The sequence below is a fragment of the Myodes glareolus genome, chromosome 27, assembly GCF_982192425.1.
Source record: "Myodes glareolus chromosome 27, mMyoGla1.1, whole genome shotgun sequence".
Classification (NCBI taxonomy): Eukaryota; Metazoa; Chordata; class Mammalia; order Rodentia; family Cricetidae; genus Myodes; species Myodes glareolus.
Window position 1 is genome coordinate 30,414,122 of NC_142052.1, and position 108,754 is coordinate 30,522,875.

The 108,754-nt window shown below is 37.4% G+C and overlaps 1 protein-coding gene and 1 pseudogene across 1 annotated transcript; one reads left to right on the forward strand and one right to left on the reverse strand.

The window, feature by feature from the left end:
* Positions 1-40,405: 40,405 nt before the first annotated feature.
* Positions 40,406-92,204, forward strand: LOC148117655 (uncharacterized). The gene is made up of 4 exons (XM_087902253.1): positions 40,406-40,578; positions 88,701-88,827; positions 89,023-89,083; positions 89,832-92,204. Exons 1-4 carry the CDS (start codon positions 40,534-40,536, stop codon positions 92,050-92,052), a joined length of 2,454 nt encoding a protein of 817 aa, XP_087758379.1. The 5' UTR covers positions 40,406-40,533; the 3' UTR covers positions 92,053-92,204.
* LOC148117656 (chromobox protein homolog 3 pseudogene) lies at positions 54,825-55,372 on the reverse strand (annotated as a pseudogene).
* Positions 92,205-108,754: the final 16,550 nt, after the last annotated feature.

Genomic DNA, 108,754 nt, shown 5'->3' on the forward strand with positions numbered 1-108,754 from the left:
AATGGTTTACAGTGTGTTTAAAGTATATGCAGGCTAAAGGTTAAAGTCATTAAAAAGAAAAAAGAAAAAAGGGAGTAGTTTGGTGTGGTGGTACACACCTTTAATCCCAACACAAGGGAGGCAGAGGTAGATTGACCTCTGTGACTTCAAGGGGCAGAGGCAGATTGACCTCTGTGACCTCAAGGTTTGGTAGTACACGCCTTTAATCCCTATGCCTGGGAAGCAGAGACAGATCTCTGTGAGTTCAAGGTGTAGTAGCACGTGCCTTTAATCCCAGCACTGGGGAGGTAGAGACAGGCAGATCTCTGAGTTCAAGGACAGCCTGGTCTACAGAGTTATTCCAGGACAAAGATATACAGAAAACCTGTCTCAAAAAATAAAAGTAAAAATAAAAGAAATAGAGGTTAAAATAAAGCCTCATGAAGATGGAAAATTCACAGAGAATCCTGATACTGTATGTTATTATTCTCTGTTTGAATTGTTTTAAGGCTGAGGAAGGAGACACAGCTGCTAAAAGACTCTTGTTTATAAATGCTGCTGAACTAACCCAAGATAGGTATTTTGAAAATACCTTGACTTCAAAACTAAAGTCAAAAGGTATGTTATTTTGGAGATGAGATTTAGCTTTTGTTTCCGCAGAAAATGAGAGGCTGTGGATTCATTCTGAGTTAAGAAAAATCAGGGTCAAAAAAGGAAGACCACCTGAGAAATCTCTGATAGGAACAGATGGCCCAAATGACAGAGTTCTACATCCAGAAAAGATTCAAGTGTGCTGTCTGAGATGATAAAGACTCACAGGATACTCCAGTCAGGACTTGATTATAACTCTAAATTTTCTTTAGGTCACCATAAAATTATCAGCACCCCCAACCAGCAGGAAGTAGCCTGAAATACTACACCCACATTCCCAACAAATGGACTATGGGTATTTTCCTTTGTTTAAAAAAAAGAGGGAAATGGTGTGGGAGAATTATCTGTATTCTGTCAATCATGTATTTTAATAAAACGCTGATTAGCCAGGCACGAAGTATAGGTAGGTCAACCAGACAGGACGTAGAGGCAGGGCAATGAGAATAGGATAAGGCTAGGGAGGAGAAACCTCCCTCAGCCATTCCTGCACAGACCATCAAAGAGGCAGCATGTAACTTGCCCAGCTGAGAAAGGTACTGAGCCATGTGGCTAATGTAGATAAGGATAATGGGGTAACATAAGTTATAAGAGCTAATATGTAGCCTGACCTAATGGGCCAATCATTTTATAATCTTATGGAGTCTTGTGAATGACTTTTCCTTGGAGCATGCTGGCTTGTTAGGGTACCGGGCAGGAAAGAAACCCCAACAAGCTGGACCCTCATGCTACAATAGACATTGCTCTTCTGTGGTGCTATCCCATATAAAGGGTATAGAGATTACAGAGTTTACTTTGCTTTTCAATTTCCTTCAAAAGTGACTGTCTATGTCATGGAATAAGAGTAAGGAACACCAGAATCATATGTCTATACTCTGAAACAAGTATGCATTTCCAACTTTATCACTGTCGTGCTTTCCATTTTACAAATGTGTGGTATATTTTAGATAGCAGTGACCTATGATGATGTGTATATCAACTTCACTCAGGAAGAATGGGATTTGCTGAATCCTTCCCAGAAGAATCTTTATAAAGATGTAATGCTGGAGACCTACAGGAACCTCATTTCTATAGGTAAAAATGAATTTTCTTAATGTTTCACAATATTGACACAACTTTTCCTTGGTTAAGGATGTTGTTCTGCAATTTAGTTTAGAAAGAAGAATGAGGTGAAAAAAGCAGGCATAGTTCTTTAGTGCACTTAAGATAATAAGCTAAATGTTGCACATTGGTAAATGATATAGCATATATTCTGGTCCTGTATTTTAGGATACATTTGGGAAGACCTTAACACTGACGAACGTTGGCTATGTTCTAGAAGACATGCAAGGTAATTTTCATGTGCAAGTTGATAATAATGTGCCTCTGATGAGATTGCACTTTTTCCCAGAACTTTTAAATAAAAGCAGCAATGCAAATAAGTACAGCTTTAAGTGCATAGATGGTTATTAAATCCTCACAAGTCCATATACCTCAATTTCATATCTGTGAATTATTCTTCCTTTCCTATGTGTATATAAGCTTATGAGCATAGGGATATGGAAAGATTTAACATACATCTCCTTGAGAACAAAAAGAAGATCAGCAATAGTTCCCATGTAGAGAATACTTGTTGAATTTGATTCAAGTATACAATACTGATGGTTTTATAGCATGATTATTAATATATAGACATTACAGAAATGCCACATGAGTTCTACATTTGTGCAAATACTTTGCAATGTCCTAGTTTACTTAGCAAATATATATGATTCACAGTATAGTAAAATTTATGAATGCAGTAAACTTGGTAATTCTCTCAGTGTATTCAGTTGTCTTCAAAATGTGAATAATATAATACAAAATGGTTTTGTAAATGTGAAAAGGTAAACCATGAAACAAAGGAATATATCATTATACTCATATTCCTAGATGTAACCTGACCATTAATTAAAAGGCAAACATGATTTTAAACAAAGTTATGAAATCTTAATACCTAATTCCTTTTAGAACTGGATAAAGTTATAAAATTAAATCATATAGATATAAGGTTTAACAGTGTCTTGAATGTGGTAAATCTTTTAAATGTGCCAATTATCCTTGCAGGATTGAAAGGAATCAAAATGGTAAGAAGAAACTTTCAGTGTATACTGACTGTGTTAAAGCCTTGTCTTATCACACTCACTTTCTACAGAATGAAAAAACACATATTGGGCAAAAATGCTCTAAAAGTAAGCAGTGTGGTAAAGCCTTTGCTTATCACAGTAATATTCAAGTGCTTAAAAGAAAACACACTGGGAAAAAACTCTATGAATACAGTCAAGATGATAAAGACATTGTTCTTTATGAAAATCATCAAAGTCATAAAAGAACACATATTGGAGAGAAACCCTATGAATGTAATCAGTGTGGTAAGGCCTTTGCAGAGCACAGGAATCTGAAAAGCCATCAAAGAACACATACTGGAGAAAAACCATATGAATGTAATCAGTGTGGTAAGGCCTTTTCAAAACACAGTAATCTTCAAAGTCATCAAAGAACACATACTGGAGAAAAACCCTATGAATGTCTTCAATGTGGTAAGGCCTTTGCCCACCACATTGGTCTTCAAAGGCATAAAAGAACACATACCAGAGAGAAACCCTATGAATGTAATCAATGTGGTAAGGCCTTTGCAGGTCACAGTAATCTGAAAAGCCATAAAAGAACACATACTGGAGAGAAACCTTATGAATGTAATCAATGTGGTAAGGCCTTTGCCCAGCACAGTAAACTTCAATTGCATAAAAGAACACATACAGGAGAGAAACCCGATGAATGTAATCAATGTGGTAAGGCCTTTGCCCAGCACAGTAAACTTCAATTGCATAAAACAACACATACTGGTGAGAAACCCGATGAATGTAATCAATGTGGTAAGGCATTTGCCTGGCACAGTTATCTTCAACTGCATAAAGAACACATACTGGAGAGAAACCCTATGAATGTAATCAGTGTGGGAAGGCCTTTGCCCAACACATTGGTCTTCACAATCATAAAAGAACACATACTAGAGAGAAACGCTATATACAATCACTGTGTTAAGGCTTTTGCAGATCTCACTCATTTTAAATTGCTTAAAAAACACATACTGGAGTGAAACCCAATGAATGTAACCAAAAGTGGCAAGGTCTTTGCCTATCAAAATAGTCTTCAATTGCATAAAAGAAAACATACTGGAGAGAAGGAAACACTATGAATGTTATCAGTGTTTTAAGGTTTTTGTACCGCACAGTGATCTTCAATTGCTTTTGAAGAACACATACTGGATAGAATGTAATCAGTGTGATAAGGCCGTTCCAAGTTACATTCTCTTCAATTGCATAAGAAACACATTGTAGAGAGAAACACTATGATTATAATCATTTTGGTATGGCCTTTGTAAAACACAGTCATCTTCAAATATACAAAAGATCACATAAGATAGAGAACCCCTATGAATGTAGGCAGTGTGGTTAAGCCTTTGGAACCCACTGTACTGTTCATGGTAGTAAAGGAACACACAATGTAGGGAATCTTTATGAATGTATATCAGTGTAAGAAAGACTTTTCACATCTTACTCATTTTAAAATCCATAAAAGAACACATTGTGGAGAGATAACAGTGAATAGAATCTGTGGTAAATCCTTTGTCACAATCATCTCCAAATCCATAAAATAAACAATCTTCCAGAAAAACTCCTTGAATTTAATGTATGTATTCTGCAAAATCATGAGAAAAATCATACTATAGTGAAACTCTATAAGTGAATTTAGTGTTTTAATGTTTTGTACTTCACACAGGAGTATGTAATCAATTTTGTATGTAATCAATCTAATAAAGTTTATGTATTTAAACCAAACACATAAAGTGTAAAATTAAAGTATGTGTGAAATCAATGTAATAAAGTTTATGCATATTACCCTAATCATTTAGGCCTGTGAAAGAAATGGAGGACTTATCATAACTTATTTTTAAAAGATCTTAAGCCAACACACATATAGTCAGTAAACCAACAGCAGTTATTGTCTAGAAAAAAATGGATAGCGTAAAAATCTATTCAAGCGCTATGATATCTCTTTTTATTTTGTTTGAACCAGCAAACTAATGGAAAAAACTATTTTTTGTGCCTATGGGTGGGAGAAAGGGCTAGTCAAAGAAACACACTTTGGACCTGACAGCAGAGCCAAAGGAAAGCACTTTTTCTTTTAATCGAGAACTGGCTAAAGAAACAATATCTCCCTGAAAACAGCCCAAACATTAAAAAGTGCCAGTGAAAGAAACACATACTCAAAACACAGCCAAATAATAAGGCCCCATGTTCTACCCTTCTCCAAGTCAGCACAAATGTAACCAATCCCTCATTATAAAATCCAGCCCATCTCTGACCTTAATCACAATCAGGGATTAAAATCTAACAAATTCCCTCCTTCAAAATCTCCTTTGATGCATCCTGGTTTTAAAAAGACCTATATGAGCCATATGCACATTCAGTATGCAGCTGCCCCATTCCACACTGGTAGGGGTACTTATGCTTTTGGTTTCTTCCCTCTGAAATCTGTTGATTGGAGATTTGTGTGAAGACATTTTTTTCAGTGGAATGCTTCAAAAACTCCTCGAGTTGTGCCAACACACAATTGTTACTTTTATTTGGATCTGTGCCGATGTGAGCATGAGCATGCACCCCTGCCCCCTGCAGGAACTGCTGTCAGGCGGTGGTCCAGTCCACAGTATAATGAAGGAAAGTGGTCAGTGTCACACCTCTCCGTAGTGAAGCTTTTCTTTTGGGACCCAAAGTTTTGGAACTGGTTCAATAAAAATTTCCAGAAGGATAAAGGCAGAGGCTGCCTGCCTCATCTCTTTCAGGATAAAAAAGAAGGTAAATACACAAAAATGTACAGTAATGACAGACAAACAGGTACTGGTACCACTTAACATTTTTAGAAACATAGTCACATAAAACAGCAATGTAGTAATGGTCAAAACACAGACCAAGAAAATATGCACTCATTCATTCACATATACTTTTTAAAAGCTCTAGATTCATACTTGATTCTGGAGGAAACTGGAAACACACATCTTTTATTCATTTCAAAATCTGAAGCAATTATTGGTATCCTTCCTTAGTACCCCTGACCTTTAAAATATCTATAAGTAATGTACAAACAGCTGTTTGCTATTTTCCTGGCCTATGTTTAGCTTTTTGAAAATTATATACAAATTACTTCTTATTTTACTATTACTTATTTTACTATTATACTCGAGTTACTCCTTACTTGTCTTTCATGTTGTATAGCTAACTTCTTTTTTATATTTACGCCGTGCAACTGCTGACTCTCCCAGGATGAACTTGTGTTCCCTGTATAGCTTACAATCTTCATGGCATCCAGGGATCTACATCTGTATTGAGCTCAGAAATTGCCATTAACTTCTGATTCTGGTAAATATATAAAAATTCTGATTGCTCTCAATAAGCTTTTATAGCCTCATCTAGCTCTGGTCCCTCCAACCCAAGCCTGGCCTCATTCCTTGTGGCTCTATTAGGTAATATTGGTCTAGTAAGTAAGTACAGGTGCTTAGAAGACTTTATAAAAATTTTCCTAGAGATTATTTTTGTGATCCTTTGGTCCCAAATCTTTCTTAATATTTCCATGTGCCAATAAGGTCATTAAGGCAGAATTAAAAAGCAATAGACTGATATCTTAGAAAAAATATTATTTCTGTTGGATAGTTATTACTGCTGACTCCTTTAGGTCTACAGTGAAAAAGAAACATATAGAAAGGAATGAAAAGAAAGCATTAGGTAATTTCAGATGACAGCCAAGTGGTGAAAAAGAGGGATTTTCAAGGATTTTGCACCATTAAAGGGAAGACCCTTGCTCTGCATTGAAAACCAAGCAATGTGCCCTACAGTGTAAGACTGTATCCATCTAATCTCTTAATTTATGGAAGGCATATGCAACAAAATTCCTTATCTCAGGGCAACACCATACAGAACCTGTAGTAAATTTTGTTCAAACTTGGTGGAATACCCCATATGGTCTGTCCAGCAGAATTCAGTTGGTGTTCCCTAGGAAGGGACACTGAGAGGGAGGAAAATTTAGATGAAGAGAAATGAAGACACAAATATAGGTTAGACCAGGAGGACTGAAGGCCACTACCAACCAGCTCTGAGTTCATTTCTCAGACAGCATATATACTGTTTTCAAGTAATGTTCAGTAGCTGAATCTCTTAAATGTCTCCCTACAGTTGTCATCAGTTGAGAAACGAAATCTTGAAACAATTCATCTGGTCTCAATTTTATCTTAGACAATTCTTTCCAGTGCCAGGTAATTCATACCAGGCCTTTTTTCTAGAATATTAAGTTGAGCATATACTGCCATATCAAATTTCAACTGATGATCTAAATCTCTATAATCACCTTCTTCTGCTCACATGTCAAATTAACAGGAATTTTTTTTAAAAAAAATTTATGGTTTATTTAACTTTATTTTATGTGCATTGGTGTGAAGGTGTCAGATCCCCTGCAACTGGATTTTCAGACAGTTGTGAGCTGCCATGTGGGTGCTGGAAATTGAACCTGGGTCCTCTGGAAGAGCAGTCAGTGCTCCCAACCACTGAGCCCTCTCTCCAGCCCCAGACAGGCATGTTTTGAGCTTTGTTAATATTAGCTCTAAGTTCACATACTCATGGAATTATGATTCCACAATACATAATCTCCTCCAGACAAACAAGCTCTAGCCAATTTTTCCAATCCACAGGAGACAAAGCTTCAACTGGTATTGTCTACAAAATTGCTTGAATAAATAAGAGTTTTTGGCCTATATTGAGAATCAGCATTTTTTAATTCTTTAAGTTGTGTAAAAGCTAAAGGTGTTTGAACTCTCAGAACATTTCTTTGAGCATCCTGATTTTCTATAACTGGAAATAAATTAGATCCTTGAATGACTTCTTTCTTGGCTCCTCTCTTAATACTTCCATATAATGAGCTAATAGTTGAAGTCTGTTTAGAATTTGCAGGCTTCTGGACCATAGAGATTATGAGAAATTTCTTTACTTTAATAGTATAATCCTCATGAGAATCTAAATCTGTCTCTTCTCTGGGGGAGGCGAGGGAGTGTTCCTTTTTTAAAAAATATTTATTTATTTATTTATTATGTATACAATATTCTGTCTGTGTGTATGTCTGAAGGTTAGAAGAGGGCACCAGACCACATTTCAGATGGTTGTGAGCAACCATGTGGTTGTCGGGAATTGAACTCAGTACCTTTGGAAGAGCAGGCAATGCTCTTAACCACTGAGCCATCTCTCCAGCCTGGGAGTGTTTCTCTTGAGCTTCCCCATCAACTCCTTTGTGAGATCCTTCATGAGTTGTTTTTTTTTTTTTTTTTTTTTTGGCCAGGAAGAAATTTGGACTTCATGTTTTTTTATTTAAAGAGTCCATTAGATCAATCAGTCCCTTAGTCTCTGACTGTATTTCAACTCTCTTTGATTTCACCTCATTATCAGGAACCTCTCTTTTAAAATTTCCCTCATCATCATTATCTGATGTGACATCATCAGACGACTTTACAGAAGCATTTGCACTAAACAGTTCCTTCACTGCAACAGAAACATTTACTTCAGTTTGGGTGCAATTTCTGTCTTTCAGGACAAAGACCTAAGCTGTCATGAATAAGTGTTGAGAGGTGAAAATATCTACTGAAATGTTCTCTGGACCATGTACATCATAATATTGCTGTATTTTAACTCCAATACACCCCCTCATATCTGCATTGACGGTTTCCTGTTCAAGAAACCAAGGAGAAATTCTTTCAATAAATTCCCCAAATTTATACAGTTGCTGACACAATACCTTAGCACCCATGGGTTTTTAAAATATACCTAAATAAATGTACAAAGAACTGTTTGCTGTTTTTTGTTCCATAATTACTTTTTACACTTATATAAATGTTACTTCTTATTCAAGTTACTTCTTTCCTTATTATACACTTACACAGCAGTTACTAAATGATTTTTTTTCATGCTGCATAGCTAACCTCTTATGTCTTGTGTATACACTCCTGTGTTTACTTTCCTTTGTGTTTACAGCTATGGCTTCCTGAGAATACTCACTGCAGATCTCCCTTTAACTTAGTACTGAGTACACTCTTTCATCCTGAGGTGTCCTCGTGTTGTTCCTCCCACCTCCTTGCACATCCCAGCATTTGGTGCAGATTTATGTTTGATCTCTGGTAATCTAGTCTGTGTGTCATATGGTTGAACTGAGGTTCTTTTTCGAACTTCTTTAGGCACCTTATTTTTTTTTGAAAATAAGAGAACAAACTATCTCTTTCCTTTATATATACCAATCAAAGTTGCTGTTCCCACTCCTTTAATCATTGCCTCCACATACCCTTCCACCCCGCTATCCAATTTTCAGAAAGGGTAAGACACATTGCTTTGGGGAAATTCCACAGCCCTCCCTACTGTATCTAGCCTGAGGAAGGTATCATCCAAGAGACTAGGTTCCCAGAAAGCCAGTACATGCAGTACACCAACATTGGGACTGAAAGACTTGCAGTTTGTGTAGCCTTTATTATAGAGTGGAATATGAGCCTAAGGAGATTAGGATTGCAAACAGTAAAAAGAGGGGTGAACTCGGGGAAATTGTTGAGGGGGTAGGAAAGATTTGGGGAGGTCTGTGGTCTTGCCTACATGGAATTTTCGGGCAGGTAGTTTGTTCTTTGAGCCAGGATTCTCCACCCATGTTGGAAGCTACATCATGAAGACATGATGAGGGAAGTGGGTTTTTGGTTTAGTATTGAGGCTTTTTGAAAGTATGGAGGAAGTCTATGTGAATTTTTGATGGTTACTATGGCCTCTCATCCAGCATGTGTTCTTTTCCTCAGTTTACCTACTTGTTCTTCTTGTGGTGTGTCCTATACTTGAGCAGAGGCTTTCCACGCAATGTGTAGGTTGTGGTAACTGTAAGGTTTGTTGGGGATTATGTCTGGGAATGTAGTGAGTGTGTTACTTTCATAGACTGGTGGACTACCTACCTGTTCTTCTGGCTTGTATGATGTGCACATGAGCAAGGTTTTTCTTGAATTTGGGGCTGAAGCACAACTATATTCCTTTTTCTGAATGGGAGTTTATCCCATGCCATTGCTTGTTGGAAATCCTTAATTTGTTTCTTAGAATATCAAGATGTGTCAGACAAGAGGTTAACTTGAATGCCAGAAGAGTTTTGAGATATTTGTGCTATATGGGTTATGCAGATTATGAAGATCAAAAAACTCAAACTAAATGCATTTTCATTTTTTTATTTTCTATTTCATTTACTCTTTTCTCATATAATACATGTTGACTGCAGCTTCCACTTCCTCCTCTCCTTCCTGTTCCCGCAGACCTCATTCCCCCAGGTCCATTTTCCTCTTTCATCTGTCATAAAATAGAAGGCCTCCAAGGGATTTCAAAGAAACCCTTCATAAAAAGGTTCAAGAAAACTAGGTAAAATTTCTTATCAAAACTGGACAGAGCAAACAAATAGGAAGGAAAAAAGTCACAAAAATTGACAAGAGTAAGAGATACCAAGAGATCTACAGTTAGTAATCACACAAACACCCCAAGCCAACAACCAAGGAATGCATGCACAGGGCATATACAGAGCAGTTCATGTTCCATGACTGGCTCTTCATTCTGTCTGAGATACCATGAGACTTGATTTTTGATTCTGTAGGTTAGATTTTCCTGGATTCCTCAACCCCTCCAGATCCTATATTTTTTACCCCTTCTTACCACAGGATTCCAAGAACTCAAGGTAATGTTTGGGTAGGAATCTCTGCTTGTGCAACCATCAGCTGCTGGAAGACTTCTCTCTGATGACATTTGTGATGGGAATCAATCTGTGATTTTAGATGGAAGACATTTCATTTCTTTTTCTTGTTTAGTTGTATTTAGTTCTACTCTAATTCTAGAAGCCATCAAGTTCTGGTTCCTGGCCATCCTGACAGTATCAGACATTGACTTTCTCTCACAGCTTGGACTAAAATTTAGACCAGTCATTGGTTGATCACTTCACAAATTCTGAGGCACCTTTTCCCCAGTGTATTTTGCTAGCAGAACAAGTGTAATTCTAAGTTTAGAAACTGACTTTGTGTCCCAATCCCACCACTGGGAACCTTATGTATTTACAGAAGATGGCTGGTTCAGCCTCTGTATTCCTCATTGCTAGGAATCATCAATAGTGTCTTTCTTGTAGTTCTGGAAGTTTGCAGTGTACTTTTTCCACTTCTCCTGCCAACAGTTCCATTATTCCTGTCATCTCTCCCTCCTATTCTTTATCTCTGTCCCTTGCTTACTTGATCTTTCCTGTTCCCATCTCCACCTGCCTCCAGTGCACAATCAAAATCTATTCTATTATGTCTTCACAGATAATTCCATGCATGTCCCATAGATCCGTTCTTGTTGCTTTGCCTGTCTGCATCTATGGCTTGAACTATGATTGACTGTGATTACTATGGTTGTACTTTAGTTAACTGCTAATATCCACTTATAACTGACTATACCATGTTGGTTTATGTGCTTCTGGGTTGCCTCACTCAGGGTTAAAAAAATTCTGCAACAAGACAGTAACCAAATAATTCAAATATGTTGTGGTACACCTCTAAACAGAATCCTCAGTAGAGGAATCTAAAATAGATGAGACACATTTAAAAATATGTTCAGTATCATTAGCTATCAGGAGATTTCATCATAAACTTGACAGAAAGGATGAGTTCAACAACACAAGTGACAGCTAACGCTGCAAGGATGTGGAACAAGGGGATTCATTGCTCTTGTAGTTGCAAACTTGTTCAGGCACTCTGGAAATCAATATGCAATCCTCAGAATATTGGGAGTCGATCTACCCCAAGACCCAGGTATACTACTCTGTGCATATTCCTAAAACATGCTCTTCCATCCTACCACATGGACACTTGCTCAACTCTGTTCATAATAGCCAGAAACTGCTGTCTGTGAGAGTTTGTGTTGATGGATGATTGAGGTAAGAAGCCCCTAAGAAGGTGGACCTGTGCTGGGATTTTGGAGCATTCTGAGCATGAGGTAGTGACTAGGCAACAGAGAAAGGCTGTAAACAGTCTTTGCAAATGCGTTTTGCCTTCAACTGTTAGCTTGCAGTTTTTCCTACTCTTCCAAAATGAGTAAGTGTAATTTGACACAATCAATGAAATAATCCCATTTACTGCCTGAGATGCTTTCAGTTTGAGGATTTAATCACAATAGCATAAAAGCAGGCAGCACAAACAATTACAACCCAAAGCTTGATTTTGTTTGTCAGTACAATGTTGACTTTTTGTTTTTTTTTTCTTTTTCAGCTTTCTTCTTACTTCCCTATCTTCCCTTACTGCATCTTTAGTTTCCTCTTTTTTAATGTTAATGATATTTTGTGCCACTGATGTTAGAAAGAGGTAACGTGTTTTCAGGATTTATAAGATATTGCTGTCAACAGATCATCTTCAGTGCCAGAGGAGACATTACACATTTAGACAGTGTAGGGAACATTGTAGATGAGGATCATTAAATGCCTATCCTTGAAATAACTATATGCATTTTTTCCATTGTTGACCCTGAACCAATAATGACTGGGTTTACAATGTACTTGACTGAATGAACAACTTCCCAGAAAAGATCATGTATTTGAACAAGTTTCTCTACTTGGTGACTTTCTTTCAATTTCCTGTGAATCTTTAGTAGGAAAAGCCTGTCTAGATGAGATTCCCCATTGTATGTGATAAGTCTCAATACTCTCAACAAATATCCTGACATTTATATCTACTGCTTTATGCTTGTCATTCGTTAGACAATTTCCTATTTATACTGAATTGCTTTTGTCTCCATTATAGGGTTAATCTCTACATTTTATATCTTACCTATATTCTATAGCTAAAAAGGAGATATAGCAGAAACAGTTGCTATTAATGAGTTTGGCAACCTGCTATTTTAATTGCTTTGTTTTCTTGTCTAAGTAGCCCGTACTGTGTGGCTCCAAATTCCTTTAAGTAAAGGGGGCCATCATTTCTGGCTATATTCATTTTTATATCATTGGGTCATAGCCCTTGTATATAGGTTTTTTATATATCAGGTATATGCTGCTGTGCTGTGCTTCATGCGTATCTTTAATTTTAAAATTTGAAAGAGGGTATCACACTGATTCCCAGGATGTCATGTATTTATGACATTAATACTACCTGAACATTTTGAGTCAGTTAATTGCAAGTACATGAAATTCGTCTGGCTTGTTATGCTTGATTTGATTTTCTTAAATCAATATGACTCCTTTATAAGTCTTCAAGGATATTTATTACATGGGTTCCTGGTCATCAAGGTGATCAAAAGATCTCAGAATTCCTGATCATGGAACAATGGAAAGATGTGATCCCCATGTAAGTACTGGAAAATCTGCCCACCTCCATTCAAGTCCAGCAAGAACTCTGAATTACTCTATCCTCTCTCCATCCCTATGTTGATTATTTATGAACAACATTTATATTTCTAGTGTTTTCATCTGTCCATTTTAACTGCATTATACACGAAGTTGCTTTGTACAAAATGTTATTGAAATTACAGTTTAAACTATGGCACTTCAGATATCTGTAAGATGGATACAGAACTGGAGTGAATGCAGAATTATTTGTAAGAACTTCAATGAAAGTCTTTCAGTTCTTTCTATCCCATTTCTTTGTTTCATTGATTTTTGCAGTGGAGACAGTGTCTTAATGTGTACTTCTTCCTGTCCTGGACCTGATTGCATAGGCTTGACTGGCATTCAACTTAAAGACAAATATACCCACCTCTGTTTTCTGAGTGTTGTGCTTAAAGGCACAATATACCAGTACACCTAGTGTGTACATATTACTTTTTTTGTGTGGTCTGTAAGTCTTCATACAATTTTCTCATGCATACTATATACTGTTGATCTTTTTTGTTGTCTGTTCCTCTCAATAGACATTGCTCTTATGAGGTGATATCCCATATAAAGGGTAGAGAAAAGACAGAGTTGACTCTGCTTTTCAATTTCCTTCAAAACTGACTGTCTATGTCATGGAATAAGAGAAAGGAACACCAAAATCATATGTCTATACTCTGACAGAAGTATGCATTTCCAACGTTGTCACTGTCATTCTTTTCATTTTACAAATGTGTGGTATATTTTAAATGGCAGTGACCTATGATGATGTGTATATCAACTTCACTCAGGAAGAGTGGGATTTGCTGAATCCTTCCCAGAAGAATCTTTATAAAGATGTAATGCTGGAGACCTACAGAAACCTCATTTCTATAGGTAAAAATGAATTTCCTTCATGTTTCAAAATATGGACACATCTTTTCCTTGGTTAAGGATGTTGTTTTGCAATTTGGTTTAGAAAGAAGAATGAGGTGAATAAAGCAGGCATAGTTCTTTGGTGAATTTAAGATAATAAGCTAAATGTTGCACATTGTTAAATGAAATAACATATATTCTGGACCTATATTTTAGGATACATTTGGGAAGACCATAACACTGACGAACGTTGGCAATGTTCTAGAAGACATGGAAGGTGATTTTCAAGTGCAAGTTGAAAAAAAAGGGGCCTCTGATGAGATTACACTTTTTCCTAGAACTTTTAAATAAAAGCAGCAATGCAAATAAGCACAGCTTTAAGTGCATAGATGGTTATTAAATCCTCAGAAACCCATATACCTCGATTTCATATCTATGAATTATTCTTCCTTTCCTATGTGTATATAAGCTTATGAGCATAGGGATATGGACAGATTTAACATACATCTCCTTAAGAACAAAAAGAAGATAAGCAGTAGTTCCCACGTAGAGTATACTTGTTGAATTTGATTCAAGTATACAATACTGATGGTTTTCTTCCATCATTATTAATGTATAAACTTTGCAAAAATACCCCATGAGTTTTAGGTTTGTGCAAATAGTTCTGAATGTCCTAGTTCACTTACCAAATATATATTATTCATAGTATAGTAAAATTTATGAATGCACTCAAGTTGGTAAAGCTTTCAGTGTATTCAGTTGTCTTCAAAAATGTGAATAATATCATATAAATTGTTATTGTAAATGTGAAAAGGTAAACCACGAAACAAAGGAATTTATCATTATACTTATTTTCCTAGATATAACCTTACCCCGAGTTAAAGAGCAAACATGATTTTAAACAGAGTTATGAAATCTTAATACCTAGTCAGGCGGTGGTGGTGCCTGCTTTTAATCCCAGTGCTCAGGAGGCAGAGGCAGGTGGATCTCTGTGAGTTCAAGGCCAGCCTGGTTTACAAGAGCTAGTTCCAGGAAGGGCACCAAAGCTACAGAGTAACCCTGTCTTGAAAAACCAAAAATAAAGAAAAAAATCTTAATACCTAATTTCTTTTAGAATTGGAACAAGTTGCAAAATTAATTAATACAGATATAAGCTTCAACAGTGTATTGATTTTGGTAAAGCTTTTAAGTGTGCCAATTATCCTTGCAGGATTGAAAGAAATCAAAATGGTGAGAAGAAACTCTCAGTGTATACTTACTGTGTTAAAGCCTTTTCTTATGACACTCACCCTCTAAGAAACAAAAAAAAACCACATACTGGGCAAAAAAGCTCTAAAAGTAAGCAGTGTGGTAAAGCCTTTGCTTATCACAGTCATATTCAAGTGCTTAAATGAACACACTGGAAAAAACCCAATGAATATAGTCAAGATGATAAAGACATTGTTCTTTATGAAGCTCATCAAAGTCATAAAAGAATACATCCTGGAGAAAAACCTTATGAATGTAATCAGTGTGGTAAGGCCTTTGCAGAGCACAGTAATCTGAAAAGCCATAAAAGAACACATACTGAAGAGAAACCCTATGAATTTAATCAGTGTTTTAAGGCCTTTGCATGTCACAGTAATCTTCAAAAGCATAAAAGAGTACATACTGGAGAGAAACTCTATGAATGTAATCAGTGTTATAAGGCCTTTGCATGTCACAGTAATCTTCAAAAGCATAAAAGAACACATACTGGAGAGAAACTCTATGAATGTAATCAGTGTGGTACATCCTTTGCATATCAAAATAGTCTTCAATTGCATAAAAGAAAACATACTGGAGAGAAGGAAATCCTATGAATATAATCAGTTTTGTGAGGCGTTTGCATGTCACAGTAGTCTTCAGTTGCATAGAATACATACTGCATAGAAATACCATGAATGTAATCAGTGTCATAAGGCCATTGTAAGTTGCAGTCGTCTTCAATTGCATAAAATACACATTCTAGAGAGAAACCCTATGATTGTAAACATTTTGGTAAGGCCTTTGCAAAACAGAGTCATCTTCAAATGTACAAAAGATCACAGAGTAGAGAGAACCCCTATGAATGTAGTCAGTGTGGTTAGGCCTTTGGAGACCACTGTACTCTTCATGGTAATAAAAGAACACACAGGGTAGAGAAACTTTATGAACGTATATGTGTGTAAGAATTACTTTTCACATCTGATTCATCTTCAAATGCATAAAAGAACACTGACTGGAAAGATAACAGTGAATGGAATTTGTGGTGAATCCTTTGTCACAATCATCTGCAAATACATAAAATAAACCATCTTGCAGAAAAACTCTCTGAATTTAATGTGTGTATTCCTCAAAACCATGAGAAAAATCATACTATAGTGAAACTCTATATGTGAATTTAGTGTTTTAATGTTTTATACTTCATACAGGAGTAAGGCTTTTGTGTGTAATCAATCTGATAAAGCTTATGCATATTACCCTAATCATTTGGGCCTGTGGAAGGAACTGAGAGCTTAGTATAACTTATTTTTTTTAAAGATTTTAAGTCAACAGACATACAGTCAGTAAACCAACAGCAGTTATTCTGTAGAAAAAAATGGATAGTGTAAAAATCTATTCAAGCGCTATGATATCTCTTTTTATTTTGTTTGAACCAGCAAACTAATGAAGAAAACTTTTTTTTGAGCCTTATGCATAGGAGAAAGGACTAGTCAAAGAAACACACCTCAGACCTGAAAGCAGAGCCAAAGGTAAGCACTTTTTCTCTGAATCTAGAACTGCCTAAAGAAACAATATCTTCCAGTGAAATAAAAACACTCTCAAAACACAGCCAAATAAATAAGGCCCACACTCTACCCTTCTCCCAGTCAGCATAAGTGTAACCAATCCCTCAGTATAAAATTTTGTTCAGAATCGGGGATTAAAAATCTAACAAATTCCCTCCTTCAATATCTCCTTTGATGCGCAATGGTTTTAGGAGCCCTATATGAGCCATACGCAAATTCAGTATGCAGCTGCCCCATTCCACACTGGCAGGGGTATTTATGCTTTTGGTTTCTTCCCTCTCAAATAAATCTCTTGATTGGAGATTTGTGTGAAGACATTCTTTTACTGGAATGCTTCAAAAACTCCTCGAGTTATGCTGACATACAATTATTACTTTTGTTTGGAAACCCTTATGAGAATTGAGCTCATTCCAGATGTGATGGATGAGTTTTAACTTCTTTGGCCACAATTAAAGATTTTTTGTTTCACATCCCTGCAGATCTTTAACTGCAAGCAGACAATTCTTTGTTGCTGCCCCATTTGCATGAGCATGTCTCTCTGTAGGATCTCTGCCCAAGTGAGCAAGAGCATGCACCCTTTGCCTCCTGCTGCAACTGCTGGCAGGCTGTGGGCCAGAGAACAGCAAAGGAAGGTGGTCAGTGTCATGCGTCTCCTTGCAGAAGCTTTTCTTTTTTTTTAATATTTATTTATTTAGTATACAATATTCTGTCTGTGTGTATGCCTGCAGGCCAGAAGAGGGCACCAGACCTCATTACAGATGGTTGTGAGCCACCATGTTGTTGCTGGGAATTGAACTCAGGACCTTTGGAAGAGCAGGCAATGCTCTTAACCTCTGAGCCATCTCTCCAGCCCCGAAGCTTTTCTTTTGGGACCCAAAGTTCTGGAACTGATCCAATAAAAATTCACAGCAGGCTAAGTACAGAGATTAACTGCCTCATCACTTTCATTTTTAAGAAGAAAGTGAATAGACAAAAAATGTACAGTAATGACAGACAAGCAGGTACTGGTAACAGTTTACAGTTTTAGAAATATAATCACATAAAACAGCATTGTAGTAAAAGTCAAAACACAGACGAAGAAAATATGCACTCCTTCATTCACACACACCTTTTTAAAGCTCTAGATTTATAGAAACCGGGAGCACATATCTTTTATACATTTCAAAAACTGAAGCAATTATTGTTGTCCTTCCTTAGTACCCCTGACCTTTAAAATATCTATAAGTAATGCACAAATACCTGTTTGCTATTTTCCTGGCCTATATTTAGCTTTTTAAATATTATATACAAGTTACTTCTTATTTTACTATTATTTTACAATTATACTCAAGTTACTTCTTACTTGTTTTTAATACTGTGCAGCTAACCTCTTTTTTATATTTTCATGTGCAACTGCTGTTGCCCCAGGCATATCCTTAATACAACTCAGAGCACCTGTGGATATTTGCGGTGTCCCTATAAAGACACCCCTCCCAAGAAAGCTGCACAGGTGGATGTCACCTGTAAGAACTGCTCCTACAAGGTCAGCTAAGGTTCCTGGATAGGAGATCCTTGAGGTCAAATTAAAGTCAGAAGAAACAGAAGACAAAATAGAATTGGGAAGTGTGTCCAATCATGCTGAAGCAGCCAAACAGCCCAGGGTTTATTTCAGAACTTCCTTAAATACAAAAGCAGAACAAAGCACAACACAGATCATCAGTCAGTATATGACCACAAGCTCCTTCCTGTCCTTGAGTTAGCAGCCTCCTCTCCACATTTATCTGAACCCAATCCCAATTTTCCATATCCATTAAATTCTCATCTGAGGGAAACCAAGGATTATATTCCTTGATAGTTTCAAGACACATCTCTAAGTCTGATATAGATACATGGGTGCCATGAGTATCCAGGAAATTCTTAGGCATAGACAGAAACAGAGAAAAGTTATCTTGTCCCATTACCCTGTAATTACATTTCTTCTTATTTGACACTCCTGACATTCATTTAGGGTCCCTGTTTCAGGCACCAAGAATTGGGCTTCCTTCTCCAACTACCTCTGTTATGGATGACCCTGGGTAGTACCACAGAAATAAGAACACAAGGGATGCAGAGTAAAAGATACAACTGCATGCTTTATTGCGAAGCCAGTGCTCTCTAATAATACCCAAAACACAATCCAAGCTAGGTTCTCATAATACTTGAAATAGTTACAGAAACTACCAACTTTGATACAAATTATTTCAAGAGTTTTGTGCCCTAGTGAATCTAAACAAAAAGCCTGTTGTTATGGAAATAACTTTAGCTGTAATATAATATATAAAAACACTTCATCAGGAGACAAACCACAACCTAATCATAGCGAATGAACTACAGTGCACTACTGTGTACTCAAAGACTGACTCATTAGCAGGACATTCTACTGATAGAGGAGGTATGCTTCCTCCTTACTTGGCCTGCCAAGCATGTCACCAAGAGTGCCACCTCAAGTCACCCCTGTACAGAGTTTCGTTGAAGTTCAAAGATAACGCTCCACAGTGGGGTTGTGTTTCTGCATTAGCATAATATTTGACTGGACCTACTGAACCTCTGATCTCTTTCTGTCCTTGAGTTGTTCTCATGGGTATCTTTGTCACATTCACTGGAATCTAACCACTACAGCTATTTATTGTAGATTTATCTCAAGGATTTTTTTCTGTATTTTAAAATTTTTCATACCTACACACCAAAGGAAGAAATGAAAGAGAGGAATTAAAAAAGAAAGAAAGTAAGAGAGAGTCAGCAAACTAAAAGAAAACTAGGTAAAAGGATGAGTGGATAGGTAAGGAGAACCTTCAAATGTTGCCCAATGTTTCTGCAGTCAGTAATATGATCAGTGATGAGGCAGCTTGATTCAATTGAGATACTTAGAGTACTATATACTTTCTCTACTCCAAAATTTAGTAATCAAAGTTAATACACTTAGTAAACAATGTATGACTGTATTCACATATTGAAGTTACTCATATTTCTTCTTTCGGTGTTTCTGTTATGACTGCCACATTGCTTGAAATGTGATTTTGATTGTACTTTTACTTGTGCCGGTTTGTTTTCTATTTTGATATCAATCACAACGTCCTTAGCAGCTTGAGGAGGAAAGGACTTATTTGACTTACATTTCCCAATTGCCACCTGTCAATGAGGAAGTCACAGCAAGAACTAAAGAAGAGGAATGTTAACTAGTGCTTTGTTCCTCATTTCTTGCTTAGCCTACCGAGGCATGTCATAATGCACAGTGGTCTTTGTGCTCCCACTAAAGTTATTAATCATAAAACATTCCTTACAGGTCAGATCTGATAGAAACATTTCTCTGTTGAGATTCCCTATTTCCAGATGTCAATAAGTTATATCACAATGGTGAAAAAATAAATGACACATTATTGGACTGAACCTTGTTTCCCATTAGTGCTTCAAGCTGTGTTCTGAGTTAGAGTAATCAGATGAATCCAACTCTGTCAGTGAAGTCAGAAATCTGAAAATCCAAGACCAAGACGAGGTGGACAAGAGAAGTCCACGTGATTTCTGCTGTTGTGAATCACAGTGATTGCCTTGCTGAAGATATGGTTTGATGCTTTTATATCAGGCATAGACACTTTCCTGGACAACATATTGAAATATCAGTAATTTTGAGCATGCCAGTATAATAGAGTACTCAGTGTTCAAGGATCACAGCTACAAAGAATCACAGATGGTTTTGTGTCCTATAAAGGTGCAACTGTGCAGAAGAAGGTAGACTAGTCCTCTCCAAAGTAACACTGGTTGACATTCAGGTAGATGAAAGCTAACACCCTCACTAGTGCCTTCTACTCATGGATGCTGAGTCCTTTTCTACAACCTATACTGAGCTACAAGCTTTTATTTATTTTTGGTAAGGTCAGGAAATTCCCTGGAATTCAAATCACATGAGGCTTCCTATTCCTATGGGAAACACTGATGAGTGTCGGAGAGCTTGCATCTTAGCAGGACATCTGTATGATTATGAAGATCACCAAAAGCAATGTTTAATTACCACAGTCTAATTGAACTTCATGGAATTGGTTTCTGGAGCTCAACATAAATTGCCATAACAAGAAAAATCATCCATGGTCAGTACCCATGGAATGTAACATGGCCTTCCAGTTGAATCTCTGGGGATGGAGCTTTGGGAACTGAGGGTTATGAGTTGGTCATCCTAAAAATTTTTGTTTATCTGCTTGGATGTCCTCAAACTCATCAGAACATGGGAACCTTGTCTAAAGCATAGGTAAGGGTGTGAGTACAGAGAGGTACAGGAGGAACTACAGACTTCAGAAAAGACATGAAGAAGGACCTAGAACTCACATCATGGCAATGACAGGAAAGAGAATTGGATCAGGGGCAGGGGTAATCTAAAAATCTAGTGACATGGAATTCATGAGGTATTTTGAATTTCTTAATGTGGAAAAGTATGGAGGAACCAAGTTTAACACCTCTGCTTCTGGATGAATATGTCATGGACGGTTCTACAACAGCAAGGAAAAAGATAGGCACAGAAACTAATTATATAATACAGAAAATGAATGAGAAATACAATATAGTCATAATATGATTCTTTAGAAAATGGTAATCAAATTCTAAACTTTAAGAAACGATGACTCATGTTTTTAGACTCCAAAATGAATGGGAGAAAATACTCCAAATTTGCAGAATAACAATTATAAAGTAAAACTGAACATGTTGTAAAACATGAAAACCTAAAAATTTTAACAATGTTTTTAAGCCTGAAGGACACCATGAAGTGAAATATGACAGGAACGAAGAGTGAAATTTCATGTGAGTTCATTTGTATGTTTTCATTAAAATTTCACTTAGAAGTTGGGGGTATAATTATTGTTAATAGAAGATTGTGAGTGGTCATCAGGGTGGTAGATAGAAGGTGCTTACAAGGAATATTTTTTTTAAATAGAAAAATAACTTCAAATAATATATCATGGAAACATCACTCTTAAGAATAGCCACAAATAAAATAAAATATTTTGGAATAACTCTAAAGAAGTGGAAGACCTGTAGGACAAGAAATTTACACTTTAGAAGAAAGAAATTGACCGAGAGACCAGAGAATGGGAAGATCTCTTTGCAAAAGCAATCAACTGTTTCAATACCATTCCCATGTAAATCTCAGCAAAATTTTTCAAAAACCTTAAAAAAATACTAAACTTCATATAAAAAAGCAAAAAGCCCACATCATAAAACCAACCACAGTGAATCACAAAAGAAGAAAATGTGGGAAGTATATTTGAGCTCATTTGCACAGGAGACCATTTTCTAAATATAACCCCAGCATCACAGACATGGAGAGTAATAATTAATAAATGGGACCTCCTGATTCTGAGAAATTTCTGTGAACCAAGTGACATGATCAACAATACAAAAAAAGGCGCCTATAATATGGGAAAAGATCTTCATCTACCCCACACTGGACAGAGGACTGATCTCCAAATCATATAAAAAAAATGAAAAAAAAAAGGCTCATCAAAAAAAAAAACAAATAATCCAATAAAAATTGGGGTACAAACCTAAACAGAGAACTCTCAACACATGAATCTAAATTGCCTGAGAGACAGCTAGGAAAATTTCCAACATCCTTAGCGATTAGAGAAATGAAAATCAAAACAATTCTGAGATTCCATCTTACATCTGTAACAATAGCCAAGATCAAAAACACTGATGACAACTTAAGCTAGAGAGGATGTGGCATTAAGGGAATGCTCCTCCATTGCTGATGGGAGTGCACACATGTACAGCCACTTTGGATATCAGTATGGTGATAGGAAAATTAGGAAGAAAAACCACCTGATGTTGGTGCATGCCTTTAATCCCTGCACTTGGGAGGCAGAGACAGGCAGATCTCTGTGATTTTGAGGCCAGTCTGGTTTAAAAGAACTAGTTCAAGACACACTCCCAAGCTACAAAGAAACCTTATCTTAAAAAACCAAAAATTAAAAAAAAAAGAAAAAAGGAAAATAAGGTAACAACCTATCTCAAAACACAGGACTATCACTTTTTGGTATGCCCCCAATGGATGCTCAACTGTACTACAAGGACAAGTGCTCAACTATGTTCACAGTATCATTATTTGTCACAGCCAGAACCTGAAAACAACCCCTCAACTGAAGAATTAATAAAGATATTATGGTATATTTACACAGTGGATAAGAATAATGAATCTTGAAATTTATGGGCAAATTGCTGGATATATAAATCATCATAAAAGAGTAAGATAACCCAGACCCAGAAAGCCAAATAAAATATGTTCTCACTCCTAAGTGGCTTTTAGATATAAAACAAGGGACAAGCATCCTATAATTCACAATGCCACAGAACATAGACAACAAAAAGGAACATAAGAAAGATATACATGGATCTATTGTACATAGGACATAGAGAAAAACAATATCTGAATAAACATGGGGCATGTGGATCATGGGAGAAGGAGACTGGAGAGGAAAGGAGAGTAGTGAGAAAATACATAGTTGAAGAAAAAACAGTTAAAAATCCTTGCTACACAGAAGATCATGGTTGAATTATCCAAAGTGATAGTAATAAAAGAATATCTGAAATATGGAACTTTACTTGATTATGTAGCTGAATAAAATAACTCTTCATGCTAAGGAAAACTGATTTATGACATCTAATTAAAAATAATCCACACATATTTTCAACAGAAAATTGAAGATTCTGTTTTTGTTGCCACAGACTTTCCAGGCTAATATTATGTCCTTCTGGGTTCTTTGAGTTCCAAACTATATAGTTAAAGTTTTCCTTAGTTATGGTGTGTGTAAATATAAAAGTTGAGACTCACAAAGGTAGGACAGATGATATACTTTACTTTGCCAAATGTAAGTTGACTAAATATTGTAACTATAATTAAACCAATTAAAATGCTCATGTTTTATTAAGCATAGGGCTCTTGGGTGGCTGAGAACACGGCAGGGGAGACAAGATCCGGGGAAAAAAACCACATGGTCGGGCGCCAATTGATGGGGCAAGGTCGATCGGTAATTAAAAATCAACCAGACTAACTTAATATAAGAGATACAGCTTTAATAAACAGAAGGAAAACTTACACCAGAGTCCCAATGGTCCATCTGAGAACACAGGGTCCAAGAGAGGGTGGGGAAATGAACCTGCCAGGTTTTTAGGTTAATTTTTGCCTTAGGGCAACACGCCCCATGGACAGAATGTGATTGGCTAAACTCCGCTATCAGTTGCCACAGACTCTCCATGCTAATATTATGTCCTTCTGGGTTCTTTGATTGAGTTCCAAACTGTATATTATAGTTTTTCTTAGTTATGGTGTGTAAATATAAAAGTTGAGAATCACAAAGGTGGGATAGATGATATATTTTACTTTGCCAAATGTAAGATGACTAAATATTGTAACTATAATTAGACCAATTAAAATGCCCATGTTTTATTAAGTACAGCACTCTTGGGTGGCCGAGAACATGGCAGGGGAGACAGAAAACCTGGGAGCACATGCAACCCTCGGACTATGGGTTCCTCTTCTAGAAGCCCACTTAATACCCAGTTGAAGTGGTCTTAACCCCCTCTTGAGAAGGGATCAGGAACTTGCATGCTGGGGTTTGGAGTCCGATTTAATGCAACTCCCAGGCTGGGGTCTGGGATTGATGCCAGGGACTAGGGTGATTCTCCCAACTTAACATTGCAGACTCTTCAGATGTAGGGGTTACAGAAAGTTGAGATGATAATTATGACTGATATTTTAGGCTCTCTTTGGAAAAAGGGTATAAACTCAAATAGGCATGGGGTTTCATGCGAGGAACTGAGATGAATGTTGGTGGGTGTGTTTTGTTCACTATCATCCCAGAAATGACAGGCATCTGTTTCTTAAGCAAGGTAAGAAGGCAAGTGTCTAAGAGAAAAAAAATATTATTATTACTGGCCCCATAAAATGGAACAATCCATGGGATTTGACACAATTGCAGGTGAAACCAGATTTTAGTTGGCAGGTGTTCTTAATCCAGAAGAACTGGCAGGTGTCCTTGATCTAAGAGAGCTGGTACCAATGGTAAAGTCCCAGGAGTTGGTACAGGTGCTTTTGGCATTGTACTCAGAGTACCTTGTAGGTTGGTCTCTGGTTAAGCAGCAGGAGTGACCATCAAAATATGCTTAAAACTGGCTTGGGTTAGTGTAACAGTAAAAACAATTAAAAAATTGAAAACCTTGTATTTTACCAGACATGATTCTGATGTAGCAATAGAAACTTTACAGGATCCTGTAAAAGAATGGGAACAGATTTTATGTCTTAGTGTAATAGCAACAGACTAGTGCTTCAGGTTAGAAGGCAATTAAAGGAAATTGGGAATTATGAACCTCTGAAGATTGAAACCTGTTAAACCTGGACTCTGAACCCTGTTAAAGAAGAGTACCTTGAGTTGTCAAATGTCTTTAGACAGATCTGGGAGGAATTAATGAGCAAAAATGAGACAGCTTTTTCCTAGCAGGCAATCCCACATCCTCTCCATGTCCTTGGAGAACATCAGTCTTAGAAGAAGTGCTTGCTATTAGCTACTGTGTGTGAGAGGCCCAAAGATTTTCCTGTGAGGGGGAAGATTTAGTCACTGTCTTATCAAGATGAGGGGATTGATTCCCTGGGTGAAACATCCAGAAGATGAGTGGTACAAGGCCTCTTTTCCTTCACTGTGGGTGACTTTGCCAAACCCTGAGCAAGTCTGGAGAGAACAGGTCTTCTGTCTTCTTGAGGAAGTCATAGGGTGCTGCAAAATCTGGCATGTCTATGTGTGAGAAGCTCTTGTTGTTCAAATGCCATGATCTCAGATTTCTAAAGACACTCGAGAGGCAGGTATTACCTGGTATTTTAAACTGGGCATATAAGCTAAATTTGTAGAGTTGTTGTAATTTGGAAGCACATATGTACATAAAACTTATGTTTAGGAAGGGCAATTTCCAGCATTTTCCTGGGACCTGAGTCCACAAGAGAAACTGAACCTCCTTGGTGGTACCTCCATATTAGGAAAAAATTCTAGGACAATCCACTTTGCTGGCACACAAAAGTCCAATTAAAACAGATTAAATCAAATTAAAATGTCCATGGTTTATTAAGTGCAATGTTCTCTTGTGGCTGAGGGCATGGCAGAGAAGACAGAAAATGGGGGAGCACATGTAAACCCAGAATCATTTGTTCCTTGCTGGAAGCCCACTTAAATACCCTGTGAGAGGGGCCAGGACATGGCATACTGGGTTTGGGATCCAGACCAAAACAACTTCCAGGCTATGGGTTTGGGATGGATGTTAGGGGCTAGGATGACACTTCCAACTTAACAATAATGTAGAACTGTAGGATTAGTGATATAAAGGATTTACAAATACTTAGGAAATAGTTAAATCTCATAAAGTAGAATGGAGCTCAGAAAAGACTGCATCTAAATGCTCAAAAGATAAGAGTATGTTAATAAGGGCTGTTAGAGATAAGAATGCTTGGGTACACATGGTTTACCAGGATTGTCCAGTGCCTCCAAACCATTATGAAGAAGCCATCACGGATTTAAAACCAGTCACTTTGCCCATCCCCATATCAAAGAACAGACCTCTAACAAGCTGCTCAATGAGGCATTACAGGGTCACAACCAATCTTAAGGCCGATTAGCCATAAAGTTCTAGTTTTCTTTTTGAGGAAAACATAGTTCTGCCAGATGGACAATATGACAGCAGGTGTCATGTGTTTGAAATGTAAAACACTGTTGTGTGAAGGACTGGCCTGATCAATCAAAAATTTTATTTTGAACCTCAGGCAGGGAAGAGGTATAATCTTGGGAGACTTAGTATAATTTGGGACCTAAGCCTTATGAGTTTCACTAAGGACCTGATGTTATTGACAATAAAACAGAGCTTCTTCAGTAAAACTAGTAATATACTTTGGAGAGCTGGTAATGGCCTGATGTCAGGGACTTTGTGGAGGAGTTGCTTTAAATCTTGAGAAAACAGTTTCTGTCCTATATGGAGCTCTGGTTGTCAGCTCAAGGCAACTATGCACTTAGTAAATATTTCAAAATACCCTGTGTACCTATGTGTAGAGTTGTTGGACTAGCCTCCCCCTAAACTTGTCTCATTGTGTGATAGTTTCTACTGACTTCTTATAATTCATATATTTCTTCCATTTCCTTCTTGGAAGTATATGCAAAATAGTAATGTTTTCTTTCTTTCTTTCTTCCTTCCTTCCTTTCTTTCTTCCTTCCTTCCTTCCTTCCTTTCTTTCTTTCTTTCTTTCTTCTTTCTTTCTTCATTTCTTCTTCTTTGTCTTCTTCTTCTTTTTCTTCTTCATTTTTTCAAGATAATGTTTCTCTGGGACAGTCCTGACTCTCCTGGAACTCACTCTGTATACCAGGCTGTCCTTGAACTCACTGACAACCACATGCTTTTTCACCCTGAGTCTTGAGATTAAATATGTGAGCCACTAATGCTAAGTTAGACGCTATTTTTCTTAAGAAGCCTATTAGGGGTGGAATGTATCTTCTGCCATACCTCCCCACCCTATCCTTTTTAACTTTTACTTGTCCTGTCTTTCTCATCCATTGTGATCTTCACATTAAAACCTCTCGGTGAAGAATGGCATGCTGTTTTCAGCTCACTGGTGTACTTAAGAAAATATTCTGGGAATATCTTTGCTGTGTAACTCTCCCATCTGCCTAAATGCCCAGACTGGCAATTTGCCTGTTTCTATTTCAATTGTTCAAAATATAATCTGGATCATGAGCCTAAAGGACACTTAAGGATAATAGCATGTGTGGAATACAAAATCTGTCTAAGATGTCTCCTCTTTGAGCATTAGCCAGAGATTAATGCATATCATCATTAAAGAGATTTTTCTCCTAAATGTGTGAAGTGATTTCTCAATTGAAAGGCATATTAATTCTAGAGCAGTTGTATTTCCCTCCTGTTAGAAAAGTTGTTTCTGAGACAACTTCTCATAGGTAGAATCATGTGGCCTTCATCCCTGTCTGTTAGTTTTCAGTGCATTTACCTTGAGTGTCCTCTATATTTTACCTTCAAAATTCTTAAATGATTATGCTACCTCACAGTTATAAAATTATATATTTGAGACATGTAGTGGACTATTCAATGCAGTCACAGTAAAAGGGTTTGCATATGGAGCATTCTTTCTGTCTTCAAACCAGTGTAGGAGGAATAAATTATTGTGTACTCAGCAGGTGAACCAGTTTGGCAATCAGTTGTTGGAGCCACCATTATAAAATATTGCCTGATTGTGGTAGTGGGAGTGATTTTGTATTTTACCTACATGTTTTAATTAATGTCATGTGAATGAACACAGAACAGATTGTGTGGTTGTACAGATTGGAAAGGTTATCTTGAGCCAAAAAGCATTGAATTTGCAATAAAGCAACTTTCCTATGCAGATATGGTTTATCTTGCTTGACACAGTTATGACAGCTCAGAGATTTGAGAAACAGACCACTGACTGTAACTCTATTTATCAGGATCAGATCTCAGCAGCCAACATAAATATATGGGCAACATCAACCTATCTCTTATTAATAGCATCATCTCTTTTGGGGAAGGGTCTACTCTTTTTTCAAAGTCAATATAGAAATGATGTATTTAATTTTAGAAGTGTATTGTTAGGGCTGGAGAGATGGTTCAGTGGTTAAGAACACTGGCTACTCTTCCAGAGGTCCTGATTTTATTTCCTAGCAACCACATGGTAGCTTACAATTATGTAAAATGAGATCTGGTGCCCTCTTCTGGCCTGCAAGCATACATGCAGAGAGAACACTTTATACATAATATATAAATAAATCTTTTTAAAAAGTGCATTTTTATCATCACTTTGAAATAATCACTTTTTGATATCATTTTCAAACACTTTCTTAAGTGTTTTTGCTATTCTTATCTCTATTTGTTTCTATTCTCTCATGTTTCTAAGTTATTATCATTTTGATTTCATTTCTCTAGAGTCATCTTGGTTATTGATTTCTATGTAGAGCAATGTCTCCTATACTTAAAGCTTGCTCATTCTATGCAAATGAAAACTATTTTGAACACCTAATTTTACCTCTGCTGCCCAATGATGGGACAACAGTCCTGTAACTCCTTCCAGGTTTGACCTTGAGTAGTGAGTGAGAAAGAAAAATAGAACAGTTAATGAGTGTCTGTAGAAGAGCAGTGGGCTGCGTTCTCTGAGTAGCAGGCTGTGTTCTCACCTGAATCCCGACTAGCTTACCCCCTAAATAATTACACAGAACCTGTATTCTTTCAAACACTGCCTGTCCCATTAGCTCTATCCTCTTATTGGCTAATTCTCACATCTTGATCAACCCATTTCTATTAATGTGTGTAGCACTATGAGGTGGTGACTTACCGGGAAGATTCTAGCTTATGTCCATCTTGGGCAAGAGCTTCATCGTCTGCCTCACTTCCCTTCTTCCCAGCATTCTGTTCTTTCTGCCCTACCTATCTAAACTGCTGTCCTATCAAAAGCCAGGCAGTTTCTTTATTAACCAATGAACATAACAAATAGACAGATGACCCACCAACACCATTTCCCCTTTTTCTGTTTAAACAAAAAGGCTTTAACTTTAGCATAGTAAAATTACACATAACAAAACAGTTATCAAGCAAGAATTACAGTTACAATACTTATATCTATTTTATCTTTCCTCATAACTAACGAAAACTATAACTACAACTAACCATTCTTCAAGTCCATCAAAGACTCCAGAATAATATAACACTATGTAAGTAAACAGAAGTAAGCAACTTCCAAACTCTAGAAAAGACATAGACATCTCGCTGCCCAGACAGTCAGTCAAAGTTTTTTTGTACCATTGAGGCATCTGTCTTTGGCCTACAGGCCCAGAGTATCCAGTGAACATTTCCATGAAGCAGGAAATTTCAAAGACAGTTCAGTCACTTTTTTTTGTATCCTGCAGAATGTCTCACAGACTCTTTCATGAATCAGCAACCCCAAAAGACCATCTCACCTTTAGGCAAATTCAGCAGTCCTCTCTCTGTGGGTTCTTTTTTAAAAAATATTTATTTATTTATTATGTATACAATGTTCTCTCTGTGTGTATGCCCACAGGCCAGAAGAGGACACCAGATCCCCTTACAGATGGTTGTGAGCCACCATGTGGTTGCTGGGAATTGAACTCAGGACCTTTGGAAGAGCAGGCAATGCTCTTAACCTCTGAGCCATCTCTCCAGCCCCTCTCTGAGGTTTCTTTATGTCCAGTTTATACATCAGTGCAGGCAAGAGCAGCTTCTTGCCCAAATGGCTACCAAACTCCATAAGGAGACTCTGCAAGGCCCATCTTCCTCTTGAAGTAGCTGGTGCTGCCTGGAGCAGACGTGTTTCATTGTCATGAAAAGCCCTAAGTTATTAAATCATTAAATGTCATATTCTGTAGTCTTGGAAAGATATGAAGAATGCCTATTTAATTGGAATACATCTCTATATATCTAGAAAGTCTAACTAACATGACTACAAGCTTTACTATTATAGATGATTATCTATTAACCTATATTTCCTAATTATATATTACATTGTTTTCTCTTTTTTCCCCTCCCGCCCCCTATATATTACATTCTTAAATGCACTACACAATCACAATACCTTAATCAGGATCAGAAATACATATACATATAACAAAATTGACCAATGAAATCCATACCAATGAAAATTATTCATATCTATATCATATCCCCCTTTAAATGTAAAAGAACGTTTATAGACAATATCTGGGAATATGGATGTAGTTATTTCTCTCCAAACTTCTTCCTGCTGTATAGGGGCACTGCTAATCAGGTCTTTCACGGTAAAACCTGTCTGTTATGTTCATCTCAGTTGGCAGTTGAGTGAAGTAATTTTCTGAAGATGTTCAGGACAACCTTTCAGGAGGGTGTGGTCTATCATACCATATTGGGATAGAAGTAATCCACAGGTCTTATCCTCTGTGAAAACAAAAGAAGAACTTTTCCAAAGCATCATAACCTTAGATCCAAAATTTGAAGTCCAGGTATTTGCAAAATATCTATCTTTGATTAGTTCAGCAGCATTTATAAACAAATATCTTTTAGCAGCTATTACTCTTTACTCAGCATGCAAACTATTCAAAGAGAGCATAATAGCATACAGTATCAAGATTCTCTGTATATTTTCCATCTTTATGCAGCTTTATTTCAACCTCTATTTCCTTTAACTTTACTTTTAACTTTTGGCTTTTTGAGACAGGTTCTCAGTAATATCTTTGTCCTGGAACAACTCTGTAGACCAGGCTGTCCTTGAACTCACAGAGATCCCTCTGTCTCTGCCTCCCCATTGCTGGGCTCAAAGGTGTATACTACCACAGCTTGAACTCACAGAGAGCTGTCTGATCTGCCTCCCAGGCACTGGGATTAAAGGTGTGCGCTACCACACCCAACTACTCTCTTTTTTTACTTTAAGAACTTTAACTTTTATCCTGCATATATTTTTAACACACTGTAAACCATTTAGAGGTTTTTCCTCTTCTTTGAGTCTCTCTTTACTGTATATCTCTTTTTTTCTGACTACATGAGTTGTTAAGGAGAGGATGAAAGCCATGGCTTTGATGGCTAGATCCAGTCCATTCCATAGCTTTTCAGCCTCATGACAGAGGTACTGCTAGAGCCATTTTTATAATCAAAACTCTACAAGGTCCCTGCCAGCAAGCAAGCTGCAGTATTCTGATCACAGACCACACTCAGTTGGACTTCCTGCCTGCAAGAGTCAGAGTTTGTTCTGGCAGGATGGCCCAGAAAGCCAGCATTTTAAACCAGTGCAGCTTTTTGTGGTTCTTTTTGACTGAACATCTGTGGGGCCAGGTGGGATACAAACCTAAGTCAAAAACTTTTCCTTTTCATGGAGGAAGTTGTGCAGTGTAGTCAATCTCCCAGTAGGTTGATAGGTGGTCACTGCAGCAATTTTGGTCATCTGGCAATCAGCAGCAGCTTTAGTCTGATCAACCATTGTGAATACAAGTCTGTACTGTTGAGTTCATGCCTACCTAACCCCTGTCTTTGCCACTGTGAATACTATGTTGTCCTAATTTTCCAGTGTTTCATTTCTTTTTTTTTTAACCATATGATCATTTTATTAGATGCTGGAAAAGCATTTGGCAAAATACAACACCCCTTCAGGATAAAGGTCTTATAGAGATCAAGGATACAAGGAACATATTTAAATATAATAATTGCAATATACAGCAAGTTGACAGCCGACATCAAATTAAATGGAGAAAAACTCAAAACAATTCCACTAAAATCAGGAAGAAGACAAGGCTGTCCATTCTCTTTATATCTGATATGGGACTCCCCTCTCTATGTTGTGATTACAATTAATGAATAAAGAAACTACTTTAAACCTGTATCAGGGCAGATCTTAGCTAGGCAGGAAAAACTAAACTGAAGGCTGGGAGAAAGAAAGGCAGAGTTGGAGAGAAGCCATGGTGCCACTGGAGACAGATGCTATGGACTTTCCTTGGTAAGTCACAGCCATGTGGTGATATACAGATTAATAGAAATTGGTTAAATTAATAGAAGAGTTAGCCAATAAGAAGACAGAACTAATGGGCAAAGCAGTAATTTGATTAGTACAGTTTCTGTATGATTATTTTGGGTCTAAGCTAACCAGGTGGCCAGGAACCAACAAGAGGCCTTCCTCCAGCACATATCTCTTCAACATAATTCTTTTTTTTAAGTAATTTTATTAAATTATAAAAGTTTCCATTTACGCCCCTCTTCCCAACACCCTCCCACTCCTCCCCTCCCTCTCCTCCTCCCTCTTTGTCCCTAAGGGCAGTCAGGGTTTCCAGCCCTGTGGGAAGTTCAAGTTCGTCCCCCCTCCCTCCAGGTCCAGGAAGGTGAGTATCCAAACAGACTGGATCCCAAAAATCCAGTATATGCAGAGGAAACTAGTCCCAGTGTCATTGTCAATGGCTTCTCAGAAAGACTCCGGGCCAGCCACATTCAGAGAATCCGGCCACATTCAGAGAATCTGGTTGGATCACGTGCTCGTTCAGTCGCAGTCCAACTGCCCTTGGTAAACTCTCATTAGATCCGACCCCTTGTATCAGTGGGTGATAGCATCCCTCGCAGTCCTTCGTCATTTTCTTCATCCTTCTGCTCCTCATTTGGACCTTGGGGGGCTCAGTCCGGTGCTCCAATGTGGGTCTCCGTCTGTATCGCCATCCATCGCCAGATGAAGGATCTATGGTGATAAGCAAAATATTCATCAGTATGGTTATGGGCCAAGGCCGGTTCAGGCACCCTCTCCTCTGTCCAGAGAACAATCTGGGGATCTCTCCTTGGACCTGGGATCCCATATATAATCAAGTTTCCTATAAACCCTAAAATGACTCCCTTAGTTGAAATATATTCTTCCCTGATCCCATATTCATCCTTCCTCCCTTCCCCCCATCCTGGTCAACCGAGCTTTCTCCATTCCTCCCCTACTCCCTTCTCTCTAACCCTCTCCCCTTCCAACAACCCTCCCACCCCCCCCCATGCACCCAAGGTTACCTGGGACTCTTGACTATTTCCTACCTCCTGGCGGATAGCTAAATAATCTTCATCAGGTTCGTCTTCTTATTTAGCTTCTCTAGGATCACGAATAATAGGCTCAAAGACCTTTAATTATGGTTAGAATCCACTTATGAGTGAATACATACCGTGTTCCTCTTTTTGGGTAGTGTTTCATTTCTTGTATGTCATTAAGTTTGCTTCTGTCTCCCTTCTCTCTCTCTCTCTCTCTCTCTCTCTCTCTCTCTCTCTCTCTGTGTGTGTGTGTGTGTGTGTGTGTGTGTGTGTGTGTGTTTATGTGTAGACTATGTTGTACAGGCTTTAAAGCCCACAGTAATCTTCCTGTTTCTTGTGTTGCATGAAAGCAAACAAGTCCTTCTCCCTAAACAGCTTCCCACAGTGATCTTCCTGTATTTCTTGTGTTGCATGAAAGCAACCAAGTCCTTCTCCCTAAACAGCTTTATCAGAGTAAAAGCAGCCTTGTTCTGAGGTTAAGAGAGATCATCATAACTATTCATCTATGAGCACAGTATACAGTGCTGTTAGGTGACTTTATCTTGAAGTTTTCTGGTTTTGTGCTCTCTATCTTTTGTGTATGTAAAAATTATTGTGTTGGTACAGTTACATTTTAGATAAAAAATCAAGGTTGACAATTGACTTTTCACATTGTCATTTACTGAATTTTCAACTAAGACCTTATTGTAAAATATGAACATGCCAGAGGCATTTCTTTCCACCATTTTTATAATTTATATATGTTCCTGCATATCTGAGCTTAGAATGTCCCTAAATGTCTTGCTTTTACATTTTGATCATGTTCAGAACTAGATTTGTTAACTGAGAATGCTTAAGAAGAGGGAGAATATTACATGTATATGTTTAGATTCCCTTTGTAAAATCTCCATGCTTCCTTTGTTAGGAAAATGACTGTTTTCCATGCCTTCTGCAGGGACAAAAATTTTCTCATTTCTCTGTCTTGGCTCTTGAGATGGCTATTCTTTGTAGTCAAACTGACTACTTCTGGGATTATTTACTACACAAAGAATTGATTATACCTGAGAGGGATTTTACTTCACTAAATGTTTTGAAAAGGTAAACCCATCATTCATATGGATCATTTGAGGCGATAAGCTCCACATTTGCTTTTTTTTGTTTGTTTTTTGTCTTATGTTTTGGTTTGGTTTTTGTTTTTGATGAGGCAGGGTTTCACTGTAGCTTTGGAACCTGTTTTGGAGCTATCTCTGTTGGCCTTGAACTCAGAGAGTCTGTTGGCCTTGAACTCAAAGAGATCTGCCTGCCTCTTTACCCAACTGCTGGGATTAAAGGCATGCACCATCACCTCCCAGCCAGCTCCACTTTTAGCTGCTTGGTGGCAGTGCACACCTTTAACACTATCACTCAGGAGGCTGAGGAATTGGGATTTTCTGAGCTTGAGACCAGTCTGGTCAACAAGATGAGTTTAAAGGCTACACAGACAAATTTGTTTTAAAAAGACCAAGGAAAACAAAACAAAACAAAAACAGAAACAAACAAACAAAACAAAACAAAACAAACAAAGACTATGATCCACTTTTAACCTCGATCTCACCTTCTGGTAGCAGCTGACATATAGAAGGGATATTAAAGAAATAAGCACTCTTTTTGCTCTGGTATCAAGCTCTGGCAATCAAGTTCATTAGATTACCAGCATTTGAGTGGACTTCTTTGTAATTTTGGTGTATACTGAAAACCAGCTGAGACATTGAGCCTCATTGACTGAACAACTACTTGATCTTAGACCACAGTGATTTAAGATCACTTGATCGTAGACCAAAGTCTGTGAAGTAATCTACTGGATTCTTCCAATTTCCATTGATGGGCACCTATTTTTATGATGACCTGGACCACAGCTTGTGAGACTTTCTAATAAGCCCACTTTCTACTAAAATGGTGAGATTCATTCTACCAGTTCTGTTTATGCAGAGAATCTTGAATAATGCAGCTGCATGGTTTTATGCACCAGTCCATGGAGGAAGATCTGCTGGCTAACAGCAGTGCACATAAAGACATTCTTCCTGGCTTCATTATTCTCTATGTATTCAAATTTCCACAAACACTACTCTCTTTATTATTTTTCATTTGTCTACAATTTGCTCTGAATTTCAGGAATAAAACTCAAAAAGCCATGGAGTCATCACCTTGCCTTCTAGTGGGGGAAAGATCTTTTTTGAGATCTGGTTCCTGCTGTTTTCTCACGGTTCTCTGAAATCCCTGTGACAACCTGGTAAAATGTACCTTCTGTTCATCTGACCTCAGCATGAAATCACACAACAAACATTTTCTTTTGTGATCTTAAAACTCTTTAGTTGTTAAAATTCTGAGCTACCTTCTCCATGTAGGACAGGAAATCACTGCACCCACCTAGCATAGTGTACTGTACAAGCTAGCTAGTCAAGCTGTGTCCTGGAGGAAAAAGGGAAAGTTCCTAAGGAGTACAAGATTGTGACAGTGTCTGCTACCGGAGACAGGTGCAAGTGATATTGAAATGCTTATCGTGGCAGATCTAGAAAAGACCTTTGATGGGGGGCAGAAAAGAATGGCCAGAAACCCTTGTGCTGTGTCTTTAAGCACACTATAGCCCTGTGGAAGGTGTTCTTGCCACTCAGGCCTCGAAAACCAATCATGCCCTCCAGGTGACCTGCTAGTCAGAAGGGGTGCAGCATTCTTCCTGTGACCCACCTCCATGACAGAGCATTTTTGGGGCCTGCAGGGCTCCAAGACAAGGGAGCAGAGGCACCTGGGACAGAGCAGGAGGCAAAGTTATCATGCACCGGGCTCAGGGCAGGGTAATGCCTCTTCAGAAGGCAGGCAGTGGAGCCAGTGACTGAGAAAGGCCGGCTGCAGCAGAACAGGGCAGCCCCCTCCCCTTGTTCTCTCTCTGAATCTTGAGGGCCTTTGCCTTAGGCAGGAGAGAGGGACATGCATGTGGGTGACAGGGAATTGACTGCTTGCAATTAAAAACTGGGTAAATGTAAAACAGAGAATCTGAGATCATGGGCAAAAGAAAATGTTAACAAAAACTCTTTTAAAAAAGCTTTGGCAGCCAAGGACACTCTCTGGCCTCTTTTCTTTTCTAAGCCAAGTTCTTCAGTATGATAACATGCAAGGTCTCTTCTGCTGGCCACCAGTTTCCTGTCTGAACCCTTTCCTGTCCTGATATTGCTTATAAGAAGTTTTAAATTATACTAACCTGTAACTTTAAAAAATGTTGATTTTAAAATAAATGTCAAAGATACATTATGTCTAAAAATGTTTTTGTTTCCCCAGGGAAAAAATATAGGTTATAAAAAATACAAAATGAATATAAAAAGTCACAAAAGAAAAAAAAATTATAAGAGGCCAAGATGTTTGCTGTAATTTCTTGTACCTAAATGTTTAATGGTTAATTCAGTTTTTTAAAAACTCACTTGTTTTTTTAAAAAGGTCATGTTTATTTCTTAAGAAAATTTGTATGTTTGTTTTGTTAAAGAATTAGCCTTTGCATGTTGTGGCTTTTTGGGACCCTAGGCTATTTGGATGCATAGCTCCATAGGCCTGGATGTAGGGGGGAGGGCAGGATTCCCTACCCTCTCAAAGCAGGGTGGGAGAGGGAAGAGGGGGTGTGGGGGAGTGGGCGGGGATTGGGAAGAGGGAAGGAAATGTAAATAATTGAATGGAAAATAAAAATTAAAAAAAGAAGTAGCATTTGATAATTATAAGTTTAGTACTTGTAATTTTTCTCCGAGCTCTGGTCATTAGATTCGGGTTTGTAAAAATTTAAATGTCTTTTTGATATAGATAATATTAAAGACTGTTTTATGCTGTTCTTTCTTTATTGATATACAAGAATGTCAGTAACCACCGGGAATAGCTGGAACTAGACTCCCCCCAAAAAAGTTACAAGAAAAAAACACCAATGTCAAGTGATAGTCACCAAAAGCTTCAGCTACAATAAATTAGGTTATAAAACTTATATGCTTACAAAATATTTCATATTGTTAATATTTAGATTTTAGTCTCATTGTCTCTGCTAAAACCATTAATTTAAAGGTTCAATCTGACAAAAATGTTGTATATAATTCTGGTCTGTTAAAATACAAGTTAATAATCAGTCATCCTCAAAGTACTAATATAAATGCAGGGATAAGCCTTATTTAGTGCCCTACATATGTTTCAAAGCTTAAAACAAGTAATTTAAAATAAAATCTGTCTAATCAGAGATACCTAAACAGCCCAAAACACTTCAGAGATCTATAAAAAATGGCATTTGAAATAAAATTTAAAAAGCTTGTTTCATACGGAGACTCTGAGATCCTAACAGCGACGCAAGGTCTCCAAAGAAGACTGTGGGACACCACAATGTCTTCACCTGGATAACAACGATGCTGACCACTGGGAAAGATGACCGCTAGTGCAGGAATGGCTGCCAGGACCCTTCCCAGACTGTGAACAAACAGTCAGACCATGGAGAATTGTTTGCACCGCTTTTGCCTAGACAAAATAAGGTTAGTCTTTCCCATGTCCCTCTTCCACAGAAACCAATCACCATAAGGGTCTGGTAAAGCCTGCTGTTCTGATACTGCTGCCTCCAATGCTTTGGAGACCTGGGTATGACTGTCTATGGGCTGGTCTCTGTCATTTTTCTACTTTGTCAGTACTTAAGTATAATTTACTTATCCATCTCAGATCTCTGATTGTATTAATGGCTAGGCCAGCTATAATATCAATTCAAGAGCAAAAAGGATATCCAGATCCTTACACAAAGCTACAGCCAGCTTGTTAGTTCATTATATATAAAGGTCTGAGGATATAAAAGTTCATAAACAATAAAGCAATGACTATATACTATTTGGGTTACAAGCTCAGGATTTTCTGTGTTTTTGCTGAGACTCAAAGGTATAAGTCTATTTTTACTGTTTTGTAGATATCTGTTATTTGCTATTTTTATAATGTAAATTTTAATATGGGCCTAAAAGTTTCAAATGTATTAACTCCTGTTCCTGGTTTAAATTTGTCTCAACAGGTTTTGCTTTGGCTGGCGGACAAAAAAAAGCGTCAATTGCTGATTACAACCTGCTCAAAATGACTGTGGACCGTGGACTTATTTAAAACTGATGTGGACCAGTCTAGTCGATGTAAATGCTCCCTGGCTCTTCAACAAAGTCCACAAATCAAATGTTCCTCAAATTTTCTGTTTCTGACAGGCATTTCACCTTTGTTAACCCTTGACAGCGACACCCTAAAGTCAGCTAGAAGCAGTTTAAGTATTACATCGTCCAATAATCCCTGTTAAAATGCTGAGTTAAAAAACCTAAAAAAATGACTCTGTTATTGTAAAAGAAAATTTGGCTGAAGGTAGCAAAGCCAGCTCATGATTGATCTTAGGACCAAGAGAAGTGGGGAATGTGGAACCCTCACCCCTTATTCTTAAAAGGTTAAGAAGAAATTTCCTAGCAGAATGTTTTTCCAGGAAGATAGTGGCCTTCCCCTGTCCCAACCAGTAGATTCCAAGCACAAGGTCACTTAGCTCAGCCCAGCCAGCCACCTGGTACTGGCTGTTAAAGATGACCTAAGTCAAGAACAGTGACTTTGACCTAAGAATAAGGAGAAAGCTGACTTAACAGAATGGGAGAGAGCAAAAGTTTTTGTACCCATGCCAAAGCAGCTTCAAAGATTCTCTTTGTAGTTATGTCTTTAAAAGCTTACCCCACAGAGGATATACAACTCCTCTCTACCTTGCTGTAAGGGGAATGGAGATGAGTTCCAAACATGTCTGTATTATGCATATTAAACCTTGCTTATTACAGTGTGTGCCTCTTTGGTGGTCTCTCTCTGGGGGTCCTAATCTGGGCCCAACAAGAGGCACTGGAATTTTCTGAGTTTGAGACCAGTCTGTCCTACAGAATGAGATCCACAACTACACAAAAAATCCTGTCTTGAAATCACCAAAACAAGAAAATCTGAATCAAACATGTCTATGATCTAACTTTAACCTTCTCACTTTCTGGTAGCAGCACTTACATATAAAGGATATTGAAGTAGAAAAGTCTCCTTGTTGTCACCTTGCTCTGGCTACCAAGCTCATCCCTTTACAACTTCTAGAGACTACTTCTTTGAAATTTTGGTGAATACTTAAAACCAGCTGAGACATCAAGCCTCGTGAGCTGAACAACTACTGGATTCGTTACTTGATGTTTGGGAAAAGGCTGAGAAGCAATCTACTGGATCCTTCAATTGTCCTTTATAAGTAGAAGTTTTTAGACAACCTGAAACACAGCTTGTGAGACATTTTCATAGGCTCACTTTTTATGTACATGTTGAGCTTCATTCTGCCTGTCCTGTTCATGTAGAGAATCCTGAATAGTGCAGTTGTGTATTTTATCCACTTGACCATGGAGGAAGATGTGCTGGCTAATAATGGTGCTCATAAAGACATTCCTTCTAGCTCCATTATTCTTACGTATTCACATTTCCACGAACACTGATCTTTTCATTATTATACATTTTCCTGGAGTTTGCGTCGAGTTTCAGTAATAAAACTGGTAAAGCAAAGGAGCCATCATCCAGCCTTTTGATGGGAGAAAGATCTATAATTTGTTTCAGATCTGGTTCCTGCTTTTCTTTTTTCTGTTGTGTGAAATATCTGTGAAAACCTTGTAAAAGTATCTTCAGTTCATCCGACCTCAGTAAGAAGCATGAATAATCATCTCCTTTTGTGACCTTAAAATTCTCTTTAGCTGTTAATATTCTGGGCATGCTTCCCCCTGTGGGACAGGGAATCCCTGCACTCACCTAGCACAGCACAGTACACAGTACAAGCCAGCTAGCCACGTTGTGTCCTGGAGGAAAAAGGGTAAGTTCCTCAGGAGTGCAAGATTTTGAAGGCATCTGCTTTTATAGCCAGGGCAAGTGCTATTGAAAAGCAATCTCTGCCAGTCAAGAAAAGATCTTTGACTCAGGATGGAATGACCAGAAACCTCTGTGCTGTCTCTTTAAGTACACTTCAGCCCTGTGGGAGGTGTTCTTGTCACTCAGGACGCACTAGCCAATCAGGACCTCCAGGTAACCTGCCAGTCAGAACTCGTGCCGGCCTTTTCCGGGCATCCGCATTCTGTCTCAATTTTGCCGAGGAGCTGGCACCGGTGGTTTCCTGTGTTGCGGTGAAGTTGCTGCTGCTGGGAGATGATGAACTGAGAGCTTTGGCGAGCTGAGAAATGACAGCATGGTGAGCGGAGGAATGCTGTCTCCAGATGGGGAGGAGCAGAGGGTGAGGTGCGGGAGACAGGATGTTGTGTTCTTCCGGGATCCCTGTGGGAACGTGCCGCAAGATTCGCTGCCTTGTGATGTCCCATGCGGTCCTGTTAATTCTTAGACCTAGGGACAGAACTCTGAACAACTTTGTGCTTTTGGCTTAATCCGCTTAGAGAATTGGGAGCAGGGTGCTGTGTCTACAAACATCTTTCTTGTCAACTTCAGTATGCAAAAGTCGGAGAAGCCTAGTTTCTCCAGTATCTTCTCGATATTGAGCACTTTGCATTTAACCTTATGTTAAATTTAACTATGTGGACGACATCAAGGCATCTCACCTGTTGGGTAGCACTGCACTTCTAAGCTGCAACGTAGAAGAGTAGAATTGCTGATACAAAGGATTTGCCAATGCCTTGGACATAGTTCAGTCTCTCAAAGTAGAATTTAGCTGAGGGAGGACTGCCTCTAAAACACACAAAAGATAAATGTGTTTTAATCAGAGCTGTTAGAGATTAGAATGCTAGGGTACACATTATTCAATTGGATTGTCCAGATACTTGGCTCCAAACCATTACAAAGAAGCCACCACTTATTTAAAACCAGACACCAGGCACATCACCATACCAAAGAACAACCTCTATTAAACCTTTCAAAGAGGCATTAAACGTTGGCACCCTACGTGTGTGAAGTCATTTCTCAATGGAAAGGCATATTATTTCTAGAACGGCTGCATTTCCATCCTGTTAGAAAAATTATTTCTGAGACAAGTTCTCTTATGTTAACTCAGGTGGCCTTAGTCTGCTGCTGTCCAGGGCAACAAATCCCTAGTCTCTGGAGTACATGACCATAAAGTCTGTCTCAAGTTTAAAAAATAGTTTTACAGTTGACAACTACATCATACTTGCATGCTCCTTGCTTCCTCCAAGCCCTAATATGCCTGGATTGTTTTATAATTCCTGGTCTGTCTTTCTTTAACAACAGTTACAAAGTAACCATAGTTACACAGTAACAGTAGCTACTTTATGAATGTGACCTGTGTCTTTAGGATTAATTAGATTATTGTTTCATCAGGCATCTTAAAAATATGCTCAGTTAACAGAATTGGGTAATTAAGACACCCAAATATAGGTTACAGAATGGATTAGTAACTTTAAATTTTTTAATGCTAATGGAAAAGAAACAGCTGTGGGGAGACATTAGATAATAAAAAACCCTGCCGAGTTAAATCAACCTCTTTGCTTTAAAGATATGTTGAGCTCAGTATAAAAAAGCGGGATATGTGTTAAATTGGGGAATAAAGATATAGAGACCATCAAAGTTGTTAGGAGTATTTTCCTAATGTGAGCTCTCTGCCGATGCAAAATTCCAATCAACTCAAATCAAAACAAGCCAAATTAAAAAATAAGTCCAGGTTTAATAGAAGTTCTGCACTCTCAGTTGGTCCCAAGTGGTCACGAACGTGACCACTGCGAGAAAGGGAAAGAGACCACATTTTCCACTTTTGGGAGTTCACTTAAATATTCTGTGGAAGTAGTTCTGCGCACTCCACAGGAAGTAGCCAGATTTGAGTCTACATCCTTTTTTCCAAAGAGAACCTAAATGTTTTTCATATTTACCACTCCAATTTTCTGTCACCCCTATATCCAAAGTGTCTAGAATGTTAAGTTGGGAGCTTAAGCCCCAGCCCTTGCATCTATTCTAGCCCCCTGACCCAGAGAGTTAGCACTCTGGACCTGGCCAGCTGGGGTTTGGGGGATGTAGACTCAAATCTGGCTACTTCCTGTGGGCACAGGGCATCATGGGAATGGGGAGAGCTAGGTGTCCACATTCAGCAAAAGGTGTGGCTGGAGAGGCATCCCAAGTACTTTCATCCCAGAGATGTCAAGCATCTGTTCCTTGGGGGTGGTGAGAGGCAGGTGTCTAGGAAAAAATTGTTATCACCAAAGATGAATGTGTCAGAATAAGGAGCAGGTAGGTGATGTAGTGGAGTGTAGGCTGCATCCCTGGCCCGGCTAGCTTATACCCAAAAAAACCACACAGAAATCTGTATTTATTAAATCACTACCTGGCCCATTAGTTCTAGCCTCTTATTGGGTAACTCTCACATCTTGATTTCTAATAAGCTGTATGTCACCATGAGCTCATGGCTTACCGGGAAAGATTCAGCATGTCTGACCTAGCAGCTTCATGGCAGGTGGCACTCTCTGACTCTGCTTTCTTCCTTTCAGAATTCTGTTCTGTCTTCCCCACCTACCTGAGTTTGCCCTATCAACTAGGCCAAGGCAGTCTCTTTAACCAATGAAAGTAACACAGACAGGAGACCCTCCTACACCAGGTAGGCTTTCATTTGTCAAAGCATGGTGGGATGGTCTTCAAGGTTCCTGCTACACCAGAGAGTCTGCAAGACTTTCTGAAAGACACAGAGGAAAGTAACTGATAAAATTTGCCAGTACAAGCTGGGACAGTCCTTCAAATTTCCTGCTTCACTGAAAGGTCTGTCAGATATTCTAGGCCTGTAGGTTAAAGATTGATGGCCCACGGTTGCCAAGGAAATTCAAGTGACTCTCCAGGCAGTCAGAATTCTCTGATGTCAGGTAATATTACATCCTTCTGGGATCTGTGATGGAGCAGAAGACTGAACAATTAGATTTATAGTTTTCTTTACTTATGATGGAAAGTAAATTAGGTGAAAAAGTTTTGAATTACTAAAATAGGGTAGGTAATAGAGTATTTTCTCTAAACTTGCTAAATACAAAAGTAATGAATATTTTAAATATGATTAAGTATCTTGATAAATGGATTGTTGTATGTAGTTTAGTGAAAAAGTCCAAACCTTTCATTTTAGTTTAGACACAATGTGGAATTGTTGTGGAATATTAGATGTGTTATGTTTGTGTATGCTGTGGAATATTTGTATGAGAGGATTTCTTGAATTCCTTTATTTTGCATTTGTTTAACTCTGTGTAGCTGTGTGACTTTGCCTGTTGAAAATACTTGATTGGTCTAATAAATATTTGAGTAGCCTATCGATATGTAAAATTGGGATAGGTGTGGCTGTTGTTCAGCAAGAATAAGTAGAAAGAGAAAGAGAGAAGTATCCAGGAACAAGACAAGGAGAAACAGACATCAGGGTCTAGTCACCCAGTTATGCAGATTAATAAGTAAATAAAGGTATATAGAATAAAGAAAGATAAAAGCCCAGAGGCAAAGGATAGATGGTACAATTTAAATTGACAAAAGCCATGTAAAAAGAATCCAAGCTAAGGCTTGGCATTCATAGGTAAGAATAAACCTCCATGTGATTTATTTAGAAATCTAGTGGTAGGCCTCTTAAAATGCCAAAGATTAAAAAAAATGAACTAAATGATGAAGCATCCTTTGTGCATATGCCCAAGAGTGGTATAGCAGTATCTCGAGGTAGATCTATTCTCAATTTTCTGATGAACTGCCATTTTGATTTTCATAATAGCTGTATAAGTCTGTAAAATTTATTTCCCAAACAGGAATCAGAGTGAAGCATTTAAAGTATTGCTCAGTTCATGCTATTCTAAGGTATAAGAGTCCTTCAGGGACTGTGACTTGAAATTCCTAGGACTGCTCTTACTACCCTGAATGGACTTTTTTGTTTTTATTTTGTTTTCTAGCTCAGCAGGCCACTATTCATGGTAGTTTTCCTGCCAGCTTCTGAGAGCTGTGGTTATATGCCATGTACTTTTCTGAATTCTTATGTTAGCTTCAGAATCTAAGAGCCATGTTTACTCCTTCTTTTAGGGTTAGTAAGAAATGTGTTTCAGCCAATGAGAGGTATGTGACAGGTGCTGCAGAGACTGAGGACATTGGATGACATCAACTGTGCCATGCACATGTTCGGGGTATTGATATGGGTTATATTTTTTTTAAAGTTCAACAAGTGTGGAATAATGGTAACCAAACATGGCTCCTTGTTAGGATTGCAAGAATAGGTTACTACAGCTTACTGAATGATATCAACATTACTTTGAATAATAACAGATAGCAGTCAGAGCCTACCAAATGGAAAACTAAAAGAAAAAGATTTAATGTAGGTATTTGTAATTTGTAGCTCCAGAGAGTTTCACAGAAGCAGGACCTCTTTACTAGGCATCATGTAAAAATTTCTCATATTAGTATATGCATTCTGTATTCTTTTTAAAATGTGAGGATTTCCCCATCACCTGCTTATGCTAATAGATTGTATTATAGCTCTTATGCATTTTAAACTGCATCTTTGTCCTGGGGCAAAGGCCTCTAGTTAATGTTTTGTACTAAAGAAGTATCATACTGATGTTAGCAAACATATACACCAGTGAATATACTAAATTTTGCTGATTCTAGCCACTGTTTCTTTGGATTTATTTTCTTTTTTAAAAATGATTTATTTATTCTTATTTTATGTGTATTGGTGTTTCTGTATGTGTGTCTGTGCGAAGGTGTCATATTTCCTGGAACTGGATTTACAGACAGTTGTGAGCTGCCATGTGAGTGCTAGGAATTGAACCTGGGCCCTCTGGAAGGACCGGCAGTGCTCCCTACCTCTGAGCCATCTCTCCATCCCCTGGGTTTAATTTCAATACTAAAATCTTGCCATTTATAATGTTGACCTAAAATATTTTGGTAATAAACCTGAGTTAGCTTTTGTATGTTTGGAAAGCAATCATACAAGTATATTTGCAGTGACTTGATGTGCCAGTAATTGTTTTTAATACTTTGACTACATGTGTTTGTGAGCTCTTGAGATGATTCATCCCATCAATGCACACTGACATACATGTACAATAAATTTGTTCCAATGGTAGAGAGAATCAGTTCTTAAAACTTATACATTGGCCTATACATATGAGGTATAGCATATTCCAGGATTCACACATCAAATACACACACAAATCTCATACATACACTTCTCTCTCAGATGCACATTACTAACACATATACAGAATACCCATAAACATTCACCACACACTAAATCACAAACACTACTCAAAGAGAAACACACAAGCGTAATCATATAGCATATACACATACTCACACATGTACACAAATATAAACAAACATAAGGACACACAACATATACACACTCATCACAAATACACATACCTACACACAAACACACACACAAACACACACACATATACTTCCACAAAGAAACTTTCCAAACCAGTGTTAGCCTTTAAAGAACACTCAGTATATGTATGGTGAATATATTTACACAGGACTGGATTTTTTCTTCCATTTGTTATATTTTATTTGTATGAGCTAGCAGCATGTTCTGAAAAGCTCTGACCTCCTAGAACTAGTCTGTTCTGGTTGACTAGATAAATAAAATAAATATTTGCAGACTATGACTCAGCAGAATCATTTTGAATCATTTTGAGCCTTTATCAATACCATAAAATATTGTAGCAGTTGAAGACTATGATATTTTAAAGACTCAGACATAAATTATAAAGATTTTTAATGTTTTGATGTAATGAAAATAGACTTAGATTTGATTTTTGGACACATTCTTTGTAGTCCAGTCTGTCATGGAAATTGCATGTAGTTCAACCTGGCCTTGAACTCACAGACAGATCCTAATGCCAAGTGCTGGTAATGAGGGCATGAACCAGCATGCTTATCCTTTGTTTTAGGTTCTTTGAAATAGTGGTGATATGTAATGTTGGAGGGCCTGGCATTGTTGAGAGGAACAGGCTGGCTTCAAACTCAGAGATTTGCCTGCCTCTGATTCCATAACCCTGGGATTATAGTATGATCTTCCACATCTGACTGAGATCGTTTTAGTATGACCACTAAATATCAATGCTTGTTGTGCTATGAGAAAATAGAATAACGTGTGGTCTAAAAATTTTTTGTCAGAATTACTTATTTTGCTCCCTAGTCTTTAGTAGGGGTGGATGGCCTTGACTTCCATATGCACCCAAGAATGACCCTGTCTTGATGCTCTTATCCTCACACAATCACTGTCCAGCTCATGATTTCTATATGTAAAATGTGACAGTGTTGCACTTTTTTTCATACTGCATTGGTTTAGATTCAGAGTTGAAGGATGCTCTTGATTTTCCTTAGATCTATGTGATTTCTGCTTGTTTTTGGTCCTTCATGGCCCACGTCTACAGAAAATAGTACTAAGTCATCATTATTACTTGACTTTCCTTTTGAAAATTTTATTTGCTTTTACAACAATGATTTTGGGATATCTTTTATTTTCCATTATTCTAGGTAATTTTTGCATTGGGAGTGAAACCCAGCAGGGCTTCTGCTAGCAGTTCTTCTACTACTGAGCTACTCCGTCCCTAGAAATACTTGTTTAGGGGCTGGAAAGATGGCTCAGTGGTTGAGAGCATTGCCTGCTCTTCCAAAGGTTCTGAATTAAATTCCTGGTAACCACATGGTGGCTTACAACCATCTGCAATTAGGTCTGGTGCCCTCTTCTGGCCTGCAGACATACACACAGGCAGAATATTGTATACAAAATAAATAAATAAATATTTTTAAAAAGAATCAATAAAAATCTAATAAAAATGGGGGGAGCAAATGCCATAACAACCACAAGAAAATTAGAAATACTTGTGTAATATTGGAAAATGTGTTTTCTTCACTATTGTTTCAGTAAATAGATCAAGTGTTTGCTTAAAAATTATTTGTATTGTTTTTTAGTTCACTGTGGCTTTTCTCACAGTAGGGTAGTAGTCTTTTTAGATTACTTCATTTCTTAATTTTAAGGTTTTTTATTCATGTATCTTACCTTTCAATAAAGACTGAAGCTTTTCTTATGGATGCTATCATGTCTGTACTTAAGAAAATATATTATTTTTGTCACAAAGTCAACAAAATATCTTAGCTAAATAATATTTACATTGTTGTTAAACTTCTATTGAATAAAGTAACTGCTATATTTGAGTTAAAGATACCCCCATAAATAGATTTCATAATGCTTTATTAACCTTGAATTTTCTTAATGCTAATGAGAAAGGAACAACAGCAGCAGAGAGGCATTGGATAATGAAAAAACTTCTGAACTAAACCAACCTGTTTATTTCAAAGACGTGCTGACCTCTCAATGGAGGCCAGGAGATGTGCTACGTTGGGGAAGGGGTTTTGCTCTTGTTTCCACAGGAGAAGAAAAATTGTGGATACCATCAAAATTAATAAAGGTTCGATTTGAAGAGGAGAAACCTCTTGGAAAGGAGAAATGACAGCTCATCCACAATGATGATATTCATAGTTGGTAAGAAAAACATATAGAATGGGGGCAGGGTTCTGTTCTTATCTCCACAGGAAAACACTGATTTTTGAAAAGTTCAAGGGACCCTGGATATCTGAATACTGACAGATGGAAAATAATGGCACAATAAGGACTATCAAGAAAACTGAATAGGTTCTGTAAGTAAAATATACTAAATCATATTTCTAAATTTATAGAGCTGGTTTTAGAGTTGGACTCTGGCTCAGTCCCTCTCTAATTCCAAGCCTGTTGTTAAAAGAAAAACCCAGAATTTCTGGAGTTTCTGTCTCATGTCAAGAGCCATGATATGGGACAGAAAGAAATATGAGTTTAAAAAACATTTTTACTTTTCTTCATATCTATCATACCTTTCAGTGAATATATCTATCATGTCTTTCATTGAATATATGTATGTCTGTATATGTCTATATGATTAATATACGATTATATATTATTATAATCATATAATATATGATATTAATATATGATTAATATATATGATTAATGTTTAATTTTTCCACAATGAACAATAAGTTTTTCCTGCAGTGACATTTGAAGTTTCCAGGAAGAAGATGGGGCCCCATAACAACAACTCCACCTGGTTGATATGACATCATGATACTGATAGCGCTACTACAAGACCTGTTTTGAGTACCAGCTGCACAAGACGATGCCAACGTGGTTAGCTGAAATGATGCACATCTTGTACAACATTCTGGCCAGACCTCCACAAAATACTCAGAGACTATTTGCAATTTTAAAAGACATTGATCTTGAAATTTAACCATCATTTTACTTTCACAGGATCCCCCAGAAAGAACGTCGCCCCCATGACAGCTGGAAGTAATTCTAGAGAACGACGTCCCCTCTCCCAGTAAAGTTTGTCCTTGGGTTTAGGGACATCATTTAGGGGTTGGTTATAATTAGTATAGGGTTGAGGGTTGGGGGAGGAATTTTATAAGCGCAGGAATCAAAAAAAAAAAAGAGGGATAATTGGATTATGGGATAATAGCTTTGTACTTGTGAGTTATTGTTTTTGACAAATATATTGGTATTGATTCTTATATATTGATACAAAGTTAAATTATGTTGACTATTTTATGCATACATGCTTCTACCTCTGTTTAAAACATTTTTATGTATTGACATATATATATTGTATTGATATATGTATATTTTACCATATTGCATTGTACACTTCTACCTCTGATTAAGATACTTATATATTGTTTATGTATTGATATATATATTTACCATATTGCAATGTATACTTGCACATTGTTTATATTTGGAGGTCATATTGTCCCCATTTATTGCACAGTTGTTTACTATTTCAGTCTTTAAGTTAGATAGATATTGAGAATAATATAGATCAATAGTCATCTAAGTTTGTCATTTATAATTAGACTAATCAGGTTCTTTAGATACATAGAGATTATATTCAGTATAGATAGATAATCTTCAACCTCTTCAAAGAGCTGTAGAAAATGGCCTTTAATCTAACTCAGAGTTCTGTGGTAGGGAGACACAATCCTTCCTGGCAACACTGATCTATTCCTGAGAGAATGTTGAGCACCAAAGACACTCCACCTGGAGCCTTTCTTCTTGGTAGAACTGGCCTTTGGGCCATACCTCAACTACTGACAGAGTTGCAGAGTATCCGTAAATGGATAAAACAGGACTGTCATATCCTGCCAAGACAGGATAAGATAGTTTTGAAAAGTTCCTTGCCTTTGAAAATGGTATGTCAGTTACGTTAGGCCTTAGCCAAAGTTGGTTGCTTCAACGCTGCAAACGTGATTTTGGGTGATTGCCCAGGTAGCCAGTTGTTTCTGTGATTTGTTACATGTTCTGGAAGTTTGATTGCACTTCATAATTACTTAGGTAACATTATTTCCCTTCTCAGATCTTTGATGGGATTGAAGATTATATAAACATAGTTACTTTCCTTTTATGACGTGGCCAAGTTATTTCTTATACAAGACTTAAGCTAGTTAGAATAGGATATTTGTATTTATTGTATATAATTGTGTAGGTTTGTACTTACTGTATATAATTTCGTAGTAGGCTTAGAACTCTCTTACTTAAACAAAAGGGGGAGGTGTTGTGGGAGTAACTTCCGCTGCCTCAACCAATAATCACTGAAGCAGGAGCCCACAGTGCAGCGGGGAGCGACTTCCGCTCCGTCAGCCAATAGCTGCTGAAATACCAGCCCACTGGGGCGTGGTATATTTCTCTCTTAAAAAGAGAAGCAGTTCCGGATAAGGCCCTCTTGGTTCCGGCTCTTGGTTCCGGTGCTCGGTCTCAGCTGCTGCTCCCGGCTCCTGCTCCAGCGACTAGGCTCCCTTCCTGACGGTTTATGGTGTATGTAAGTTTTACCCCCCCGCCAAATAAATAACCCCTTAAAACATAACTGGTGTGGGATTGATTCGTTAATAACTTTTTTATTGGATTATGTGGTCTTTTGGTGTCCAATTTCTTGAGTTCTTTGTATATTTTAGAGATCAGACCTCTGTCTGATGTGCTGTTAGTGAAGATCTTTTTCCATTCTGTATGCAGTCTTTTTGTGTTGTTGACCATGTCCTTTGCTTTACAGAAGCTTTTCAGTTTTAAAAGGTTCCATTTATTAATTGTTTTCCTCAGTTTCTGTACTGTTGGGGTTCTATTTTGGAAGTGGTTCCCTGTGTCAATGCATTCAAGCATACTTCCTGTTTTCTCTTCTATAGGGTTCAGTGTCACTGGCTTTATGTTGTGGTCTTTGATCCATTTGGACTTGATATTTTTTATTTTTTAAATGAATATTTTTTTATTTTATTTGGTTTCAAATGACAGATCTGTTCAAGGTAATTTTACTCAGTTTATTTTAAAAAGGATAGGGCTACTTAAAAGACTATACATAAAAAAATTTTTATTATAAGGTCAAACTTTTCGATACTGAATTACACAGCTTACAAAATTATTGAGTGGGGTTTCTGTCAGTTGTGGTGACATCTAAAAAACATGGCCTAGATTGTATTTTGCTGTTTAGGATGCTAGCACTAAATGAGCAAATCCACTAAATGAGGACATTAAGCAAATTTTAGTAAGATTCTAATTCTATAAATACTGAAATAATCAGCACATATGCATTCATCTAATAAAACAAGGAACATGTTTTTAAAATGTATTTAAGATATATTCAAAGGAATTTATGTCTTGTGAATAAAACATGAAATTTTTCTCAAATGGTATAACAAATGTTAGATCCAAAACAAAACAGTAAGTTAACAGACTTCTACAGAAATGAACAGACTATTCTGCAATCCTAACAGAACAAACCTTTGCCACAGTGAAAGTCAGATACTATCAGATCCTGTTAACAGCCTGCTTTTTGGTTGCCCTGAGTTGTGGCTCCTACCAAGGATATTGTAGTTTAGAGAGACTCCACTGAGCTTACTCTCATACCTGGTTGTTAATGTAACCACATGTAAAATTAGTACAAATAATGAAGCAAGAATAAATGTTCTTGAACTTTAAGTTTACTATAAGTAAATGCTCAGGAAAGGCAAATAGCTTCAAAAATTATGTCAATGAGAAAAGAAAATGATCTTTAAAATCTCAAAAAAACAGTGTATTTATTTGCTTTTAAGTTTCTGAAGTTTTGGACCTAAAAATTTAAAATTCTAGATGCTAATGTCTAATTTACCTAAGAAAGTAAGTGAGATACCCAAGATCTCAGGACTCTACCCAGCGCTCAGTACATGGCAGCCATCAGAGCCTTGACAACAGTCTAGTAATACATAGGACTTCAACCTTACACCCCAGACCATGAAACAGAAAATAACAACTATTATTTATAAAGACAGCTTTGAGGAAAGAAAAATCTAGAAGTGACTACTGTGTCAACAAGTAAGTTCAATTCCTAACACCACCAAAAATATTAAATAAAATAAAGATGATTACTTTAAAAAAGAGTAGAAACATATACATAGAATATAGAATATAACAGATATAGAATATAATATATTGACTATAGAGTGTATACATACATACACACACACACAGAGACACACACACACACATATGGTGTAATACAATCGACCTTGAATTTTTTCAATAGATCAAAGTCATACTAATGTATTTATCTCAATATTATATCCACCTTTTTTCTCTAGTAGAGAGTCATTGGCTCTGACCATTAATCCTTTATAATCAAACCAATTTAAATGGAAATAAACATTTATAAATAATCATTTTAGAGATTTGAGCATTATTTTCTTCAAATTGCTTTCTGTTTTTTTGGGGCAAAGTATTTTTAAGGTTCATAGAGACTTTTCCAGGGATCTTGTTTCATCAAATCCCATTAGCCTGAAATTAATCTATAGTTTTTCATCATCTGTGGAAACAAAAGCAGAACATATTTTCCAAGTTATATATCATTAGACTCAAATTTTGAAATCAAGATACCTTTAAATATATGTGTTGGTTTAGCTTAGGAACCCATATAATAAAATGTCTTTCTGTAGTTAGCTCATGCACAGTTCACAAATTCATAGAAAACACAATAATATACATAACCCAGACTTCTGCCTTTATTTTGCTGTTTTTTTTTACTCTATTTTTTACATTTATTTTCTTCATTTTTTGTTTTTTGAGACAGTTTCTCCATGTACCTTTGGTTGTCCTGGAGCAAACTCTGTCGCCCAGACTGTCACTGAACTCACAGAGATCCTCCTGCCTCTGACTCCCAACTACTGGGATTAAAGGCATGTGCCACCACACCTGACTAATCTATTTGGTTTAAAGGACTTTCTTTTCCTTTTTCTCTTTTCTCCCAAGCCTGCATGTATTTTTTTAAAAACTTTTTAACTATTTGGACCATATGTATTTTCATCTGAATCTGGCTTTGCCATAGATTTTTGTCTTTTTTGAAGCATATTAAGTATTTTTTCTTTTGTGCATTTCTTTACTTTACTTTAAATTTGTTTTTCACATTTTACAATCCAATCCCAGTTCCTACTCCCTCCTCTCATCCAGTTCCCTTACCTCTGCTCCACACATCTCACCCACTCCTCAAAGAAGGTAAAGATTCCCATGGGGGGAGTCAATAAGGTCTACCATATTGTTTGAAGAAGGACCAAGGCCCTCCCTACTATATCCAGGCAGAGCAATGTATCCATCCAAAGAGAATGGGTTCCTAAAATCCACTACAAGCAGTAGGAACTAATCCTAGTCCCACAGTCAGTGACCCTGCAGTTTATTCCAGTTATATAACTGTCATCCACATTCAGACAGTCGAGTTTGATCCTATGCTTGTTCCTTCCCCATCAGTCTGAAGTTGGTGGTCTCCAATTATGTCAGGTTAACTGTTTCAGTGGGTATCCCCATCATAGTCTTGACCTTGTTGCCCATATTCTGACTTTTCCCACTCTTTTTTTAAAGGAATATAAAACTATTTATTGACCACTCTTCACCACTATTTACAATAAAATAAATATACAGTTGTGGTGCAGGAGAATTATCTGTATTCTGTCAATCATGTATTTTAATAAAACGCTGATTGGCCAGGCAGGAAGTATAGGCGGTCCAACCAGACAGGAAGTAGAGGCAGAGTAATGAGAATAGGATAAGGCTAGGGAGGAGAAAGGTTCCTCAGCCATTGCTGTGCAGACCACCGAAGAGACAGCATGTAACCTGCCCAGCCGAAAAAGGTATGGAGCCATTATGGCTATATATAGATGAGAATAATGGGTTAATATAAGTTATAAGAGTTAACAAGAAGCCTGACCTAATGAGCCAATCAGTTTATAGCCTGATGTAGACTCCGTGTGATTTTCCGTGGGACTTGCTGGCTTGTTGGGGTACTGGGCGGGACAGAAACCCCAACAAGCTGGCCCTCATGTTACACAGTTGGATGACATTCTGATACTACATAGTTACTTTTCTGGCTCATTTAACCAGAACCCAAATACTGAAAAGATTGATCCTATCAATAATGAATGAGACAGGGTAAAGACAAAGCATGCAAGTCATTAGTTTATATTACCAAATTTTGTTCATTTATGCCAGCAGGTCTGAAATTGCCAACATCATCTCTAACCATGATTCTATTTCCACAGCAAACAGATATTCCACACATCATAACCTTTTAGTAGATTTCAACTTTCTACAAAGGAATGGTTCACCAGAGGAAGCTTATATGCCCAGTTGTCTTTTTGCTTAGTTTTTCGAGACAGGGATTCTCTGTATATCTCTGGCTAACCAGAAAATCAATAGACTCAGCTGATCTAGTCTAAATCAGAGAACCATCTGCCTCCAAAGGGCTGGGATTGAAGACATATGCCACCACACCCAGCATTAAGTCTTGTTATTATTAAGTCATACTGCTGCTTTGTCTAATTCCATTTTCTGAAGGGGTAGTTTGTAAAGACAAAATTTTGTAAACAAACTACTTTATGTGATAATAGATAAATTCTGATGTGGTTGATTTAAAACTATCCAGTAAATTACACAACTGTTTACTTGATATGAAATGTTTTGGTTTCAGGAAAATGTTCACAAGGGAGGAATCTCAACATGTGCTTTCATCTACAGTTTTTGAGTATTAAAAACAAGACAAAATGAAAAACAGTTTCAAAAGGGTCTTATGCACACACAAGCTTACAAACAAAAAACCCAGAATGGTCCTTCTGTGTCCCAGTTAAAAATAAGTACTGATTGAGTAATGACTGTAAAGTCTCCCCGGCATTTAAGAAAAGCTGTTCTTCAAAGTTGAGAAAGTACAACATGGTATCAAATATTCTACTGTTTAAAGAAGCAACTACAGAAAACTTTTATTTGCTCAAAGGAATCAGTGCCTTTTGATGCAGAACAAAACCCAAAAATATCTCAACTACTGTCAGTACTTTCAAAACCAGTATATCAAACTCGATTTTCATTAGAACACTATTTTTTCCACACTAGTAATTCAAAATTTAAGATGCAGATTATATATATATATATATATATATAATTTTGCATATATATATATATATATATGCAAACAATTATTGTGCCTCATTTTCTGGACAAGAATGCCAAGTCAGCCTTTCTTCATAAAAGGCAATGACAATCTGAGGACACTTTATATTTGCCTCCTTTTCCACACCAAGTCCACCTCATCTGAATCCTTCCATTTCATAAGAAACATTTCTCCACTGCTGCCTGTGGCACCAATTATTCACTCAGGATCAAGACCTCTGGCAAAACCCCTTGGTTTGTCAGTGGCATCTCTTTTTTTACTTCAATTTGTATCATCAGATTCACTGTCAGATAAAGATTTCATTTTTGCACCATCCTTTTCTTGATCAGCTTTTGGTGAAGTAAGAAATGCTTCAATTAATTCTGGACAATCTATATTTTCTTCTGGTTCTCAAGGCTTATCAGCATCTGTGAACCCTCTCTACGTGAGGAAAAACTCCACCTTCCCATTCACTACACACAGGTCCAGTATTTTTCTACCACAAATTCTTCTGGCTCTGCCTCTTCCACTTTTCTACTCTTTCAGTTCTGTTTGTTTCTTATTTTTTTGCAATGTAGTTTTATTGAAGGCCATTTAAAAAAAAATCGAAGAGTTGAAGAGTTCACCAATCAGATGCTTTGGGCTGCAGATCCTGCAGAATCTTCCAGCGGTGTGCCTCAGCTCAGTCACATCCCTACCTTTCCCACTCTTCACCCAGTCTAGTGGTCTGCTGTCTCTGCTTCCATCAGTTGCTGGAGGAAGCTTCTATTTAAGATAGTCATCAATCTGAATATATAAAAAATCAGTTTAGGCACTGTCTCTTGAAGACAGTCCTAGGGTCTTGGGGGGGTCATCTTTCTGGCTTTCTGGGAATTTCTCTCATGTCAAGTTTCTTGCTATTCCCATAATGGCTCCCTCAATCAAGATAACTCTTTCCTTGCTCTCCATCTCTCTCCTTTTCTCATCTCACCTTTCCTGTTCCCTTCACTTCTCCACACCTCTCACATTGTCATCTCCTTCTCTCCTTCTGCCCTACTCCTTTCCCCCACCCTCATACTCCCAAATTTCTCAAAATGATATTTCCATTCCCTGGGGGATCTACATAGGTTTCTCTTTGGGTTCTCCTTGTTATTCAACTTCTCTGTGATTGTGGACAATAGGCTCCTTATCCTTTGCTTTAGAGCTAATATCTACTTATTAGTGAGTACATATACTATGTTCATCTTTCTAGGTCCAGGTTACCTCATTTGGAATGTATTTTCCTATTCCATCTATTTGCATGTAATTTCCAAGATGTCTTTTTTTTACCACTAAATAGTACTCGATTGTGTGTGGCTTTTGTTTTGTTTTGTTTTTGTTTGGTTTGGTTTGGTTTTTCGAGACAGGGTTTCTCTGTAGCTTTCAAATCTATCCTGGAACCAGCACTTGTAGACCAGTTTAGACTTGATCATACAGGGATCCACCTGCCTCTACTTTCTGAGTGCTGGGATTAAAGGCATGTGCTATTACCTCCCACCCTGTTTTCTGTTTTTGTTTTTATGGTTTTTTTTTTTTGAGTGTACGATTGTGTAAATGTACCATATTTTCTTTATCCATTCTTTCATTGAGAATCATCTAGGTTATTTCCAAGCTCTGCCTATTGCAAATAATGTTTCTATGAACATAGTTGAACAGATGTCCTTATATTATGACTGAGCATCATTTGGGTATATGCCTAAGAGTAGTACTGCTGGGTTCATTTCCAATTTTCTGAGAAACCACCATAATGATTTCCAAAGGGGTTGTACAAGTTTACATTCTCACCAGCATTTGAGGAGTGTTCCCTTTATTCCACATCCTCTCCACCATAAGTTATCATTGGTGGTTTTAATCTTAGCCATTCTAACTGGTGAAAGATGCTATCTCAGAGTCATTTTGATTAGTATTTCTGTGATTGCTAAGAATGCTGAACATTTCCTTAAGTATCTTTCAGACATTTGAGATGCTTCTGTTAAAAGTTCTCTATTTAGATCTGTATCTCACTTTTATTTGGAATATTTGGAATTTGATGTCTGATTTCTTGAGTAGTTTATATATTTTCGAGATCAGTCCTTTGTCTGATCTGGTGTTGGGAAGATCTTTACCCTTTCAGTGGGATGCCTTTTTATCTTATTGACTGTGACCTTTGCTTTACAAAAGTTCCTCAGTTTCAGAAATTCCCATTTACTTATTTTTGCTCTCAGTGTTTGGCTACTGGTGCTATATTTAGGAAGTGGTCTTTTGTGCCCATGCATTGAAAGCTATTTCCTACATTTTTCTCTACCTATTTAAGTGTGCCCAGGTTTACATTGAAGTGTTTAATCTATTTGCATTTGAATTTGTGCAAATAGTTGAGTCTGGGAATAGATATGGATCATTTGCATTCTTCTACATGTTGATATCTAGTTATGCCTGCACCATTTGTCGAAGATGCTTTCTTTTTTCCATTATATAATTTAAACTTCTTTGTCAAAAATCAGGTTTTTATAGGTATGTAGATTCATATCTGAGTCTTTGTTTCGATTCCATTAGTTAACATGTCTGTTTTTATGCCAATACCAATTGGCTTTCATCACTATAGTTCTATAAGCTGAGGTGGTAATACTTCCAGAAGTTCTACTACTGTACAGCATTTTGGGCTTTCCTTGGTGTCTTGTTTTCCCCTATGAATTTGAGTAGTGTGCTTTCAAGGTCTGTGATGAATCATGTTGGGATTTTGAAGATGATTGTGTTACATCTATAGATTGTTTTTGATAGGGTTGCCTTTGTTATTACATTGATCCTACCTATCTAAGAGCAATGTTCCATTTTCTGGTATTTTCTTCAATTTCTTTCATTAAAGACAAACGTCTTTTCCTTCTTTAGTTAGTGTTACCCGAAGATATTTTATATTATTTGTGCCTATTTTGAATGGTGATGCTCCTCTGATTTCTTTCTAATCTTCTTTATCATTTGTGTATAGTAGGATTACTGACTTTTTTAGTTGATCTTATATCCTGACACATTACTGAAGGTATTTATGAGCTGCAGGAGTTCCCTGATAGAGTTTTGTGGGTCACTTATGTATAATATCATGTCATCTGCAAATAGCAAAAGTTTGACTTCTTCCTTACTAATTTGGATTCCCTTGGTCTTCTTTTGTTGTCATTTTACTCTAACTAGAACTTCAAGAACTATGTTTAATAGGTATGTTGAGAGAGGACAGCCTTGTTTTGTTCCTCATTTTAGGGATTCTCTCCATTTAATTTGATGTGTACTATTGCCTTTTGTTTCTTTCTTTTATTATGTTAAGATACCCTGCTTGTATCCCTCATCACTCCAAGACCTTTATCATGAAGGGGTGTTGGATTTTGTCAACTGCTTTTTCAGAATCTAATGAGATAATCATAGATATTTTTTGATTTATTTATATGGTGGATTATATTGACAGAGTTTCATATGTTAAACCATCCTGCATCTCTGGGATGAAGCTGACTTCACCATGGTGAATAAATTTTTGGATATGTTCTTAGATTTGGTTTGCAAGTATTTTACTGAGTACTTTTACACCAGTGATCATGAGGGAGATTGGTCTGTAATTTTCTTTCTTGATTGAGTCCCTTTGTGGTTTTATTATCAGGGTAACTGTAACTTCATAAAAAGAGTTTGGAAATCTTCTTTTTCATTGTATTTTCTGTAAAAAACAATTGAAGAATATAGGTGTTAACTCTTTTTTGCAGTTCTGCTAGAATTCTTCACTGAAACCATTCAACCCTGGAGTTTTTTTTGAGGGGGGAAGCTTTTGATGTCTGCTCTAATACCTTGCAGGTTATAGGTCTATCTAAATTGTTTTCCTGGTCCTGATTTAATTTTTGTATGTGGTATCTATCCAGACAATTGTTTATTTACATTACATTTTCCAATTTTGTGGAATACACGTTTTGAGGTATAACATAAAGATTCTCTGGATTTCCTCAGAGTCTTAGGTTATATCTACTGGTGTGGGACAATGGTCTGTACCCTGTAACCTCTATTTTAAATGAATGCTGAATGGCCAGTAGCCAGGCAGGAAGTACAGCCAGGGCAACGAGAATTCTGGAAGAAGTTGGCAGTCATTACCCAAGACAGAGAGGAAGCCAGACCCAGAGCAAGCAAGATGTGACTGCCTTGCTGAAAATTCTACCAAGTCACATGACTAACACAGACAAGAATTGTGGGCTAACACATGTTATAAGAGTTAATAAGAAACCTTAGATACTGGGCCAATCAGTTTATAATTAATGTATATCATTTTGTGATTTCTTTGGGACTTAAAGACTGCAGGAACCAGGAAGGACAGAAACCTCGGCAAACAGTCTACCTTTTCATTTAGGATTTTGTTAATTTAGATGTTCTCTCTCTGCTTTTTGGTTAACTTTGGTTAACTTTGGTTAAGGATTTGTCTATCTTCTTTAGTTTTTCAAAGAACCATTCTTCGTTACATTGAGTCTTTGTATTGTTTTCCTTGTTTATATGTTATTGATTTCAGCCCTAAATTCGATTATTTCTTTTCATCTACTCATCTCGAGCGAGACTTCTTCTTTTGATCTGGAGCTTAAGGTGTTCTCTTAAGTTACTAGTGTGAGATTTCTCCACTTTATTTATGTAGGCACTTAGTGCTATGAATTATCTTCACAGCACTGCTTTCATAGTGTCCCATAGGTTTGAGTATGTTGTGCTTCATTATTGTTGAATTATAGAAAGTGTTTAATTCCTTCTTTCTTTCCTCCCTCCTTCCCTCCCTCTCCTTTCTTTCTTTCTTTCTTTCTTTCCTTCTTTCTTTCTTTCTTTCTTTCTTCTTTGACCCACTGTGATATAACTGAGCACTGTTCACTTTCCAAGATTTTGTAAACTTTCTGTGATTGGTGTTATTGAAGTCTAACTTTAAAACATGGTAATTTGATAAGACTTGGGGTGATTCCAGTTTCTTTGTGTCTGTTGAAATTTGCTTTGTTACCACATATGGAGTCAATTTTGGGAAAGGTCCCTGAGGTGCTGAAAAGAACCTTTTACTTTTGGGTGGAATATTCTGTAGATGTGTGTTAAGTCCATTTGAGTCATAACATCTGTAGTTGTCTTAATTCTCTGTTAAGTTTCAGTCTGTTTGACTTGTCCATTGGAAAGAGTGGGATGTTTAAGTCTCCTACTATTAATGTGTGGAGTTTTATGTATGATTTAACCTTTAGCAATGCTTCTTTTACATATGTGGGTGCTTTTATATTAGTGGCATAGATGTTCAGGATTGAGACTTCATCTTGATGGATTTTTCCTGTGATGAGTATGAAGTGTACTTCCCCATCTATTCTGATTGATTTTAGTTTGCAGTCAATTTTGTTAGCTACAACTGCTTGTTTCTCAGGTTCATTTTATTGAAAATCTTTCCCTAACCCTTTACTCTGAGGCAATGCCTGTATTTGAGGTTGAGGTGTGTTTCTTGTATATAGCAGAAGGATGTATTCTGCTTTTGTTTTTGTTCTCTTAGACTGTGTGTTTTTTAGGTGAATTGAGTTCATTGATATTAGAAGACATTAATGAGTAGTGATTACTAATTCCTGTTATTTTTGGTGGTAGTTCTTGGGTTTCCCTTCTTTGGGGTTTGTTGGTATGAGGTTATCTATTGGTATAATTCACTTCCTTGGGTTGGAGTTTTCCTTTTATTACTTTCTGTATGGCAGGATTTGTAAATAAGAATCATTTAAATCTGGGTTTCTCACGGAATATCTTGTTTTCATTGATGGTGATTTAAATCTTTGTTGGGTCTAATAGTCAAGAAAATGCCATTTGGAATTGTCCATAGTCCATCTGATGCAGGTGTTTTCTCAGTTAGGTTTCTCTTCCCAAATAATTCTAGCTAGGGTCAAGTGGATGGACAAATAATCAGAACAAAAGTCTACTCAGAATTTGTACTTTTTTTTTCTGGGTGAGTTTGAGTGTGTCCATCTGTAACATTAGGGGCCCTGCTTGTTAGGGTTTCTGTCCTGCCCAGTTCCCCACAGTCAAAAGGCCCCAAATGAAATCAATCACACAGGAGATCTCTATAAGTTATAATGCTGATTGGCCCATTAGGTCAGGCTACTTATTAGCTAACGCTCACATCTTGATTAATCCATTTTTCTGATCTATTTTAGCCACAGGCTCAGGACCTTTTTCAGCAAGGCAGCTCACATCTTGCTGCTTCAGTGATCTGGGCAGGAGTGATGGAGGGAGCTTCCTCCTCCCTAGCCTTCTCCTATTCTCATTGCCCTGCCTCTACTTCCTGCCTGGTCAATCACCATTATTAAAATATATGATTGACAGTATACAGACAATTCTCCCGCACCATTTCCCTCTCTTTTTTTAAACAAAGAAAAATATCCATAGTCCATTTTTGGTGGGGAATGTGGGTGGAATATTTCAGACTTCTTCCTATTGGTTGAGGGCTGTTATCTTATGGGGACGTAAAGAAAATCATGAGTGTGATTGTGTGCATGTGAGAATGCTGATGTATGTGCACTGCAAGTATTACAGCTCCAGAGGTAAAGGGCTCCTGACTTGTCAGAAAGTCAGGCTAAACTTCAAAGTGTTACAACTCTGGGGGGAGTATCCTAACTTTTTGGGAAGTTCAGATATACATACAAGTGTTATCGCTATGGAGGTAAAGGTATCCAAGCTTCTCAGGAAGTCAGGTTATACCTACAGTTCTGAAGGTATAACCTAGTTACCTACAGTCATGAGAAAAAAAAGGTATCCTTACTCTTTACTTGATGGGATGTAAGGCTATATCTGAATCTGGGGTCTGGTATGAGATGGTCACCCACAACATAAGGCAACCATGCTCTTCTCTGAGAGAGAGCCATTAGAGCTGATTTCTTGTCTGCTTCTAAGGGAGATTTACAGCAGAAATATCCTTTTAATCTCAACTACTGCAAAAGTTGTTATTACTTCTGCTTCACTCTACTAAGGAGAAACCATACAGAAATGGGCCAATCTGCTGTTTATGAAAAGAAGTTATTACTTTGTTTGGCTATGCTACCCTGTTGGAGCTTCCAAGAATAAACTCTGATCTGTGTCACCAAATGATCGTGACCCAAAATTTTTTCATAAATTATTACAGATAGAGAAATCCAGGAAATTGGGTGGCTCAGCAAATGTGGAAAAAAGACAGTTCCCAAAAGAACACAAACAGGGGATTTTCTAGGGCTTCTTAGGAATGGAGTTTTCCAGGGAGAAGATTTTCAGGGAGGGTATTAGTCAGATTTCAATCCCCTTGAGCTTAGATAACCTCAGATTGGTTAGATTTCATAATTGGGAATTAGTTGGTTTTATGTTCAACTATTGGTTGATTTTCCTGGAAGCGATTGTTTAGTTTTATGTCCAGTTGGTCAGACGCCAATTTGATTCTGGTTCCAGGGCCAAAGTGTATTCTTTGGCTCTGGTTTTATGTCAGGTTTTGTTCCTTTTGTTCTGCTTTCAGGGTTAGGGTATGTTTCTTTCACTAAATCAGTGCTCTCCCCTCGTCTTCTACCTTCTCTCATGAACTACGTGCTACCAATTTATTCAGAGATCTTGTCTTTTTCTACATGCCACATAGATCCATGATATCTCTATTAGGGTCCTCTTTGTTGTCTATGTTCTCTGGGATTGTGTATTGTAGGCTTGTTGTCCATTGCTTTATATCTAAAAGCCATTTAGGAATGAGTACATGTTTGCCTTTCTTGGTCAGAGTTAACTCATTTTATATGTTTTATAGATCCAGCCAATTGCCCAGAAACTTCAAGAGGTCATTATTTTTTTCCCTTGTGTACTACTTCACTGTGCAAATATACAACAATTTCTTTATCCATTCTTCAGTCGAGGGGTTGTTTTCAGGTTCTGGCTGTGACAAATAATGCTGCTAGAGATATATTTGAGCACTTGTCTTTGGGGTATGATCGAGCATCCTTTGGTTATTTATAAAAAATGGTATTTCTAGGTCTTGAGGTAGATTGTTTCTTATTTTTTTCCTTTTTCTTTTGATTTTTCAAGACAGAGGTGCTCTGTAGCTTTGGAGCATGTCCTGAAACTATCTCTTGTATACAAAGCCGGTGTCAAAATTCCAGAGATCCACCTGTCTCTGCCTACCAAGTGCTAGGATTAAAAGCATGCACCACTACCACCCAGACTGCTTCCTAATTTTCTGAGAAAACACCATATTGATATCCAAAGCAGCTGTACCAATTTGCACTCCCATAAGAAATGTAGGAGTGTTCCCTTTATCCCACAACCTCTCCAGCTTAAATTGTCATCAGTGGTTTTGATATTGCCTATATTTACAGAGCTAAGATGGAATCTCAGAGTTGTTTTGATTTGCATTTTTCTAATGACTAAAAGTGTCCCTCAGTTATTTTAGATTCATTTTTTTGAGAATTCCCTGTTTAGGTCTGTACCCCATTTGTTATTGGATTTTTTAATAACCAATTTCTTGAGTTCTTTATAAGTCTTGGAGATCAATCCTCCATCTGATGTGGGGTTGGTGAAGATCTTTTCCCATTCTATAGGCTGCCTTTCTGTCTTGATGACAGTGATCTTTGCTTTACAGAAACTTTTCAGTTTCTGGAGGTACCATTTATTAATTGTATCTCTCAGTGTCTGTCCTACTGGAATATTTAGCAAATGGTCTCCTATGCCAAGTTTACTTCCTACTTTGTATTTTATGAGGTTCAGAGTGGGGTTTTTTTTTTGTTGTTGTTGTTGAGGTCTTTGATACATTTGGACTCATTTTCCAATAAGATCCATTGGTCCTCTTGTCTGTTTTTCTGCCAATACCAGGCTGTTTTCAGTATGGTAGCTCTGTAGTAGTTTGAAGTCAGGGATTGTGATGACTCCAGAAGTTATTTGTTGGACAGGATTGTTTTGAGCATCCTGTATTTTCTTTTTGCTTTTCTATATGAAAATGAGTATCATATTTTCAAGTTCTGTGAAGAATTTTTCTGGGATTTGTATGGGAATGGCACTGACTTTGGAGATTGCTCTTGGTAAGATTGCTATTTTTACTATGTTAATTCTACCTACCAAAGAGAATGGGACATTTCCTGGTGTCCTCTACAACTTCTTTCATCAAAGACTTAAACTTCTTTTTTTTAAAAAAAAATATTTATTTATTTGTTATATATACAATATTCTGTCTGTATGTCTGCAGGTCAGAAGTGGGCACCAGACATCATTACAGATGGTTGTGAGCCACCATGTGGTTGCCAGGAATTGAACTCAGGAACTTTGGAGGAACAGGCAATGCTCTTAACCACTGAGCCGTCTCTCCAGCCCCCAAAGACTTAAACTTCTTGTCATACAGATTTTCTACTTACTTTGTTAAAGTTACTCCAAGATATTTTATGTTATTTAAAGCTATTGTGAAGAGTGATGCTTTCATGATATATTAATTCCCAGCCATCTTGCTCTTTAAAAAATATCCTTTGTAACCACCTTCTATCTACCTTCCTGATGACCTTTCCCAAGTTTCGGGTCACCATAATTATGTCCCCAACTGCTAAGGGAACTTTTAAATACAAGTGAACTCATTTGTCTCTTCATGCCTGACATATTTTACTTAATAGTATCCATTAGGCTCAAATACATTGTTGAACATTACTGTAGGCTTTCATCTTTTCATCTTTTACAAGATGTTACAGTACTATTTTCCGTTTTCTGCAAATTTGGGAATGTTGTTTTCCATTTATTTTCTGATTCTAAGAACATGAGTCATTTTCTTCTGAAGATTTACAGTCTGATTATGGTTTTCATAAAAGAATTATATTTTGGTTTTATTGATTTCTTCATTCTTTATCTATATTGTATCATTGGTTTCTGCTCCTATCTTCTTCTTTGCTGTTGTTCAAAAGTGCAAGGCAGGTATAGCCAAGAACAGAAGTGTTTTATTTGGTCCCTCCTTGATTTCACACATCAAAACATTAAAAATACCTCAGGAATTCTTATCTATCAATTTTAGATCAGCCCCAGCTCCAACTCTATTTCCTGGCATTACCATGATGTGAGTTTCTAGGTCCACCTTCATGTGTTATGGGAAGAGACTCGGGTTCCTTCTGCAGTCTCTGATCCATCCTGCCCCTCTCAGTGCTCACACTCGTACCTGTACTTTAGCCAAATATTCTTATGCTCTGATGACCTTGTGGAAATCCAAGTACATAAATCAAAGATTTAGGCTCATATGCTCATACTCCTCAACTCCCACAGTTCCAAACCCAGAGAATCAACTGGAATGCTAAGTCATTTTCTTTGGGTACTGTCCCTGGAATAGTTAGTTATGTTGCTATGGCAATTCATACTGAGTTCCAGGGAATACTTCCAAGAAGGTCATTAGACTGTGATAATTGATCATTGCTTTTTGCGTTTATCATAATCTTTCAAATGTCCTGTTAAAAAGAAAATGATTACCTGTCTGTCATCAATGTTTCTCATACCAATAGGGGCACTCATGTGTCTTAAATTCCAGGGCATAGCATATTATCATAAATAAATAAAAATTTGTTGCTCAGTATAGACTGTAGAATAGGATTCAGAGTCCTTGAGTAGGAGGCAGATGTGTGTTGGCTTTCCACTACCATCTAGTTTCTCCACAGCTGCACCTGTGATACTTTTGAGAAGACCAGTCTACCTTCTTCTGGACAGTCATACCTTTGTAAGATACTCAGTAATCTCTCCACCTTAGCTTGGTCTTAGATCATAAACTGACTTCAGTGACAAAAACAAGTGGCTATTAAAGGTGCTAAACATAATCAAATAATCAAATGTAAAGAAAATAATCAAATGTAAACTAGAATTATGCTCTGAACCTATATCATTCAAACCTCTCCACAGTCACTGGAGTACTAATCAATTAATTAGTCTTGTGGAAGGCCCAGTAGAGATGGAGATTTTTTCTGGGTACAACTGTTCACAATTGCTTAGTTCTTTGTCCTTGGACAGAAAATCATAATGGCTGGATCAGGTTGTTGAGAAATTTTCTAATGTCCTGGGGGCCAGAAAGCAGGAAAGAATACAGAAAAGATCAGGGAAATGTATAACTTTCAAGGCATATCTCCAGTGATCTTTTCCCTCCAAGTAGATTATAATCATCCCACATTCCTCAAATGGTGTTACGATCTGGGAAACCAGTCAATAAGCACATAAACTATGGGGTTATTTCATGTTCAAAATGTAACAATGCCAATAAACTCCTAAACTGCACATATAGACTTCATAATTGATATGCATTTAATGTTTGTCTTCTCATATATCAGTCTGTTTACCTAATATCTAACCATCTGTTCACATTGTTTTTATAACCTGCTTTTTAGAAAATGTCTTTGGGACTTTGAGTGTTAACGTCTTGTGTGCAAAAATTGGGTACTTGATTTTGCATTCCCAGTAGCCAAATAAAATGTAGTTATGGATGGCTATGCCTGCGATCCCAGCTAAGATAAGGTGTAGAAAAGAGGATCCCTGGGATTTGTTGATTGGCCAGAGTAGGAGAATCAGAAAGCTTCAGTGCTGGATTCTGTCTCAAAACAGTATATACATAGAGAGAAAGGGGAGAGAGTCAGAGCAGAGAGAGAGAGAGAGAGAGAGAGAGAGAGAGAGAGAGAGAGAGAGACGGATTGAGACAGACCCTTCATATCAACTCTGGACTTCACATAAACATGTTATACAGCATTTGGGGGCCCAGTCTCTAGGTTACATGGTATTTTCTCAAAAATTAAACTAAAACCAAGCACTGAGAACAAAAAACCTGGAATTGAGTGTGGCTGAGAAGACAGCAGAGCTTGTTTTGTGAGCTTAAGGAACTCAATTCAAGGCCCAGAATTCATGCTGAAAAGAAAAAGAAAAACAAATATGGTCACAGGGACGTTTAACATAGTACTATGACACAGAATATTGGGTACCTAGGGCTTATTGGCCAGATAACCTAGCCTACTTGGAAAGTTACAGAGCAATCACAGATCATATTTCAAAAGAAATAACAAATAAGTTTGAGAAAATCAGAGGAATAACATCAGAGTTTCTTCTCTGTCTTCCACAGGTATACACACACACAGACAAACACAAAATTGCACACATACATATATCTCCACAAATATGTATAGACACTCATGCATAAACATACACACACGGATATGCACTGGAGCATACAAACAGATATACATACAAATACTTTGCTTGTATAGCTTTCTAAATGTTTATTTACACCTATTTATATTTGTAACCTGGAAATTCCCAGCTATTGAGTAGGGTTTACATTAAAATGATGTCACAGTTTCATGAGTACCCAGGTTTTGAATATTTGGTAAGCCAAATCCCATTTCCAAGTAACGTCTGTGTTGGAAAAATTCTCTTGTATATTCAAATGATTAGTCATTTAAATTAGTTTATTAAAGCACTGACTGGCCAGAAGCTGGGCATGAGGCTGAGGGATCACAACATGAATGTGCCATGCTGATGAATGTTCTACCAATGGGAGATACTAAATAAGAAATATGGGTTAACATAAATGTAAGAGCAGGTTAGTAATAATTATGATCTTTTGGTTAAGTATTTTCAATTCTTAAAATCATAAAAGCTCCTGTGTGGTAATTTTGAGCTGTCAGTTAGGGAAACATAACTGTTCACTAGATAGGGGTCTGGAGAGACCCAGCAATAGTGAGGAATCTAGCCTTATGGTCACCAATTTGTTGTTGTACAAAGAGTTCCTAAATAGTTCAGATTAGAAATAATGAAGGCTTATTCATCTGGGCATAAACTATCAGAAACTACCATGTATTGTCATTATTTAAATTGAAACACAACAAGGCAGTCTATTTCTTCACTTTAATTTTACTTTTGGTGTGTAGTATGACTATTGACAAAAGTTCTCAGACTGACAAAATAAAGCAATTTTTGGCATTTTATGCTATAATAGCACATTTGCATCTCATAACAATTCTTGCTTTAAAAAGCTTGATTTTTTTTCCTCCACATACTAACTTAATGAACTTTAAAATAATCCTTTAACAGTGATTGCCTCACCTAGATTCATTCTTTGTCCTTCATTTTTTATTGCTACCTTAGATTCTCATTTTTTATTGTTGAAGCTCTCACTTCCACATGATTTATGAGAGCACAATTGTGACTAGAAACGGATGGGAGAAATAGATGGGTTGACATACCCTAAGCTGCAATTACATTTTATTTATGATAGACACGGTACTAACTGTGACAGTCCTTATGAGTTTCTGAGCTTTTGACCATTGTTATTGTCCTCATTTATTTTTTTAGCACAGTGACCTCATGAGACAACACTTTTTTTTCTAGAAGTGAACATTTAGGTTGTTTTTATATTTAGAACACCATGAATATAACTGCCATAAGCATGAGAATCCAATACTTCTTAATTCTAATTTTAATAATATGGAAAATATACTTAAGTGATTGCTGGGATCTATAGTAATTTATGTCATTTTATGAGTACTACTCTGTATATTGTGAAGACACATAAACACCTGGCTATCAAGAGAATTTCTGGGCGTTACACTTTACTGTGCCCCCTGTTGTAATGGTGCTGGCCCCTGGGGGTAATATCCAAATGTATCAAAATAAATACACTAAATATGTGTAATTTTACATCAACTCTAACAATGCAATATGCTGTTATTAAATTTTAGTTGATATCTGTGGGTAATCCCAATTCACTGATATCAGAATTTATTACCCATGATACTACACAATCTCATGTCACACTCAGGTTCCCTGTTAAATTATGGATCACTCACTATTTTCATTGTTTGTTTTCTCATTTAAATCATACCAAGTGTTGAATGTTTTAGGTGAAAATAACAATGTATTCTTTGTCACTATACTATACTGTACTGTACTGTACTGTACTATACTATACTATACTATACTATACTGCAGTCTTCTTTCTATGTCTCTTTACATTTTCCAAATACACACTCAAGAATGTTTAGAGTCCTGGGTGAATGGCCTAGGTCAACACATGAATGAGCAGAACCATTGTCTATGATATGGTCCACCAAACTCCCAGAATATCTGACAACTCAGCAAACCTTCTCCTGCTATTCAGAAGGCAATGTACCTCCACTTCCCATGGAATGACTTATGATCTCCCTCACACTTCCCCAGAGCATCATAAGAGGAGAAATCTAGAAAAATCCCAAAATATACCTCCCAACCTCCCAATTTTGCCCCATAAAATCACCCAGCTGGGCCTTGGGATAATAGCAGTCCCCCTACTAGATGGGCAGAGATCAAAGATTACACTGCAAAGGCCTTCCCAGCTTTGGCCTTTCACCCTAGAGGAAGACAAGACTGTCATCAAGTAAATTTGTATTTCAATAGGAACTCTTTCAGTCTCTCAGTACACTTCCTGTTCCTCTCCAAGATACAGTGCCTCTTGAGTGCATATTTCATTACACGCCCAATGTCCAGAGCAAGCAAGTCTCTGTCAGCATCACAACTCATAAATTCTGCTGCCCAAGAAAGGTCACATTTCAACAGTGATTGCTTTAAGAGTAAAAAGAGGCCATGAATTAGGAAACAATACAGAGTCTATGGAAAGGCTTAGAAGAATAAAGAAGATGGAAATTAGGCAATTGTTATCCCCAAATATTATTTTAAAAAGTTGAAATAGGCTTTATGGCCATATAGTGCTAAGTTGAAAGATTTATAATAGAGGACACCAAGTTTCAGTCATTTTCTCTTGGGATGTTCATCTTAAACCTGTAAAATAAAAGTTCTTTTAGGCAGAGTGATACCATTTTATCCAGTTATATTTGTTCAAATTAGTGTATCTACAGTAATTTGGTTCCATAAAATAAGTTCTACTCTTTTTCCAGGATCTAGATTTCCTGGTCTGAGGATTCGAGAAATGAACAGTCAAGACATTTATCAATTACTATATGATAAGTTGTGTTTTTTCAAACAAATAAAGCTTGCCTGGAGATTAGAGGTAGGAGTAACCACTAGCGGACCAGAGGATCTGGCGGGAAGTTTTTCATGCCTTTAATTCCAGCATTTGGTTGATGAACACAGGAAGGTAAGATGGGTGGGGACAGGATCTCATCTCCCATTTGGTCCAAGGATTTGGAGAGCTAACAAGTGAATTTGGCTGCTGGATTGCTTGTCTTTCTGTCAGATTTCCCCCGATATTTGACTCTGGAATTTTATTAGTAATACTAATTAGGATCATGCTTCAATCAATGAACTTAACTCCTTATTTTTATTGTGGCTGCTTGGTTACTTCTGTGTTATGTCAGTTTTACTCCAATATCTGACTCTAGAATTTTACTAATAATACTAATTCAGATTACACTTCAATCAATCAATTTAACTACTTATTTCTAATATGCACTACTTTTAAAAGAGGGAAGTTTTTTATACTCCTTGTCTATACTTTTTTGGTGGGACTACATATGCTTTAAATTTGGCCATTGAACTCCACTCTTACACAGGACGTCACTCATTTACGGGTCTATTTTTCCTTCTCACTACCCAGATAAGGCCCAGCCTTGAAGCTGTTGCAGGTCTTTCCTTCTGGCACTGGACAGCAGAAGCAGGATTGTTAGTTCAATGGAATTCTCAAACTGTTTAGTATAAGGCAAGCAGGAGACACTGCTCTAAACAGAAATAAATAATCAGGATAACTTAAGCAAACAAGAAAATTTTAATGACCTGGAAGCAAAGGGGAACAGAAAGAAATAAGAAATTAGAACAAGGATAAATTTAAAGGACTTCAAATTTAAAAACTGAAGCTCATAATTGTTTTTTAAAAAAGAACAAATATAACTAAAAAAAAGCACATAATTAAACTGACTTTGCAAAAAAAAAAAATCATTCCCTGGCAGAGGGAATGGCATTAATAATATAGAATTTTACCCAGTGCATATATGTTATGTTAGTTGCTGAGACCTGTCACCTGAAATATGCAGTTATAGCTAATGGATAAAACAACAAGAGCAAGCTAGAAAATATATGTATATGAGAGCACCATCTTAGAAATTACATATTAATTGGTTCAATTAACCTTCCCACATTGTATACAGAAATGTGGCCTGACTTCATTACATGGCATGGATCAATACGTGTTGGGAAAAGACAAAATCCCATAACCATCTAAATCATACCAAATTTCATAATGGTGACTCTACAACTGTAGAAAGCACACATTGGAAACTTAACAGCACACCTGAATGCTCTGGAAAAAAAAAGCAGACTCACCCAGGAGGAATAGAAGACTGGAAATAATCAAACTGAGGATTGAAGTCAACAAAATGGAAACACAGAAAACAATCCAAAGAATCAATGAAACAAAAAGTTGGTTCTTGGAGAAAATAAACAAGATTGACAAACCCCTATCCAAATTAATCAAATGGCAGAGAGAGAACACACAAATTAATAAGATCAGAAATTTAAAGGGGACATAACCACAGACACAGAGGAAATTCAGAGAATCATTAGATCTTACTAAAAAAGCCTATATGCCACAAAGTTGGAAAATGTACAAGAAATGGACTTGTTTTTAGATAAGTACCATTTACCAAAGTTAAATGAAGAACAGGTGAACAATCTAAATAGACCTGCTAGTAGTGAAGAAATACAAACTTTTATCAACAACCTCCCTACCAAAAAAAGCCCAGGACCAGATGGTTTCAATGCAGAATTCTACCAGAACTTCCAAAAAGAGCTAATACCTATACTCCTTAATGTATTTCACAATATAGAAACAAGAGAGTCATTGCCAAATTCTTTTTATTAAGCCACAGTTACCCTGATACCAAAACCACACAAAGACACATCCAAGAAAGAGAATTACAGGCCAATCTCACTCATGAACATCGACACAAAAATCCTCAACAAAATACTGGCAAACCAAATCCAAGAACACATTAGAAAAATTATCCATTATGATAAAGTAGGCTTCATCCCAGAGATGCAGGGCTGGTTTAACATACGCAAATCTATCAATGTAATCCATCATATAAATAAACAAAGAAAAAAACCATATGATCCTTTCATTAGATGCTGGAAAAGCATTTGGCAAAATTCAACACCCCTTTATAATAAAGGTGTTGGAGAGATTGGGGATACAATGACCATACCTAAATATAATAAAAGCTATTTACAGCAAGCTGACAGCTACCATCAAATTGAATGGAGAGAAACTCAAAGGCATTCCACTAAAATCAGGAACACGACAAGGCTGTCCATTCTCACCATACCTCTTCAATATAGTGATTGACGTTCTAACAATAGCAATAAGACAACATAAGGGGATCAAAGGGATTCAAATTGGAAAAGAAGAAGTTAAATTCTCGTTATTTGCAGATGATATGATAGTGTACATTAGTGACACCAAAAATTCTACCGAAGAACTCCTACAGCTGATAAACACCTTTAGTAATGTGGCAGGGTAAAAGATCAACTCCAAAAAATTAGTTGCCCTCCTATACACAAAGGATAAAGTAGCAGGGAAGGAAATCAGAGAAACTTCACCTTTCACGATAGTCACAAATACCATAAAATATCTCGGGATAACTCTAACCAAGGAAGTGAAAGACCTATTTGACAAGAACTTTAAGTCTTTGAAGAACGAAATTGAGGAGGATACCAGAAAATGGAAAGACCGCCCTTTCTCTTGGACTGGGAGAATTAACATAGTAAAAATGGCAATCTATAGATTCAATGCAATCCCCATCAAAATCCCATCAAAATTCTTCACAGACCTTGAGAGAACAATAATCAATTTTATATGGAAAAACAAAAAACCCAGGACAGCCAAAACAATCTTATACAATAAAGGAACTTCTGGAAGCATTACCATCCCTGACGTCAAACTCTATTACAGAGCTACAGTATTGAAAACAGCTTGGTATTGACATAAGAAAAGAGAAGTCGACCTATGGAATAAAATAGAAGACCCGGATATTAACCCACAAATCTATGAACACCTGATTTTCGACTACTTTTAATATATTTATAATGTGATACTAAACTTTTTGCTAAAAGTGTTTCTGATATGTATTTAGAGTAAAAAATAGAAAAATTATAAACTGAAAGTTTAAAAATTTAATTGACTGAAACATCACAGTTTATTATTCAGGGTTCTTTAGAGTCATAGAACTTATGGACTAAATCTCTCTCCATTCATCTATCTATCTATCTCTCTCTCTCTCTCTCTCTCTCTCTCTCTCTATATATATATATATATATATATATATATATATATATATATATCTGTGATCATATGGGAATTTTTTAGAATAACTTTCAGAGTGCAGTCCAAAAATGGCTTTCAGTGAATGAAAGATTCAAGAATCTAGCTCAGAGCCACAGGACTGGGAGTCTCAGCTGTTTAGTGTATATGCTGGAATCCCAATGTAGACTTTAATGACAGTGAAGGAATACCCCTGTTGACAAGGTGTGGGAATTCAGAGATGTTAGAGCACACAGGACTATACAGGGGATGAACTTATGACAGATGACTAGGCATATCCACAGGAAGTGTATACATCCACCTGCACATGGAGCAACCCATTGTGCTGAGCTGTGGGAACACTTCTCTTTTGGAAAAGTCACTGTTTTACCTGTGTTAACTTTGGAAGCCATGATTCTTCCCTTTGAAATGGGATTTTTTTTCCCAAAACACCTTGGCAGTGTGACTTCTGCAGGGCAATGGTGTGACCTTGCTTCCCCACATCAGGGGGCTTTAGAGTGATACTATTTATTCCTTTGTCTAACAGTCAAATTTACATTAGTCAATCCCACCTAGAAATTTCTATAGAAGGCAGGCACTGAGCAGTAAGGCAGCATGCCCCACCTTTCCTAAATAAACAAATCTGGGCCTTCCCAAAACTAGTTATCACAAAGAGATTAGATAAGGAGAATGGGTGAATCAAGGATTCAGGCCTGTTTATTGACTTTATCTAATGGTTTGGACTGTCAGGTACTTCCCCTTGGATTCTGGCTCTTTCCTGGGTCAGGTCACCTATTCAGGAGTACTGCTTTGTCAGGTTCTACCTGCCTGTTTTTGTCATTCTGACATGCCTGTTATCATTGTCTTTGCCTGTGGAATATTCCAGCTCTGTAAAAACTAGAAACCTTGTGGTGGTCAGCCCTTACACTTACACTTCTTCTCCTCACTACTTCTACTTCTTCCCCTTACTCTCCCTTCTTCTCCTTTTCCTTCCTCTTAGTCCTTTCCCCTTACTCTTGCCCTTCCCCTTGCCCTTTCTCTTGCCCTTCCTCTTCCCATTTTCCTCCTTCTCCTCCTCCTCCTCCTCCTTTTTCTTCTTCTTCTTCTCTGTTACCCTTCACTTCATTTCTTTCCCCTTGCACGAAAAATAAGAAGATGCAGAGGTAATATACTTAAGGTTAACTTTTACACTCAGATCCTTGCCTGCTGTACACATCCAATTCTAAGCACTCTGCAGGTACTGAGGCTGATACTCAATCCCCCTGGTAGAGAGAAATAATACCCCATCTTTCTTCTTCCATTGTCCATTCAGCAGAAGGTGTGACACAAATTAAAGGTGTGCCTTCTAGCTTCAAGGTCTAGATCAAAGCTGAGTGTCATCCATTCTTACTATTAGGATCATTGGCCTGTTGTTTTTTTCCCTTAAGGAACAGATCAGAACTCTGCACTCCATTTTTGTATTGTAGTTCATTCCTAATATAATAAAGTTGACAACCAAGGACAACTATCATGATCGATCCATTGTCAACTTGGCATACAATCATATCAACTTATTAATTTCCAAATTAATATCAGTAATTGGATTCTAATTATGACTAAACATAACATAATTATGTCAAATAAAAATAATTATAAATTTAGAATAGTGGCAATGTCCCTTGGAGGATATCTTTCTGGTATCTAAAACTTCTGATAATTACAAATATTGGGTTGTGTGATTGTTTTGTTTGTAGACTATGTAGCAGCTGTGGCCTTCTGCCTAGTCATACTGTTCAGACCAAAAACAACTTTCTCTGAGATTAATAGAGATCATCATAACTCTTCCTCCAGAAGCACTGTAGGTAATTCCATAGGGCTATTAGGTGACTTTTCCTTGAAATTTTCTGGTTTTGTGTTCTCTATTTTTTTGTGTTTGTGAAAATTATGCTGTAGGTAAACATGTCTTTTAGAATCAGCATCAAGACTGATAATCAAATGTTCACAGTGTCATCTACTTGATTTTCAAGCAAGACTTTATCATATAGTATGAACATGACAGCAGCATTTCTTTCCACCATTTGTCTAATTTACATTTGTTCCCACATGATTTTGAGGTGAGAATGTCCCTAAATGTCTCTGCTTTTACATTGTGATTGTGGTTAGAAGTGAATTTGTTAACTGGGTATGCTTAAGGAAAGGGAGAACATTGCATGAACATGTTCAACTCCCTACGTAAAATCTCCATGCTTCATTTGTTGAGAAAAAACACTGTTTTGAAAACAACTCTCACGCTTTTTGTGCCTCCTGCAGGCAAGAATTTTTTCTCATTTCTTCTGTTTTGGCTGTTGAAATGGCTGGCTATTTTTAATAGATAAAACTGACTACCTCTGAGATCATCTGATACACAAAGAATTGGTTACACCTGAGAGAGATTTTACTTAAAGGTTTTGAAATGGGAAAATTCTCCATTAATCTGTATAATTTGAGATGATAGGACCCACCTTAAACTGCTTGCTGTTTGTGCACACTTAACCAGTGAGCCTTCTCTACAGCCCGTGTCTGTGCACAGTCTTAACACCATTACTCATGAGCAGATGTTGTGGGATTTTCTGTGTTTGAGACCAGTCTGGCCTACAAAATGAGTTCTACAACTATACAGAAAATTCCTGTCTTGAAGTCACCAAAAAAAAAAAATCCTGAATCAAACAAAGACCATAACCCAACTTTAATCAGCATCTTACATTCTGGTAGCAGCAGTCACATATAAAGTATTTTGAAGAATAACAGACTTTTTCTGCCTCTGTGCTCTGGCTCTGGCTACCGAGCTCATTGCTTTACTAGCATTAGAGCCTACTTCATTGTAATTTTGGTGTATACTTAAACCCAGCTGAGTCACAGAGCCTTGTTGGCAGAACGACTACTGGATTCTTCACTAGACCTTAGACAAAAGGCTGAGAAGCAAGCTATTGGATTCTTCAATTGCCATTGGTTGGTAGCTAGTCTTAAGTTACCTGGACCACAGCTTGTGAGACATCCTAATAAGCCAACTTTTTACATCCATGGTAAGATTCATTCTACCTGTCGTGTTCATGTAGAGAATCTTGAATACTGCAGCTGTATATTTTATTCACCTGACTATGGAGGAAGATGTGCTGGCTAACAATAGTGCTCATGAAGACATTCTTTCAAGCTCCATTATTCTCTACATATTCAAATTTTCATGAACACTATTCTTTTTATTATTATTCTTTGCCTAGAGTTTGCTTCAAATTTAAGGAATCAAACCCATAAAACAATGGAGCCATCATCCAGCTTTCTGATAGAGGAAAGACCAATCATTTCATTGAGACCTGGCTCCTGCTTTTCTCTTTCCTGTTGTGTAAAATCCCTGTGAAAACCATGTAAAAAGTTCCTTCAGTTCATCTGACCTCAGAGTGAAGCCACAGAACAAATATTTCATTTGTAACTTTAAAAGTCTCCTTAGTTGTTAGTATTCTAGGCATCCTTACATCTGTGGGACAGGAAAATTACTCCACCCACCTAGCACAGTGCACCCCACAAGTCATATGGTGTGCTGGAAGAAAAAGGGAAAATTCCTACGGAGCGCAAGAAGATGATATTGATTGCTTTTGTAGCCAGGGCCAAGTGCTATTGAAATGTATATATTCTCAGATCTGGAGAAGTTCTCTGTTGGGGCAAATGGAATAGACAGGAACCAGTATTCTGTCTCTTTAAGCACACTATAGCCCTATGGTAGGTGCTCTTGCCACTCAGGACTCACTAGCCAATCATGCACTCCAGGTGACCTGCCAGTCAGAAGCAGTGCAGGTCTCTTCCTGGCAGCCACCTTCAGTCTTGACTTTGAAGAGGAGTTGGCACCAGTGGATTCCTGTTCTCAGGTGCAGTTGCTGTTGCAGAGAGATGATGAGCTAGAACTTTGGAAAAATGGAGAACCACAACATGGTGAGTAAGGGAATGCTGCCTCCTGATGGGGAGGAGCAGAGAGCGAGGTGCCGAAGACACCATGGTTTTACCTCCATGGGTCTGGGTGGAAACCTGCCGCCATATTCCCCGCATTGTGAATTCCCTGTGAATTCCCTCATGGTCACTGCTATCTCATGGGCCTAGGGGCAGGCCTCTGAATAACTTTGTTCTGTGGCTTCATCTGCTTGGAGTATTGGGAGCAGGAAGCTATGTGTACAAACACCTTCCTAGTCAACTTCACCAGGGTTGATGTATTCATGGAAACGAGTTGCCAAACTCAGAGAAGCTAAGTTTCTCCAATATCTTCTCGATATCTAGCACTTTGCATTTAAGCTATAAATATAATCTGAATTGATATTTTAATTCGTGCAGGTTGTCAAAGGCATCTCACATGTCGTGTAGCTCTCCACTACTGTACTATAATGTAGAAGAGTAGAATTGGTAATACAATACATTTACCAATGTTAAAAAATAATTCAGCCTCACAAAGTAGAATTTAGCAGAGGGAGAACTGCGTCTAAAACACTCAAAATGTAAGCATATGCTAATTAGGGCTGGTAGAGATTAGAATGCCCAGGTATACATTGTTTACCAGGATTGTCCAGATATTTGACTGTAAACCATTTCAAAGAAGCCATCACTGATTTAAAAATAAAAACACACTGCTAGGTGGTGGTGGTGCACGCCTTTAATTCCAGCACAGTTGAGGAAGAGGCAGGTGGATTTCTGTGAGCTCAAGGCCAGCCTGACCTCAAAAGTGAGTTCCAGGACAGGCCACAAAGCTACAGAGAAATCCTGTCTCAAAAAAAAATCACTAGGCCCATTGAAATATCAATGAACACACCTCTTAACAAGCCTCTAAAAGAGGCATTACAGGGTCACAACCAACCTTAAGGCCTGGCATGCCATAAAGTTTCAGGTTTTTATTTTTTGAGAAAAGCATAGTTCTGTCAGATGAGCAATATGAACAGCAGATGACATATATTGGAAATGTAAAACACTGTTGTGGACAGACTCACCTGATCAATCAAGACTTTCATTTAGGACTTCAGGCAGGGAGGAGGGACACTCCTGCAGATCTAGTAACAGCCTGGGACCTAAGCCTTGTGAGTTTCCCTAAGGACCTGATGTATTGATAGTAAAACAGAGCTCCTTCTCTAAAATCAGGAATATGTATTGGAGAGCCCATAATGATCTGGTGGCCAGGCTTTTGTGGAGGGGTTGCTTCAGATCTTGACAACCCATCCCTTCCCACCATATGGAGCTATGGTTATCAGTACCAAGGCCGCTCTGTACATAGCAAAGATTTTGAAATACCCTATATACCCTTTGCATAGAATTGTTAGTCTATCCTCTTTCTATATTTGCCTCATTGTATGATAGTTTCTGCTGACTTCATATAATTCTTTCATTTCCCCCATAGGAAGTAGTAGACCAGGCTGGCCTTGAACTCACAGAGAGGCAAAGGGCTTTTCTCCCTGTGTCTTGGGATTAAAGGCATATGCCACCATCACCTGACAAGATGCTTTTTTTCTTTTTTCTTTTTCCTTTTTTTTTCCTTTGGTTTTTCAAGACAGGGTTTCTCTTTAGCGTTGGAGCCTGTCCTGGAACTAGATCTGGTAGACAAGGCCGGCCTTGAATTTACAGAAATCTGCTGGTGGGGATTAAAGGCATGTCCCACGAGTGCTAGGCTAAGAAGCTATTTTTCTTAAGAAGCTTACTAGGTATGGGACTTATCTTCTGCCACACCTCCCCACCCTATCTTCTTTACCTTGTACTTGTCCAGTCCAGCCTTTTCCTCCCTTGTGATCTTCACCTTAGAACCCTGTCAGTGAAGAATGACTTGCTGTCACAGGTCACTGGCATACCTAAGAAAGTATTCTGAGAATGTTTTGGCCTAAATATTTAGACTGGTAAGTTGCCTGTTTCTATTTCAATTGTTCAGAGTATAATCTGGACCATTATCCTAAGGGATACTTATCGATAACAGCATATATTGAATGCAAAACCTATCTAACCTAGCTCCCCTTGAGCATTGGACAGAGATCAATTCATGACATCATTAAAGAAACTTTTCTTTATTAATCCTCTAAGTATGTGATGTGATTTCTCAGTGGAAATGTGTATTAATTCTAGAAGAGCTGCATTTCCATCCTGATAGAAATATTGTGTCTGAGACAACTTCTGTTGACTCACGTGGCCTTGGTCCCTGTCAGTTGCTTTTCTGGACAGTGACCTTGCGTGTCCTCTATATTACACCTTCAAAGTTCTTAAACGACTGTACCAATTCACAGTTTTAAAATTATGTATTTGCGGGCAGTGGTGGTGCATGCCTTTAATCCAAGCACTTGAGAGGCAGAGGTAGGCAGATCTCTGTGAGTATGAAGCCAGCCTGGTCTACAAGAGCTAGTTCCAGGACAGGCACCAAAGCTACAGAGAATCCCTGTCTCAAAAAAATAAAATAAAATAAAATAATATAAAATAATGCATTTGAGCCATGTAATTGACTGCCCAATGCAGTTGCAGGAAAAGGATTTACATATGGAGCATTTCTTCTGTTCTCAGACCACAATAGGAAGAATAAATTATTGTGTACACTGCAAGGGGCACAGCATATGCAATCAGCTGTTGGAGCCACCGCTATGAAAATGGCCTGATTGTGGTAGCAGGAGTGGTTTGTTATTGCCCAGCATGTGTAAATTAATGTCATGTGAATGAACACAGACCAGATTGTGTGGGTGTCCAGATTAGGAAGGTTATCTTGAGTCAAGGAACATTGAATTTGCAATTAGGCAACTATCCTCTGCATAGATGATTGACTTTTTTTTTTATATTTACTGAGCTCTACAATTTTCTTTGCTTCACTCCCTGCCTCTCCACTCCCCTCTTCAACACTCTCCCAAGGTCCCCATGCACTCAATTTACTCAGAGGATCTTGTCTTTTTATACTTTCTACTTCTCATGTAGATTAGAACTCTAAGTCCCTCTTAGCATCCTCATTTTTGTCTAATATCTGGAATTGTGGTTTGTAGGCTGGCTTTGTTTGCTTTATGCTTAAAAACCACTTATGAGTGAGTACATGTGATAATTATCTTTCCGTGTCTGGGTTACCTCACTTAAAATAGTGTTTTTTAATTCCACCCATTGTCCTGCAAAATTCAAGATGTCATTATTTTTTCTTCTGTGTAGCACTCCATTGTGTAAATGTACCACATTTTTCTTATCCATTCTTCAGTTGAGTGGCATTTAGGTTATTCCCAGGTTCTCACTATGACAAACAAAGCTGCTATGAACATAGTTGAGCACATGTCCTTGTATCACGATTGAGCATCCTTTGGTTATATACCCAAAAGTAGTATTACTGGGTCTTAAGAAAGGTTGTTTCCTAATTTTCTGAGAAATTGCCACACTGACATCCAAAGCGACTGCACCAGCTTGCTTTCCCACCAGCAATGAGGAGTGTTCCCCTTTCCCCACAACCTCTCCAGCATAAGTTGTCTTCAGTGTTTTTGACCTTGGCCATTCTTACAGGTGTTAGATGGAATTTTAGAGTTGTTTTGATTTGCATTTCTCTGACGACTAAGGATATTGAACATTTCCTTAAGTGTCTTTCAGCCTGTTTAGATTCCTCTTGAGAGTTCTCTGATTAGGTCTTTACTCCATTTTTTATTGGATTATGTGTCCTTTTGGTGTCCAATTTCTTGAGTTCTTTGTATATTTTGGAGATCAGACCTCTGTCTAATGTGGGGTTAGTGATGATCTTCTACTATTCTATAGGTTATTGTTTTTCTTTTGCTTTACAGAAACTTTTTAGTTTCAGGAGGTACCATTTATTGATTGTATCTCTCAGTGTCTGTGCTGCTGGGGTTATATTTAGGAAGTGGTCTCCTGTGCCAATGCCTTCAAGTATACTTCCCACTTTCTCTTCTATAAGTTTCAGTGTGGCTGGCTTTATGTTGAGGTCTTTGATCAATTTGGACTTGAGTTTTGTGCATGGTGATAGATATCAGTCTATTTTAATATTTCTACTTGTTGATATCCAGTTATGCCAGCACGATTAGTTTAATATGCTTCCATTTTTCCATTTGAAACTTTTTGCTTCCTTGTCAAATATCAGATATTCAAAGATATGTGGATTGATATCTGGGTCGTCTTTTTCCTTCCATTGGTCCTCCTGTCTGTTCTTATGCCAATACGAGGCTGTTTTCAGTACTGTAGCTCTGTAGTAAAGGTTGAAGTCAGGAATTGTGATGCTTCCAGAAGTTCTTTTATTGTGTCGGATTGTTTTGACTATCTTGGGTTTTATGGTTTTTGCATATGAATTTGAGTACTATTCTTTCAAAGTCTTTGAAGAATTTTGATGGGACTTTGATAGGCATTGTATTGAATCTGTAGATTGCTTTTGGTAAGACATATGATCGATCTTGCTTGGCAGAGTTATGTCAGCTCAGAGATTTGAAAAACAGGGCATTGACTAACTCTATGTGTTAGGTTACAGATCTCAGCATTCAACATATGTATATGGGCACCATCAATCTATCTCTTGTTAATTACATCCCCTCTCCTAGGGAAGGGCCTACTCTTCCTTAAAGTCAATATAGAAAATTTTATTTAATCTTACAAGTGCATTTTTTTGGTGTCTTGAGACAGGGTTTCTCTGTAGCTTTGGAGCCTGTCCTGGAACTAGCTCTTGTAGATCAGGCTGGCCTCAGACTTCACAAAGATCCACCTGCTTTTGCCTCCCAAGTGCTGGGATTAAAGGCACGTGCTACCACTGCCCAGCTAAAACTGCATTATTATCATCACTTTAAAAATCACATTTTGGTATCAGTTTCAAATACTTTCTTTAAGTGTATTGCTCTTATCTTTATTTGTTTCTGTTCTTCAATGTCTCTAAGTCATTGATAGTTTCATTTCATTTCTTTCAAATTATATTGATTCCTGTGTAGAGCAATGTCTCCTATACTTTAGGCTTGCCTCATGCTACGTAATTGAGAATTATTTTGAACACCTAATCCTGCCTCTGTTGCTCTGTTGTGCAAAGAGAGTCCTCCAACTCCTTCCAGGTTTGTCCTTTACTAGTCAGTGAGAAAGAAAAATAGGGCAGTAAATAAGTGTCTGCTGGTCTTTCTGGCTTTTGTTGGGGACTTGGAAATGAAGAGGGATTGGTATAGGAATTGAACTCATTGACCAACTTTGTTACAGTGCAGTTACAGTGCAGGAAGTGAGAGGTTGGCCTGAGGGTGAGAGCTTTCCTCCTTCAACAGAAATTACTTATGTGGAATCAGCAGTTAATTGTGATGCTGTATGACTGTCCTGATTGACCATTGTTTGCAGTCCACAGACAATGCCAATCTGGGTATGGGTCTGACCTTATCTTCAAACCTAATTGCTGTATTTACAATAGTTCATCCAAACTAGATGATCTGGGTAAAATGTGGCACTGCTTAACAGGACTGTTACTTTTCTGGATTAAGATATTCATCTTTAGGGAAAATACGTGAGAAGTATTAATTGTGCTGTACTACAAATCCTTAGTCTCTGGAGCACATGGCCATAAAGCCTGTTTCAACTTTTCAAAATAATTTTTGAGATTAAAACTACATCATATTCACATTGTCTTTGCTCCCTCCAAGCCCTAACATGATCTTGATTGTTTTCTAATTCATGGTCTGTTTTTCTTTATCAACAGTTACAAAGTAACCACAGTTACACAGGAACAGTGATTACATTATGAATGTGACCTGTGTCTTTAGGATTTCCCATCTCTGGGGCAATGGGATGGCTGAACTGGAAAGTGAGTGTGCAATGGAATGTGCACGCAAAGGACCCTGTACTTTGGATGAGGAACAGTGTGTGCTCTAGGAGAGTGGAATATTGTGTACTAAATACAAACTTTCTAAACTAGGGCCCTGTGTGCTGGACTGGGAGGGCAGAACTGGAGGCATTGTGCTGTCTGAGTCATTTGATCTCTGATCCTCCTATAGAGTAGCTGCTAATATTGAGGGGCCCAGAGTTTACTGTCCACGTATTTCAAGAAATCATAGTCACAGTTCAGAAAGCAGGAAGGAAGCTTAAAATTTTCTAGCTTGTTTCTAGTTGTGGTTGCTAATGTGAAATTAGTTTAACAATTATTTCTAATAGATAAGTTGCCATTTCTTGATCTCCACAGACTAGATTCCTTTGCCAGGGGTTTGACATAGCCACATTGAAATGATAGGTCTGCACCTAGAATAGAGATTAATGAAGGGTTCTTTTCTCTTTACAGGCCATCAGTACCACTTTAAACTTTCCTGCTTCCTAAGGACCCCAGAATCACTTAGCAACAAAGGTCATAGCTCCTAAAGTATTTTTGATGTTTTTGGTCTCCTGTCAATGATGGAATTGCTAAGAACTTCAGTAACATTTCTGCCTTTTTGTCTAGAAAGCTGTTGCAAAAAGGAATGGTGGGCTGTGTTCCTGGTGGCTCCCTGGCTAGTTTACACCCAAAATAATTACATGGAAACTGTATTCATTTAAACAGTGCCTGGTCCATTAGTTCTAGCCTCTTACTGGCTAACTCTCACATCTTGACTAACCCATACCTACTAATCTGTATGCCACCATGAGGATTTTCCCATTTCAAAACATTTAAGTAAAATCTCTTTCAGATATAATTAATTAATTGTGTATTAGTTAATGCCAGAGGTAGTCAGTGTGACTACCAAAAATAGCATCACAACAGCCAAGACAAAAATTATTGCTTGCAGGAGGCACAAAGTGCACAGCAGTAATTTTCAAACCAGTGTGTTTTTGTTAACAAAGGAATAATGGGGATTTTACTTAGGATGTCTGAACTTCCTCAGAGAATGTTTTCCTTTTTCTTAAGCATGCTCAGTTAATAAATCCACTACCGAACGTGAATACAATGTAAAAACAGATAATAGGGACATTCTTACCTCAAAGTCATGTAGGAACATAGGTGAGTTAGACGAATGATGGAAAGAAATGCCTCTGGCACGTTCATATGATACCATAAGGTCTTAGTTGAAAATCAAGTAGATGACACTGTGAAAAGTTGATTGTTAATCTTGATGTTTGATCTAAAAGATAACTGTACCAAAACCATAATTCTCACAGATACAAAAGATGGAGAACACAAAGTCAGAAAACTTCAAGTAAAAGTCACTCACCTAACAGCCCTCTATACAGTGCTTCTGAAAGAATGGTTATGGTGATCTCTATTAATCTCAGAACAAAGCTGCTTTTGCTCTGTGCAGGGTGGCAATGCAGAAGGCCCCAGCTGCTTCCATAGAAGACAAGGAGTCCATTTTAACTAGACCTGGTTTGTTGCTTTCCTCAGGGTTGTGACATTACTGTAGAGAATTTCATGCTTTATTTTTTTTAACCTTAAAATTATTTAGTTATATGGTGTTTTTCGTGAATATGCCTGTGCACAGTACCTATAGAGGGCAGAAGAAGGGATGAGATACCTGGGACTGGATTTAGAACAGATGGTGAACTAGCGTGCAGGGTCCAGGAATGCAATCAGAGTCCTCTGTAATAGCACCCAGTTCTCTAATTGCTGAGCCAACTATCTAGCTGCTCTTTTTAATTTAAATTAAGCCCCAAAAATGTTAATTAAAAGAAGTTACAAAAAAATTTAAAAAAATTAAAAAAAAAGAAGTTACATTACTTTTGAGGTTTATTTGTTCATTTCATCCTTGCCACAAATCTCTTACAACTTCATCCTTGTTATGTGTGGGTGAATAAGTATACTGATACATGAATACAATTCACTGCTTCCATTTTTGTTGGTTGTGTATGTAAGAATAATGGACTGACTACTTTTCATTGGATAAACCGTTAGGGAGCTGATCCCTTCCTAAGACTAATTATGTCAAATGGAGGAGAAATTTACTTTTTAATCAACATTAGGTTTCTGACCCTGACTAGGCATCCTTGGACATTGTGGTAGTACATTCTTTTAGTACCAGTAATCTTGACACAGAGGCAGGAAGATCACTGCAATTTATGGTCTTTGATCCATAGTCTACATACATACATACATACATACACACACATACACACACACACACACACACACATACACACACACAGGAAAAGAAGAAAACTGAGTTACAAGAAAAGGATCACTGGAAAACTGGAGCAATAAAGGATCTCTTAAATGCATTGCAAGTGTCTGCTACTGCCGCCCAAATAATCACTTTCAAAAATAAATATAGTCAAACATGAGCACATGCCATTAATTCCAGTCTCTGGGAGAAACTGAATATTTGACAGTGGGTAAACACCTTAACATGTGACCTATAATGCCCATCATGAGCTAGGTATTATCAGATCCATCAAGTTAGAAAGTAGGGCATGTACACCTGCAATCTTTTATCAAATGCAAGTGGTATATAAGAGATCAGAACCAAGCAGAGGCAAAGGCACAAGGAAGCTACATGAAGAAGTGGCCAGATGGCAATCATTTCTACTCCTGTTACAATGCCTTCTGCTGTTAAACACACACCTATAGCCTATTCCATATGATTGGCTGAATATGGAAGAGAAGCCTAGGGCCTGGCTGATGGCTCTATACATCATGCTGGAACCAACCAGAATTAGACAGCTGCAGGATTGCAACCCCTTACTGGGACAACACTGAAAGAATCTTGTAAAGGGAAATCGTCACAGTGGGCAGAAGTTCAAAAAGAAGACATTTTCATACAGTTTATTTGGAAGGAGAATTGACCTAATGTGCAACTAGCAATTCCCTGACTGATGGACTCTATTCAGTGGGTTGGCTGGATAGTCAGGGATTAGTAAAAGGCATGATTAGAAAATTAGTGAGACAAGAAATCTGAGGAAGGAGAATGTGGATGATCTCTAGAAATGGGAAAGGTGTATAGAGATCCTTGTATTCCATGCAAATATGATGAAAAGGTGACTTCAGTTGAGGAGGATTTCAAAACTCAAGCAGACAGGATGACTCTTCTTTTAGAACTTGAAGCTGTAAGGCACACCTTTAATTTGTGTCACACCATCTGCTGGAAGGACAATAGAAGAGAAAAGGTGGGGGTGTCATTTCTGTCTCTATTAGGGGGCCTTGATTACCAGCCTCAGTACCCCCATAGAGCCCCGAAATGGATATCTACAGGAGGGGAGGATCTGAATGTACAATTAAGCTTAAGTACATTACTTCTGTGTCTTCTTTATTTTTCATGCAAGAGGAAAAAATGAAATGAAGGGAGCACATAGAAGAGAAAGAATAAGGAGAAGAGTAGGCAGAAGAAAGGAGAGTAAGTGGAAGATGTTGAAATAGTGAGGAGAAGAAAAAGAATAGTAAGAGTAAGGGCAGATCTCCGTGAGGTTTCCAGTTTTTACAGACATAGGTGGAAAACAAATAGGCAAGGAAAATGATAACAGGCATATCAAAATCACAAAAGCGGCAGGTAGACCTTGACAAGGCAGTACACCAAAACAAGTGACTTGACCCAGGAAAGTGCCAGCATTCAAGGGAAAATATCTGACTTTCCAAACCATTAGATGAAGATACTAGACATGATTTATTGGTAGGCCATGACCTCATGGTGATATACAGATTAATGGAGATGGGTTATATTAGTATGTGTTAGCCAATAAGAAGTTAGAGCTAATGGGTCCAGCAGAGTTGTAATTAATAGTTTCTGTGTAATTATTTTTGGATCTAAGCTAGCTGGGTGACTGGGAAGGACAAGTGGCCCTTTTTTTGGAACAAATTGGTAGCCACATAGCCAACTAAATCCATGTAAAACCTGAGAGGGCTTGAAAAGGAATTCCAGGAAAAAAAACAAAGAGAGGTTTAACACAGCGTTTTGCTCTTTGCTGATGGCATGCCACACCTCCTTTAAGAGAGGTTTTCCTGACTCAGCAGCAGCAGCAGCAGCAGGAAAAAAAGATGCACCATTTTGACATGTAGAATTTCTGGATCGTGCTGCTAGTATGAGTTCTAGCTCTTTCATGAGACCAGGTATTTGGATGGGGTTTGTGAGGAGCATGCTGAAGCTTGCATATTGGTTGCATGTACTGGCTGTGTGCCTGGAAGTAAGGCAGTGCATACAGCTTATATGCAGCAAGCAGCTCTGCCATGCTGGACTCTGTGGGGAAAGCAGGCTCTGCTGTATTTCCCTTAGCAATGATGCAGCTTACATTTTTAAGAAGTGCTTAGAATTTTAAATAGCATCCCTGGATAGTAAACAATTATAGGTATGCAATAAAGATAAATGCAGACAAGTGTGAATCTTTAGTAGGAGAAGCCTGTCTAGATGAAATTCCTCACTGTATGTGGTGAGTCTCAATACCCTCAACTATTTCCTGACATTTATATCTACTGTTTTGTGTTTGTCATTAATTTGACAATTTTTTACTTATACTGAAATGATTTTGCTATCATAATAGGCTTGAACTATATATTCTATATCTTACCTATATTCTATAAGTAAAGATAAGATATAGCAGAAACAGTTGCTTTTACAGAGTTTGGCAACCTGCTACTTTAATTATTTTGTTCGCTTGTCTAAGTAACCCTTACTGTGTGGTTCCAAATTCCTGAAAGTAAAGCGGGGCATCATTTCTGGCTCTATTCATTTTTATATTATAGGGTGATAGCCATGGAATACATGTTATTTATATGACAAATATATGCTGCTGTGCTGAGCTTCACTTGTATCTTGAATTTTAAAATTTCAAGGAGGATTTCACTCTGATTCCCAGGATGTCACGTATTTATAACATTAATACTGCCTGAGCATTCTGAGTCACTTAATTTCAAGTACATGAAATTCGGATGGTTTGTTATTCTTGACTTGATTTTTTTTGTAAAATCAATATGACAATTTTATATGTCTGCATGGATATTCATTACATGGGTACCTGGTCATCAAGGTGATCAAAAGATCTCAGAATTCCTGATCATGGAACAATGGAAATTTGTGATCCCCATGCAAGTACTGGAAAATGTGCTCACCGCCACTCAAGACCAGCAAGAACTCTGAAATACTCTACGCTCTCACCAGCCCTGTGTTGATTATTAATGACCAACATTTATATTTCTAGTGTTTTCATCTGTCCATTTTAACTGCTTTATAAATGAAATTCCATTCTACAAAATGTTATTGGAATTACAGTTTAAATTATGGCACTTAGATAGCTGGAAATGAATATAGAACTGGAATGAATGCAAAATTATATGTAAGAACTTCAATAAATGTCTTTCAGTTCTTTCTGTTCCATTTGTCTGTTTCACTGATTTTGCAATGGAGACAGTGTCTTAATGTGTCCTTCTACCTGTCCTGGACCTGACTGCATAGGCTTGACTGACATTCAACTTAGAGACAAATATATCCACCTCTGTTTTCTGAGTGTTGTGGTTAAAGACACAATACACCCAGTGTGTCCATATTACTTTTTTTGTGGTCTGTAACTCTTCATACAATTTTCTCATGCATACTGTATACTGTTGATCTTTATTGTTGTCTCTTCCTGTCAATAGACATTGCTCTTCAGAGGAGATATCCCTTATAAAGAGTACAGAAATGACAGAGTTTACTTTGCTTCTCAATTTCCTTCATAAGTGACTGTCTATGTCATGGAATAAGAGTAAGAAACACCAGAATCATATGTCTATACTCTGAAAGAAGTATGCATTTCCAACTTTATCACTGTCATGCTTTCCAATTTAACATGTGTGGTATATTTTAGAAGGCAGTGACCTATGATGATGTGTATATCAACTTTACTCAGAAAGAGTGGGATTTGCTGAATCCTTCCCAGAAGAATCTCTATAAAGATGTAATGCTGGAGACCTACATGAACCTCATTTCTATAGGTAAAATTGAATTTCCTTCATGTTTCAAAGTATGGAAACAACTTTTCCTTGGTTAAAAGTGTTGTTCTGCAATTTGATTTAGAAAGAAGAATGAGGTGAATAAAGCAGTCATATTTCTTAGGTGTACTTAAGATAATAAGCTAAATGTTGAACATTGTTAAATGATATGACATATATTCTGGTCCTGTATTCTAGGTTACATTTGGGAAGACCATAACACTGAAGAATATTGGCAATGTTCTAGAAGACATGCAAGGTAATTTTCATGTGCAAGTTGATAACAATATGCCTCTGATGAAATTGTAATTTTTCCTAGAACTTTTAAATAAAAGCAACAATGCAATAAGCACAGCTTTAACTGCATAGATGGTTATTAAATCCTCATAAATCCATATACCTCAATTTCATATCTGTGAATTATTCTTTCTTTCCTATGTGTATATAAGCTTATGATCTTAGGGATGTGGAAAGATTTAACATACATCTACTTGAGAAAAAGAAGAAGATCAGCAATCGTTCCCATGTAGAGTATACTTGTTGAATTTGATTCAAGTATACAATACTGATGGTTTTCTACATCATTATTAATATATAAACATTACAAAAATGCCACATGAGTTCTAGGTTTGTGCAAATACTTCTCAATGTCCTAGTTCACTTAGCAAATATATATGATTCACAGTATAGTAAAATTTATGAATGCAGTAAAGTTGGTAAATCTCTCAGTGTATTCAGTTTTCTTCAAAAGTGTGAATAGTATATTGTACGTTCTTGTAAATGTGAAAAGGTAAACCTTGACAAAGGAATTTATCATTATACTCATATTCCTAGATGTAACCTGACAATTAATTAAAAGGCAAACATGATTTTAAACAAAGTTATGAAATCTTAATACCTAATTCCTTTTATAATTGGATCAAGTTATAAAATTAATTCATTTAGATATATGGTTCAAAGTGTCTTGAATGAGGTAAATCTTTTAAATGTGCCACTTATTGTTGCAGGATTGAAAGGAATCCAAATGCTGAGAAGAAACTTTCCATGTATCCTCACTGTGTTAAAGCCTTGTATTATGACACTCACCTTCTACAGAATGAAAAAACACATATTGGGCAAAAATGCTCTAAAAGTAAGCAGTGTGGTAAAGCCTTTGCTTATCACAGTAATCACAGTGTGCTTAAAAGAAAGCACACTGGGAAAAAACCCTATGAATACAGTCAAGATGATAAAGACTTTGTTCTTTATGAAACTCATCAAAGTCATAAAAGAATACATCCTGGAGAGAAACCCTATGAATGTAATCAATGTGGTAAGGACCTTGATGAAAACAGTGATCTTCGAAAGCATAAAAGAACACATACTGGAGAGAAACCCTATGAATGTAATCAGTGTGGTAAGACCTTTTCAAAACACAGTAAAATTCAATTGCATAAAAGAACACATTCTGGAGAGAAACCCTATGAATGCAATCAATGTGGTAAGGCCTTTGCCTACCACAATAGTCTTCAATTGCATCAAAGAACACATACTGGAGAGAAACCCTATGAATGTAATCAGTGTGGTAAGGCCTTTGCCTACCACAATAGTCTTCGATTGCATAAAAGAACACATACTGGAGAGAAACCCTATGAATGTAATCAGTGTGGTAAGGCCTTTTTAAAACACAGTCATCTTCAAAGTCATCAAAGAACACATACTGGAGAGAAACCCTATGAATGTAATCAATGTGGTAAGGCCTTTTCCCAACAGAGTAGTCTTCAAATGCATCAAAGAACACATACTGGAGAGAAACCCTATGAATGTAATCAATGTGGTAAGACCTTTGCCCAACACATTCATCTTCAATTGCATAAAAGAACACATACTGGAGAGAAACCCTATGAATGTAATCAATGTGGTAAGGCCTTTGCCTACCACAATAGTCTTCGATTGCATAAAAGAACACATACTGGAGAGAAACCCTATGAATGTAATCAGTGTGGTAAGGCCTTTTCCCAACACAGTCATCTTCAAAGTCATCAAAGAACACATACTGGAGAGAAACCCTATGAATGTAATCAATGTGGTAAGGCCTTTTCCCAACAGAGTAGTCTTCAAATGCATAAAAGAACACATACTGGAGAGAAATCCTATGAATGCAATCAATGTGGTAAGGCCTTTGCCTACCACAATAGTCTTCGATTGCATAAAATAACACATACTGGAGAGAAACCCTATGAATGTAATCAGTGTGGTAAGGCCTTTTTAAAACACAGTCATCTTCAAAGTCATCAAAGAACACATACTGGAGAGAAACCCTATGAATGTAATCATTGTGGTAAGGCCTTTTCCCAACAGAGTAGTCTTCAAATGCATCAAAGGACACATACTGGAGAGAAACCCTATGAATGTAATCAGTGTGGTAAGGCCTTTGCCAAGCACAGTAAACTTCAATTGCATAAAAGAACACATACTGGAGAGAAACCCTATGAATGTAATCAATGTGGTAAGGCATTTTCACAACAGAGTAGTCTTCAAAATCATCAAAGAAGACATACTGGAGAGAAACCCTATGAATGTAATCAGTGTGGTAAGGCCTTTTTAAAACACAGTCATCTTCAATGTCATCAAAGAACACATACTGGAGAGAAACCCTATGAATGTAATCAATGTGGTAAGGCCTTTTCCCAACAGAGTAGTCTTCAAATGCATCAAAGAACACATACTGGAGAGAAACCCTATGAGTGTAATCAATGTGGTAAGGCCTTTGCCCACCAGAGTAGTCTTCAAAAGCATAAAAGAACACATACTGGAGAGAAACCCTATGAATGTAATCAGTGTGGTAAGGCCTTTTCCCAACACAGTCATCTTCAAAGTCATCAAAGAACACATACTGGAGAGAAACCCTATGAATGTAATCAATGTGGTAAGGCCTTTTCCCAACAGAGTAGTCTTCAAATGCATCAAAGAACACATACTGGAGAGAAACCCTATGAATGTAATCAGTGTGGTAAGGCCTTTGCCAAGCACAGTAAACTTCAATTGCATAAAAGAACACATACTGGAGAGAAACCCTATGAATGTAATCAATGTGGTAAGGCCTTTTCACAACACAGTAGTCTTCAAAGTCATCAAAGAACACATACTGGAGAGAAACCCTATGAGTGTAATAAATGTGGTAAGGCCTTTTCACAACACAGTAGTCTTCAAATGCATAAAAGAACACATACTGGAGAGAAACCCTAAGAATATAATCAGTATGGTAAGGCGTTTGCCCATCAGTGTAGTCTTCAAAGGCATAAAATTACACATACTGGAGAGAAACTCTATGGATGTAATCATTGTGGTAAGGCCTTTGCACATCTCAGTCATCTTCAATCGCATAAAAGAACACATCCTGGAGAGAAATTTTATGAATGTAATCAATGTGGTAAAATCTTTGCCCAGCCCAGCAATCTTCAAAAGCACAAAAGAACACATTCTGGAGAGAGACCCTATGAATGTAATCATTGTGGTAAGGCCTTTGCAGCTCACAGTAATCTGAAAAGGCATAAAAGAACACATACTGGTGAGAAACCCTATGAATGTAATCAATGTGGTAAGACCTTTGTATATCGAACTAGTCTTCAATTGCATAAAAGAAAACATACTGGAGAGAAGGAAACCCTATGAATGTAATGAGTGTGATAAGGTCATTGCAAGTTGCAGTTCTCTTCAATTGCATAAAAAACACATTCTAGGGAGAAACCCTATGATTGTAATCATTTTGGTAAGGCATTTGCAAAACAGAGTCATCTTCAAATATACAAAAGATCACAGAGTAGAGAGAACCACGATGAATGTAGTCAATGTGGTTAGGCATTTGGAGACCACTGTACTCTTCATGGTATTAAAAGAACACAACGTGTAGTGAAACTTTATGAATGTATATGTGTGTAAGAAAGTCTTCCCATCGTATTCATCTTCAAATGCATAAAAGAACACAGACTGGAGAGATAACAGTGAATGGAATCTGTGGTGAATCCTTCGTCACAATCATCTTCAAATACATAAAATAAACCATCTTGCAAAAAACTCTTTTAATTTAATGTGTATTCCATAAAACCATGAAAAATCATACTATAGTGAAACTATAAGTGAATTTAGTGTTTTAATGTTTTGTACATCATACAGGAGTAAGACTTTGGTGTGTAATCAATCTGATAAAGCATATACATATTACCCTAATCATTTGGGCCTATGGAAGAAACTGAGGACTTATTATAACTTATTTTTTAAAGTTCTTAATTCAACAGACATACAGTCAGTTAAGCATCATCAATTATTTTGTAGAAAAAAATGGAAAGCGTGAATATCTGTTCATGCACTGTGATATCTCTTTATTTTGTTTGAACCAGAAAACTAATGGATAAAATCATTTTTTGAGCCTCTGGGTGGGAAAAAAAGACTTGTCAATGAAACACACATCAGACCTGAAAACAGCCAAAGAAAAGTGCTTTTTGTCTGAATCTAGAACTGGCTAAAGACACAATATCTCCCTGAAAACAGCCCAACATTAAAAAGTGCCAGTGAAAGAAACACACTGTCAAAACACAACAAAATAAAAAAGCCCCACACTTTACACTTCTCCCAGTCAGCACAAATGTATCCGATCTCTCAGTATAAAATGCATCCCATCTCTGATCTTGTTCAGGATCAAGATTTAAAGTCTTTCAAATTCCCTCCTTCAAAATCTTCTTTGATGCCCCCTGGTTTTACGAAGCCCTATATGAGCCATATGCAAATTCAGTATGCAGCTGCCCCATTCCACACTGGCAGGGGTATTTATGCTTTTGGTTTCTTCCCTCTCAGACAAATCTTTTGATTGGAGATTTGTGTGACTACATTCTTTCACTGGAATGCTTCAAAAGCTCCTCAAGTTGTGCTGACATACAATTGTTACTTTCATTTGGAAACCCTTATGAGAATTGAGCTCATCCCAGATGTGATGGATCACTTTTAACTTCTCTAGCCACAGTCAAAGATTTTTTGTTTAACATGCCTGCAGCTCCGTAACTGTAAGCAGACAATTCTTTGCTGCTGCCCCATTTGCATGAGCATGTCTCTCTGTAGAATCTCTGCCCAAGTGACCATGCGCATGCACCCCTTTCCTCTTCCAGAACTGCCGGCAGGCTGTGGTCCAGAGAATAATGAAGGAAGGTGGTCAGTGTCATGTCTCTCCTTAGAGAAGCTTTTCTTTTGGGACCCATAGTTCTGAAACTGATCCAATAAAAATTTCTAGAAGCATAAATGCAGAGGTTGCCTGCCTCATCTCTTTCAGTAAGAAAAAGAAGGTGAATACACAAAAATGTACAGTAATGATAGACAAGCAGGTACTGGTACCACTTAACATTTTTAGAAACATAATCACATAAAACAGCAATGTAGTAATAGTCAAAACACAGACCAAGGAAACATGCATTCATTCAATCACACACATTTTTAAAGTCTAGATTTATACTTCATTTTGGAGGAAATGGGAGCACATACCTTTTATACATTTCAAAAACTGAAGCAATTATTGTTGTCCTTCCTTAGTACCTCTGACCTTTAAAATATCTATAAGTAATGCACAAACAGCTGTTTGCTATTTTCTTGGCCTATATTTAACTTTTTGAAAATTATGTACAAATTACTTCTTATTTTACTATTACTTATTTTACAATTATACTCGAGTTACTCCTTACTTTTTTTTCATGCTGTGCAGCTAACCTCTTTTTTGTATTTACACTGTGCAACTGCTGATACTCCCGGGAATATGTGCACATGAAAGAAATGATCTCACTAGTCTTCACAATGTGACATAAAGTGTACTTGTACATATAAAGACATTCGTTAAGTTTAGGCAAGGGATTGAAGTAAGACAGCAAGAACTCCCAAAGGCTTGCAAATCAGTAGGTAGTCTGAAATGACTGCATAAAAAAGCTTCCTTAGGAGATGACTGCTGGTGATTTAAAAGCAATCAGCTGAAACTTATTTGTTTCTTAGACATGCACCACTGCCAAATGTAATATCTTTGTACAAATTCTGTAATGTGAAGGTTAAATCATGTAGGAAATAAACCCATTTTATTCCAAAAGTATACTCTTGATTCCCTTTAAGGAGAAATACTATTTAAGTAACTATTTAAATAATATAAAAATATGTGTAATGGTTTGGGGGTAGAGTGGGACTGGTAGCTTACAGGGTGCAATAGAGAGTGTGGTGGTATTGGAGTAGCCTACCTATAGGAATCTCACCTGCTGGCTGACTAGAGAAGTTGATGCAGGTGGGGGAGGGGACCAGGGTTTTGCCCTGGTTCCAAAGGTCTGATGAATGCCTGCCTAGTGGGTTGGGAGCTCACTCACCTCTTGTTCCACTGTGTGTCTTCTCAGCCTATACTTTAGAGTTCCTCTGAGGTCTGCATATGCGGTTTTAATCTGCTGAGCTGCGTGGCTAGGTTTAAAGCTGCATCTTTGTTGGCTGGCTCCATTGCATTACATAGATTTCTGAGAGTCTAGCTTCATTGAGGAGGTACTGAAGAGAGACATGCTTATTATCACAACTCTGGAGATTCTAGGTCCATGCAGACACCAAGAAGTCTGCAGCTGACTGCTTATGAACACAATTTAAATATTTCTTGGTAGATCTCCTTAAAAGAGCTACAAGTTTTCTGCTTTTAATCCTGAGTCAGGAAACATCTCTTAAAGGAGACCTTCCTTTGTCTCTAGCAGAGTCCTCATGATAAAATATGCTACCACCAAGAAATTATGTTTGACTTTGTTCTTTTCTCTCTAGAATCCTTTCCTAAAGCATTCTCAGACTTTATATGGAAAATTTTGACAACCATTTGGGTTCCATTTTTAAACAGAGAGTTCATTTTTTACATCATAAAAGGGCGTGTCAGGCTTCCTCCACCCTGAAGATCTACCCATGTTTATTAGCCAAAACATCTTTTATCCCCCAGGTAAACCAAAGTGGATACTCATAAATATTCTCTTTGCAGGGGACATGGGGCTAGGGAAATACATGCAACTTGAGTCAACAGCTTTGGAAAACACTTCTCCCCAGGTTATCTACATTTTTAACAAAGGAGAAGGAGCAATCCAATCTGGCCTTTGTTATCTAGCTATCTTGCTTGTTTGTCAGGAATGCAGCTGCCTGGTGGCCAGTGATCCTGCCTGTAAATATTTTGTATGAAATATAGGCCCACAAGCCACTCTCTCTTATTAAATTTTAATAATCCCTGTGCTTCTACAACAGGACAGATAGATCACACCTGCCTTGAGCAAAGTCTTCTTCCATTACCCTAATATTCCCAACTTTGGAAACAGGCATTGTCATATACAAGTTCCTGTCTTAGACAAATGGGGAGGAGGAGCTTCAAACCCAACATTGACAGCTGATCTCTGTAAAGAAAAGAGATTACTGGAGAGAAATATATTTTCAGGACCTGTGTCTCAATAGCCACACCTTTTGTCAGGATAAATCATAATTCTTTATGAATAATTATTTTTTTCAAATCTATAGTCTCCTATTTTAAAGGAGAAATAGAATCGCCCAAGTTGAAAATATTCCGTGGGTTCAGAGCACCACTAAGATCTTACATTCTCAGCATATGCATCAACTCTCAACATTCACCATGTCACAACCTCTTTTCAGTAATTGCCAATAGCAACAAGTCACAGTCATGATTTTTTCACATCATCAGTCAATACCAAATTTCCAATTATCTTTTTACATATCTTAGTTTCATAGTTTGTCGGTCAGCACTGAATCTCCAATTCTCTCCTTTTTTTGTATCATAATATCATATTCTTTTGGTCAGTACCGACTGAAATTTTAAAATTTCTTTTCTGTCAGTACTGATGTATTTAGCACCATTGGTCAATACCAAATCTTTTCTCATCACCTTATATACAGTTATAAATATCAGGTCATTACCAGTAAGAGTATAATACCTTTTGCTGTTATCAAATACCATTTTCAGTCTCTGAGCAGCTGTTAAGCCCTTGGTCTGCCCCCTTCTTAAGTGAAGAGGGTTTTAGTCATTCATTATTTTGAGTCTTTCTTTCTCTGAGGGGAAAGTTTAGGTCTTAGTTCTTAGGCTTAATATTTTATTCAAATTGAGTCCTGTGTCCCAGGAACTGAGAACACTCTAATGTTCAGTCTGTATTTTAGGTCTAGAGAAAACAGGTTCAAACCACAGCCAGCTGCAGACATCATAGTCAGCTTCATCTCAGCAGGGTCTCTTTGTCCAAAGCCTCTGGCAGCAGAATGGCACCCTGCAGGCTAGTATGTTGGCAGCTGCCAGTCCAAACCAGGCTCTCCCCTTGGTAGGGGCTGGGAAAGCTGGATTACTGGTTCCTCCTGGAGCTCTTCTTATTCTATTTCTCCTGCTGGGTGGTTGTCAGCTAAGCTGTCCTCAGGTCTTTTGTTCTTCTGCTGAATGCACCAGTCTCTCTGGAAGCCATCGGGCTTGATTTTCATCCTGGGAGAAAACACACACACGCCCTGGACCCAATATTAATATGGAATCTGGCCCCTTCCATATTCCAGTGCAAGGGACCCTCCGCCTTGCTTTAGAAAATGTGGTTTTTGTACCATTATGTCAAATCTGTCCACTGCTGATAGATCATGGACATCCATATTTAGAAAGTTTAATGTAAACAATGCATGATTTAATGCATTGTGTGGTGTCTGAGGATACAACTCCCCTGTCTTTATTTTTTGGAGTTGTGTTTTCAAGGAACTATGTGCATGTTCCACAATTGCTTGCCCTTGAAAATTATAAGGAATACCAGTCTTATGAACAATATTCCATTGAGTACAAAATCTTTGCAAAGCTTTGTTAACGTACCCGGACCCATTGTTCATCTTTATTACTTTTGGGGTTCCCATGCATGAAAAGTATTTTAAGCATTGAGTTATCACATGATCAGTGACTTCCCCAATTTATGCTGTGACCATCATGAATCCTGAATACGTATCAACTGTCACATGCACATATCTCAATTTTCCAAATGTAGTAACATGAGGTACATCCATCTGTCATATGTGACTAGGAAGCAGTCCTTGGGGATTTACCCCCAAATGAGACACAGGTAGATATTGTGGGCATCTTTTATACTGTTTAACAATTTGATGAGCAACTTCTTTAGTCAGCTTACATTGCTCTCTTAAACTTAAGCTGTTTTGATGGTGCAAAACATGTGATTGCTGTGCAAGTTCAATCTGAGATAGAGCAATTATTGTTGTAAGTTTGTCAGCTAGAGCATTACCTTCATCTAATGGACCAGGAAGACTTGAATGTGCTCTGATATGTCCCAAAAACATGATAACATTTTACACTCTATGGGTTCCTGAATCTGCTGAAACAATATCTTAATTTTTTTCATTGCTAGTTCCTATATATGGCACTTTTTTCCAAGACTTGCAATGCATTATAAATATACTGGCTATCAGTAAATAGATTAAAAGCCTTATTAGCAAACTTCTCAAAAACTAGAGCTACTGCCCACAGCTCAACTATTTGAGCTGAAGTTGGTTCTGTCTGTACCATGTGTCCTTCACCACTGAATACATAAGCATCTTTTCCATTCGATGAGCCATCAGTGAAAATCAACAAAGCATTCTTTATGGGATTGTTTGCTATAGTTTTAGGAAAAATGAATGAATGCTGTTGAGTAAACTGCAGTAACTGGTCATCTGAAAAAAGATTATTAATCTGACCTTGAAACTGAGCAAACACAATTGCCCAAGAATCACTATTTTGATATAACCATTCAATTTGCTACTTAGTGTAAAAAATATTGAATACACCTGGTTCTTTGCCAAAATATTTCCTAGATTCTATTCTCCTCTTCTGTACTAAGCATGCTACTGTTTCAAAATAAGGGTTTAATACTTTAACTGATGATATAGGAAGGTGCAGCCACAGAAGTGGTCCGATCTGCCAGAAAACTGCTGTAGGAGCCAGTCTTGTATGTAAAATACATGCCTGCCATGTTTGGCTGTAATTGATATAGCACATCTGCTGTTACTGTATAACCTTCTCTATCTGTGAGATTGTCTCTCTGGCAGCTTCTGAAAGCTACCTGATGGAATTTGGATCACTATCTCCTTTAAGGATTTCAGTTAGAGGCTCAAGATCTCTTGTAGCAAACCATGAATAAGGACTTAGCCATTGTACATTTCTTAACAATCTTTGAAAGTCATTAAGAGTTTTTAAGTCATCCTTCCAAATTTCTATCTTCTGAGGCTTAATTTCTTTGGGGTATAACATATGACCTAGATATTGAAAATGTGGGTGCCTCTGTACTTTCTCAGGAGCAATAATTAACCCTGCATGGCTTGTGCTCTGTTTTAACGATCTATATGTCTCTAGTAAAATATCCTCATCTCCATTGAGCCAGCATAATGTCATCCATGTAATGAATAACATAAACCTGTAGAAATTGATTTTTAACTTTTTGTATAGCTTGAGCCACAAACTGCTGGCATAAAGTGTCACAATTTAGCATTCCCTGGGGTAAAACATTCCATTGATATCTCCTCATTGGCTCTCTGAAGTTAACTGAAGGAATACTAAAAGCAAGCCTTTGTCAATCTTGTGTCACTAAAGGAATGGTATAAAAACAATCTTTCAAGTCTAAGATAATTTTACGTGTGCCCTTTGGTTTGGCTACTGGAGATGGGAGCCCTGGTTGTAATGCTCCCATTGGATGCATGGTTGCATTAACCTCCCTTAAATCCTGAATTAATCTGTACTTTACTGACTTCTTTTTAATAACAAAAAGTGGAAAGTTCCAAGGTGAATTAGATGGTGAAATATGTCCACTATCCTGATGTTCCTGCACTAAATGCTGTACAGCTTGTAATTTTTCTTGTGTTAGAGGCCACAGACTCACCCATACAGGCTCATCACTTTTCCATATTATTGGGTCTGCATGGAGGGAAGGTCTTTAAGTGATCTCTCTTAAAAATACTATAATCCTGCTCTAGGAGGTCTACTGTCTGGTGAAACAGGATTAAACTTTCCCTTATTATCCTTGCATAGACCTTCATTAGGAAATAATCCTTGTTGAAACATCTGATTAGTAACAGCTGTGCTTGAAGAATATAAATATACTCCCATTCTGTATATGATATCTTGGCCCTATAACTTTACAGGTAAATAAGGAATAATATACAGCTTAAAAGATTCATTATGGGGCTGGAGATGGCTCAGCAGTTAAGAGCACTGACTGCTCTTCCAAAGGTCCTCAGTTCAATTCCCAGCAACCACATCATGGCTCACAGCCATCTATAATGAGATCTGTTGCCCTCTTCTGGCCAGCAAGCATACAGACAGACAGAACACTGTATACATAATAAATAAATCATTTTAAAAAAAGATTCTTTATGGTCTTCCTCATCTTTCAATGCAATTTATTACTACTCTTCTCAGGATTTCTATTCTGACCAATTCCTTGTAGCTGAGTAATAGTCTCTGTTTTTTGCCACTTAGAAGGCCACTGACTGGTGGTTACAACTGAAATATCTGCATCAGTATCTAGAAGGCCAGAACATCTTTTTCCATTTATAGACAAAGTGAGTTCTGATCTTTGAGGACATATTGTCTGTACCCAAAATGCATGAGACAAACCAAATTTATCTTTCTCACTCTTTTCTTTCTTCCTCTGATTTTTGGTTTGCACAGCTAGAAGTAAGATTAATTATGCAAGCCTCTGACCTGCCTTAACTACAGAAACTCCATTTGGTGAATGAATCATCATTTTGATCTCTCCCTCAAAGTTGACATATATGACTCCAGGAGCCACACAGATCTTTTGCATAGCTGAGCTTCTCCCTAGCAGTAATTGTACACTGCCTTTTGGTAAAGGCCCATATAACCCTGGGAGGAGAGCTTGCATCTTCATCTCAGGTGTTACAACCATGTATATGATTGAACTGAGGTCAAGCCATGCACTATCTGGTATGGCCATGAAAAGGTCCTGTATAGATCACCTTGTGGGGGTGCAGATTGCTGGATTACCCCATAACTTTATCATGGGGCCTGAGACTGGCCCCTGAATCCATTTCCCAAAAGGAGATTTCCTAGATCAACTCTTTTTGATCTGCACTCACTAGTCCAATGTTTTCCTCTCCTGCATCTCCTACACATTCCTGGTTATTTTCTAGTTCTAGGGCTTGTTCTTTTATCAGGATGTCAGCTGACCTAATGTCTCATAAGACCACACCCAAAACAGCCTTCAGGCATTTCTGTAGGTTGCATTTTTCACTGGGGATAGGTCTCCCTGCTGGGATAAGACAACAGGAAATAATATACCTTCTTCTCAGCATCTCATGGAACCTTCTAGAGAATTGATCACATACTTGGTAAAAAAGCAAACTCCCACAGATACAAAAATATTTTGTAACCACCGGTGTCTTATCAGATCACCATGGAATAAAATCAGAATTTAAGAACAATTCTAACCCCAGAAAGCCTACAAACTCATGGAAACTGAACAGTCAACTACTGAATCATCCCTGCATCAGGGAAGAAATAAAGAAAGAAATTAAAGTCTTTCTTGAACTCAATGAAAATAAAGACAGAACATACCCAAATCAATGGGGCACTATGAAAGCAGTGCTAAGAGGAAAGTTCATAGTACTAAGTCTCTACATTAAAAAAAACAGAGAAATCTCACATTAGAGACTTATCAGCACAGCTGAAAGCTCTAGAAAAAAAGAAGTAGACTCACCCAGGAGGAGTAGAAGACTGGAAATAATCAAACTGAGGGCTGAAATCAACAAAATAGAAACACAAAAAACAATCCAAAGAATCAATGAAACAAAGAGCTGGTTCTTTGAGAAAATCAACAAGATAGACAAACCCCTATCCAAACTAATCAATAGGCAGAGAAAGAGCACACAAATTAACAAGATCGGAAATGAAAGGGGGACATAACAACAGACACTGAGGAAATTGAGAGAATCATTAGGTCTTACTTCAAAAGTCTATATGCCACAAAGTTGGAAAATATAAAAGAAATGGACTTGTTTTTTACATAAATACCATATATCAAAATTGAGTCAAGACTAGGTGAACAATCTAAATAGACCTATAAATCATGAGGAAATAACATCTGTCATAAAAAAAAAACCTCCCAACCAAAACAAGCTGAGGATCAGATGGTTTTAATTCTACCAGAATGTGCAAGAAGAGATGATACCTATACTCCTTAATGTGTTTCACATAATAGAAATAGAAGAGTCATTGCCAAACTCTTTTTTTATGAAGCTAAAGTTACCCTGATACCAAAGCCAAACAAAGACTAAACCAAGAAAGAGAATTACAGACCAATCTTGCTCATGAACATCGATGCAAAAACCCTTAATAAAATACAGGCAAGCCAAATTCAAGAACACTTAAAAAAATATTCATTATGATCAAGTAGGCTTCATTCCAGAGATGCAGGGCTGGTTCAACATATGAAAATCTATCAATGTAATCCGTCATATAAATACAGTGAAAGAAAAAAATACATAAAATCATTTCATTAGGTGCTGAAAAAGCATTTGACAAATTTCAACACCCCTTCATCATAAAGGTCTTGGAGAGGTTAGAGATACAAGGACCATATCTAAATATAATAAAAACAATATACAGCAAGCCAACAGCAAATATCAAATTAAATGGAGAGAAACTCAAAATCCTTCCACTAAAATCAGGAACAAGACAAGGCTGTACACTCTCACCTTATCTCTTCAACATAGTGCTTGAAGTTCTACAATATCAATAAGACAACACAAGGAGATCAAGGAGATTTGAATTGGAAAGGAAGAAGTCAAACTTTTGTTATTTGCTGATGATATAATAGTGTACATCAGTGATGCCAAAAACGCTACCAAAGATCTCCTACAGCTAATAAATACCTTCAGCGATGTGGCAGGATACAAGATCAACTCAAAAAAATAGACTTCCTGTACAGAAAAGATAGAGAAACAGACAGAGAGATCTTTCTAGCCACCAAGAACTAAATATTCACACAGAAAGTATACTAAATATAACACTCTTTGGCCAATGTGTCAGGCCTGTTTTTGGATAGCTCTTACATCTTAAATAACTCTATTTATTAGTCTATGTTTTGCCACATGGCCACGGAGTTACTTCATTTTCTACATGTCTTGTTTCCTTGGCTCCTGGCTGGTGTCTGCTTAACTCTTCCTACACTCTCTATCTCTGTTCAGTTTTCCTGCTTGAAATTACTCTGTGAAACCTTTGGTCAAAACAGCTTTATTCATCAACCAATAAAAGTAACACATACAGAAGGACATCCCATGTTTCCTCACCGCTTGTGAATGTGAATGTTTTGTTCTTAAATTTACTGTCTGATATCTGGTGGTGACAACATCTTTACAGAATCCTTACCAAAAAAATATTGGGGTAAATTGTCAAATCCTGAAGAATGAGCTGTTTTGTTTGTTGTTCACTTTCTGTGTAATGGGAGAGTGCAGGGTTTATCTTATGTTCTGGCTAGAGTAATCTGTGAGACTGGGTCATATCAGCTAGCCACCTTGAAATCCTGCGGATCAATTTACATTTCAAATCCTATCTTAAGGTAGTGTTTTTTTTTCTGGTTAGTGGTGTTAGTCCTGGTGGTATCATTATTGTGGAGACCCACCTTCTTTTTGGAGACTTTAAGTTTACTGTTAGGCATGGACATGATTCACTGCAGAAATTTTGATATCATGAAGAGGAAGGCAGATGAAGTGTTTTCCTAGAATAGGTTAGCCTTCAATATGACCATTAATATTATGACAAAAAGTTTAAAACATGTATATGTGTGTGTGTGTGTGTGTGTGTGTACATTAGTCTCATCAATTTTGAGATATTTATCCCTTAAGAACTGCTTTAACTAGTTAAAATAAAATCAGAATCATAAAATTAGTGTCAATAAGATAATACATAAATTTTCATTTTCTTCTATCCCATGTCTTACCTCTGTCTATTTTACTTTTGTTCACACACTGATATTCAGGCAAGTTTTGTTTCATAGATCATGAAGAAAATATAATTTTGTGTTATTTTACTTTGAAAATGTAAAATAATTTAGAAATCTTCAATACACAATCTCTACTATGTTCTCTCTCACAAACAAAGCTTGTTATTATTGTTTTATTATTTATATTTTATATTATTTATACTATTATTTATTATTGTTAATAAATATTCACTGATCTTTTATGTTTTCAGTCTGAAATATTTACTATATCTGGAATTTTTCATGTGCATAAATTTATACTTGTTTTTATTTACTCTTTGAAGACCCACACCCAGTTCCCAAATAAATACACAGAGACTTAATTTTAATTATGTATTTCCAGCATTAACTTGGTTTGTTAGTAGGCAAATTTTCTAAACTAAATTATCCCATTTCTTCTTAACTACATTTTACCTCTGAGATGTTTTACTTTTACTTTTTTTAATATATCTCTTTCCTTCTAACTCTGTAGCTGACTGGAAGGCTGAATAGCTTGCTCATGGACTCTTATTCTCCTTCATTTCTCACTCCTCTGCCTTTTTAGAGAAATCTTCCTCTTTATTTTCTCTGCCCACTAACCCCACATATTTTTCTCTCTTATCTAGCTATTGGCTACTAAGCTCTATATTTGATTAATCGGGTGTTTTAGACAGGCACATAGAACTTTATAGTGTTAAACAAACTTAAAAAATGAATGCAATACATCTTCGCATCACTGAACAAACATTTCACAGCATAAATGCATGTAGCACATCTCAAAATTATATTCCATTACATAAATGAATTCATTGTATACTGTAAGCAAGATCTGTGATTTCCATAAACTTTAGAGTAACTGAGCTCTGCCTATGTAAAGATACATACGTCTTACTGTGATTTGAAAATCAGAGTCTCCAGTCCCCCTCCCCCCACACAAAAAAACCCAAGGCCAAATGAGTTCAGAGCAGAATTCTACCAGAATTTCAAAGAAGAGTCAACACCTATACTGCTCAAATTGACTTGGTAGATCAAGGAATATATTTTGGGAGGGGATAGGAGCCCATGGCATTCAATCTGAGTATTCATTGAGACAGGATTATGCCCACTTTTATCTGAGGATTCAGTAGGCATAAAAGATCTTTATAGTGTTTGACCACTTTACGTCTCTGATCTTCAGAATTCATCTCAATATCTGACTCTGTCTTTTTATAATTAAGAACAATTATTCTTTGTACTACAGTGATATGTAAAATAAATTTCATTAAACCATTTATTTTCAAAAATCCCACAAAAGTTTCTTGTGTATATACTTTTTTTGGAGTCTACATCATTATTAACACTTACTTTGAGAGTATTTTATTCCAATTTTATACCTTCAGGTTTAGCAACTGAAGCATGCACATATACCTCTGAAAATACATTAAGTATGGATAATACTAGCATGAGACCTCCATTTAGAAACTAATGGTAAATTTCATTCTGTATGTTAAATGTATTTATTTTTACGTTATGTACATTCCTGATTTGCATTCTTGGATGTCTGTGTGACAGTGCTATGTTCTCTAGAACTGGAGCTATAGACAGTTGTGAGCTTCCATGTGGGTGCTGAGAATTGAGCCAAGTTTCTCTAGAAGAGCAAGCAGTGCTCTTAACCACAGTACCATCTCTCCAGTGACATCATTCAAGTACAATTCTAAATGTGGCTTTAGAACTGGAGACAGAGTTTACTTTCCCATTCTTTGGTGGTATGAACTTTGATGGTGGTATTTTCCGTTTAAACATGAATTTACTTAATTTTTGAATTTTAGTAAACTTAAGGAATGTGCGACTGCAAGAATAAACTAATAGATAAACAGCTTTCTGCTAACAATTACCCATCAACTTGATTGAAACAAATAACCAAATCTTGCCATGGATCTAATGCCTCATACTGTTTTATATTTTTTGTCAGAAGTAGCACTCAATCCTTTGCTTCACTGTTTCACATATTTTTATCTTATTGCAGTATAAAGGGTTATTATCTTAAAATGTTTGTAATGTGATACTAAACTTTTTGCTAAAAGTATTTCTGATGTGTAGTTTGAGCATTAGCAGAAAAATTAGAAACTAAAATTTTAAATTTTTAATTGAATGAAAATCACAGTCAGGGTTCTCTAGGGTCATAGAACTCATGGACTAAGTCTCTCTCCATTGATCTATGTATGTATGTATGTATGTATGTATGTATGTATCTCTCTCTCTATCTACAAATCTGTCTATCTCTAGTCCAAAACTTCTCTGTCAGTGAATGGAAAGTTCAAGAATCTAGCTCAGACCCACCAGACTGGGTATCTCAGCTGTTTTGTGTATATGCTGGAATCCCAAAGAAGTAGAGTTCAAAGACAATAAACGAATATCTGTGCTGACAAGGTGAGGGAATGCGGGGATGTTGGAACCCACACAACTATACAGTGAGTGCACAGCTGACAGAGCACTAGGCAGATTCACAGGAAGTGTATACATCCACCTCTACATGGAGCAACCCATTTTGCTCCACTGGGGGAACACTTCTCTTTTGGAAAAATCACTGTCGTACCTGTGTTAACTTTGTGAAGCCATGATTCTTCCCTTTGAAATGGGATTTGTTCCCAAAACACCTCAGCAGTGTGACTTCTGCAGGGCAATGGTGTGACCTTGCTTCCCAACACCAGGGGGCTTTAGAGTGATACTATTCATTCCTTTTTCTAACAGTCAAATTTACATTTGTCAATCCAACAAAGAAATTTCTATAAAAGACAGGCACTGAGCAGTAAGGCAGCATGCCCCACCTTTGCTATAAAACAAATCTTGACATTCCTAAAACTGGTTATAACAAAGAGATTAGATAAGGAGAATGGGTGAATCCAGGACTCAGGTGTGTTTATTAATGTTTTCTAATGGTTTGGAATGTCAGGTACTTCCCCTTGAATGCTGGTTTTTTCCTGGGTCAGGTCACCTGTTCAGGAGTACTGCTTTGTTTGGTTCTACCTGCCTGTTTTTGTCATTCTGACATGCCTATTATCATTGTCCTTGCCTGTGGAATATTCCTACTATGTCAGTAAAAACTAGAAACCTCCTGGAGATAGGTTCTTATTGTTCCCTTCTCACTACTTCTATTTCTTCCCCTTACTCTCCTTTGTTCTACATTTTCTTCCACTTAGTCTCTTCCACTCCTCCTTCTTCTCTGTGATCCTTCACTTTATTTCTTTCCCCTTGCATGAAAAATAAAGAAGATGCAGGGGTAATGTACTTTTTAACTTTATACTAAGATCCTTGCCTGCTGTAGATGTCCAATTTTGAGCACTGAGGGGGTACTGAGGCTGGTACTCAAGGTGCCCCGGTAGAGAGAAATACTACCCCATCTTTCTTCTTCCATTGTCCTTCCAGCACAAGGTGTGCCACAAATTAAAGCTGTGCTTTCTAGCTTCAAGGTCTAGATCAAAGTCGAGTGTCACCCGTTCTTACTATTTGGATCAATGGCATGTTGTCCTCTTCCCTGAAGGTCTAGATCACAACTGTGCCCTCCAATTTTGAATTATAGTTCATTCCTTATATAATAAAGTTGACAACCAAGATCAACTATCACAATCAATCCATTGTTAACTTGGCATACAATCATATCACCTTATTAATTTCCAAATGAAAATCAATAAGTGGGTTGCAATTATGAGTAAACATGACATAAGTATGTCAAATACAAATGACTGTATATTTAGAATATTGGCAACATCTCTTGGAGGATATCTTTCTAGTATCTCAAACTTACTTCTGATAACCGCAAATATCCTCTTAATTAATGTTGCAACATGCGATGAGGAAATTTAAAGGGCATAGAAATAACTTTACATACAGATTTTCAATAAAACACAACAGAAGCACTCATATCCATTAGAGTTCTCATTGCTGCAATAGTCACATGGCCTTAGATGGTATTTAGAACTGCCATACACTGCTGCCCATTCTGTATTTCTCACAACCTTTGCAAGCACTTCACAAGATCTTGGGTATATTCCTAGAGAAGTGACACATGCCTTCATTCCTGATGGATATGTGACCTTTGTCATACTTATTGGATTATACTGTTCTTCTTTCTCATTTATCTTAATGACAAGACCTGTTATCACAAGCAGATGCCCTAAAAGATCTCCTGCATTCCAGACATATTATACTTCTTATCTCTATACTGAAATACCATCCAATTTCCCCATGATAATCTGGATATATCACCCTGCCTAAGGTTGTTATTCTTTCTTTAGTCTGTTGGAAAATGTCCTTTTAGTCAATGAAGTTTTCCAATGTAGTCAACCTGCCAGTAGGATGGTGGCTGGTGATTCTAGTAATGGTGTCATATATGGGGCTAAGTTTTGGTCTCTGCTGGTGGGTGATATGGTAACTCAGCAGAAGTTGTAGCCAAGTCAGCCATGATGAGAGCAACTCCATGTTGTTGAACCCATGCCTATCTCCTATTTTGGTAATATGGCCACTTTTGTCATGGGCCCATTGGACACTGACAGGAATAACTGGGAAAAGAGGCTGACTGTACACAGAAGCACAGAAGAGTCACCCTGTCTACTTGAGTACTGAACTCCTCCTCAGCTGAATTCACCTTTCGATCAGCATTTACATGAAATACAAGGATCTTTATCCTCTTTTCCCATTTACAGAGATTATTCACATTTTCCTACCTCAGATGTCTTTTTTTTAAAGATTTATTTATTTATTATGTATACAACATTCCTTTCCTTCCATGTATGCTTGCATGCCAGAAGAGGGCCCCAGATCTCATTGTAGATGGCTGTGAGCCACCATGTGGTTGCTGGGAATTGAACTCATGACCTCTGGAAGAACAGTCAGCGCTCTTAACCTCTGAGCCATCTCTCCAGCTCCCTACCTCAGATGTC

Coding starts and splice junctions, on each gene's coding strand:
- LOC148117655 (XM_087902253.1), top strand. CDS start 40,534: ATGGTGAGCGGAGGAATGCTGTCTCCAGATGGGGAGGAGCAGAGG. Junction 40,579..88,700: donor CAGATGGGGAGGAGCAGAGG/GTGAGGTGCGGG, acceptor GGTATATTTTAG/AAGGCAGTGACCTATGATGA. Junction 88,828..89,022: donor CATGAACCTCATTTCTATAG/GTAAAATTGAAT, acceptor CCTGTATTCTAG/GTTACATTTGGGAAGACCAT.